Source organism: Apus apus, chromosome 4 (genome assembly GCF_020740795.1).
Source record: "Apus apus isolate bApuApu2 chromosome 4, bApuApu2.pri.cur, whole genome shotgun sequence".
In the NCBI taxonomy this organism is placed as follows: domain Eukaryota; kingdom Metazoa; phylum Chordata; class Aves; order Apodiformes; family Apodidae; genus Apus; species Apus apus.
Genome location: NC_067285.1, coordinates 3,573,924 through 3,695,819, shown reverse-complemented (window position 1 = coordinate 3,695,819; position 121,896 = coordinate 3,573,924). Strand labels below are relative to the sequence as shown.

At 44.5% G+C, this 121,896-nt stretch overlaps 2 protein-coding genes across 4 annotated transcripts; one reads left to right on the top strand and one right to left on the bottom strand.

The window, feature by feature from the left end:
* Nucleotides 1-3,410: 3,410 nt before the first annotated feature.
* ZRANB1 (zinc finger RANBP2-type containing 1) lies at nucleotides 3,411-48,361 on the top strand. Of its 3 annotated transcripts, none has more exons than XM_051618023.1 (11): nucleotides 3,411-3,486; nucleotides 16,008-16,105; nucleotides 16,832-17,682; nucleotides 29,013-29,200; nucleotides 30,678-30,831; nucleotides 33,057-33,128; nucleotides 33,686-33,884; nucleotides 37,480-37,600; nucleotides 38,460-38,589; nucleotides 43,503-43,732; nucleotides 45,117-48,361. In XM_051618023.1, exons 3-11 carry the CDS (start codon nucleotides 16,869-16,871, stop codon nucleotides 45,333-45,335), a joined length of 2,127 nt encoding a protein of 708 aa, XP_051473983.1. In that variant the 5' UTR covers nucleotides 3,411-3,486; nucleotides 16,008-16,105; nucleotides 16,832-16,868; the 3' UTR covers nucleotides 45,336-48,361. The 3 variants fall into 3 exon arrangements, with proteins under 3 accessions (XP_051473983.1, XP_051473985.1, XP_051473984.1); XM_051618025.1 differs by lacking the exon at nucleotides 3,411-3,486 and adding an exon at nucleotides 11,484-11,506; XM_051618024.1 differs by lacking the exon at nucleotides 3,411-3,486 and adding an exon at nucleotides 15,300-15,388.
* Nucleotides 48,362-50,052: 1,691 nt separating this feature from the next.
* CTBP2 (C-terminal binding protein 2) lies at nucleotides 50,053-95,133 on the bottom strand. The gene is made up of 9 exons (XM_051618021.1): nucleotides 93,380-95,133; nucleotides 62,336-62,490; nucleotides 60,871-61,015; nucleotides 57,623-57,829; nucleotides 56,306-56,520; nucleotides 55,432-55,562; nucleotides 54,240-54,367; nucleotides 53,362-53,479; nucleotides 50,053-51,662 (listed from the first exon to the last, which is right to left on the bottom strand). The coding sequence occupies exons 1-9, from the start codon at nucleotides 95,076-95,078 to the stop codon at nucleotides 51,482-51,484; spliced, it is 2,979 nt and encodes a 992-aa protein (XP_051473981.1). The 5' UTR covers nucleotides 95,079-95,133; the 3' UTR covers nucleotides 50,053-51,481.
* Nucleotides 95,134-121,896: the final 26,763 nt, after the last annotated feature.

The window sequence follows — 121,896 nt, the reverse complement described above, 5'->3', positions numbered from 1 at the left end:
GCTGCATATTCAAAGTTCAGCTAGTGAGAAATAACCATCTGGTGAGCACACACATCCCTGCTCCCGGATAAGCCGAGGCTGGATCTCCTAACGGGAGCCAGCACCCTGCTGGAGAGTGAGTAGTTACCAGGGTAAAGAGAATTAGTTACCAGGGTAAAGAGAATTACTTAAGAGCCAGATCTGCACTTAGACATCACTAACTAGATGTAATCCGTGCACTCGGGCTCAGGCAGTTCTGCTGCAGCACAAAAACACTCCACGCTGGCGTAAAATAATTTGGGATTTGTCTTTTTTGCTTACCTGAAGCACACAGTTTTGCCTTGCTGACTTGCCCCCTGCTGTCACATGCAACGTCCAGAAATGCTGTGAAATGTTTGGACGCTTTCTTTCTAATTATAGCTTTGGTATCATTCTCTTGGTTATAAGCAGGGTGAATCAGAACAGAAACGTCAGGGAAGAAACCTGTTGTGTTTTTTTTACTAACAGCATCGGAAGAAATAAGGTGCCTTGTAAGGCAGCATGGCTCCAAGTGCTCTCCTTTAATAGGAGAGAGTGGGAATTTGCAATCCTGGGTTATTCTGGAAAAAAAACCAAAAACAATTCCTAAATCTCTCCATTCTTTGCAGAATAGGAAGGGAGCTTCCCAGCCATCTGCCTCGCTGGCTGCCAGCAAGGCTCGTACCTCGGAGGCACAAAGGGTTCCTGTCAGTGCTGGCTGCTGCTCCAGGCTGAGGAGGGGGATGGAACTGAGTTGGGTTTCTTAGCTGGTGTCCACCAATATTGCTGCAAAATTCATCAAATCCTGGAGTTCTGACAGGGAAATTGACTGTCAGTTCTTTCCTGAGCAGCTCTTTCTTGTGCTAGAGGACCTGGAAGGAAAGGGGGGAGGTTGAAGAGGCTGAGGAAGGTGGGGAGAAAGCAGCAGGTGTCAGAGGAACAGGGATTTATGATGTTGGAGAAGTGGGGGGGAAAGGAAAGCTGGAAGACGTGTGTGCAAATTGTATTTTTAGACATGAATAAAGACATACAGCTTTGCTAGGGGTTTATTCCGAGTTACAGAGGGCAGTTGCACACCCCGTTAGAGAAGGCACATCATCTCCACAGCAGGAGGGAGTTCAGCTCCACCAAGTTCCCAAAATAACATATTAAGCTGTCAAACTCGTGTGACTGTTCCAAATTCTTTACTAGGGAGTTAAAAATCCTTCAACTGGTGGAATAAAATTTAAATTTGGAGTGGAATATAGGAAATAAGTACTTGCATACAACTCCTGCTACCTCTAACCAAAATAGAACTATCTTTCTGACATGTAAAAAAGAAAAAAGATGATCAGCTACCAGATCTGTTGAGAACTGGGTTATCAAGTCGTGTAGATTTTGATTTCTCTCCAAATTAGAAGTCTGAAAGCTACTACTGGGTAAAACACAGGTGTAAATATTAATGTTCTAAGCCACGGAAAGGTCATTCCCATTGTGTGAAGTCCAGGACAAATGGCAAACACCTGCAAGGTAAACCTGGCAGGAAATGCCAGCAGTTGTTTGAGATGAAGCCAGAGACTTGGCTGTAGGAATAATGTTGCCAACATAAAAATCAGCTGGCGATCTGGGGATTCAGCCAGGATTTGCTTTCAAAACTAACAGCTCTGGTAACTATTTGCAGGATCGGGTTTAAACACGTGGCTTTCCCCATCACACACAATATCCAGGTACCTGTTTCACGACTTGGGATGCTTCTGTTCTGCAGAGCAACTCTGCAGGTAGGAAAAGCACTTGTCTCTAGAATGCTTCAAACATTTCTTTTTCAATTGATGGTGATTTTTTTTTTTTCTCTTATCAAGTCTGAAACGGCGCAAGTTTAGCTGCGTGAAAAGCTCTTTTCTGAGTTGTGAAAGTGTGTTACATCCTCCTGATGTGCTGCAGTGCACTGTGTTTTGTTTAAAGCGTATTTCCCTGCTCAACCAAATGGTTTTGTGACAGGTTTAGAAAATACTCCGGAAGAATTTGAAGTTCTGTTTTCCCCCAAATTATAGATTCCTTTTATTTTCCTATCTTTTTTTTTTTTTTTTGTGCAGGCTGGGCTATAACAATTATTTCTGGAAACTTCCTGTCGTTGTGCAGTTGTGGCAACGTTCAGGATTTTCCCCACTGCTTGATTTTTCGCTGCATGACAGCTCTTCCATCACCTTGCCTGGACACCAAGGGCAAGGGATACACTTCCCGAAGGACTCCCAGGCGCAGAAGTGGCACAGTTCCTTAAGACAAGGCGTGTTTCTTCTACCTGACTTATCCAGGTATCATCTGGATCTTACACGTGGCTGCGTGAAGGAAAAAAAATCCCGTTGTCCTAGTCGGTTCTGTAGCCTGGTAGATGTCCTGGTTGGTTTGTCCCCCCAAGCACAGGCTGGGGGAAGAGAATTTAGCGTGGGAGAGACAAATCACATTATCCTCCCCCCCCCCCACCACCCCAGCAGGTTTTGATGTTTGTAGGGAACAAGTTTAATCGCAAAGGGAGACAATTTTTGACTTGGGTCTCCAGAATGAAGGGCGTTTTCCCGGCCCTGGCTCCAACCCGAGCTGTTGGTCTGCGGGGCGGGAGGATTTTCTCCAGCACGAGGCGTGACTGCCCTGCTTGGACAGCTCGAGGGGGGGGCTTTTCTTTTGATCAAGGGCGAAGGGACGGTGGGAAGAGGACGAGCTTCCCAGATGCAGCACCCATCCTCTGCCTCCTCGAGCGGGAGCAGGGAGTGAAACCCCGGGAATGAAAAGTCCTAGAACACCGCAGAAAGCCCGGAACAAAAAGCAGGGAATTGAGGAGGGGGGAAGGTCAGGCATCAAGCGATGAAGACCCGTCCCGTGCCAGGACCCTCAGGACACGGGTGGGTGGGTGGGAAGGGCTGTTGGGAAGAGCTGGCAGCCGGGTGGCGAGCCCAGGCTTCCCGCAGGGAAAGGGCAGGGAGCGGCGTGAGGGAGGAAAGGCTGCGGGGGAGAAGACCCCCGAGGGGAGAGGAGGGTGCCGGGAAAGGCTCCGGGATCGCGTCCCGTCCCCCCCCCCCCAATCCCGGGAAAGCGGGACGCGCTTCCCGCCCTCCCGGCGCGCGGCAGGGGGCGGGGCCACCCCCCCAAGGGATGACATCACCCGCTCGGGCCCAAAGAGGCGCCCGGCGATTGGCGGGCGCGGCGCGGCCAATGGGCGCGCGGCAGGGCGGCGGGTCCGGCGATGGGGGGTTATTTTGCTGCGGGCCGCTCCAGCCGCCGCCGCCATTAGAGGAGCCCGGGGAGCGGGGCCCGCGGGCTGCCCGGCTTCCCCCGCACTCCTCCTCCTCCTTCCCCCCTCCGGCGGCAGCGCCTCGGTGCCCGCGGGGAGACCATGTCCTGAGCGGGGAGGGGACGCCGCAGCCAGCGGGCCGGGGCGGGGGGGGGTGGGGGGGACGGCGGCGGCGGCGCGGGCGGCTTCCAGCGGGCGGCTGAGGGACGGATCCCGGCGGGCAGGTAAGGGCCTCGCCTTCCCCCGGGCGGGGCGGCGGGGCCGGCCCTCGGGGTGAGCCGCCGGGATCGGCCTGGGAGCGGAGCGGGGCGCGGAGGGGCCGGGGGCGGCCCGGCTGGGGGTGGGGGGGGGGGACACACAGCCCCCCCGGGGGGGTCTCCTCGGTGGCCCCGCAACCGGCTGGGGTCTCACGGTCCTGCCTGGAACGGGGAGGGGGGGTTTGTGGCCTCTGCCGTAGGGGCAGCTGCGCTTTCCCCGTCCTGCTGCTCCGTCCTGGAGCAGCTTGGGGAAAGCCGTGCTGCAGCAGCGGGCACAAAGGCAGGGAACTCTTTATTTTATCGTTACTCGTGTCGTGTGTGTCTCCCCCCCGTTGTGGCTGCTCCCCCGGCCGCCGGGGTGTGTGCGGTGGGAGCCCCGGGGGGGGCAGCACCTCCCCGGGGGGCAGCACCTCCCCGGCGCTGCCCCTCGCCCCGGCTGACGGGTGGTCGGGACTTGTGCCGGGAATCAGAAGTGCAGCGTGTTGTTCGGACGCAAAAGCGAGGCGAGCTTGTTTGTTGTGAACTGGCGTTTAACAGCAGCAAAAACAAACAAAATAAAAACCCGGGAGTTTGATTAGCAAGCGATAATCCAGGCTCCCAGGGCCGTTCTGGCTCTCCCTTCTCAGCCCCACGCTGCAGCCGTTTCCTGCCGGGGTGAGGTGAACTCTGCCGAGGTCACGGATGGGTCTGTGAGTCCTTCCTTCGGAGCGACAAAAGGCGTTCCAGGCCTGCGTCCGGATCTCCAGGGCTCTGTCCCTGGAAGGGCTCTGTCCTGCTCTCCGGGGAGCAGCGAGTGGGAGAAACGATGGGAGAAGATGCATCTGAAGGTCTCCTACATGGCAGACGCAGCACGGCCACAGGGAACTTTTTGCTGCCCCTGTGACATTCAGGGATACCAATAATGACAACTCATTCTGGAATTCTTGGGAGTCGGTGTAGTAAACAAATATTGTTTGACAGGCTTTGTGCTGTGCTGAACAGTCTGTACTCACCAGCTACCTACTGTGTCCTGAGTGGTGAATCTGGTGTGTGAGTTTAACACATTGATACGTTTTGGTTTGTTTTCTTGTTTGTTTGTTTTTTTCAAAAATTGAAAGGTGAGAGGTCTTCTGTGCAATACTTAACCTTCCTTTTTCTCTAACAAATAATCTGTTAAAGCTCGTTCTGCTACAAGCAGAACCTTGTAACAGTAGTTCAGGAGAGATTTGTTTCACTTGGTTTTTGCCTTTCCTTCTGCTCATCTGGCATTTTGTCTTTGAAGACTGCTGAAGAGGTTTGTGAAGCCTTTTTTTTTTTTTTCTTCTTTTTCAGTGGTTAATCAAAGGGGGGAAACAGGTGAGCAATGGGGGAGGTGTTCTCAACTCAAGGCCAGATTGAACTAGTGTCCCAGCCTGTGGAGTCAGGTGTTTCTTATGTAAAAGATCACTTCTGATTTAAGTCTGTCATGGTATTAAGAGGGAATAATGCTTTTGGATGCATTGCATTTTGTAGGATTTTTGGAACTCTTAATGAAGTGGTGTAATTCTCTTGATGAAAAAATATTACCTTTTCTTATGCTGCTTCAGTAAGGTCAGACAGATGGGGATGGCCGATGAGGCCATAATTTGTTATTGTAGAGTTGTATCCATTAGCATTTCCTCAGAAGTATAATTAGAAATATTCATTTAATTGGAACGCTGAGTGACGTGAAAGCATCAACTGGATTCATCACAGAAGCATGACTTAAATTGGAGCTGGGTTAAAATGCAAAGTTGGTCAAGGCAACTTCTTGAGTCTTACTCAGCTTTGTGCCTGGCCATCCTGTTGTATGTCATGGGATGTGTAAATTCCTTGGGGAAAGGAAATCCCATCCATCTTTGGTGTTCTTTGCATATTGTATCTGTAAATAAGTCAGAATCAGGGGTTGGAAGGGACCTCTGAAGATCATTGAGTCCAACCCCCCTGCTGCAGCAGGAACACCCAGGACAGGTCACACAGGAATGTGTCCAGATGGGTCTGGAAAGTCTCCAGAGAAGGAGGCTCCACCACCTCTCTGTGCAGCCTGTACCAGGGCTCTGTCACCCTCATCATGGTAAAGAAGTTTCTCCCCGTGTTGAGGTGGAACTTCCTGCATTGTAACCTGGTGCCATTTCCTCATGTCCTATCACAGGCACCACTGAAAAGAGACTGGCATTCTGGACATGCACCCTTCAGATATTTATAGACATTAATCAGGTCCCCTCTCAGTCTGCTTTTCTCAAGACTAAACAGCCACAGGTCTCTCAGCCTTTCCTCATATGGCAGATGTTCTAGTCCCTTAATCATCCTTGTAGCCTCTGTTGGACTCTTCCCAGCATATCCCTGTCTCTTGAACTGGGGAACCCAGAACTGGACACAGTACTCCAGATGTGGTCTTACTAGGGCAGAGAAAGTGTAAGTAGAAAATACTTTACAGATTGTGTGGGAGGTTATGTTTAATACAATCAAATAATCAAATATCCTCTCAGGAACTATGTGAGATTTACTGGCTCCTTCATGTGATATGAACTTAGGTGTTCATATTTTTCTTTGTAGCTTCTCTTTGCCATCTCAGTTTTGCAGCTGGGTTGAGATGGATGCAGAACTTTAGATCAATAATTCTTCATTGGGATGGACCATCTACTAATTGCAGTAAAGCATTTAAAATGCTACTGCCAGTTCTGTTAGTAATCTCATGCCCCTTCCTGCCCCCAAAATTTGAAGACTGAGTTATTTTAAGCTGTTCAAAATTTATGTCAACAAGAAATCCTTGTTTTAACTGCATGAATTATGATCCACAGTCTCCTGGTTCTAAAATGGAACTAAACTTTAGTTTGGCAGCTGAAAATGGCTGGCTTAGCTATAATAGAGTTCTTAATTTCTATTTTTTTTTTTGAAGTAGTACTATATATGAGGAGGGAGATGTGGCAAAGTTGAAAAGAGAATTTTTTTTCAACACAACTGATGAAGAGCTTGCCAGTTGACTTGTCAAATGGCATAGCTTGGTAAAATTGGTTAAATAACAGATAACTATAACTTTGTAATGTCAGTTGACTGGAATTTGTTATATCTTTTAAAGCTGACATTGCTTTAACTTGCACAGGGCCGGATGGGTTCTGTGACTGCTCATTTGTGCATCATTTGCTGAAGCACAGCTGGTCATGTGTGTGGAGTTAATTCTTGTGGAATTTTGTTGAAATGCAAGATTAATAATAGAAGTGTTACCTCTCCAGTGTCTAACAGTTAACATACTTTAAAGGAGGAGCTTCAGCACTTCAGTGTCCACTCTTGAGAACATAATAATAGAAAATATTTTCTTAGTATTTCCTTCTTTTGTGGCATGGGCAGGTTTTCAGAAGCTCTGTAGTCAAACTGGGCTTGCATCTACCTCATTTTTCAGAACAACTTTTTTCATGTGCTGCTGTCCCATTTATGAAAAAACACTTCTGTGGAGAGAGGTGTGGAGGGGGTGTAGTACGGAATGAGTACAGTGATGTTTGAAGAAGGAACTGCCTTCAAGAATGGGCTGATACAGTTCAAGAAAGCAGAAGGAATGGTAGTTTTGTGTGGGTTTTTTTTTTTTTTTTTGCAAGGAACTTGGGAAGGTGAATAGGCTGGAAGGTGGTTGCTGGAATGTGCAGAGCTTCTGGTCTACAAAGCAGCCAGGCTTGCAGCCCTTTTGCATCTTCGGCTGTACAGCAGATACAGTGAAGTGGGCATTGTTCCCATTGGTTATTTCAGTTTACCCCGATATAATCTGTTCCTCTTGTCTTAAAACAAGAATATTATTGCTTCATTACTTTTATTTCTAGTAAGGTGGTTGCTAATTTTGGTTGTATTCATGTGCATTTTCAGTTAACAAAAATTAGTTTTTGTGAGACAAATGCTGGAGAAGGCACAAAATTAACATCTGTCTCTAAGGTTGTGCTCAGAATTGAGCTGAAAATCCTTCAAGTAATGAGAGTTAGGTACAAAATGAGTACCAGGTGTGTGCAGCCTGCTGTCCAGGGGATGGGGATTGGATGGATGGACCTGTGTCTATTTTGGTGAGAGTAAATAGGACTTCTTGCTGAAACTGTCACTTGTGGGCAAGGAGGCTGTAGTCTTTTCCTCCTCCCCCCCTTTCTTTTTCTCCTTCCTCCTACTGTGCCAGAAGGCAGTACATGGTGATGTTTATTTGGATTATGTTTGCCATTATTTTTGTAAACCAAATCTAAGGTTTAAAAATCATCTCTGTGATTCTTTGACTTTGATTTGATCTAGCATCTAGTCTTAACTAGTTGTTTTTAATGAAACAAAGTCCAAGTTGCTGGGGAGTTAAGGGACATCAGGAAACTTTTTTAAGTCACATTGGTGTTCTGCTGTCTTCTAGATATTCAGGAGTTATCTTTCCTGAGCTAAAGAAAATTTTCAGAACCATGGTTTACATGACTCTATAAAGAAAAACTTGAGTGGTCTGTTTTGTATTCAGTAGATTAGAACTACTATGATCAAGTAATCTTCTGGTAGCTTTGAAGTTGCACACACTTTTGTTGGTCCACTCATTTGAAAACTGTGAGGCTTGGCCCATAGTCAGTTGATTGTCTTGGAAGAAGACTAATAAATGTGGAAAACATTAACAAAAAGTAGGAAATTTTCTTTGTGAAGGTGATTGTTGCTTTATGAGAGAATCCTGTTTCGTGTGGTTGTACTGACTGTAAATGACTTGTACTTCTTTCAGGCTAATGGGCTTGAAAGTATTTCTTCTGTCTCCATTCATCTTCCCAGTATGTAAGCAGGGATTGAGTCGAGACAGCTGGCATACTTACTGCTTGCTGCTGTCTGGTTCCCCCCTGAAACAGCTTCAATCTGCAGGTCTGAGTCTGTCTCTGCAGTTTCGAGAAGTGTTGAGTATATATTTGTCATGCTAGGCCTTTTCTCTACGTTGTTGTTTAGCTTGGCAATTAGAAAAACAATTGTCACCTCATGGCTTTTAAATGGTTTATTTTAAAAATGTTGTTGAGTGTTGTCTCTAGCAGAAAGTCCCACCACTCAAAAGCAGATTTACTGTTTTAGCAGTTATTCTGAAACTATCAGCTGAGAGTACCTTGCAGCAATGAACTTGCAGTTGTTGGATATGTATTATGAGCCAAATGCAGATTGCTATTTGTATGATTAAAAAGAAAAGTTGTTTTAAAAAAGCACTTGATGTGACTCCTTTAGAAGGAGTTTGATTTTTTTTTTGTGTCCCTGTGATATTTGATACTAGTTGTGTTAGGTTAAGCAGTGACACACACAATAGTGTTTTGTGTGTGCTGTGATAACATTTTTGACACCCTCCCCTCCCCTTTTTTTTTTAATGCTTTGCTGGCTATCCAGTATCTTAAAAAAAGCTGGATAAAATGAGTGTAGCTGGTATGACTTACTTGAACTAGAACTAGTCTTAAATATAGCCCAACTGTAAATGCATATACTAAGGGCTGTCCTTACATGTACCTGAAAGTGGCCTGCCGTTAATTAGGGTGAAACTACACAAGAGTTGATGTTGAGTGTGTTTACTTGTTTCATTTGGAGGCAGGTGTTTTTTCTCCACCAAATAGTGACTGTGTCTGCATGTAGCCATGATCTAATTTATGGTCAGCCACTACTGAGGAGGTCCAGGGGATAATGACTGAAACTGAATGTCAAATGTACAAGTCTAATGTTCCGTGGTTGTTGGACAGGCTGAAGTGTTTCTGAGTTTTGATGTCTGACTCCACAGTGTGTTTTCATCCAGAGCATAGCATCTGGTTTTCCTCATCTTGTGTGAGGATGGCTGAGATCTAAACAAAATGGAGCCTCATGTTTTAGGCAAATAGTCTAAACACAGATAAACTGTAGTTTTTTTAATTTGACCTCGCTTTTTGTAAATAATCTTCTTGTTCGACTTGTGTGCTTTGTCTAATGCAAATGTCTTAAAAATGAAGTTCTAACAATTTTTTAGTGTTTTATTACATGTTTGTTACTGTGTCATACATCTTGAGTCAGTGTTCATCTTTTGCTGACTGTTCATGATGATCGGATTAATTGCTGCAGGCTGTATTTATGCAAATATTCTATCACAGCTCATTATTTTGAGTCACTTTGCCTGGTTTTTGATTAGTATTATGTGGGAGATGCTGTGCATTATGTAACTGTTGATCTGCTTACTCTCACTTTCCCAAATGGTATTGGTTTCTAAGTAAGCAGTCGTATTTAGTCCACTCTAATATGGAGTGACATCTTAGATAAGATGTTTTAATTGAGGTTAAAACAACACAAACCCTGAAAAATGTTATTCTCCTGAAATAAGAAAGAGGACTTAACTGCAAGCTTTTGCTGTTGATTTTCTAGGTTGTTTTCAGTAGTTAAGGTTTTTCTAGCTTTTAGTCACAAGAAGAGTAGTTAGATGTAGTTTGACCCATGTGAGATGAGTAACAAATAAAATGGAATCTTGCACATTGCCAGTTACCCAGCAGGATTAATTGTAGTGGTTAAAAGCACAAACATGCTTCAAGAGATAAACATAAAAAAAAAGAATATCAGAGTGAATATTTAGTGTTGTCAAATACCTGTTCGTTCTGTGATGAGTTTTCAGCTTTTGCAGAAGAGTCTGTTTAGAGATAGGTCTGCATCCTTGTATTTCAGATCTCTCCTAAGATATGTAACCTCCCAAATGTTTGACTTCTTACTGCAGAGAATGTTTGCAAAATCAGGCATCCTCTTGCATTGAAACTGCATGTAAATTCTCTTGAGTATGCAAAGTCAGGCTTTAAGGTTTATTTAAAATGACAGCAGTTGGATTGGAAGTGTGAATAGAATATTGAAAAGAAAACTCAACTAAAATAGTGTAGTTTTTCTGAATACCATAAATGGTGACATGCAAATCCATAAATCAAAAGCTTTTTTTCAATTAATTGCATTTAGATGAAGCCCATCAGAATTCATCCAAATTCTAGATGTTTTCAACAGTTACTACCTGCTTTCTCAGATTTTTTTTTTTTGGTGGGGGGGTGAGAGCTGCATTTCTTGCAGCATCTTTCTTTACGAAGAGCCAAGTCTTTTGAATTTTAACTTATTGCCCACTTACAAGAGTCAATAAAAAGTGGTATGTAGTGAAAGAGGTCATACCTAAAACTCCGGAGTAGAGTATTTGTTGACAGCCTAGACTAACAGAACTGAAGAAAAATGTTAGAACTCATTTAACATACCAGATTGTAAGTAGTTCCTCAGTTATAACTAAAATATTTTCTATTTCTCTTTTCTCGTGTACCATTAGTGTGACAGTTTGTAGATTGTGGTGTGATGTGCATAGCAGTGGTTTGTTTCTTTAATAGAACTGAGGTTTGTGCCAGTTTTAACTTGGTGATGGCTCTCTTAGGACAGCAACATTCTTCCAGTTAGCCATGTTCTTGGGAGCAAAGGACCAGCTTTACTACTCGGAAGAGAAAAGGTGATCCCTGTGTTTCCAGAGCACTGCTCTTGCTGGAATGAGGAAGGCAAGGATACCATAGTTTGACAAGAGCCTCTGTTTTTCCAAGTAGTCCTTGCTTTGCATCTGTGTTTTATCAGAAAGGGGTGTCTGTGTTCTGTAACGGTAACTGCTCTGAGACCAGTTCTACTGTCTGCCCTGCAAGCAGCCAGCTTGTGTTCTTTGAAGAAATACCAATTTCATAAGCAGAAAGCCCCACCTCAGAGAGCAGTCTGCAGAAAACTTTCAGTACTCTCTTCCTGAGACGAATGTGTTCTCCTTTTTGCTGATCTATGTGGGACAGTATCCTTTAATTTTTAAAGAACTGTCCTACCAGTCGAAGGAAACTATGCTTACTTGTTAAATTCCTTGCTTCAGTGTGTTCAGGCTAATGCAGAAAATGCTGCTACATGTGTAACATTGCAGTCATCTTTCTGTTCTTTATTATAACACACATTTACTGCCCTTGCAGCGAAGCTTCCAGATTCAGCACTGATCTGATTGGGTTGTTCCATGGACAAGGTCAGTGTTTTTAAATTTTTTTTTTCAAACTAATTTGCAGAGATGACAGTTGTTAGTCCCCTTCAAACTACAGAAGCCTAGGTTCAGGTTTTATGTTTCTTAAGATGCTGATCTGTTGACACTTATGCTCAGTGCTTGAGAAAGCAGTCATATAAGAATGGTGAGTAGTTGAAGGTGGAGTAAGAAAATCTAGCAAGTTAAGAGAAGAAAATGTCAGTAAAACCCCACCTTAGAAAATTAGCCAGAACAAATTTTGTTTGAGAATCAAGTCTTAGTATTTGGCAATAAATTTCAAATAGGTTATTTAAAAATGTAAGTTGTTTTTGTTAAAGTGTATTGACAGTGTGGTACTTCACAAGGATTCTTGGAGCCAGGTAACAAAAGCGAGTTTGAGTCAGTTCAGTAGTGATGTCTTTTATGTAAGAATTTTTTGATGTGGTTTTCAGTGTTTACAAGTTTTAAAGAAACAAACTGGCATTTTTTATTTAAGCTTGTGTACAGCTCTGTTGTCTTCGAGAGCTTCCTACTGGCTGTGTTTAAAAACTGGCAAAATTTTTGTTTAATGAGTCCCTTGGTTCAGCTTATATGAGCTTTAAAAAGATATTTAAATGTTCTGCAGTTTCACAGGACAAAACCAGCTACAACTACCTACATTCAGAGTAGTGCATATTTTATCATAAACTTTTAAGCTGATAATCCAGATGTGTGATTTTAACGGGTTTTCCTTTACGGCTTTAATTAGAAGGCTTATTTATGAATAAATGAGCTTCAGTTTTCTAAGAAGTATGCTAATTTTTTTATAGGCAACTGGAGGAGAACTTGAGGTAGCGAGATAGAAGTGAGAACACTTCTGAAGATGTGTCAAATTATGCAGTTAATCATGGGCAATTTTTCTTCAAAAGCTGTTTGTCTATTGTGTGCGTGAACTTTACAGCAACAGTATCCAGCTGTTAGTGCATAATAACAGCTGTCGGATTGAGATCCCTTCTTGGTAGATGAACTTTTGAACATGTTCTGTTTCAAGATATATGAAGAATACAGTCAGTGAAAGTGCTGCTATTTGATCTTTCGCTTTGACTCACAGTCCTGTTCTGCTTTGCTCCTTGATGTGGTTGGATGTGTGAAAACTCGGACTGTTGAGTTAATAGATTCTGCATTTGGGTGTAGAAACCTCTTTTTCAGAACAAGTTGCTTCTACTTACTGTTTCTCCAAAAAGTTGCTTCAGTGTTTTAAAATAAAAATTAAACAAACCAGCCTGCCTTTCTTTTTGGAGCAGAATAAGAGGGGCAGCTGCTTTGGCGGGGGGAAGAAGCACGGATTTCTTTTGCCTTGCACATCTTGCTAAAGGCTTAAGCTGATACCTAGGCTCCGTTTTCCCTGTAAACACAGAAGCAGTTTGCTTTGCTCAAAAATCCATACATAAGAGCATTGTGAGTTGAGGTGGGAACACTGATTTGATTGGTGTAATTACATAAGGTTTCTGCCAGCACCATCCCAGTAAAGAACCCGTAGTGTAGGCTGGTCTAAAGCAGCATCTGGCCTGTTTACAGGGAAAGGCTTGATCGCTTAATGAAATGGAGCTCCATGTTGTTCCTTGTTTGAGCCGAAGGAAAAACAACTTCTGGACACAGTGAATAATTAAATTGAGGGCAGTATAATATAACCTGTCATAAAAATGGTATTTGAGGACTTCATTGTTTCTTTCTAATTTCTCTGTGCTGTTCTGTGTTTTCACATACATGTAAAAAGTAAAATATTATTAAAAGTGGAAGGAAAAAAAAATAAAATTTGTGGCTGTCCTAGGTGACCTTTTCTGACTGACCTTATTTAGTAAAAAGGTAGTCTGATGCTTTGATTTTTCTTTGTTACTTAATTTATCACAATTTAATATATTCTTCTCTTTAATGTACTGAATTACTCTACTAGTCTGTCCAGAATGTATTTAGCACGCTGTATAAACAGATCAATTGGAACTTGGACTTTCGCAGGTTCTAAGTTCTTGTCTGCTCCTGCTTTTTGGACATCAAAGCATGTACCTGTTACTCTGTTTCTCTGTGAGAGGAGGTACTACATGATTCATCTTTTCTGAAGAATGTGAATTAATAAGTTAACTTGACAGTGGCAAAAAAAAGTAAATCTGAAAAAAAAAAAAACAACCTTCAGACTGCTTGGTAGTTGGATGAGGATCCTGTATCACCAGTAAATCAGATGGTTCTGGTGTCCTGGAGGTGGGGGTCAGAGCAAGACCTAAAATTAAAGCAACAAACAAAAAAAGCCCTGTATGTGGAAGTGCTAGATTTCCTCATCTAGCTGTGCTGTAGTGGGTGTTGGCAGAGCTATCAAAGAAGAGAAGCTGTGTTGCTCCACTGAGCCTTTTTATATTCTTAATAATAACCTGAGGCCTCCTGTTCAGAGGTATGGGCTCAGATCTCCGAGGCTTTCAGAGCTGCAGATACGCAGCCTCTCTAAGAATTAAGTCTGAAAGCATCTAGCTTTTTAAGGTGTGCAGAGAATAATTGCAACTAAAAACCTAATCTCATGACATAGGAAAGATTTTCCATAACACAGTATGTACTGTGCTATTTAGTTTCATAAATAGTATCTCAGTATTTGTTTAGATCATTTTTGTAACCAGCGGTTTTTTAACTTGAGCAGCAATCTTCTTTCTCAGCCTTAATGTCAGTAAGGCAGATGATGCTTTATTTGGCCATCCTAAATGTGGGTTGGGATTTGTTTGCAATGGGAACTGCTGGATTTAAGGCTTTACAAAACTGGGTAGATGAGGGACCATGTACAGTTACAGATCCTTTTTGGGCTACATCACACGTTGTGTGTGGATCTGGGTTTTGGTTAAAAGCATTACCTACTCAAAGCATGATACCTTTGGCTCAGGTAGAGGTTATCCCAAATCTTGGTGTTGGGCATTGAAGTATTGGGACAGCCACGTTCTGGTTATCTTTGGGGTAGCACAAGTGAAACTGCTCTCAGTGGTTCTGTTGGTGGCAGTTGGCAGGTGCAAGGCTGGCAAGCTGCTTCCTTCTCTTTGGTGGAAACCAACTTCAACTGTCCTATGTTCATTACTAGTAAACTCAGAAAACTCTTTTTACAGGGAGAATAAGCTTACTAAGAAATGTTGAAGACATTAGAAGTCTTATTTTGGGAATTGGAGAAAAAAGCCTTGACCAAGTAGAAGAGAGAAATCTAGCAGATAGTGTACTTACATGGGAGGTGTTTTGACAAAGCTTTAGTTTATGGAGCAGAGTAACTGCTTTTCCTCCAAATTCCTGAAAAATCTTCATAATGAAGTCACCTTTAGTAAAATGAAGTTGATGTCTTTCTGTGTATACATATGTATTTTTCACTTGTTTTGTTGCAGAGATGAAGACCCTGATATGATCTTGCCCTTGTTTTTCCAATAGGCATGGGCATGGACATTTATGAGGAATGATGAAGGAGAAGCAGCAGGAAGTCTAATTGCCTTGTCAGCACATTCCCTAGTCTGACACAGTTTTATAACATAGGTGGGAGTGAAGTGATCTGCAGTCTGTTCACACAAGTAATGTTAGAACCTGAACTTCAGGAGAAGGCTTTTTGTATTCCTGATTGCTCATCTGCTTCCATACAGCATCAAGATGGATCCCTGCTGAAAAGGATAGTCCTGCCCTCTCCTCTGTCCTGGCCATGTGATAGCCCCTAATTCATGCAGCCACCTGATCTGCTGAATAGATCAGAGTTGAGCTGTTGGAAAAAACCTGTGTTGTGTGCTGGAGTCCACAGAAGGCAGACTGTAGTAATAAGGGTGACAAATTTAAATGTACTCTTAGAAGTTTTTTCAGTGGTGAATGTACTAACTCATAAAACATTTCCTAATTGGAGAACAGGTATAAACTGATTTTTAGTTTGTGTCTAGTTTTCAGTGTAACCCTGTTGTGTAACTGCGTTTTTGTTTACTAAACTCTGGGTGTTTCTGTTAGCCAAGAGAGTTGCAATATGATGAATGAGAATTGTCAGTCAATTGATATGGCAGATTTGTGTTTCAAACAGTTTTGCATGCTTAAAAATAGCATATAATGGAGTCTTATATGTTGGGTAATTATTCTGTGGTAAGGGAGGAAATAGATTGTATGCATTTTTCTATTTGTACTTTATTTACCTGCCTCACCCTTTCCCTCTATTATGCCTTCTACACAAAGCTTTTTTTTTTCTTCTCAAGCCTAAGTTTCAGATTGCAGGAAGAGTGTTCATAGATTTTTTTTGTGTGTATGTGTGAATTTGATGCTGTTTGGTTCTAATTCTTTTGTCAGATTCATCACTTGTGTGATGACTGGTTTTTTTTATGGATATTGGTTTATTTTAACCAGTCTCTATATTAGACAGGTCATGACTGAGTTTGAACAAGTAAATTGGGATCAGAATAGGTGTGGCATTTAATAATTAACTTTCTGGTTACTCAGGTCCAGTAGGAAACCCATAATGAGTCTGTTTTCCTTTTGTGTACAGGAATAGTTATCTGCTTAGTCTCATCCTGAAAATTTGGCAATCTGAGGAAAAGGTCTGAGCCAGCATGAAGACAGAATCCCCTCTGCATTAGAGAAAAAGTAAGTTGAAATTGGGTTGAAATCTGGATTTGTAGAATGAAAATGCTGTATTAGTTTGTCAACACACATAGTTTGTGCTTCCTTTCAAGTGGTATTTTGACTTTGTAGCAGTGCTGTTCTGAGTGTTTAATCAAGGCTTAGTCTTGGTTAAGCACATGTATAAAATTTTCAAATGTATGCATTTTATGTAAACTCCTACACCCTACTTTTCCAAAAGAACTGCTTACTCATTGCAAAACCACCCACCCGATGCACTCCTTCCTTCCAAATCCTGTGAGGTCTTGCAAAAGACCTCACAGGATTTAGTCTTCACGTTCCTTTTCTTGTACTGCTGTATTCATATGAAGTCTTATTTCAATAATTTAATATTTATGACATTTCTGCAGTCGTACTGGTCTCTTCTCCAGTATCCTCAGTGCTTAATGTGTATTTGTTGTGGAAGCATCTGAAAACTTAAGAAATTCCAGAAATGCAGGACAAAGTTTTCATTTCTGCAATCCTGAAATCTGCTTTGAAAATGCTGTTATCTCAAGTCTTACCCTTTTTGTAGTGGTTTTTCTCCCCCTGGATGTTCTAATAGTACCAAGAAAAAGAGATTGCCTGTTTGCCCAGCCTGATCTTTCTATTTTCTGCAGTACAGATCAGCTGGGTTAAATCTCCTGTACTTTTTTTTTATGGAGCTGCTGTGCAGCCCTGGTGCACTAATGATGTATTCTGATTACCTAGCTTTCTGCCTGACGCAGTTCATTTCAAGAAGTGCACGATGACAGAGCGTGGAATTAAATGGGCTTGTGAGTATTGTACCTATGAAAACTGGCCATCTGCAATCAAATGTACCATGTGTCGTGCGCAGAGACCTAGCGGAACCATTATCACCGAAGACCCGTTTAAAAGTGGTTCCAGTGATATCGGTAGAGACTGGGATCCCACGAGCACTGAAGGAGGGAGTAGTCCTTTGATTTGTCCGGATTCTAGTGCAAGACCAAGGGTTAAATCATCCTACAGTATGGAAAGTGCAAATAAGTGGTCGTGTCACATGTGCACGTACTTGAACTGGCCAAGAGCGATAAGATGTACTCAGTGCTTGTCTCAACGTAGGACCAGGAGTCCCACAGAGTCTCCTCAGTCTTCAGGTTCTGGTTCAAGACCAGTCCCTTTTGCTGTTGATCCGTGTGAGGAATATAATGACAGAAATAAACTAAACACAAGGGCTCAGCACTGGACCTGTTCTGTTTGTACATATGAAAACTGGGCAAAGGCCAGGAAATGTGTTGTGTGTGATCATCCCAGACCTAACAACATCGAGGCAATAGAACTGGCAGACACCGAAGAGGCTTCCTCAATCATCAATGAGCAAGACAGAGCTCGATGGAGAGGAAGCTGTAGTAGTGGTAATAGCCAAAGAAGATCTCCGCCTACAACCAAACGTGAATCTGATGTGAAAATGGACTTCCAAAGAATTGAATTGGCTGGAGCTGTTGGCAGCAAGGAAGAACTTGAAGTTGACTTCAAAAAACTGAAGCAAATAAAAAACAGAATGAAAAAGACGGACTGGCTGTTTCTAAACGCTTGTGTTGGTAAGTTGTTTGCTGCTACCTTTTACTGTTTTGCCTGTGGTTGCGTATTTTGGGAGGACAAAGAATTAAAATAGAAACTTGATACTGGATTTTGCAACAGCTTCTTTTCATCTCTTCATTTTAATTTACAAAAAGTAAACCAAATGTAGAAGTTCTTGAAATAGCACCTGCTAAGAGAGGGTGCAGCGTTCATCCATGATCTGAACAGGGTTAGATGTGTCCTAACTGTTCTTGGACTTCTTTGACCTTTTGTGGAAGTGGATCTTCTGGTAACCCAATCCTGTTGTTCTGTGTAGCTGTCAAAAGGGTGGAAAAATTACAAAACCAGTCTACAGAAGTGTAATGCATATAGTGCTGTAAAAAATGCCTTTACTGGGTAAATACTCTTCTTTTTGTTATGGCAAGATATGCTAGTAAAGTCAGCAGCTGCAGCCTGGGAGTATTTGTAAACAGTGTAGAGCTTGCAATGGTACAAGATGCTCTGTCAGATGTTAAAAATAACACCAAAATATGTAGCTCCAAGAAACTGCATGTGTAATACTGACCTTGAAAGTAATAATGTTGTATTCATACAGATACTGTGTTGTAAATGTTTACAGGCTTTCAGAAAGTATTTTTGTAGTCAACTGCTTCAAAAAATTCAATTTTGTTTTGTATTTTAGTGCTTTCCTAAGGAAATTCTGGGTATCTCTCCCAATGCTGTTTAAAGAACAGAGACATGTGAGAGCAGGGTTTTCTTCAGTTATTGACCTTGTGAGTTACTTCTGTGCCGTAACTTCCCAGAAGCAAGTATCTTGTGCCCTAGCACACAGGCAGGTTGAACACTTGAAATACACAACTATTTTTAGAGTAAAACACTTCATTTGAAACTCTGGCACTACTGGTGTGTCTCATACTGTTTCTTAATGCTTCGTGAAGTCACTTCATGGTTCTGAAGATCAAAAACTAATTCTTGGAGCTTCTTTATTTAATGTATTTGATTAGGTGCAAATGCTTCTAGTGTCATGGGCTTGATTTTTCTGAGCTAATAAGTATTCAGTTTATTTTTGTGCTGCGTGAGTAGTTAGACAAGCACATTTCCTTTTGAAAGTAGTGAACTGCCTCAGTATTTCCTGAGACCTTCAGCTCCTTACATGCTCACAGATGTGCAGTGCTTTTTCCTTCTGAAGTCAAGCAATTGAAATTCTGTATGGTATTTTTTTAAGTTATCCAAAGCCAGGATCAGTTGTTGGAGGTTGTTCTGTGCCTTACCAGTGTCTATCTTACACTCTGATAGCAACGGTATGAAATATTAGGGGTCTTATCTGCTGCTTTTTGAAAAGTAAGTTGTTGGGTTGTTTTAAACTATTTTAGCATTACTTAAAGTATTTCACACTTTCAGATTTAATCTGTGTGGGAATGGTGGTGTTTGTATTTAAGACCATGAGTTCTGCAAGTATTTAATGCTAGTTGTGACTACACAATTGTACATGAAGCTCAAAGTTACGTGCGTAGAATTTTTGTAAGGCAATAACGATTTGATTCTTTCAAAATGAGAATAGTTTGACTCTAGGAGGGATCTTGATGAGAAACCCAGAAGGCAGATGGAATTGTGTGCTGATTTTTACTACTGTTCTGCTGAAAGATTTCATTAATTCCTTTCTGTAACTGAATCAGTTACTGTACTTCAACTTTTTAACAGCAGCCAAAGCTGTTGATTGTCAGTCTTTCATTTCAGAAGTTAATTTTGCTTATGACAGGTGTCATATTTTTTCCCAAGTAGCTCCTTGTAGCAGGAATGACCTTAGGAAGATTGATGAAGTCTTTGTAGATTGTTCTGTGGTTGTCTCTGGACGCTTTGCAGAGTGTATCTGCATTGGAAAGGTATACCAGTTTAGCCAGTAATCTTAAAAGGAGTAAGCCACTTTGTGCTGGTTATTTTGTTGCCTTAGTGTGACATACTTAAAACAATTTAACTGTCAATTTTTTTCTGAAGCCTTTGTTCTTACCATTGAAATCAACCATGTTACGGTGACTTAGTGAGCTGCTGGAGCTCTTGTGGACTTTTAGCTCAACTGAGCATTTGTCAGTTCTTAGCCAAACACAGTTATTAAATGGGACAAGTTCATGTTAAATGCCAGGTAAGTTTGTGAAAATGGATGGAGTGAGGGTTGTTCTGTAGTCTGTTACTATAGTCCAGCTGACAAGTGGTGGCTTGTTAGGATTTGCTGAGTTCAGGCTGAGCACCTCTGTTCAAATCAGTTGTGGAGGGTCCATTGGCTTTGAGACTCTTATGTGGGGGAGATGTATCAGTTTAAACTTTTTGGATGTGCACAGTGTAGCTTTCTCTGAAGTTAAAAATAAAGCTTAGAGGAGTAGGAGTAATTCTTGGCAGACTGGTTATTTTCTTTTCTCTTAGAAGATATTATCTTTCAGAAGGTACCAAGGAAAATGTTGGATATTTCAGGACAGCTGTTGAGTTGAACTCCCTATTCTGATATCTAGTATAAAGCTCCTTCTACTAGATTTTAATTTAATGTCAAATTTCATTAAAAACATCTATCAAACTACTTTTTTCCACATTTGCTCTTTCTAGCTGAAACACGTAGACATGTATCTTGTGTGGATATAGGAAAGTACCTGTGTGTGTTTGTGGTTTTTTGTCTTGTTGGAGACATCCACTAAGGTTCTACACACCATCAAGACTTTTATTGCTTGAAAATCTAGGCTGTACAAAATGTGATGAGTGAAACTTTTGACTTTTCGCATGAGCAGTACTCACTATCAAGGATATTATTTTCAAATAAGTAGAATTAGTGATATTCCTCCTTTCAAAGTCTGTAAGTAAATGTACTCACGTGTTATTGTTATTGACTTGTTTTTTGCAGTGGTGGATATATCCATCAAATGATTCTTTCTCAAAAGGACGAGATCCTAGAACTGATTGATTTGGTTAAAAACTATTAACATGAAAGCAGAACATCTAATAAATATGGCTGTTGAATAATGTGACTTGCTACAAATGCTGTTGCAGTTACAATGAGAAATGACAAATAGTTTCTGCAAGGACACCAGTGCTTTCTGCTGTACTGGCCTAATACAAGGCTAACATGGAGTCCAAGGTGACTCATTTCTTGGGGGAGAGGTGGAGGGGTGGAAGCTCGTGTATTTAAGATAAAGCTCCCTTGTCTTTTATGTAGCTCATGATATCTGCACCAAAAAGCCTGTAAGAGGGTTTTGGTGGCCTGTGGGGCTTAGGGAGTCTGATGTGCAAGAACAGTACTGCCATGGGGCCTGGTGAAGCTGGTCACAGCTGGCTATGGTTTTAAGTAGCAGAAATAGAGGAAGATGGTAATGACTTATAAAGCTTTCCTGGTGTTCAGGGTTTGCTTGGGGCTTACACTTCAATTCTTGCTGAAGCTTCCCCTCTCCTGGCACTTCAGGGCTGGGTTTAACAGTGGTGCTGGCAGAGTGTGTTTGCTGTAGGGCACTGCTGGGCATTCTTGGGTTGTGTGTTCAACTCTTGCACTTGAACTGAAGCCCACAGATTAAAAGTAAGCTACATTTCTTCTCCTTTCTCCTTTAACTCTACTTACGAACTGCTGCCAGAGGGTATGCTCTGCTCTTTGATTCAGGTCAACAAGGTGGCTACTACTGCCATGGGCCAGACTTACCCTCCTGGGCATGCAGCTCTGAAGCCATGTAGACATGCATTCTTCTTAGCTGTGTGAAAGAAACAACTGAGAGTGTGTTTCTTAAATCCAAAATATTTAGAGCAAGCTGTAATGAATTTTGTTTTGCAGTACATCCTTAAAAGGGCTTAGTTCATTCCTGGTATTCCTACATACGTGTCTGCTTAGTTTTTCCTTTGTTGACTTTCTCTCTTGTACAGGGTTGTTGTTTTTTTTTTTTTTCATCTGTCCTTTTCCCTCTTCAGTTTTCTGAAATACTGCCAAATGTGTTGCCCAAACATTCAGAAAGCATGGGAAAGGAGAGTTGCTGTGTCCAGATGTAGGTATGAGGCTGCCTGGGCAGTGTCCCGGGCTGCTCTGCAGCTGCTGGAGAGCTGGAGGCCACCTCCTGCTCTGTGTCCTGCAGAGCATGTGGCTCTTCACTGGCAGCAAAGGCAGCCTGAAGGGACTGATGTGCCATGGGGCTTTCAGCTGGCACTGCCACCCAAATTAGTCCTCCCAGCCCCTTGTTTCTGTCCTCCTGGTCTGTTTGTGTGCCAACGTACAGTGATGTGTGTCTGGAAACTAATCTTGGCTAAAAATGAAGCTTGATGCAGGGATACTTTTATGGGGGGTGTGGTGCTTGGTTTGTTTAGCTGTTTTAGTAAACCCAGACTGGTTTCCTCATCACATCCATGGTACAGCTAAACCTTGCTGGGGTTGTTTATAATAAGGGGGTAATAAGGGGGTGGGAATTGTATGGGTGGGTGGAAGCTGCTGGAGGCAGGAGGGGTCATGCACTGTTCCTTGCTGGTGTCAACGTAGGCTGGCTTGAACTATTTGGGGAAGTACCAGATGAATTAGTCACTGCCAGGTGATGACCTGCCCTGCTGGTGTTGGCTACATCTGGCTAACAGTGCCTGTTGGGATGTCGGGGGGGAAGAGTCTCTTCTGTGAGCTGCATAGCCTGGCCTCCTTCCCTGTTCCTTTGTCATACTGAGAACTGTGACTTGGCACACTTGTCTGCTGTGCCAGGTAACAACGATGTGAGCTTACAACTTTCACCTGGCTAAGAAATCTTGTTGTATTGTCATCTGTGTCCTGTATCTATATTCTGGCAGAACTACTTAACACTTGTGTGTAGCTTTCAAAGTGGGTGAAGTACTGCATGCCTCACTGGTAGAAAACCTTGACTCCTGAAGCACGCTGTGATTTTTGGTCTCTTGACTTTTTAAATGCTCAATGATGTTTTATGCTAAAAAGAATTGAATAATCAATCAAGTTAAAAGTAGTTATTTAAACTTGCCAGGGAAGGACTGATGATTAACTTTAATATAATCAATGATTTTCCACTGTCCAACCTCCCTTTAGGGTGCAACCCTGCAAGCAGTATGCACCAAGGGGTGTGGATACCTCTAACAGATAGGATAGGGGATAAGGGCATCTTTCAACAGTTCTTACACATGTGCTGCTTTGTCTTGTAATGACAGGTTAGAAACATACTACATGGACTGTATGTAGGGGTATGAGCTATTTGCATAGAAAAAGGAGTATGCCCTAGTCATACTCTCATGCATTGGGTAGCTTCAAGTTAAAGGTACATGTCTTGGAAGTAATTTACTTATTTGGAGGCTGATGCAAGTTGCTGAGCTTGAAGAGTTTTTTAAAAATTTGGTATACAGAAATTTCCATCTTAAGCTGTCATTGCCTGAAGAGTGATCAGCTGTTGATTGTGTGCTGATGTTAAGGGAGATTCTGGAGATGAGAAAGAGAAGAAGGAACTGAAGGGTATGGTTAGAGGCCCATGAAGGTTTTTCAGACAATCACACCACTCTTTTATATCAGACGGAATGTTTTTGATGCTCAAAATGCTGAAGTGGAGTAGTTACTGATATTAAAACTTTTTTAATGGCACCTTAATGAATAGTTGGGAAGAGCGTGAGAGCTGGAGCTCCAGAGGAAGCTACAGTTCGCTTGGTCAAACCACAGCTCCTTGGCACTCTGGGTGTTAGAGGAGCAGTAAGACTTTTGAGCGTCAAAATTAGGTTTTAATTTGTCACTTGATCAGTCCCTCACTTGCTGGAAGGTCACCTTGGCATTTAAATCAGTCTTAGGATCAGTCTGAGTAAATGAGAGCACATACGTGATGTAGACCACTTGCAATTGTATCTGTAGCAGAAGAGAAACAGCACAGGCCTCCGTGTTTCTGGTCTGGCCTATGTTGCAGAGGGATCTATCTCTACTTCTGACCTTTAAAATGTATAACTTGTTTGTTTGGGACATTTGCCTTTATTATCAAGCAATTCAAGGAATAGTGAAGTTGATTACACATAGGAGGCACAATGACCTCCTTAACATGAAGTGTTTCCTTTTGTAGTCCACTCAGATGTGAGAACACATTGTTTGCTGTCAAACTGCTGCCTCTCTGGATCAAATACATCTCAAATCTTTGGGTTGTTCTTTGATACATTTTATCTAAACAGTCACCTTTGCACTCTTCCATTAATTTAGCAGAAAAAGTTGGTTTTAGTTTAGCATATTACTGAAATTAATTCTTTGGTTTTGCTTGTTTCATTTCTGTCTCCCCTAGAACTGCATTGAGTATATTGGAAAGAATTTGCCTATTTCACTTTCTAGTTGTGCCAGCCAGTGTGCTCCAAACCTATCAAAAGATGGTAAAATAAAGAAAGGCTGCTGCTGTGGTGTTTTCTCTGGAGACTTTTATATCTGGCTGTTCTGAAATCATTTGGACTCTGTAGTTAGGGCAAACAGGATTTACTCTTCTGGATATGCTTGTAAACTTGGAAAACATGCAAGAGCTTCCTTAACTGCACTAAACCCTATAAATATTTACATGTTGTAAAGAATAAATTTAATAGCACCTTAGCTGAAGTAGTTTGGTTTTTAGCAGCTAGGCTAAATTACAGGCTTATTTAACATGAGTAAGGGTAGTAACTGATATCTAATAAAGAAGATGGTTCTAACAGTTGTAAGCATGAAGAATTGCAGGATCAGGATGGTACAAACCCTGCTGTGGCTGCCCCATCCCGGGAAGTGTTCAAGGCCAGGTTGGATGGGGCTTGGAGCAACTTGTTCTGGATGAAATATTTTAAGATAATGTTCCTGGTCTCTGTCGTGTATCTTCGTATGTTCAGTGAGATTGCATGTTCTTGATGTGTGCTGTCTGCCGGAGTCAGGGTTTTACTAGATGAAGAGAAAGCCTTGGTTCCCAGTGCTGTGAAAGAGTATTCCAATAAGAGGAAATGGCTGAGTTACAAATGGGAACAGAGCTGAACCTGTAAATGCAGAAAACAAACTTGCACTTGGATTTTCTCATGGCTTGGGTGCAGTTGGCAGTGTGTCCTGTCACTTGGGAGGTCAGACTGTAGTCCTGTCTTTGTGCATGAAGCAAAGCTCAACTTGGGAGGTGGGAGGGGGCACAGACCAGTGTTTTCAGTTGCAATAACACCAAACTAACATTTCTGGAGTCCGCTTAAAATAAAAGCTGCTCTTCCTGGGGGTCAGAAGTAGCCATTGAGTCATAAGGATCTGTTTGCATTTGTGTGTAGCTCTTGTAACTCATCAAAGCTACACCCTGGAGGTTGAGCTGCTGGAGCTCCCAGGCTCTGAACAATCCTGAGGCAAATGCCACTCTTCCTCTTGACATTTTAACAGTCTGAAGAATGCAGTGGGTGTCTGGGGAATAATCCAACTGGCACAGCACTGTATCAGAACACGATTCAAAGGCTGCTTGTGTAAGTAATCAGGCACTTGTGTGTTATGAAATGTAGTGAATTATAACATCAGTAAATATTTCTGTAATATTTCTTGTAAATAGTGTTTTGTTAAGCTCTATTTAAATAGACTTAATGAATTGGAGGCTCTCATTCATCTGACAGAAATCAAAGCCATTGTAGGAATGTGCCTCCTATTGTCAGTAAAGCATATTAAGACCTCATTTTGGAGTGGTGGTACTGAATTTAGGAATTGCAGGCAGCTCTTACCAATGCTGCATGTAGGCAAGTTTACCCTATAGTTTTAGGGCAAGATTTGTTTTCTGGTTGAGATTCCTGGCAATCTGCCCATTATTACTCTATTTTTGCTCAGTGTTCACTGCAGCCTTGGATTGTAGTGACTGGCACTGTTAAGTAGGCTGGCACCTGACTAGCTGTCAGGAATTTTCCCTGTCCTTTTGAAGCAGCTATTATGGAGTAGATTTTTAGTAGTACAGGTGAAGAGAAATGTAGGCACCTCTTAGCCACAGCAAGAGGATCCTAGGTTTAGTGACCTCAGAATCTAAGCCCTGCAGTAATGCTACTCTGGCTACTTGGGTCACAGCACTCCAGTGCAGGTTAGTACCAGAGATTAGAGTATGCAGCAGGTTTGCAAGAGGCTGCTTCTTGTAGGGGAAGAGGTTTGTAACAGGCTCTGTGCAAAAAATTATGCAGAATGAGCTCTGTATGGTTTGATTTTTCTGTCTTGTTTATCAATTAAAAACAGTGCATCCAGAAGTGAGTTTGTCTTAAGTTAAACTAAAAATCTCCTGGCCCTTTTTATTTTTTTCTTTCCCTTTCTCTCTCCCATAAATAGTCACTTGGCTGTTTGGATTAAGGAATAGAGGATGACCAGATAAGATGCATGCACATGGCCTCATCACCATCTCTTCATGAGCTGTGACTGTGCTAGTTTGTGTCATTTAGCACACCACCACTGTTCTTTACTTCTGTTAGACAAAGTATTGCCATCCCTCTACCTAAAACACTTTTACAGTGTCCTTTTTTAAAATAAGGCCGAGAAAGCTTATGCAGTTTACCCGTTTTTGATGTATTTATTTAGCTTAAACTTCATCAGCAAGGTTTAGAAATGTGCTTTAAAAATGCCAGTTTATATAACAATTTTAGTAATTAATTCTAGGACATGGGGCTTTTAGGAATGTCAAGTATTGCAAGACGTGGGAATAAACTGCAAGAACTGGCAGTGCTGAGTACAGCACATGTCACTGATTTGGATCCTTCTTGCAGCTTGTACTAGTTAGTGCTTGAAGGCGTTGCCAAACCTCACTTGACTGCCTCTGAGCATCAGTCTTAGGCCTCAGTTGTTGCTGTGGTTTGGTTAAGAGTGGGATGGTAGTGAGTTGCCTTAGCAGCTAAGGGTGGGGGATTAAAAGGATAATAATAAATGTGAATTGACTCAGCACTGACTTTGGGCTGTAGTAGCATGTACTACTGTGTAGTGTGTATTTGACATGGCCAACTGCAATTGTCATTGGGTCTGATTGTCACTGAAAGATCATTCTGGGGACTTGGGATATGTTTAAATTTTGAAATTAGTTTGGGATATATAGATTGCTACCTACCAGTCTTGGATAGCCTTTGGTATGTTTGTCATTGGGTGGTGTAGTGGAAGGTGCAGATACAGTAACTGGGATATTTTCCCTGTAAATACAAGTGGTTAAAATATAAAAGGATATAGAGTGGCTGCTGGTGTAAATTAATATCATAAGAAATTAAGAGTGTCCTAAGATAGTAGAGAATCTGCTCTTCATCAGGATTCTTCATGCCCTTGGATGTTTGCTAACAGGTGATCTTGTGTCAAAACTGTTATAATTTGTTCTAAGAGGATGGGCCATGAGAAGTTGTCTGACTTTGATATATATTTATACATATTTACAGAAAACCACCTCAAAGTCAGTTGGCTGCGTTTGGAACCCTATCACAAGCAGCCTTGGTGTTGCCTTATCAGTGGCAGAAATGCAATTGCATAGAAAGTGCTACATGTGACATTGTTGTCATGGATACAGCATATATTGACAAAACTACACCTTTTGCTTCCACCCAGAATTGCAGTGTTGAAACAGGAGCATGGCCACCTTGCTCAAACATCCCATATCGGTGCATGTTTTGGAGAATGTCTGAAACTCTGAACAATTAATTTTCAGGGTTCATTTCCCTTTGCTGAAGGAGCTTTTCTCCATTAGTAGCACCCTTTATTTTTTTTTTTCATCAGCAAATTTCTAACTCTTGCAGAACAAGAAGTAAAATGGACAGATATAACTCTTGTCTGACTAGTTCTTTAACTCCGGTGTGGTACATAGGCAGTCAGCTCAGCAGAATGAGATGTTTCTTGGTGCCGGAGTAGAAGGGGAATGGCTTCTGGTACAGACAGATGAGAAACATACATCAGAACACTAAGAAACTGTTGTCCTATATTGTTTTCATTCTGCCTTGGCCTGTTGGGACTTTCAAGTCCTTGATGAATGGGTAGATGTTGTATGACTGAAATCTGCATTCAGTTTGTGTTCTGGAACTTCTCTGCTTTAAACCACTGTTGAAATGAATAATCTAACTTACCTGTAGAGGCTCACTAAGCAGAGATGATAACTTTGTAGAGAAATGTCTTGCACTGATAATCCCTTCTTCCTCTGTGATTCTCTGAAAGCTTCATAATCTCAGTATTGAAAATGACAGACTTCCTGGCTGAGCTGAGAATGCTTTTCCAAATCCTGGATTAGCCAGCAACCCAGTGGTTAGTGTGCTTCCCTGCTAGTAGGCAGAACACTTGGTTGTGTTCCTTTTTTCTTTTTCTTTTTTTTTTGTGTTGGTCTACTGTCTGTATCTTGATCCTCAAGAGGACCAGCTTCATGGCCTCTGTTCAGCTACTGACTCTTAGGAGTTGGCAAGGAGGTTTAGCTGCAGAAAACAGAGGACAGGGTTTCTTGTGTCTGTGATCTGTGCTCTTACTCTTCTGTTGTTCTTTACTTCCCTGTTAAAGATGGCTTCAAGGTGACTTCCATGTTTCCTTGACTCAGCATTACACAGCTCTCTTATGAAGCATGTAGCTAAAATGGGATCTTTATAATTGACAGGATTTCTAAATTTAGGGAATCTTACACTGGGACTCATACTGTTACAGCACCACACCCTGTTGATGGTGTATTCTGTTAATTGCAACTAAAGAATGCATGCAGCATGAATGCTCTTGATATGAAGCATGGTACAGAACGTAGAGATTCTCAGGGACTCTAGAAGACATTAGGGTCACATCCCCCACCTCATTCTGCTTTAAGAAGTAAAGCAACACAAGGTTGATCCAGTATGTGTGTGGGATTTCCCCTTAATGCAGTTTAAACAGAGTACTCTGCATGGTAACTTGTAAGGTCAATTAGTAACAGAGAAGATGAGCTGAGGAGAAACTTTGTGCTCTGCACCCTCTTTCAACACTGTTTTAAACCACATTTGGGAAAAAAACAAAACAAAACAACAACTTTAATTCAGAAAGCCTTTAAATGGATCTATTTCTTAGATCCAGTAGTTGGTTTTCAAGATAAGTTACAAGGGAAGAAATCAAGCTGATCTCTGTACTGTGAATGAATGGCTTCAGTACTGCTGGTCAAATGAAACACTAGGTACTTCATCAAGGGTCTTCAGTGATGCTCCATGGTGGGTTTTTGATCTGTATCTTCCACCTAGTTTGGATAGTGGAAATTGTCTAGGAGGTGAGGTAAGTGTAAATATTTTGTAGTCTTCAGTTTAAAAATAATTAGCAAGTGTCCCGATGTGCAGTTGCTCTTCATAGGCCAGGCCTGTATCATAATAGATGGGGTACCCTGTGTTAGGCAATGTGGTGTGATCCAGCGTGGCTCCTTCACTGTCTAAAATGAATTGTGTTTTCTTTCTTCAGGAGTTGTAGAAGGTGACTTGTCTGCTGTTGAAGCTTACAAGTCATCAGGAGGGGACATTGCCCGCCAGCTCACGGCAGATGAGGTACGCCTGCTGAACCGCCCCTCTGCTTTTGACGTGGGGTACACGCTTGTCCACCTGGCCATCCGCTTCCAGAGGCAGGATATGCTGGCCATCCTGCTGACAGAGGTGAGTTGCTTTGGCCCTTCCATCGATGCAGTAGGGACCTCATGTAACTACCATTTGCAGCCAGCTTCGTGCCTGTTTTGGTATTTCAAAGGAGCAAGTTTACTTTAAGACCGTGTGTTTGTGGTGGTCTTGAGGACGTTCAGCTTTCTCCTTAATGAGTAGTCTTGGCACACGTTCTGACCTTACTGGTGGTGGAAGTGAGCTATTGTGAGGCTTCCTGTGCTTTGGGTGGGGGAGAGGAAGTGCCCTGAAAGCAAAGCTCCAAGATCAATGACAGTGTAGATTTTTCTGAGTTTTGTTAATGAAGAAGTCTACCTGGTCTTTCTTCACTGTTTTTCTTGGAAGCTTCTTTTCTAGAGAAAGTCAACTTTCTTGCTTTGCAAAATTGCTGCATTTCCACTCTTCTCCCATTTTATAGATTGGTAGGTTCCTTTCTGTGGTCTCCTTGTTCTTGAATGTTCCATTTCCATGTAGATTTTTGTATGGTTCACTTCAGTTCTGGCCATCTTTGCCCCTCCTACTGGGTTTTTTTGGTGAGTTTTCTTCATCTCAGACTTCTGGTTATTCACCTGCTCAGAGCAAAAATTTTTTTTTTGCCTCTGCCCCACCTCTTCACTCTTTTGATGCTTAATGCAATTTTGAAATAGTGTGTTCCTGAGAAGTAGGGTGTCTGAGAAGCCTGTAAGGATGATGGAATGCATGGAGTTGAGTAATTCAACAGGGTAGATGAAGCAAGACAAATGTAGCTAAAGCCTTGAGAAGAATATATATTTATAATGACTAATATCAGTAGCTGCTTTAAAGTAGCTATGAGGGTGGATGGAACTACACATTTAAAAAGAAATTAATTTGCTGAAATACTGTTTTCTGTTGGTGTTTTTTTTTCAGTTTCTGGGAGTACTTAGTCAACATGCTTAGTAGTGTTTGAGTCACAGTGAGGCTTTCTTTTGCTCTAGTGTGTTAACTAGTGAAAATGTGCTTCTTAAAGCTTTTTTAGACATATCCAGTGTCATCCCTCCATCACTTGCCCTGCGCCATTGAATGAGATCCTTCTGTCAGTGATTAGTGTGTGGAGGAATTCAAGTATCTTAGCTCAATAGCTTTTGAGAAGATTCTTTGTAGGAAGCTGTCTGAGTTGTGGCAGTGATATTCTTTGTTAAATGTAGACTGGGCTCATGCATAACTTCTGAGTTATTTCCTGCTATCCTGTTATATTATTTTTGGTTTTTCCTACTGGAAGTGGTCACCTGTTAATTCACTTACTTGATTTAAAGAGGTTTTTAACCAGCTTTATCAGCTGCATGACAAATGAGGCATTAATTGAGAGTCACTAAACATATAACCTTTCAGTGCAATAATGTTTATTCTTCTCTTGCATTAATTGCCAAAAATATGCTGTCTGCTGGTGGTTATCACTCCTAAGCCTTCATATTTGAGTAGAAGTAATGCTAAGTGCAGTGACTCTGTTATCTTACAGGTATCCCAGCATGCAGCCAAGTGCATTCCTGCCATGGTGTGTCCAGAGGTGACAGAACAAATCCGTCGTGAAATTGCTGCATCTCTTCATCAACGAAAGGGAGACTTTGCTTGCTATTTTCTGACTGACCTTGTAACGTTTACGTTGCCTGCAGGTAGTTACAATAGTCTTCATACTGATTGAAGATAGTTTTTTGTTGTTTTGTTGGTTTTTTTTTCCTGTCACCTAGCTGAGAATTGCTTGTTTTGGGCCTACAGTTTGCCTGATGGTGGTGGCATGTGTGTATAGGTTTTTAGTAAGTTTTAATAGCATAGGTCAGATCTAGTAGTTTAATCTGCTTATTAATAGTCAGGTTTTGCACACTTCAGCCCGTATGTTCTTCTGACATGAGCATCTGTTGTCCTCTTCAGATGTGAGGAAATTAAAGTGGTGTATTCTAAGTAAGCACCATGTTAAAGTTAAGAGTGGAGCCCAAATACTCCTGGGCTCTAACATGACTTTTCACATAGCTATGTTAGCTTTCAGTCCTTGCTGTTGTGGCCCAGAGCTACTCTTTGCAGTGGTACCTGGTTATAGCAGTAGCACTTCTAAATACTGTTGAGGTACTCTGTGATCAAAAGGAGGTTTGTCTATTAACAAAAATAGACTCTTAATCTTCAGTAGCTGTTTCCTTTAATAAAATGCTACCAGAGGTAAGAACCTTGTCTCCTCCTCTTTAAAAATTCTGAATAATGGGTACCACTTGTCTACAGCTATCTTTGAGGAGCTGTATCCATTCTTACTCTGTGGGTCATGTATGAGAGGCATGTGAGTGCACAAAGTGTCTAGAGACTAACACTTCATTGCTGTTTGGGAGAGAGAAGAGGGAGAGGAGCAGCAGCATGATTTTGTAACGTGAGAATGTTGCCCTTGCCAGAACTGAATTCATTTGGTATTTGCAAGAGACATGTCTCAAACCACTGTGCAGCTTTTTGATGCATGCAATAGCCATTAAATAATTAAGGAATAAGAATGTTCAAAAGCTTCAGTACATCGGGACTGTCAGTGTATTTCCACTTCCATCGCACTTAGTCAGCTGAAGATCTTTTGTAGTCAACAGTTAGCAGTTGGTCTCAAGGCAGCATTTCCAAGGATAGTGGTATAAATCACACAATCCTATTTGGATGTTACCTATGTGATATAGTTTAGGAACCAGTTTGCACTCGATCTTTCAAATAAATGGGCAGGATCCTTCCAAAGAACCAATGCACAGACATTGCAGTGCAAAACCTAAATGGATTGTTGGCCACTGCAAGGTGGTTTTAATTTAAAAAAAACAACCCAATCATACAAAAAAACCCACCCCACGACACCCTTCCTGCACCAAACAATAATATGCTTCAGTAGCAACTTGTGGCCTTTGCCTTTAGAAGCCCTGGTGTATTGGAGATCCAAGCAGGACTGGTGGTTCCAACTTTGGAGAGATCTTCTTGCCTTTGAAATACCACTTAGAGCCCGGTCATTATCCCTCAGGCAGCCCAAAGGGATACTTGATGTTTCTGTTTAACTAGTTGATTTATTCCCTTATTTAAGTTTCACAACTGTGCTGAAGCTAGCAAAGTTTCTTTAGTTGTTGATCTGCCTAGCAAACCTTTGCTACTTATCCTGTATTGAAGTGCAGACCATGAGCAAATCTTTAAGGTACAGCAAATGTTTGAGTTTTAGGATGTGGTTATTTACTACATGATCCAGGAGTCACAGGGGGTTTGCTCATTATGCAACTTTCTGCCTTTTTTTAATAACAGTAGATCCACAGTTGCAGATCTTGGAAGAGTTGTCAGTACTAGCATTTCCCATTTCTTGTTTTCTAACCTGCAAAGTGTGGCTTGCAGACCATTGGGATTCTCTGAACTATTTTCTTAAAGTCTGCATAAAATTACTAAGAAAGTGGATCTTCTGTTCAAGAACGAGTCTCTTGGCAAACTGTACCTGTTCATTGGCAGAGACTGGGGAGGGGAAGTCATTTAGATGGGTGGAAAACTACTGCTTAGAATTGAAGCTGTCCTAAATAAAGTAGGGCTGAAAATACTATTTTCCTGTACCTCAAAGTGGTTCTCTACTGCACCTTCTCCTTCAGAGAAATCCATTCTTAGCCCACATGTGCTTTGATTCTTTCTGCATAAAAGGTAGGACAGTCAGTCTGACATGCCTACCTCAGCATGCTCTGTGGAGCCTGTGGTCACCAGTGACAGATCTGAAAATAACAGCAGCTTTTCACAGGAGACTTCAGGAATGACCGGGCAAAAGCTGTTGCTTAAGTTCTCCTGAGCATCAGCTGGTAACATGTCTCGTTTACAGTAACTTCAAATGACTTGCTGTGTTTGCTTTCTGTTTTTCCAGATATTGAAGACTTACAGCCCACAGTCCAGGAGAAGTTATTTGATGAAGTACTTGATAGAGATGTTCAGAAAGGTGAGTGCTCTGAGAATGGTTAGACTCTCTCCTTGCTTTTCACTACAGTATTTTTGTTGTTCAAGAAGTAGTGCTTGTGTATATGTATGTGGCTTTGTTGCCTGGATTTGTTTTAAATACAAATTTGTTGCTTTCAAGTTAATTTTCACCCTGGAATTAATTTTAACATCTCCAGCCTATTTGTGAGGCAGAGAATGGAGTTTGTGGAGATTGTTTGTAATGCATCTTTGAGTTATAAAGATCCTAAGCTTTACAGTATTAAGTTACAAGCTCTTTAAAGAAAAACTGAACAAATCTTTCCACTTCAGTAACAATCATCAAGAGCTCTGATGCTTTTTTATGGCTAAGGTTTGATTTGGGTATTTTCCTTCTTTTCTTGACAGTATTTTACCCAAGGAATGCCTTTACCCATTGCAGTTCACCTCTTTGTACTGCGAGGGAAAACTTAGTTTTATTCACGTAAAAGGAGAAAATGTTGAGATTATGCCATGAAAGTGCAGTTTGGATCCTCTGAGACTTCAGATGAATCTGTTTTAAAAGAGGCTCTTGTGTTGCAGAGCTCGAGGAGGAATCTCCCATCATTAACTGGTCGCTGGAGCTGGGGACGCGCTTGGACAGCAGGTTGTACGCTCTGTGGAACAGAACTGCAGGGGACTGCCTGCTGGACTCAGTGCTGCAAGCCACCTGGGGCATTTATGACAAGGATTCAGTGCTGCGGAAAGCTCTTCACGACAGTTTACACGACTGCTCACATTGGTAAGCCAGTGTCCATGGCAGCTGTAGAGGCAGCTTTCCATGCTGCATTGTCCTATTAAAAAAGAAACAGGCACCGCTCCCCAGTTTGCTGCGGATTGTGTGCCTCACGGGGGCTGAGTCACAGGGTGATTCATGTGGCAGTCTAGATCTAGAGTGTTTGAAATGTGAGCACTGGAGATGTGGATGTTCTGAGCCCAGTGTGTGATATTCAGCAAGCAGCATTTAAAGAGAGGAAAGGATTTTATGTTGTGTGCTTGGACGGGGTGCACTGACCACAGTTAAGACTGGAATTTACTTGCTGTGTAAATCATGCACGTGCCATGCCTTGCTGCTGTTGGTGGAAGCTTTGCAGGAGATCCTTGGTAGAAGATAGCCTTTTATTCCTGTATAAACTTTGCAGTATTTTCATTCCATCTGCTTAGTTACAGCTTTATTGGGTATTGCTGCTCTTGTTTTTGTTCTGTTTGCTAAAGTAATGGCAGTAAAGCAGAGTGTTGACATTTAACTGGTGCTGTTGTTTGGCCAGAGAATTAATTTATCATTCTGTACAATAACTTTTGTTTTTTGCTGGCAGCCTTCTTCGGTCCAGTACTGTGGTTTGCCTCTACTAGAGGAAAGATGCCTACAGTTGGACCCCCAGTGGTGTCCACCAGCTCTCAAGAGTGTAATGGGGCTAAGGGAAGAGATTGATAAAGACTAATAACAAGTCACAAGCGATTAGGTGTCTTACGTTCTTGTAGTCAAGGTCAAGAGAAACACTGTCAGCAGGCCTGCTAGGGAGAGGGTCTGTCCCCTTGCCCTCTGTGCTGTGCAAGAAGTCAACTGCTAATGTTAACTTCAGGGGTACCTCTAAGTAGCTTCTGTGATTCTTGTCCCCTGCTTTTTGGAGAAAACTCCCAAAATTAGCATCCAGAGCTGGATTTGGTAAAGTGGTGCTTCAGCAACAGTTCTCCCAAGAACCTGTCTCCAAATGGATCTGGATTAGAGTTGTTTATAATGGAGTGTGCATCTTGACCACACAGGAATGTCCCTGGTGTCACAAGCAGTTCCCCTGAGGACAGAATAAAAATTTATGATATATCAGGTTTTGTTCTTTATGGTAACAAAACCAACCATGGTATCCAAAAACATGGTGCAAACTATTGAGGTTTAAACCAAGCTTTCAAAATGTTAATGTTAACTGTTGCTGACTTACTGCTGTATAGAACAATAACACTCATTGTTTAGAGTGCATTAAATCTGGTTAAGCTTTTTCCTCCATATTCTAGACAGAATTTGCATTTTACTCTGAATTTAGCTGATTTTTATCCTTATTGGAAGCACGTTTTTTAACTGTGTTTTTAATTGATTCATGTGTTCCTCCATAGTTCTCTGAATAGTTTCCTGTTTTCACTCTTGATAATTGTATTTGCTGGTTTGTCATGGGAAAAAGTAATAGAAGTCTTTCAGTTCTCTGATAAATTGATCATCCTGTACTTGCTGTATGTGGATTCTGTGTTGGCCAAGATAGATTTACTTTTAAATTTGGGGGTTAGGATCTGTGGCAGATAGGAAATGACATTGTTGTCACTGGCTTAGTGGTAGTTGCTGAAGGAATAAGCCCTTAAATGCAATTGCTATTCTCAGCAACAGTTGACTGAAACTTTTATCTAATAGAATTGTTCTTCAGAGCCTTCACAAAGACACTTAAAACCAAGGGGTTTTTTTTAGTCAGACACAGAACACTCACGTAACTTGTTTGGCCTCATTTTGTTATGTTTGTTAAGATGCTGAACAAAGAAGAATCTATTTACTAGAGGCAGTCTAGTGTCTGGTACTCAGGAAGAAAGCTCAGTAATGAAGTTCCCAGAGGCTCTGGCCTGTGGAGTCTTTTCCACTCACCTTTTAAATGCCTACACTCTTCTAGTTTACCAATTGTTCCTTTTTGTGTTCCACCATTAGGTTTTGATGGAGGATGGGCATATGCCCTCAGTTGGCTTTCAGAATTTTTTTAATAGATGTGTTCAGTTTTCTCGTGCTAAACTGAAAAGTTTGTTTGAAATGAGATCAAAATCTTGAGCCTTGGCTTCTGTCCACAAGGCAGCCTCCTGTGGATGTCTACAGATAACTGATGCTATGGCTGAGTAACTCAAACAAGCTTCTTTAGGAGCACACCTCATAGGAAAGATTTTTGTGGGGTAATTTTTTTTCTTCCTGTCTGTTTTTTTTTTTTGCTATTGTGTGTGATGTTCTAGCAGAATCTGAGCCTCTCTCAAGAGACCTAGCAATTAGTTTAGCACAAGATGTTTGGTCAGACATTTCTGGGGGGGAAACAGGCAAATTATTTATCAGCTGCAAAGATGGAATCAGTTGATGTATTTAGGTGAATAGAAACTGGACTGTAGATGGATCCAGAAGATTCCCTCTAGGTGTTCTACTGTCAGTAAGCACAGAGCCCTAACAGAATATCTCCTTGACACGTCTTTTAAAGCATGCAAAGTTTTTAGCTGTCCCTGGCAACACCAGCCTCGTTGCTGACAGCTCTTACAGACACCAAGATTTTAGGTTGATTACATCTTTACTGAATCATAGGAAAAGTTTCTTCCACACTCACTGTCTGTCCAGAATAGGTGTGTGGTAGTTCCATGAGCCTGACCAACACAGGGAGGGTGAAGATCAAGTGCAGGGTCTTCCACACTCACTGTCTGCTAATTTCCTCAGATTTTAAGGAAATGAGTTCATTTCAATGGCTTTTTAAATACGTTGTGTTCACAGTAAAGGCCATTGTTCAAAAAGTTGGCTGAGCACACTTCACTAAACCTGTGGCCTTTTCATAGTGTGGTGATGGTTCTGAGTTGAAAATTACAAAAAGCCAGCATATACTCTTGAATGTGTAGGTAATTTTTTAATTGTTTCAGAAAGAGAAAACATTAGGACTCGTGTACAAAAATGCCAATTTTAATTTAAATACAAAGCCAGAGTTCTAATTACTTTGAAATTTTCAGTGTAAATCAAATTAATCCCACTATTTATATTTCATTCTTATCCACACTGCTCTATAACTATTCCATGTAATGTGAAATTGGCATACTCTTGCTCCAGAAATGATACAAAACAGATTCTGTCTCCTAGCTATGATGTATTTGCAGTTGATACACAACTACTTTGGAGTTAATTGGCTCATGATATGGTCAGTAATAAAGAATATTGTTTTTGTGAGAAGACTGAGGAGCTCCTTTGTGAAGTGTAATGCCTTGGTTTTATTCCCTGTACATCAACACTTAAAAATAAATAAGCCTAAATAAGGCTTAAAAAAAACCCTATTACAGCAAGGATCACACTAACCACGAGCCTGTTAGGAACTTGTTTCTATTACAGCATGTTTGCTGTAGGCAATGTGATCCCAAGTGATTTCTCAAATGAGATTAGCAAATGGAATCTCCTGAAGTTTAAAAAAAACTACAACTAAATGCATTTATATTGATGTATGATCTCTTTATTCACCCTTCTTTACAGAGCTGGGATAAAGAATGACAAGGGTTGAATATTGCTATCAGGTGTATGGTGGTTGGGTAAATATTTTTGTCTTTATCTCTCTTTCTCTCTCTCATTTAAGGTTCTATACACGCTGGAAAGAGTGGGAATCGTGGTATTCCCAAAGCTTTGGTTTACATTTCTCATTGAGAGAGGAACAGTGGCAGGAAGACTGGGCATTCATTCTCTCTCTTGCGAGCCAGGTAAGAAAGCTTCTTTGGAAGGTGGCTGCTAGAAAGGATATTTGAATCTTTCTGAAAAGACATTTCAAGAACTTAGGGTGTTCTCATGGATAAGGGAAAATGTTCCTCTTAAGGAATTATAAAGTATTAGTGGTTAGGCTCTTCCTGACAAGATGGAAGAGTTCATTTAAAATTCTAATTTTTCAGCTTACCATTAAGCAGTGCAGTGCAAAAAAGTGTTTCTTTTGGTGTCAGAGTGAAGTCCGTAGAATTAACAAATGCACAACTGCCTATTTAATGTCCTGCCTCCTTGTTTCTGCAACACTTCCCTCCCAGAACATTCCTACAAATCTGTAAGCTTACTCTGCTAAAACTTCAGCAAGCTGATATTTTATAGCTCCCCTCCAAAATGAGTTTTACATTCCTACAAGCTTCCTGCTATAGGAATATTTTTAACTCCTCTCTGAAAATATAAAACACAGTTTCTCTGCTGTTTTCTTGTGATTTGCTTTGGATGTGCTCTTTTCCTCTCATCAAAAGGTTGATTTACCTTAACCTTTCCTCATCCGAGCGAGTTATTTTGAAACTAAACATTATATAGAGTTTCACTTCTAATTGGGGAATGAAATATGTTAGATTGTATCTGGGCAATAGGACAAAGAATTATTACTGACAGATGAGGTTGTTGTGCAAGCTGAAATGTTTGTGTGTTTCCATCTGATAGATAATAGTTTTCTAGTCTTTAATTTTTCTTATCAAAGAAAGCTCTTATCACTCTTAAAATTATTTTCTGCCTCCATTTGGAGCCTGCATTTCAAATCTCAAAGTGAGGAATGCTGAGTTCTGTTTCAAGTGTTGTCTTTCTTTGTGTTTGATTCAGCCTGGAGCGAGTTTGGAGCAGACACACATTTTTGTACTTGCACATATTCTTAGAAGACCAATTATAGTTTATGGAGTAAAATACTATAAGAGTTTCCGAGGAGAAACATTAGGATATACCCGCTTTCAAGGTAAGCCTTTAGTTTTTCAAACTTGGTTTTAAAAAAGGTTCACCTATAAAATCATAAAGGAGAGTTGAGAGTGACATGAAGTTACTAGCTGGAAGAGGATGGAATTATGTTGTAGGTACATTCTCCTTGGCTATTTAAAAAGAACAAAACAATCCCCTCAAAACTTGCAGTTTTTCATTGTGTAGTAGGCATGCTGCTTGTAACCACAACAGAAATATTTTGACCTTCAATTCAGTACCTTTTAGTCTATAATTTACATAAAACATTTTAATTGTGAAAGCTTGTGAACAGGTTTGTAAGATGCTTAATAAGTGGAGCTTGAAATGGTTTGCTCGTGGTACTAATGGCTGTAAATGTTTGTTTCAGAAACTAAACTGCACTGAGTTATTTCCTCAGCCCTAAAGCTGGGGCAAGGCAGGCAGAAGGTGTTTGCACTGGCATCATTTCTCAGGGTGGTACCTGCTGGGTGCTCTCTGGGGACATGTCACTGCACAGCACTGTGGGAGGTGACAGGGGAGGCAGCCCATAAAGATAATGAAAAGGAGTCACCCTTAAGGTAAGAGGCAAGGGTAGAGAAGTTAAAGTAGGGTGGAGAATGATATAGTGGTTTTTTTGGTGGTTTGTTAAAATGAAAGAGATGGAACCTTGAATGTATGCAGTGAAGGATGAAAAGGAAGGAATTCTGTTCATTAATGCTCTACTAACAGTAGTTATGCGAGGTATAAGATCAGAACTTGGTTACAATTACAGAATATTGATTGACTGATAATGTAGATCTCACTTGCTGCACAAAGGAATTCCATGATGTACTTGAAGTATATAAAAAATGTATCTGCGTCAATACTGACCTGTTTCCCAGGCAGTACTAGAAATTGGATAGCTTGATCAGGTTCTTTCTGGCTGTTTCCCCTTCTTGTCTTCTGGACAAACAGCCCAACTATCCCTGAGGTAAACACAAGGATGCTGAGCTGATTCAGCCCCGTTTTGCTTAGACACAAGTTCCTAGGTTTCTGAAGACATGAATTCTGTTTTGCAGGCCAGACATGGGTTTGGGTGACTTTCCTCTGCATTAGATACTAGCACTTTAATATTTGCCTGTCTGCAGGAATAAAAACAGAAGGGGGAACATGCTCATCAGTAAACAAACTGCTGTGAACAGGAGGGTGTGCTGTGTTACAGGGTGTCAGGGTGCTTGTTTTGACTGTGGTTCATCTTCCTGGCCTCAGATACATCTGCATGACAACTGCCCTGCAGTTGTTTTCACCAGTATATCACTGTTTATAGCTTAGTAAAGGACTTCCCAAAACATCACTTTCTGTTATTTCACAAAAAAGTAGTAACTCTGGAAGGAGGCAAACCCATAGTATATAGAACTCCAGGTTGTGGAGTTCATGTTAAATGTATAACCTTTTCTATCTCTTTAGAGTCTTCAGAAAATTTGAGCAGCTGTTCTGAGTTTTGGGCAGTGACACAACTTCTTTATGTGAGGAAGTGAACACTTTTTTGAAAAGAGTAAAAATTCAGTACTCTTTGTAGTTAGGTGTTCTCTTTTTATTTGAGATGATAAAAGGATAGTCTGGGAAAGAACAGTTAACCCTGTGATACAGATCTGACACTTGAGGTTTCTGCTGCTTTTAACTCCAAGGCTGAGTGGTGTGCAAAATGCTTTTATTTTATAGATGGGGCATTGAGGGCAGACAAGTGTTTTGTGGCCTAAATATGCTGAAATTGTTCTCTTGCTCTGTGAGCACCAGGGTGTCTGGGACAGCCTAGACACGTGTTTCCAGGAATTGAGTCAGACGAGTATTTATGACTTGTGATTTGCTTGCCACAAGCCACATCCATCCCTGCATGGAAGGAAACACACAATGCTGTGAACAGGTGAACTTAGGAGTCCTGTGTCAAGTTACCTGGAGTTACTTCTATCCCTGTCCAACCACATTTTTGTGGTTCATGTGTCCTAATTAAATGCTAGCAGCACAGCTGAACCAAACAGCCGTAGGACTCGGGACAGTAGGTGCTGCCAAGACAGGTCTCCTGCAAGAGTTACAAGACTTGCTGTTCTGGTCTTTGCTCAGCACGTGCCTTTCAGTGGAGCTTTGAGGAGTGCTTGGGCTTCTCTGACCTGCATAGCACTCTGCCTGACCACAAAAGGAAGAGAGAAAAGATTGCAGGTTATGATAGAGATGGGAAAATGAATTTTTTATCATTTACTTGACATTATGGTTCAGTTCATAGCCCCTCGGAAGGTACTGTAAGCCCCCTGTCCACCTCTGAAATCTCCCTGGTCAGAATTTTTTTCTTCTTCCAACTTGGCATCCTTGCTGTAACTGCTGGGAGTCCCAGAACTGGCAGCCTCCTTGTTTCCTAGGCTGCCACTGACTGTTAATGCTGCTTTAATATTAAGGCTTTGACTTGGGAGATCCATTTACTCAGCCTTAAGTATGCCTCTGGTCTAGCTGCATGCATTGAGTGGCATGAATTTACAGCTTTTAACATTACACAGGAAAAAAGGTGACTGAAATTATCATCAGATCAGGCTGGAGAAACTGAATCTTCTGTGGATGGCTTCCAGGATATGTTAGGCCATACCCCTTACTTTCTGTGGCTTGTGTGGATGTCATCACTATTGTCACGCTGCCTTCTCAAGTTACATCAGATGGACTTTTGTAAGTCTTTATAGTAGTAGATATTCTCTGGCAGTGTCTGGAATCCTGTTGTGCAGCTGATCACATAACGTTGGAGAGGAAAGAGAAGTGTAACACAGCCTCCTAACTTGGTGAGGCATTTTAACTGAAGAAAAACAGAGAAAAATTTCCAGGAAAGTTGCAGAATTGCAATGTAGAGATTGTGTTGAGGCAAACAGATCAGTTCCACTCCTGAACAGGTCTTGCGGCTGTGCCTGAGGCAGGAGCTCATTAGATGAGGTGTGAAGTGTCCATAGAGGTGAGATCCTTTGCTTCTCAGTCACTGACAAGACTGAGTAGGGCTTGGGGCCAAAATCTGCCAGTTTGGAGCAGCAGGGCATTAACTGTCTGTATTAATTGGTGATAAGGTAAAACAACCCTCCCCCAAAGGAACCTGTTTTGCTCATCATGGTAACTGGTGAGTGATCTCCCTGTCCCGAGCTCAACCCAAAAGGTTTTCTGCCCTGTCTTGCTGAGGAGGGATGTGATAGTGGCTGGGTGGGTACCCAGCAGCCACTCCAGCCCACCACATCAGTGCAAGTGTCCTGAGGAGCTGGCACAGTTTGTGAGGGGAAAGAAGAACCTTTTGGTTTCTCTGATTAGAACCTGTGAAGAAAAGGGGGAGAAGCAGCCACCCTGAGGGTGCTGATGCTTTGGGTTCTGGAAGGTCCTGGTGACCCAACCAGTGTCTGTATAGATTTCACCATTATGTTTAAACAAAGCACACAATGCTAATAAATTAGTTTCCAACCCTTGGTGCTTGATTGTTTTGCTGATGCTTCCAGCTAACTCATGGAAAAAAGTTCATGAAGTTATTTCTCCAGGTATGCAGGAAGGATGAATTTCCAGGAATTGAGGACCTGTCTCCATGATGTGTAACTGTTAGATGGTGGTTTTCAGTGTAACTCTGAATTTTGACCAGATGTTTGGTCCTTCTCCTAAGTGGAAAGGCTTGACATTTTTTGGGTACACTTTTCTCTTGTTCTGAGTCTGTTGTGCTTAGCATTGAATGACAGTGGGAGGTTCATGGTAACGGGGATGGGAGGAAGGTGCTGAGTGGATTTATCCTTTGATCTTGGGTGTTGTACAGATGTGAGTCTTAATCTAAAATTAAAGACTTTTAGGTATTTCTTGATTGCTAATTCAAGAACGGGGGAAAAAAGGGATCAATACTTAGTGGTAGGCCCCACTAATTTTTGTTGCAGTGAGGAAATAATTTCTAAACTTATGTAAAGCCTCCAAAAACCCTCCCCCTGCTTCAGATTTCCATGCTGCCCTTCCATCTCCATGGCTGTTGAAGTGCCTTGTTTTGCTGCAGTGTCTGTTCCAAAGTGACTGGCAGCAGCTGTGTGAGGAAAAGGTTGCTATGCTACATGTGCACTTAAGTTTATGTGTGGCTATTTTTAAACTGTCACAAGGTAAGACATGCTGCTGCTGAAGTTTTGTTGCAGCAGTACACACCAAGAATTATTTCTGTTCCTAGAAGAAAGGAGCTCTGGTTTTATTTTCAGGCTTCATGCATCTCCAGCAAGTTAAGTGTCTGTTGCTAAAAACGGTGGGGGGAAAAAGTGCAGGTTTAGGGTTTTTTTCCTCCAGAATCTGCAACATCAGTAATCTGTTCTGTCTGAGCAGAATAGTATCAGCTTTTCAGTGTTGTGTTTTTGGAGAGTAGATATGCATAATTGATGTGGGCTAATTTAATCTATTAATGTTGATGAGAAGTCCCTTCGTCTCTGGATGGGCTTCATATGTAGGTGCTGAATAACATCTACTGCAGTAAGTTCTTTTAATGGTAAGTTTTGTAAGCAGATGGTGGAATTTTTCTTCTGGTAAAAATAGACACCTGACTGTGGCTTTTATTTCTGTGATGCAGAATCTGATTTTTTTTTTCTTATTTTTAAGAAGAGTTAACAAAATACTGCTTTTCTAACTGTGTTTGTTGTTCTTTGCTGTACTGGAGACCATGGATTTTAGGGGAGTGGTAGTTTGGTGGTAATGGCTTCTATGTCTAAACTTGCACAGTTGCAGAGACACTTGGCTAATCTCATGGTAACCTAATGATAATTAGCTGTACTGAAAAATGTAACCTATCCTGATGTAGACCAAAATGCTTGTGCTGTGCTGTTGTTCCTGGGTGTAGCCAAAAGCCAAAGGTTTTTATCAAAATTCTTCATTGTTGGACATCACAGTTCCCAGTCTCACCCTTTGTTTTAATTTCCCCCCTAGGTGTGTATTTGCCTTTGTTATGGGAACAGAGTTTTTGTTGGAAAAGTCCGATTGCTCTGGGCTACACGAGGGGCCACTTCTCTGCCCTGGTTGCCATGGAGAACGATGGTTATGGCAATCGAGGTGCTGGTGCTAACTTGAACACTGACGATGATGTTACTGTTACTTTTCTACCCCTGGTGGACAGCGAGAGGAAACTATTGCACATTCACTTCCTTTCTGCTCAAGAGGTAAGAGCTGTGTAGCTTGGAGCCCTTATCTCAGCTGCTTATTTCAGCTGTGACCTCAGCAATCTCTGCACCCCTGCGTGTTTTTGCAGTTCAGAGATGACAGGGAATGTGCTGTTCTGTTCAGCCAGTACTGCTCTTTTCCCCATTGTTTGAGGTGATTCTGAAAGATACTTTCCCCAAAAATTTGATACTTATGGCTTTGTAAATGGAGTGTAACCTCACTGCATGTGACTACACATGTGCCCTGAAAAAGGACCCAGAAATAAGGATTCTGGCACTAACACAAGACTGAAATACGCTGGGTTTTAAGGATTCAACATAAATATTGACCACTAGCTACAGACAGCATCATGCTCTGCCTCTTTCTAAGGAAACTCCACTCACTTCAATAACTATGATGACGATGGGAGACCATGTCAGTAAAGTTTGTACCTGAGGGAAGGGAGGGTTGGAAAGCCTGAAATAATTGCAAGAAGCGGTCATCCTGTAGGTAGGATAGCGGATAAGTACGGGCTTGGAATCTAGAGAGGAACACACCACTTGTAAGACATAACAAGAGGAAATGTCAAGAACTGCTAGGCTCCTACACCTGCTTTGTAAAGCCAGAAGAGCCAGAGCTTCTGGAGCGAGTCCAGAGGCGATGATCCAAGGGCTGGAGCAGCTCTGCTGTGGAGACAGGCTGGGAGAGTTGGGGTGTTCAGCCTGGGGAAGAGAAGGCTCCAGGGAGACCTTAGAGCACCTTCCAGTGCCTGAAGGGGCTGCAGGAAAGCTGGGGAGGGGCTTGGGACAAGGGCAGGGTAATGGATCAAAACTGGAAGAAGGGAGATTGAGGCTGGACATTAGGAAGAAACTCTTTCTTGTGAGGTGGTGAGTCACTGGCCCAGATTGCCCAGAGAAGCTGTGGCTGCCCCATCCCTGGCAGTGTTGAAGGGCAGGCTGGATGGGGCTTGGAGCAACCTGGGCTGGTGGGAGGTGTCCCTGCCCATGCAGGGGGTTGGAACTAGAGGATCTTTAAGGTCCCTTCCAACCCAACCCAGTCTGTGATTCTGTGATTTTAGGACTTTCTCCTTATTTATGTTGGCTACTGTAATTAGTTGTAATTAGTTGTTCACAGATCATTGCAATACAGGAAAGCTAAATCAGCAATACGCATGTAACAAATTTAGAAAGGAAGAATAGCTGGAGGATGTTTGCAGAGCCTTCATCTTTGGGATGAAATCAGTTTGGCTTTGGGAGGCTCCCAGCTGCAGTGAGGTGTATGCTGACTGCCAGCTTGGAGAAGGAATGGCGCTGCTCCCCTGGCCTGGCTGTTGGAGTCTCACCTTGCTTAACGTCCTGGTAATGTGTCAAACCTCCTTCTCCATCCGTTTTGTGTCCCCTGAAGATAGGTAATGAGGAGCAGCAAGAAAAGCTGCTGCGGGAGTGGCTGGACTGCTGTGTGACAGAAGGAGGGGTGCTGGTGGCCATGCAGAAGAGCTCCCGCCGGCGCAACCACCCGCTGGTCACCCAGATGGTGGAGAAGTGGCTCGACCGCTACCGGCAGATCCGGCCCTGCACGTCCCTGTCCGACGGCGAGGAAGATGAGGATGATGATGACGAATGATGATCAGGAAACTCCAGAAGGTGACAACCAGTGCAGAGTGTCTGACCCGGAGTCAGCGTTGTGCTCGAGCAGTTTGTTGTGGATCGGCTCGATTCTAGGGGATACGTGCTGCAAAGGACTTTTCTGAGCAGCACGGAGAGTCTAGAAGCTCATCTGTGTGAAGAGAACAAAATGGGCTGGACTACAGTTTGTATAAAAAAAAAAAACAAACAAACAACAAAACAAGAAAAAGAAACAAAAAACAGCTAATTTTATTATCAAGACAGAAAACCCAACATTTTTCTTTCTGATTGTAAATCTGTCTATAAATGTACCGCATGTGGTTGTGTAAGAGGTTGTGTAATAGGAAAAGTAATACCAGCATCTTAATTATTGCAAAGAAATTTTTCAAGTAAGGGCACTTAGGAAAGCACGTTAGGTTGGATGATCTCTCTTCCCTCTGAGATTCTTTTGCAGTAAGAACCTGGAATTCTCCATCACCTTTTCAATACTCTGACTCATTTCCGTGGAAGGCCCTTTTATGTGGAAGCTTCACTAGTGCCCAGGTCAGATTGTGAGGTTGTGGTTTTTTTTTTGTTTGCACAAAATATCCACAGCAAGTCACAAGCAAGAATACATTCATTACTAATAGTTCAGTTACTACTGTGCCCGAGTAATAAAATCTAAGCTCTACGGAACAAACTGGAAGAGAAGCTTAAATTTTTCGTTGAGTGAAATTTGTTTCCTGAAAAAGTTTTGGTTTGTTTTCTTTTGCATATTTTTTCTTTTCTTCTAATAGTTAATATTCCTTTTTGCATATGTAAAGAATATTTATTCAGAGAAGTGTCCTAAAATATAGGGATTTTATTCCAGTGAGCATACACTAAAAAAAATGGTGTGAAATTTGAGAACTCGGACGCGATTGGGAATTTCTTACTGTCAGAACTTGGTCTTGCTGTGATACAAACTATGGATCATTTTATCCTTTATTCTTTCATCAACTTTACCATTGCTGCAAATGAAAAAACCCACATTTTTTAAAGGGTTACTCCTCGGTCATAAAATCTAGTGAGAAAACACTCAGCAGTTCTAATTAAAAAGAAGAATCTATGCTCCAGTTGTTTTTTTAAAAGCACTGTTCTGTATTTCTCAGTCTGTAAAACCTGGGAATTTCTTGCATGTTGATTGATGTGGCCATACTTAAACTGATGTAAGTTCCTAAGATTGTAAGTTCAGAGTATATTCTCCAGTAGAAGTTTTATTATATTTGATAACTTTAGCCATGTAACCTGTAATGGATAAAGTTTATCTAAAAATCTCACTTAAACACTAAAGGTTAATGCCAGTTTTTACATACATGGTGCAATTCAGGTTGGCTTGAAAAGCACTTTGGATGGTGTGGTGGTTGCATAAGGAATTTTGCAGTAGATGAAATTGTTTTAATTAGAATTTGGAAAGAAGCCCCATAGCACATATTTTTATGTAGTTCAGAGCTATGGAAACCCTGAGGAACTTGCTGCTTTTTCTTCCAAATGCTGCTTAGATGGTGTTGAAATGTGCACAACTCCTACAGAAACTTGGTGGCAACACCGAAGGTATAGAAATAATGAAGTACTGTATTAACTTAGCAATTCTCCCATCCCAGAGTCCATTGAGGTTTATTATGAAATGTCTCCACCTTTTTCTGGCCATTAGATCTCCTCTGGTTGGTGCATGCACATATGTTAGGTGAAAGGATGCATGCTTACCTGCAATGTACATTTGATTTACCTGAACTAAAGGGCAAACTGCAGATACTAAAGAGGCTTTTCACAAGCACATGGTCCCGTTTCAAGTTTGCTTTCTAAATTTGTGGGTTGTTTTTTTTTCCTTTGGTCTTTTTTTTTTCTTGCAGTGACATCCTTTTATACCTTGTTTAGCTGCGGACTTAAAGCTTTTCTGTCAGAGGAAATGAATGTGGAGTAAGCTGGGATGGGAACTTCCACAACCTGAGCTGGTCTGCACTGTGTGCTTGGTGGCATCATTCAGCTGTTGTGGTGTAACCCAGGAGGCTTCTGGAGGTCCCCTCAGGTCAGGACTAGATCTGCCAGTATTGGAAGTTCTCCTTCAGTAACCTGATCACTGTAAAGTCAGATCCTACTTACCCAGACCCCAATGCACCATTTGAATGGACAAAAAGGATAAGCTGCTGCCTTTGGGAGGCTGCTTCCAGGGGTGTGCAAAGAGCTCTGCAGAATTTTAACGTGCCCCCCTTTGCTTTCTGCAGTACTGCTTGTTGAAGGAAGCAAAGCTTCCTTGTAAGGTGGGGAGAAGAACCAATGTGGGAGTCTACCTTGAGCCAAATTGGATGAGCTTTCCCTCATCTCCCAGTGCTGCAGGTGGGCAGCCTGCCTGATGTCCCTGTCCCCAAAAGCACATCACCACAGCAGGTGGAATGTTACCTTGCAGCCAGCTCAGCTGTGCCCAGAAGCATCCCCTGTGCTCCCCCAGAGCTGGTACTTCAGAGCTCCTGGCTTTCCTGATCATTGTTGGGTTTGTTCTGATGTGCTGTAAAATGGTATGTTCAAGTCAACACACTTCAGCAGATCTGGAATGAGCTGTGAAGTATCTTTTTCAAAAAATCTCTAGTAATCCAAACCTCATGTACCTGTAGATTAAAAGAGCTGCAACCCCCCCCCCCCCCGCTTTGTGCTAGCACAGTAGTCAGTGTATGTTAATGGTTCTCCCCTTCCATGATAGACTTGAAATTTCATTTCCAAATACTCAGATTGATCTGTAAATGCTACCTTGCAGCTTGTCAGCAAGTTCTGCTCTTTTAGCCAAGTCTTACCTCTAAAATTGGGTTTCTCTGTTATTTTTCCTCATCTTATGGCTGGCAGTAGCACATGCTTTCCTAGCACAGAACTTGGCTTTTCATTGCTACCTCCTTTATGTCTGGTTGGTTGGGTTTTTTTTTTTCTGGTTTTATTTATGAGTTCCTCAGTGGGAAAAAAATATTAATCCCTGTATTTCTTTTGTTTTTAATATATTAAAATTTAGTAATTCTGGATTCTTCCTAAGTTCTGCTGCATGGCTTATGGCAAATGTTACTAGGTGGTGTTTACTCCATTAACAAAATCGGGCTATGTGCATTTAGAGACCCTTATTTGATTGCTGCTTTTCCTTTCCCCACCTTTTGTTCAGTAACTGCCCTTCATCCCCTTTTTTTTAGGTTTTATTTAGTGTCTTGTCACCTTGTTCTAAGCTGCTATGACATGGATCATCTATGGGGAGTCCCCCTGGGTGTGCCAGCAGTAGGAGCCACCACACAAATCTTGGGCAGCAAGTGTTCATCTCCTGGTCCTTTGTCCAATCACTTGGTACTGGGGACTGCAGCTGCTGCTTCCTCCTGCTCTGGAGGCTCTTGATTGCCTTGCTGCTCTTCCATGGCCACAGATCTTCTCCTTGGGCCTTGCTGGTGTTTGCACTTGAACCCACCAGTGGCAGGAGCTCCTGATGCTGCACTTCGGTACCAACCATGTCCTTCAGTTTGTAACCCTGGGGAGCTCTCAGTGTCTTCTCCTGAGGAGCATGTAGCACTTCAGAGGAGCAGTCTGTCTGTTTGCATCTGTCCTTGGGTGTGGGTGGGAGGGAGGTTGGGTGGTGGCTGAAACCCACAGGATTTGCTGCTCTCTCTGGGTCTGAGCTCAGCCTCTCACTGTCCTGGTGCAGAGTCCTGCCTGAGGAACACACAAGATCCTGCCACATGGGGAAGTACTTGCACTCACCTGGGATGCAACTGCTCTTTTTTTTTAAAAAAAAAACACAAAACAAAAACAAACACATGGAAGTACCAGGTAGTAGTTTGTTTTTTTTAACACAAATCTAAACTTTAATGCCAAGTGAATGTTTTCTTCTTGTTTTTTACCATCATTTCACTGTTTCCCAGACACTTTTTGGTACCTAACCTGCTTTATCCTCCTGGTTTCTCGTCATGTTCATGGCTAATCCTGTTGGACAGTGACAGTGGGTGCTCCTCCACGTGACCTCTTTTTTCACATGTTTGCAGCTGGGAAGGACTTTTCAGTTCAATTTAAAGCAAAGAAAATACAGTTTTGTAACCTAGACACTTGGATTCAGCTTTCTTTTAGTCCCTTTCCAGACCACGCTCTTTGCTCCATCTAAGGCATGTGTGCTGCACCCTGACAGGGTGGGGAGGAAAGAAGGGGCCTTTGCTCTAGCAAGGCTTGAAGCTCCTGGCACCTTCAGGCAGGACTTTGGCTTTGTTCCCTAGCAGTTGAATGCTTCAGGGATTGAGCAACCACAAAACGTGTGTAGCTACCTTTGGAGCTTAAACCAAAGTGATCTTTTTCCCACCTGGGCTGCATCTGAGGTCCCTCTTGATTTAATAACACTAGCAAGTCCAAAGTTTACAGTAGTGGGCCAGCAGCACCTGCAAGTCTGGGTAGGAAAAGCTCAGCAAGAGTTTCCCCAGCACTGCAGCTTCAGAACTGACCTGCAGGCAGTGAGCTTGCCCCTAGGTCCTGCAGGAGCCAGGGACAAACCACAGCTCTGGCAGTGTCACCCTGCTGGCTGTGACACCACAGGCTCCACCTGCTGCTCCAACCAAAATGTACCGAGCCAGGCTCAGGAGAACTTACCTGCTCTCTGCTGTTCCCATTTTTGGAGGAGGGCACAGAGTTACATTTCTGCACCTCACTCTGCATTGTGTCCTCACCTGGAAGTGAGAGCTCTTACCTTTCAGAAATTACAGAAATTTTATCACTTTTTATTGAAAACTGCACTGAACGCTAAATGTCCACCTTTACAATAAACAAACACAATAACGGTAACACACTAAAACAAAACATACTGCTGATAGCCATTGGTTTTGTTTCTCTTTTTTTTTTCTGTTTGGGACAGCTTAAGATTTCTTTCCTTTTTTTTTTTTTCTTGTCACAGAAACAGGAATGTACCCATACAAAGGCTCAAAATAGGCCATCTTTTTAAAAACAAAAGGCGATGATTCACAAAAGACTATGAATATAACATGTAACTAGTTGATACAAATCTAATAGGATTTGTTAAAATCAGTCACATCTAATAACACATTTTTTGAAGTGTTCTTGTATAAAATATCATGTGAAGAAGACTTTTTATCAATGTCTAAAAAAGTGGGTTTTGTTCATAGACAGTCTGACAAGTTACCATAAAAAGTGTTTCCTGAGACATAAGGAAATGCAACATTATTCTTGAACCCTTTCCAGCTCAAGACTTTTTTTCCACTTGATAAAATAGCTGCAGATTTAAAACTGAGAAAATATATTTGAGTACAAATAGTGTGTGAAACTTAATACTTTCTTCTTTTTTTTTTGGTCTTTTTTTTTTTCCTTTTTTTTATTTTTTTTTTCTTGCATCATTGCAGGGCGTAGGTGAATGCACAGCTACTTTATTCAGTGTGTTGGGCAGAGAAGAGCCTGGCAGATTGGTGGTGGTTTGTTGTTTGGTTTTGTTTGTTTTTTTTAAGCTGGGGAGGACAGAGGCTGTTGCCAGGAGCCCTTTCTGCTCTCCCCATCCCACAGATCCCAGCTGGAATGGCTGCACTTTAAACCTGGCAGGAGAACTTCTGTGGCCCTGTGAGACTGCAAAAAAGGATTATTATTACATTTTTGTTTTGTTTCCACTTCTAAGCCAGTACTGGTGGCTCCCCTTAGAAGAGGTAACCAGATACAAGAGTAAGGAAAGGGCTGAAGCCACATAATGGTTTCCTCTTACATTTCTGTGTTAGCTCTGTAAGGATTGCTGGATGCAGTGGTTTGAAAACAGGTGCGGAAGCCCTGTCCTTCCCAAGGAACTGAGGGAAAAACTATTCATGTGATTGATGCACAGATGAAGGAAACTTAACACACAAGAACAGAAGTTGATCATTAATGTATCACATCCTAGTTTCTTTTTTTTTTCTTTTTTTTTTTTTCCAGCACTTCAGGAAGCAGGTGCCTTCCTCAGGGCTTCTCCCCAGTCTTGACTGCTCTCGCGTGGTTGGTAACACTGGAACATCAATGATGCGTCTGTCCAAAAATCAACATTACAAATTTAGTATCAAATTCCTTTTTTTTTTAAGTTCATGTATAACTTCTCTTCCAATGTCTCTTGGTCCCAAGTTTATTGAATGGTTTTTAAATTATCTGCTATTGCTCGTTGGGATGTTCCCTGTTGTCCCCGTGTTTTGTGGGCTGGTTAGGAGATGGAGCTTGGGAAGGATGGGCCACTGTGGGAAGGTTGTGAGTGACAGGGATGCCTCCAGGAATGATGCCCTCCATAGCTGCTGGTATTCCTCCTGGCGCCACACTGACCATCCCAGGTGGATACCTGGGAGAGGGGACAGAGAGAGGCAGGTTTGTCACATCACAGCTCACCTCAGACAGCGTGAATCACCTGCTCACTGCAGAGGCTGTGGAGAAAACAAGCAGCAAAGATTCCACTTCTCTACTAGAGCTGAGGTTGGGTTTTCTTTTGACTCAGAAGGGAGAGCTGGAAGGGAAACAATAAATCACTCCTGCTCTGTCTTAGGTGAGTGTCCTCCACTGTGGTGCTGGGGCTGTGTCTTGTTCTGTACCTTCTAACAGCTTGTTGAGCCACCAGGAAGCCTTTCTCTTTAGAAAAATGGGGTAAGGAATCATGGATGCTCTCTGAAATGCCAGCATGCTGCCTTAAGCACCCCTGCCTGCCAATACCTTGGAACACCCACACTTGCTTTTTAGTTTTCCCTCTAGAGAGGATGAGCTGCATCTTCCTTGTGTAACCAGACAGCACAGCTGAAACATGGGGCTGGATCTAGCCCCTCTTCCTTTCTAGGAGTAGGGTGAATTATGGATATGCCAAGAAATGACACTGAGTTTGATAAAATGACAATAAGTTTGAGAAAGGAGAAGAAACAAGAATTTCTTGACCTGTCCAGAGGGAAGATGTGATGTGGAGCAATGAGGGGAAAAACCCTCCAGAGAGTGGAGACTGAGGGATCTTGCCACAAGCAGTTCCTGCTGCCACCACAGCCTCAGGGAAAGGCAGAGGGGGAGCAGGGAAGGGAGGGGAGGTTTTCTTTGTCCAGGAAGGTGCTGAGCTGACCCCAGCTTACAGGGGTCCTGGCTCCCAAGGAGCTTAGGATGAAGCACCCTGCAGAGGTGAAGCCTGGAAGCTGTGGCTTCTTCCCAGCTTAAGAGCCTTGCCCACGCATGTTGGAGCAGGCACAAGCAGGTCCCAGGGTGATGCTTTCACCAGGTTTGGATGGTTCAGTCCTTATGTTCTGCTGGGCAAAGTCAGCAGCTGCTGCTGGACCTGCAGGTGGGTGTGAACATGCAGGGCCAGGGCATGTGCTTGCCCAGCTTCCTGCCTGCCTCTGCTCCTCACCACCACCTGATGTGCCCCGTGGGTTTCTCCTGTAGCTCAGAGTCCTGGCCATGCTGCTATGCTGAAGGCTGCCCAGGCTGCAGCCGAGTCCTCACGCCTGATGTCTCTTTCCCCTGTGCTTTGAGCCAGCCCATGTGGAGCACTAAGTAATGCTGATCGTGGGCACTTGGGTGGAAAGTACAGACCTGTGCTTGGTGTTTTCACCCTGGCTTGTTAACCCACAAGCTGGGCCAGGCTCACAGCCCCAGCTGTCGGTGCATGGACAGAAGTGCAGAGCAAATCTGCAATGGCTTCTTCAGTTTAGAAGTTGTCCTGCTTGTTTATGGGGCTGGGGGTGCTGGTACTTACTGAGATGCTGGCCAAGTGCTGGCTGGCCCACCAGCATGAAGGCTTGATGAGCAGGAGGCTTTAAAAACCCTGCTTAAACCAAGCAGTGTTCCTAATCCCAGCGCTGTGACTGCCTGTCCCCAAGGAGGGGGACTTTGCAGGCACTGGCTGAGCTGGTGTAGAAGCTGTTGAGCCCGAGGGGGACTTTGCAGGCACTGGCTGAGCTGGTGTAGAAGCTGTTGCGCGGGCTCTAGTGCTCCCTCAATAGCTGAAATTCCCAAACCCTTCCCGTGCGGGGATCCCGGGGCTGCGCCGGGCCCGTTCCCCAGCTTACCTGTACGTGGCACCATTGAGCTCTGGATGAATCGCTTGCTGGTCTATTACTGACCACGGAGCTGTTGTGACAAAGAATTCCTTATTCACGCAGTTTCTTAGGCTTTCTGGGATGCGCCCTGGAGTTGGTAATAAAGGTGAGTCAGGTGAGGCCTGGCTTTATCACCCTCTAATAACAGGCCACTATTTTTCCACTTCTCTGTATTTGTTAGTATAGAGACCAGGGGAAACACAGAAATCCCACATCCCTTGTTTCAGGAGGACCTTTCGGCTGTCCCAAGGTACAGGCTGGAGACCAGATTCCTACTCTGAGTCCCAACTCTCTGCTTTCAGGAACGCTGTTCCCTTCAGCCCCCTGAATTCGAAGCAGGGGCTAGCCAGGCTCACAAAGTGGGGGCAATAGGACAAGGGAGCCACACGTTTCCTGGAATACCATGCCCACCATTTTGCAGCAGGCTCAGGTACAGCAAGAGCTGGACACAAGTGCCCTCACTGCTTTGGGATGGGTTCTGGCATGCAGTTGGCGAGGGTCTGCACCATCTTTTGGGCTAGCACCTTTAAAGGGGGCAGCAATTACTGCTTCACTGTCCTTTTCTTCCTAGTCATGGACACCAACCTTTGCCATGCTGCTCAAGTGCCTCATGGAATAATAATAGTAAAAAAAAAAATAACCAGAGAAACTGCTCACACAACTACAGACATACCCACGTGACAGAAAAGTCAAGTTTGGTTTCTCAGCTCTTTACTGGGAAGAAAATCAGGGTCAGAGCTCCTTCCCAGTCTCCTGCTGAGCCACGGGCAGGGTGAAGCCCTGTCTCTGCCCCTCCTGGCTCCCACCCCAGGTGAGGAGGGAGCCACCCCAGCCCCCCAGGCTGGTACCTGTGATGGCACGCCGGATTTCAGTAGCAGCAGCTTCTCTCATCTCCAGTGAGGCCTGCTCGCTGTACCAAGCCGTGTGCGGAGTACAGATCAAATTTGGGGCATCTTTCAACGGGCCTTGAGCAAAACTGGGAGCAGGGGGGGAAAGAAAGATTAATCAATGTTTAAAGAGAGAGTAAAAGTTTATGAGCAGCCAGAGACTTGTAGGCTGCCCTCTACCTATGCCAGCCTCTGTTCCCAGCCTCTCAGCTGTGGCACCTGGGCTGGAGAGTGTCAGTTCTGGGCTCCCCAGTTCAAGAGAGACAGGGAGCTGCTGGAGAGAGTCCAGGGGAGGCAACAAAGATGGCTGGGGAATTGGAGCATCTCCCTGATGAGGAAAGGCTGAGAGAGCTGGGACTGTCCAGCCTGGAGAAGAGAAGGCTGAGGGGACACCTTATCAATGCCTACAAGTATCTCAGGGTGGGTGCAGGAGGATGGAGCCAGACTCTGCTCAGCAGTGCCCAGGGACAGGACGAGGGGCAACGGGCACAAGCTGGAACATGGGAAGTGCCAGTGGAATATGAGGAGAAACTTCTTTATGGTGAGGGTGACAGAGCCCTGGGACAGGCTGCCCAGGGAGGCTGTGGAGTCCCCTTCTCTGGAGATATTCCAGACCCCCCTGGATGCAGCCCTGTGGAATGTGCTCCAGGGGATCCTGCTTTAGCAGGGGAGTTGGACTGGATGATCTCTAAAGGTCCCTTCCAGCTCTGACAGTTCTGTGATTCACTTTTTTTTTTTTTTTTTTTTTTTTTTTTTTTTTTTTTTAATTATTTCTGAAAACACAAGCAACCCACTCTTGCTCCCCCTCTCCCCAGAGAGGAGCTGCAATCCCACTTACAACCAACCCCTTCCTGCTAGCAGCAGCCTGTGGGCAAAACTGCCCAAAACTCACACAGTGAAAGCGTCCTTATGCACTAGTGAGCACTTGGGGTTTGTTGGTTTTTTTAAACATGGGCTGATTTCTTGTTCTAGGCTCCCAGAGGCCCTTTGAACACCCGTAACCCCCTGCCCGCCCACCTCCCATGGCTGCTGCAAGGGGCTGCTGCCTTTTCTCAAAGCAGCAGGATGGTTCCCCAGGGCTGGTGCTGTGTGACAGCCCCATGGACACGCTGCTATGGATGGTGACCCAACAAATAAACAGCCAGACCTTTACCTAAAGGGTTCGGACTCGTGCACGTCGAGCGCAGCCCCTCGTATCCGTCCCTCCTTCAGGGCTTGGGTTAAGGCCTTCTCGTCCACCAGGCCCCCGCGCGCCGTGTTCACCAGGAACGCTCCCTGCCTCATCTGCCAGAGAGAGGGGAGAGTGAGCTGGGTGTGGTGACCCCACTACCTACCCAGTGCAATGCCCCGGGGTGCCTCTGGCCCTGCCTGCACCCTCTTACGGTGCCGGGCAGCTGTGCTCCTGTCCCACAGCAATCCCCATCCCACTGCGTCTGTTTTTTCTACAGAAAGTCCAGTTCTGGCTGGGAGGGGTCTGAAGAACGGGTCTGATGAGAAGAGCATGAGGGAGCTGGGGCTGTTCAGCCTGGAGAAGAGGAGGCTGAGGGGAGACCTCATGGCTCTCTGCAGCTACCTGAGAGGAGGTTGTAGTGAGGTGGGTGTTGGCAATAGGACAAGAGGGAATGGGGTCAAGCTGTGCCAGAGGAGGTTGAGATTGGATATCAGGAACAATTCTTCCCAGAAAGAGTGAGGAGGCCTTGGAACAGGCTGCCCAGGGAGGCAGTGGAGGCACCGTCCCTGAAGGTGTAGGGCTGATGATTGGACTTGATGGTCTTGAAGGTCTTTTCCAACCTGAATGATTCTATCAGCCAACAAACCCCTCTCCTGCTGTTGCTGCTGCACCATGGGAGCTGAGGGCTCGCTCACCCCGCAGTGCTACCCTGTGGTAACACTGTGGGGAGATGGATGGGCTCCTGGGTGCCACCAGCTGCTTCAGAGGTAGCCTGCAGGCACTAAGGGCCTGGCGTGCCCGGCCATGACTGCAGAGGGACCCGCGGGCGGCACCGACACGCCTCGGTCGCACGTACCTGCTTGATCGTGAAGTCGTTGATTAGGTGGTGGTTATGCTCGTTCAGGTTACAGTGCAAGGAGACACAGTCGCTCTGATAGAGCAGGTCCTGGAGCGTGTAGACCCGCTGGACTCCCAGGGACCTCTCAATCCCATCCTGCAGGTACGGGTCGTAAAATATCACGTTGAAGCCAAACGCCTTGGCTCGGACAGCGACCGCCTGCGCCGTGCGACCTGCGCGCGAAGGGGAGAGAGGAGATCGCTGAGCCGATTCCCACCACACGGCTGAGCTGCCCCATGGCTCCCAGCCTGTCCCCTGCCACCTCCCGGGCTCCCCAGGCAGCCCCTGAAGGGGATGCTGGCTGGAGGGCACACCCAGGCCACCTTGCACAGGGAGGGCTGTACTTGGCTCTAGCGAATGGGAGATGCTTGTGTTACATTTTTTTTAAAACAGCCCAAATGATCGTGAGGCCACCAGGCACCTGCCAGCTCAGGGCCGTTTGCAGACGTGGCAGCATCCGTGGCCATGCAGGTCTGGTGGGGAAGGCACAAGGTGTGGCTCAGCCCCACCCACGTGCAGCTCTGGACATGGCAGAGAAGCAATCCTCTGCAGCGCTGCATCTACCAAGGAACGCCGAAAAAGGAAAGAAAAAGAAACAACAACAGCAACAAAACCAAAGCTGCCTCTTGTAGGCAACTTGTTTGTGAGGTTTTTCAGCCTCTGGCTGAACGGCTGGTTAATTGGGCATGACAGAGACAACTGTCAGGGCTTGGAAGCAAGGGGCCACCACAGCTACTGTGCTGGGGAAGGAGATCTGTGGCCTGGCTGAGACCCCCCTGCCCGTCCCCACCTGCCCATCCCCACCACGGGCTCTGCAGGTTCCGTCTGCCCTGTGTGCAAAGCCTCAGCCAGTGATGTATCTGCTAACTTCTCCAGCTGGAGGCAGCCAGGCACAGAGGTGCTGATGCTGTGCTCAAACTCTACGGCTACAGCTGAGCTGAAGAGAAACTGTTTTACCCACTGTTTACCCACTGCCCACTGCAGAGGGCAGAAGGGCTCCGGAAGAGCCCTGCTGGTGCAGCTGTGGCTCGGGAATGGGTTTATTTTGGGAGAGGACACCAGCCCTAGCAGGTGTGATCCCTCCTGGGGCACTGCCAGGTTCCCCCAGCGCTCCTCTGAGGCTCACAAATAACAACGCCTTCCCTGAAAAATCAGCGTGAGACCCCTGCTGATCCACCCCGGTGGTTCTGGGTTTGGGAATGCTCGTTTTAGTTCCCTCCTAGGGCAGGGAGGAGGCGCGGGCCTCCCGGGCAGGCCCGTCCCGCGCCCACCTACCAAAGCCGATGAGCCCCAGCGTCTCGCCACGGATGCGGGCAGCTCCCGAGGCCACCTCCCGGATCTGCTCCACGCTCTGCACCCTCGTGCCTTCCCGCAGCGCCTGGTAGAGCCACGTGTTCCGCCGGTAGAGGTTGAGGACGTGGCAGACGGTGGAGTCGGCCGTCTCCTCCACGGCCGCCGAGGGGATGTTGCAGACGGCGATCCCTGGGGAGGCAAGGCGCGGCCGCGGCTCAGGGGGGGAAGCAAAGCAGAGGGGCTGCTGCCCCGTCTGCCTCAGCTCCCCCCGCCCCACCTATTCCTCATCCTCAAGCTTTGGGGCAGCATTTTCCAAGGACTTGTGTGGTTTAGGCACAGCAGCCTGGGATCTCTGCAAACGCCACCACGTGAGGCTGTGGTGATGGTTGCTCAGGGGCTCCCTACGTGGTGATTCTCCCCCTCTACTCCTGTGAGACCCTACCTGCAGTATGGTGGCCAGTTCTGGAACCCTCAGAAGAGGAAGGACATGGACCTCTTGAAGTGAGTCCAGAGGAGGCCACAAAGATGCTCAGAGGGCTGGAGCAGCTCTGCTCTGGGGACAGGCTGAGAGAGTTGGGGTGTTCAGCCTGGAGAAGAGAAGGCTCCAGGGAGACCTTAGAGCACCTTCCAGTGCCTGAAGGGGCTCCAGGAAAGTGGGGAGGGACTTTGGACAAGGACAGGAAGTGATAGGACAAAGGATGATGGTTTTAAGCTGAAAGAACAGAGATTTAGCTGAGATCTTAGGAAGAAATTCTTTGCTGTGAGGGTGGTGAGACCCTGGCCCAGGTTGCCCAGGGAAGCTGTGGCTGCCCCATCCCTGGCAGTGTTGAAGGGCAGGTTGGATGGGGCTTGGAGCAGCCTGGGCTGGTGGGAGGTGTCCCTGCCCATGCAGGGGGTTGGAACTAGATGGTCTTTAAGGGCCCTTCCAACCCAAACCAGTTGGGGATTCTGTGATTCTCTGGAGCAAGGACAAGTGGAGATTTTGAGTGCGATAGCTACGTGGGAGTAACTCCAGGAGCAAAGGTTTATTTTGCAATAGAAAATCTTATTCTTACTCAGTTTAATCTACCTTCAAACAGAATTAAACCGTGCTGGCACAAGTCACTCCTTTCCCACAATAACACTGTTCAACCATTGAATTATTTCAGGACAAGTAATTTGGTGCACTTGAGCAGGATGGTGCAGCACCAGGTCAGTATGGCAGGGCCAGCTGCCCCCTTCCACCAACCAAACCAGTCAAGACCCACACTGGAGCATCTTTCCCACCCCATCACTGCCCTGCCTGCCCCGGTGTGGGTCTTCCTTTTGTTCCTTTCCCACAAAAGGTTAATTTTAACCTGCCATGTACTCGCTTGGAACTGCAAGTAAGAAGAAGCTGACAGAAAATGCCTCCCCAACCCCAGCCCCTTGCCAATCTCCTTGCTCCCAGGAATCTGTTTTTTTGTTTTTAAAACTGTTTTCCACCCTATGGCTGTTTGAAAGACCTACAGAAACTGGGAGAAAACTGACCCCACAGGTTGAAAAAAAACATGGCCACCCAAGCCCTGAAGCCACCGCCCGGCTCCTCTGCCTTTCAGGTGATGGGAACACAATGCTCTGGTCCCACCAGCTCCTAAAGCTGATGCTGTCTCGCTTTACTTTCCCCATCTCTCCCACAGAGGGAACTTCTGATGTACCTCAGGCCCAGAAACCACAGTGACCACCTGCTGAAGCCCCTAACCAAGTGGGAGGGAGGGATTCCTGAGAAGACCACACGTGTAAATATCAGACAAGTAAATTAAGCCCCCATGGTGGGTGGTTCAACACCAGCATCCTGTTCTGGGGGTGTCTTCTACTGGGTCAAAACTGGTCCCACCAGCCCCAGAAAGGCAGTTTGATAGTGTGTGGCCAAGCAGTGTTTAGACACTGGTCATTTATTGACTGCACAGTTTAAAATCTACCTTATGGGAAACAATACCAATTAAACTTTACGCTACATTTGTGGGTAGTCATTACATTTTCCACTCAAAACCACATCATTTGGCCACCCAATTTGCCAAGCATAAAAAGAAGGATTATACTGCAGTATCCCATTACTTTACCCGTGATATTTTTCCTTTCCTGATGTTGAAAGCCTCAAGAACATTGTTATAATGGATAATAACAATAAGAGTTAAAAACATGAAGAAACCATTACATTGAGAAGACACTGTTCTCCTCTCAGAAAAAAAAAATAAAAAATAATTCACTATATTGAGAATTGCTTTTTTAGGGATGACTGTTTGAAACTCTCATTGCAATTACCCCGTAAAATGGCTCATGTGAAATGGCTGTTATTCCTCACTTCCCCAGAGATAACCTTTAATACAAGACATCCTAAGCACTACTGCAGGACTGCCTGATAGACTGAATCTTGGGATCAGACCATCAAACTGGTTATAACTCAGCTGCTAAAACCACGGATACAATTAAACTCTCTCCCTTGGGGACACGCAGAGAGCCAAAGGTCCCTATGACCATCCCAACCCATGAGGAAACCTGGGGGCCCCAGCACGGTCTGACAGCACGCACCCCTTGAACCTGGGCATGCAAAAATTCCCACAGCTGGACACAAGGGCTCCTTCCTGACAACATGACCCTCTGCATTTTCACAGCCTACACCACATGTCCCCACCATAAGTCTCTTTTTCAAGTTCCTGAGGCACCTCTGATGAGATGGCAAAGGAGGCAGCAACAACCCAACGCACAATTCCTGCTCCACCATCTGACACACCACCTTCCCAGTGGTGCAGGCACAACTCAGAACCAGACCAGATCAAGACACTAACCTTGCTTAACAAAATACAGTAAACCACCCTTCTCCTCCCATTTTCTAAAGCTAGATCAGCTCTCCCGTGCCAGAAGCAGAACAGTCATACAAATATCCACCAGTCCAACAGCTCCCTGGAATAGGGACAGTGTGGCATGAAAGACTCAGATGGGACAGTTCTAATACCACATGAAACTGAAAGCTGCCTTCTAAAACTGCACCATTTTGTTTAGGTCATGGTCAGGTTTTCTGGTCATCATAATCTCTACATGCAAACAAATGAGACCTGTAATTTCAGGGGCTGAATCAACCCCCTTTGGGAGGTCCTGCCTGCAACTCCACTTTGCCAGCACGCTCCCCTGGGAAGCAGCAGGTACTGGTGCTGATTTTAAAGACTCGGAGGGACGTGGGAGGGATGCTGGGGCGCAGAGCTGAGACTTACCAAGCTCCCCTGCAGCTTTGATGTCGATGTTGTCGTAGCCGCTGCCTATCCGAACAATGACCCGTAAGGCCTTGAACTTCTCTAGATCTTCTCGAGTCAGTGTGATGGTGTGGTACATCATCGCCCCCACAGCTTCATTTAATACCTGGAACAGAACAGACATGTCAGGAGCCACCAGGACATCTGGAAGGGATGCCTGCAGCTCCTGGATCAGGAATACTACGCAGTAAATTGTGTATTTTTACTGCCGACCTACTGTCTGGCCCAGGCACAGTGCAAGCCAACACTTCTGGGTGTCACCAAAACCATCAGGGGTGTGACCCACCAGCACTGAGGCCATTCCCTTTGGGAAAAGACTGGATGGGTATCTGAAAATTATGGTATGTCTGGGGAGACAAGGCAGAGGAAAACGGAGCCTGTCACTCAGCCAGACCCTTTTCCAGGTGGTTATCTGCTAATCCCTCTGCTTCCAACCAGCAGTAATTCTGCTTTTAAAAAGGAATTAGGTTTTACAGCAGCATCTATTGTTTTTGAACACAACAGTGTGTCACTCATAACTCCTTGACATTTTTCATACATTGGAAGTACAAATACCTGTCAAACTGTTCACATTAACCTTTCCTGGATGTTTTCAAGAGCACCTAAAAAGATCTGTGTGAGGCTGTACAGTCTTGTATGTCTCCATCCCCTTCAGCAGAGATTCAAACCTCCATTGGTGCCCACCATAAGCTACCTCAGGGCTCTGGAAACCCAAGACCTACCCAAATTCTCCAAGACTGGCTCATCTATCATCTATCAATGTGTCCTAAAAAACTCCATCCTCCTTCCCCTGCCTTGAATATTTGAAGTGCTGCAAAGATCAGCACTGATGGTATTTGTAAGTTCTCTTTCCCAGATCCTGGAGGTGATTTCTGATCCCTTCAAACCTCCTCTGAGTTATCTGAATGCACACAAATAATTATTTTAAAAGAAGTATTTAGAACTGGTTGAGTTTCCAAGCAGAAACACCCATCCCCACTGCCCAGCAATGCCTGCACACTGCCCAAACCTCTCCCACTCCCTGCTGGGGAGAAATGAGCTGCTGAGGTGCAGCCAAACCCAGGGAAGTCCATCAGCTGCAGCATGGGATGGTGGCGCCAAAGCCAGAGCAACCTGGCACCCCAGGGAGGTGCAGAATGCTGGAACTGCTGCAATCAGCAAGCAGACTTCAAAAAAATGAGACATGTTCATAATATTGATGTAAGAAACTGATGCTAAGAGATAAGGTGACCCTTTTTTTTTTTTCAAAATAACATCCGGCTTTTACAATATCCTTGCAGAGTTTTAATCTGCAGTGACTTCTGGTGATGTTATCTGTGATCAACTCCAAGTGCAGCTTTGCACACTTCTTGCTCAAAAAGAATTGGCAGAGGGAGGCCAGATCCCACCACCCCCCAGCCCGGCCCACCCCGGCAGCTCCCGTTACCTTCTCGTGAATCTCCTGAGTTGATTGTGCGTCACAGAATGCAACCGTGGCCAGGTCCTTCAAAATGGGCATCTCCACCGTGCAGTCCCTCCCGTCCAGCAGTGCCACCAGGGGCCGGGGGTGCATGGGGCCATTCATGATTTGAGGGCGAATACCTGGAAGCAGAAGGAGGGAAGCTTTTACACTGGTGGCAGCAGGAAGGTCCCCCTGGCAGTGGCGGCTCCTGCGTCGGGTTCCTGTGCTGGGTGAGGGAGAGCAGCACATGGTTTGCACAGCAAGTGAGCAGGCACGATGGTGTTGGGTTGATGGTTGGACTTGATGACCTCAGAGGTCTTTTCCAACCTTAATGATTCGAGGAAAACTGGGGGGACAATGGCAATGCAATGCCATTGCAGGTCCAGGTTTCCTTCTGGGAGCACGGCTGTGTTTCTTCCCCGGCTGGAGAGAAAACACAGCATGGCTTCCTCCCAGGACAGGCATGGACAACCCTATTCCAGCCACAGGTGACTTCATGGGATGTATCTCCACTACGCTGATCCTCACCACCACAGGCCACATTCCAAGCAAATAATGTAAGCCAGATCTTCTGGCCTCTGCAGCCGTTTTACTGAGCATGTTAGGAGTGAAACCCAAGCCACAGTAATTTTTTTCCCCTGCCTGCAGGAGGGCTGGGATTTCATGCCATAGATGTATGCTGGCACTGTCTGTTTTTTAAGGAATGACTTTACCATCCTGGCTGGCTCAGAAAGACATGTCCAAACACACATCCAGTAAAAAAAGCCAAGGATTACAGGAAATCAGAGGAAGAGCAGGACCCTGAAGACCTCCAGCATCCAGGTTGTTACGTTACCAACTACCAAAGGCTTCAGAGGTGGGAACGGCAGAGCTCTGCTTCCTTTGTAAAACCAAACCTGGTCTATTCCTGCATCCCTCAGGATGCTCTGGGATGTGCAGCTGGAGCCAGCGGGAGGGACCTGCCCACAGGTCCCACCCAGCTCTTCTCACACTTACACCTTCCCACAGGTTGCTCCCTTGAAACTGTTTGTACTCAGGGGTCTGTTCAGCTGTGCTGCTTTTTTCCTCCTTTCACATGTTCTCCAGGCAGAGGTGAAGAAAGGAACGATCCCCACCAAGGGCTGCAGAAGGCCAATTTTTATATCCTATTTGTTGCTCTGCTGGGTATTAACTGGTTCGTTTTTGGACAAGTCACTGAGAAATTTCTACACCTTTACCACTCAGTAAGGGAATTTATTACATGAGGACTGTACAAAATATCTCTTTTACCTACCCAGGTGTTTCTGGGAAAAGCACAGGTGGGGAGAAAGGGTGCTCAGGGGACACAGTGGTGTTTTATTTCTGCTGCTGCACCATAAGATGGCCAGGCCCAGAGGGTTTGGGTTTGAACCTTCAAACCCCCTCACACCAGCCCCAGCAAAGCCCCTATCCTTATCAAAACCCTTCTGCACAAGGACCTCCCAGGAGTACCAGACACAGTCACACCTTCCCTAGGCTGCATCAGAGCGTCCTCCCCTGCTGCTCTACACCACAGTCATCGCTACTCACAGTGCAACTGGTGAGCTGGACAAGCCTGGCTGAGGGAACTGGGTATTTAGCGGGGTCAAACGTCTCACATGGAATCCTACAGAACAAATGCTGCTGTCTGTGGCACTGCTGGAGTATGTGGGACTACAGCCAAGAGCAGGATGCTCCTTTGCTGGCCCTTGCATGCAAGGCTGGGGATTGCTCCAGCCCTCTGGACTGCAGTCAACACCAGGGGTAGTGTCACTGCAGCCCCACGTGCCAAAAAAATGACAACGAGGGAAAGAAACTAATGAGAAGAGCAACATACTGATTTCTTTTTCTTCCTTCTTCTTTCCCCCCCCCCCTTTAAAAGCAAAATTTAATCTGCCCTTTTGTCCACATTGCTGCTGGGTAAAGCATTAGCAAGATCTACAGCAGCTGATGTGTATGTGACAGGCGTGGGTGCTATGGGCCCAAGCGATGCCTCCCTGATGGCCTCACCATGGGGAGGGATCTACACTGTGTAGGGAACACAGGACAGCACATAGTTCCAATTATTTTTTAATGGGAAAAATTCATCCCATGGAAACAGGCAGATTTAAGAGAGGGGGTTTAACAGCTCTGAATTCGCCTTAAGAAATTAAGAACCAACCAACCCAGCAGAAGAATTTCAGCATTAGGCATGAAGAATTTTTGGGATAGTTCCTTTCCACTGTCTTTCCTAACAAGATCTCCATCAGCACATACTGGAAGCAAGACATGATGCTTGCGTGCATTTCCTCCAGATGGAAGTGCAACTGTGTCAGTAGGCAGGGCAGAGGGCTGAGACGATCTGGATAACCCAAAGAAGCTTGCCATAAGCAGATCAGCAAGAATGAAAACGTGGACAAATCTCGGAGCGCTCGCACCGTCCTTACACGAAGCACTACAGCCCAGCTAGATTATTTTCTCAGGTTAACAAGAGAGTGAATTATAACACTGACTTAAACGCTTACTAACGTATATGATCCAAGGCTTAGAGCATCACCTCTCAGCCTCACAACTGTAAATGAAGAGGCACTGGATGCAGGGGCGAGGTGTGATGGTCCCAGCCCCAGTGGCCAGTCCCCATGCTGTGCAGCCATTCACCTCTATTTGGGCAAGCCAAGAGCAGAGCCTGGTGCCCACCAGGGACCTGGACCATCCTCAGGCAGCTCATGGAGGCTGGTGGTGGCTCCCTGCAAGTACAGCCCGTGGAAGACAAAACCAGGGGTTATCTGAAACCTCAACATTTATTCCAAGCCCCAAAATAACGGGTTTATTATGCTGCCATTACGTAAGCTTCTTTGAAAGTCAAACAAAGCACAGCTTGCTTTTTTTTTTTAAACAGCATCTGTATCTTTGCTGAGATTAGGGATGTAATTGTGCATGATGACACAGGCTTCTCAGGCATGTCACCCTCACCCGCACACAAAAGTGTGGTCGCTGAGGATGAATGCTGGCTGGGAACTGGGAGGTATTCAGAGGAATGTCTCTCGTTTCTCCTGCTTCAAGGAGGGAATCTCCTTCAGGCCAACAAGGAAAGTTTTGAAGCAAATCGATATGAGACGAAGCGCATCATGTATGGAAATTACATTTTCATAAAAACCACTGGCAGGTTTGCAACTTAAACCACGGTGTATTTTCCTTGCCTGCCTCTCTTGCTGCCTTTCCACCAGCCTGGGTCTATTCTTCAGGACCCTGGTTCCTGCCTCCCGCACAAACACATTCAAACCAAAACATCTCAGCTGACAAATCCAAGAGAAAAACTCGCTACCCTTTTCTTTCTACCCGAGCACGTTTGCTCTGCATGCGACTGCTTCATTAAGGAGGTATGCCATGGATCAGAAAGTAATTAAAGAGCCAGACGTTCCCCCCCACCCCTAGATTCTGATACAACACCGCAGCCATTAACCCTTTCACTCTGCCCCACGTTGCAAAACCCACCAGGCTCAGTGCCCTGATGGGTAGGGTGCTGTGCACACCCAGCCCAACGCTGCCTCACCCAGTGCTGGCAGCACAGCAAGCCGGGCTGGTACAGGCAGAACCAGCTCTCCCTGGGTCTGGGGTGGGCTCAGCTCTTCCTCCCAACAGCCTCACCGATTTCAGTGACTCCCCCCTCCCCCAAATCTCAAGCTGAATTTGCCAATACACCCTCAGCCCTTCCTGCAAAGTTGTGGCAAATACTGCTCCATATGTGGGGGTTTTTTAGGTGCTTTCAGTTGCCCGCGGACCCTCGCCAGCACTGCAGGGAGAGGCTGGTAAGGCAGAGGGAGAGGAGGGAGGGTTTACGGAAAGAAGGGAAAAAAAAAAAAAAAAGGCACAGGAAAAAAAAAAAAAAAGGTTTTGCAGTCACAGTGAGAACTCAAACTCCACCCCGGCTCACAGACAGCACCGCTTGTTGCACGCAGCCCCGCGTATAAAGTGCTTTTGTTTCATTTTTAATACACAAAGCCTGCTTGTCCTCTCCTGCTGCTCCTCCCCTTTGCCACCCACTTGTATCCGATCCCAATGGCACCCCTGCCAAGAGAATTAGGGAGTGCTCCCTGCTAAATGGCAGCCTTTGTGTGACCGCAAGACGGCTGGTACTATCTCACAGAAACAAAAGCAGAAGCCATTTGCCTAATTCTTATTAATCTCAGTTGCCTACACCACGCAGCATTTAAAAAAAAAAAAAAGAGAGAAAAGGGAAAAAAAAGGCAAAAGGCTTTAAACATGTTCACTTGCAGTATATAAAAGTGCATCAAGAAGAGATCCTGACACTCGCCTGAATTACTCGTTCACAACAAAGTAGCTACAGTTTTACAGTCAACTACACACTTTATTAAACAAACAGAAAAGAAACAGGAAATTTCCCCTTGCCTGGAAAATGTTGCCTCCACATTCTTCTTCTTATTAAAAACCACACATGGCAGTGGAGGAGGAGGGAGGGAGGAGGAAGGGGGGGAACCCACACACGAGAAAATACTACCACTTTGCAGTGCGTTGCCTCTCCTTTCGTCTACGAGGGGGTATCTTCAAACAAGCAATCCTGCGGCCCACAGCTGCAACATCTCAAGACAAATGTCTCTTTGAACACGGAGGGAAAAGAAAAGGCTTTTGTCCTGAGCCACAGAAGAATAGTCTGAAATTGCGAGAGGAGTTACAGTCACCTCTGCGCGGCTCCCAACTCTTCAGAGCACTCCCTCCAGACTTTGCCGAAGCTTTTAACTAATCGTAGTTCTTTCCCAGCCCTTGAATAAAATCATGTGAGTGCCAGCCAAAAAATCTTATGCTATGCACACTAAAGGGTTTGTATATGTCACAGTTGCCTTTTCCCCCTTCCACTCCCCTCCTCCTATTGACTTGCACATACGGCGTGGTTTTTTCTGAGTTGTCTCAAATGGATTTAATCTGTGCCACGCTGCGTTTCATGTTTGTTTGGGTTTTTTTTGTCTGTGTGTTTGGTTGGCTTTTTTTAATCTTAAAAAAAAAAATAAAAATGAAACATGCTTTTCCATGCAGAGTATATTGAATGAGGCTCCAGAATCAGGCTGATAGCCTTTAGCAGCAGCAGCAAAACCAACACAAAGCAGGGGGAGAAAGCACGGCTGTGCTGATCTCATCCAGCACCCAGAAAAGAAGGGCCAAATTCTTTCTTGCTGTGTAAATCCACTGGTTTTCAGCATCAGAAACAACACCCGCTTGCTAGCAGGATGTTCCTACGTGGAGACGCCCATCTCCTGCTCCTGCCCAGTTTGTCCCAAATAGGTAAAGCATCCCTGTATCATTGTTATCCCGAACCCACTCTCCTGCAGCACAGGGACGTGCCACTGCGGGACACAGAGACGGTCATACCTGTGCAATGCCCTGTCTGCAGAGCGTGTGGCAGCTCATGGCTTGGAGCAGCTGGTTTTTTTCTCTTTCCAGTCACCATCACCAGCCACAGCAAGAGACAGCCCTCATTCAATAAATAAGGAAAAAAATCTGCAGCTCACTCCCAGTTAGTAGGGTTAGTGCTGCATCTTACTGTTTGCCACTCCCTGGCTGGCAAGCAGTGCCAGGCAGTTAACAGAGGGATCTCCGTGCCCTTTGTGGAAACTACCTTGGATCCATCAAGCTGATTTTCAGCCATGGAAGCCAAAACCAGACCAGGGCACAGCTGGTGCACTAGCAGTACTGGTTACACTGCTTCACCTGGGAGAAACACAGTACCTGGGGATGTCAGTCAGCAACGCAGTCGCAGACCTGTGTTTCTCCATCACTGTTCTATCACCATCCCACTGGTTCAAACAGCTCTATCCCTCCCCTCTGCAGACTGCAGGGTCTGAACCACCCAGAGCTGGTCCAAGGGAAACACCCAGGAGAAACACACAGTAATTCCTTGGCAGATTAAGCCCTCTAACAGACAATGGTCCTGCTGACCCTTTTGGGTGCTTCTGGATGCCCAGGGGAGTCCTGGAATCAGAGGACAGGGTCAGGAATAAGGAGAACAAAGGTTTACCCCCTGAAGCTGGTACTGACTTGATGATAGACATCAAAAGATCTATTGGCTTCCCTAAAATCCAGTCTCCTCAGACAAGACAAGGGAATTTAGAAACACAGAACCATTTGGGTTGGAAAAGACCTTAAAATCATCAAGCCCAACCATCAACCACTTCCCTGGGCAGCCTGTGCCAGTGTTTGATAACCTGTTTAGGCATATCTTTCTTTTGAACTTATGTTGGCTTTTCTTGAGCACTTCAGGTTTTCCACAGATTTACTGTCCCAGCCATGACCCTACCATTACAAGTTGGAAAGCTGGGGGCCCACAGTGCCCTCCCAAGGTGGTTCAGGGGTGCCCACTCCATAGTAGCCTTTGACCACTCTTCCTGTGGGCTGTAAACTGGCACTTCAGGGCCGGATGGAGGGGAAACCTCTGGGAAAGCCACCTCTGTGGGTCACAGATAACACATGGGGTGGTGGTTTCCAGCTGTAGCAGTACCTCTTGCAAGCAGAAAGGCTTAAGTGGGTTGGGAAGATGCCTTCAAACAAGTGCTGAAGGAAGGTTTCCGTGTGGACAGGGTTGTTTTTGGAAAGCACTGCAGGTGCTGCAGGACTGAGAGGACCACCCTCCTCTACCACAGCATACTCACAAGTGATGCTCTTTCTTTTACTTCTCCTGTTAAAAAATCCTTCTCCTAAAAAATGCACAGGCGAAAATGAAGTAAGACACAGCCTTTATCTTGCAGTCAGGGGAAAAGAGACATTTGCTGTAATTTCTAATTGCAAATACTCTGGATGCCCTTGGTTCTGTACGGACAGAAGCCACACAAATATACAGACACTTTAGAAAATGACATGTTTTTTTTCAGAAATAACAACACGGTCTGGGTTTTTTTAAGCAAAGCATCTTTGAGACTGCCAGGATCCTACCAGGAAAAGACTGTGAAATCCTGGGTGTTTGAAGCCAGTCTGTAATGCAGCTGGAGCTGAAGGGCTCCATGCTTGCAGCCAGGGCTGCCACAGGGAAGGGGGACAACGGCAAAGGGGAGGTGACTTCCAGCCCACCAGGAGAACCCATGGGTCCATGTCACATCCCTCTGGAGAGGGAAATCGCATTTCAGAGAAACTCCTGAGCTGCAGAAAGATGGGCCAAGAGGCAGCAAGGCCCATCCTCCCCCGTGAAGGGTAGGATCCCTGATGGGAAGCAAAAAAAGTTGTACCTGCTGCTGGGAAGAGCCGGTGCAAACTCCTGACCTCTCCAGCACATTTCCCTCTGTCAGCACACACCAGCTGGCTTTTTGCCAGTTCCCTTTGCAGATAACTTCTCAGGGCTTCCTTGAAGAATGTATTTTTAAAAATTCATAGGAAATTCCCCATTTAAACCTATAACCTTATTAGCTGATAGGAACACCACGATTGCAGTCCCCAGCTGAACTACAGAAGCAGACAGCAACCACAGAGAAATACTTGGTAAAAATACGGGGAGTATAAATCCATGGTATTTTCTTATTCTTATTTGAATTCCTGTAGGTGCACACACCAGAAACACCCCTTCACCTCCTTTTGCCTAACTCCATTAAAGCACAGAGATAGGTGTAACCCACTGCCAGTGCCAGGGGATGCTGTCAAATGGCAGGGAAGTGAAGCACAAGCTTTGGAAAACTCTGGAGCACTCTTCTCCTGTGAAGTAATCTCTGGACTGAACTACATCTCATCCAGGAGCACTTTAGATACAGCTGCAAGTATATCAACTGGTGTAATAAAATAAAAGAGTAAACCAATAGTAATTTAGAGCCTTCCATTTTAAATTGTTGGTATGTGGTTATTCCCAAAATAACCAAAGATGGCACAGCAGATGAGAGAGGCCATATGGGGTGCTGAGGGATGCTACCAAGAGAGCCACAAGAAGCAGTTGGAAGAAGAAACGCTTGCTCAGAGGAGCTCAGTTTCTTGTATTGATGTTTTTGTGTTGTTTTTTTAAAAGAGAGGGATGGAGAAAAGAGGGGAAAAACCCAGTTAGGGTTTGTGTTGTGGTTATGATTCAGACACCACACGGACTCTAGAACCATCCCACCGCCCAGGGGCAGAGCTTTGCAGCTCCTATTAAAAACAGTATGGAGAAGGCAGCAAAAAACTCCAATAATTCTCTCAAACATGCTCCATTACCAAGCCAAGGGCTGAAAACAGATTGTATTTGTCGTGCTTAATGGATGGCTTCTTGATACTATCCAGAAACCTGAGAAAATACTTTCTGTCCAGTGCTCCCATGTCAGCTGCAATATATATTCTTTATGTTTCATACATGTGATGTTCACCATTGAAACACACATTCCAGCCCCATGGCATCACTCAGGAGGGACAACATCCCACGCCAGCTCTCCTTCAGGTCCCTCCCTAGCCTCTTTATCATTCTTTTCCCTCCTACCCAAGTGGAAACAAACTGCAGTAAAAAAAAAAAAATGAGCCACTCAAGGAAATGTATAGCTTTCATTTGGGTTTTTTGTTTCTTTTTAAAGATAAAATACTTAAAACCAAGGAGAACGATGCTGATGCTTTATATGAAGGTGCAGGGGAGAGCTGCTGATATTAGCCATCTGGGCAGGAGGCTGCTCAGACTTCAAACCACCCCAAGGGATTCAGAGGCTGTGAAGACATTTGGGAAGGTGAGATCTAAAAGAAGGTTAAAGATGAGCCTGCTGACGGGCAGCAGCATCCCTGGCTGAAACACCACTGCCTGGGACCACCATGAGACTAGCAGAGGGGCTGCCAACAAAGCACCAGGGTGCAAAATCAGTTCTGCTGTACAGACAGACAACTGACAGCCCAACGGTTCAGACTGGAAACTTCTCTTGAATGGAAAAAAAAAGTAATCCATCACAGCAAACACTTGGATTCAGTTTTTGGGAAGCAAGAGGGGTTCAGTCAGACTAGCTGTGCGCTACCAGCACCTTCTAAATTTGTGTTTGCACATTGATAATGAGAGATTCTGCATAGAAAACAAAGAAAACACCATGCTGTGAGAAACTTGCAGGAATTAAACTACACTGGTGTTAACCACTGACATCAGTCCTTCCCATCACACTAGACGGAAAGTGCCCTCAATCTTAGAAGCAAGATATACATAACGTTTTCTCTGCAACACTGCTGACATTTCTGATCTGCTGGAGGTTTTCTGTAGATCCCAGAGGAGGGGCAAGACAGTGTTGGAGGCGATTTTATGCTGGGGAGGACAGTGGTCCTCCATTCACTGCTGGCAGCCTGGGCAGCCTTTCAGAAGATAAATCCTCCTTTGCACATCCACCTGTGGCTGCTGTCACCTCAAGTCATTCATTTGCGGCAAGGAAGGAGAAGAACCCATCAAGAGGGCAGCCCATAACACACTTTCCAACGTGGGAGCCTTGAGTGAGATCCCAGCTTGGCTTTAAGAGCCTCCCAAGGCAATCTCTGGCCAAGTGCAAAGTGCCAAAAAGGGCTGGGAGCTGACTTGTTTCCTCCTGCAAACACCGCAGATGTGCTGTGGGCCGTGGTGGGAGCTGTGACCAAGCAGGGGACACCCAAAGCCCTGGCCTGGGGCGAGGGATGGCTCAAATCCCTGAAGTGTGCCTGGAGACCTCCAGTGTCTTTGTTCAAAGTAATACAAGGAGCAAAACCTTAAAGCCATGGGCAGCAAGTGATGCCTTTCATAGTGATGCACACCCACAGAAAGAGAAGCACCAGGGGTGTCTCTGAGCCCCGAGACACACCATGTGCACTCTAGGGGCTCTTCCACAGCCCCAGTGACACTTGCTGGCTACTAAAGGCAAAAAGACTGTGAGCTCACTCCAAAACCCAGAGCTCTTGCCAAGACCTCGTCCCTTGTAAGACCTATTAAAATAGCTTCTGGGTACTTGCCAAGAGCACAAGCCCAGCTGGAACCGTCTGTTCAGCGACCCTGTTGCAAGGTCATCCCTTCTGGAGACCAAAACCAGCCACTCTCCAACCTACAAATGTGAAATGTTTCTGCCAAGGGTGCCAGACTGTTGAAAACTTTCTCCCTACCTACTGCTGCTCCTGGGCACATTCCTGCTCTCAGATCCCCACCCTTCTTCCACGGCAAAGATCAAAAGAAGGAAACCTTGGCGTGGAGAGGAAGTCCAACCACCGCCACGTTTCCAGCTTTTCTGCAGCACGTTCACAGACTGCACAGGGCTCCTGCTTTTGTCATTCTCCTTTCTTGCTTCACATTTTTTTCCATTTCTTTCCCTGTCCCAGTCTGCACCCGGAGCCCCTTGTGCTCTGCCGTCGCTCTTTGAGGAATTTGAGGCCAATTCTGCTGAGTGCAGCAAGGATGGCAAAATATGAGCGAGGGAATAACCCTGGATGGTGCTGAATGCCTGCAAATCCCACTCATTTCCCCAAGATAAACACCCTCACTTCCTCACAGCACTGGATCATAACTAAGTGAAAAAAAACCCCTAAATACTAACATTCAGAAGCACTTAACTACAACCCACTTGCTATTAAAGTTGATTTACTTTTACAACTAATGCTTTAGAAGCGTATCTTAGGATTTTATCGCAGTTACACTGAAAAAATAAAGGCAAGTGTTGATTTTGTGTTGACATTTAGAACAGCCCAGAACCATAAAAACACAGCAAACAAAACTTCGGGCTTGGCAGTGACCACCAAAACCCACCTGATCTCCATGGACTAGCACATGGAATCCGCACTCCACTACTTCTGCCACCTCTCAGCATGGCCCAGCCCAGGCAGAAGGGCCCCCAAAGGTCCCCCAAGAGCAGGATGCCCTTCCTTGAGCTCCCTGGCTTCTGGCCCTTCTGCTCTCACCCAAGGAAGCCACTGAGGCCACCAGAAAAGCCACTGCGATGGAGGACAACCCTTGCATGGATACTTCAGCTCAGCAGGACCACCACAGAATCTAGGGCAGGTCACATAGAAAGGCATCCAGATGGGTCTTGAAAGTCTCCAGAGAAGGAGACTCCACAACCTCTCTGGGCAGCCTGCCCAAGTGCTTCGTAACCCTCACAGTAAAGGAGTTCTTCCTCACATTGAGGTGGAACTTCCTGTGCTCTAGCTTGCATCCATTGCCCCTCATCCTATCACAGGGCACCACTGAAAAGAGACTGGCCCTTCCTTCTTGACAGCCACCCTTCAGATATTTATAGACATTCATAAGATCCCCTCTGTCTTCCCTTCTCTAGCCTAAACAGCCCCTGGTCTCTCAGCCTTTCCTCGTAAGGCAGTCCCTTAATCATCCTTGTAGCCTCTGTTGGACTCCCTCAAGTAAATCCCTGTCCCTCTTGAACTGAGGAGCCCAGAATTGGACACAGTACTCCAGGTGAGGTCTCACTAGGGCAGAGTAGAGGTGGAGGAGAACCTCCCTTGACCTGCTGGAAATACTGCACTAAGAAGCCAAAAATGACTGCACGAAGAAGCCAGAGCTCTATTCATAATGTCCTAGGAAAAGTATGGCAAAGAAACTCAGTCAGTCCTGCTTTTATCCATGTTCCTTATCTAATACATTTCCTTATTTTCATATCACTCTGAAGCTGTTCCCAGATACATCAGTAAAATGAAGAATCACAGAATGAAGAATCATAGAATGGTTTGGGTTGGAAGAGACCTTAAAGATCCTCTAGTTCCAAGCAGGATCTCACACTGTGCCTGCAGCCACCTTCCCAGAGGAGCATGCTCTGCTGGAGAGTCACCTGCAAGGCTCTTCACTCAGCTGGAAAAAAACCACAACACGTAAAACCCCCCCAAGGAACCTCAATCTCTTTATCCGACTTCTCTGAAAAAAAGGATTTCAGAGATGCCACACAATACAGTCCTTTTTAGCTATTTGTGCCCTCCAGCCATGCATTAATACAGCTGAGACTAAGCTGGATTGAGGGAATTAATAAATTGATGTACCAGACGATGTAGGAGGCTATTAAATAAATAAATAAAAAAGCACTCCAAAAAGAAAATAGGAAAACCTCAACACAAAGCTGGACTGCAAGCTGAAGATTTCATGAGGTCAGGGTGAGTGTACAAAACCTGTCACTGGAAATGCTATTAATAAAAGTATCTTCTGTAACATGGGAAGTACACTGATTAAGAACAATACACTGATTAGTAACAAACTCCCAAATCACACAATATCATAATTTAATCACAGCTTGTTTAGACTTAGGGGAAAAAAGTGGTGGTCAGGGCAAGAAAATCTCTGTATTTTAAACTCACTCCTTTTGAACCTTCTGACTTTGCACCTTTGTAGAGCCTTACTAGCTGCTCACTAATAATTGTTGTGTGCTGAGAGCATCCTGAGGTTGCAAAAGAGCACTGCAAGTATTTCAGAAATAAGTCAGAGTGAGTCCACACTTATGAGGACTTCTCAGGGCACACAAAAGAACATGCTTTTGAGACTGTAGAAATAGTGAGCCCATATATACAGATGTCAGGTTTCTAACAGCAAACTTCACACCAGAAAAAAAGTCTTTTCTTATTCAGGGGTATTAAATCTCTCTTAAAATGTCCAAATCAAATTAAACCAAATGAGAGATATTTTTTGTGAGTTGCTTTTAAATTCATTTCTTTCAAATACCTCTTAAACCTTTTGACAATTAAATGATTTTTTTTTTTTTTTTTTTGTAATGCAATATGCAATTATGGAGATCTGAAGAAAAGCAGGTGGTCCCCAAACTCCCTATTTTATTTTTTTTTTTTTTACTAGACAAGCTGGTCTAATAAAAGATACTATCTCTCCCTGCAAAGCTTGCCTAGCTTCAGTTTCCCTGGCTGAATAAAGATAACAGAAAAAGTTTAATCATTAACTTTCATGTTCTCTACTTCACTCCCTCTACCAATCAGGCTTTTCCTGGCTGCTGGCATTCCTGCCTTGCTCTAAACCACGGTCTGCAGGTCTGGTGCTGCATGCACCCACCTGTGGGCAGCACCCAGGACCTCAGCCCCAGCCTCCACCCACCTCCTCCTGCTACATCAACCCCTTGAAAGCCTCTGGACCTAAACAGGGCCAGAACAACCCAGAACTCTTAAAAAAGATCTAAAATTACAGAATCATGGAATGGTTTGGGTTGGAAGGGACCTTAAAGATCATCCAGTTCCAACCTCCCAGCATGGGAAGGGACACCTCCCACCAGACCAGGTTGCTCCAAGCCCCATCCAACCTGCCCTTCAACACTTCCAGGGATGGGGCTTTCATAAAATAATGCCAAAGTGCAATTTCTTTTGCTACAGTGGAAGGAGGGTCTAAGTAAAGACTGGGACCACTGGATTGTGGTACCTCTGGCCATTCCATCCCACATCTCTCAAAGCTTTTGGAGGCTGAAACAAGCTCCTCCAGAGCTTCCTGGCTGGGTTTCTGGGGTCTTGGATAAACAACATGCGCTAGAAGGCGTGAGAACATAACCTAAAATTTTTTCACATCCCTGACTCTAAACCACTCTCCTCTGATGACTGATAATCCAAGGCCACACTCTTCACACCTTAAATTAAGGCAGAGGACCAAGCAATGCCTGCTAAACACCACCACTAACTTTGACACCAAAAGTCACCCCGAGACACTGCATCTGTCAGCACAAGTGATGATCACCGCTTCGAGGGTTTCCATGAGGGGTTTTCCTGCACACCCAGGGTGGGCTCGAGTCAAGACTAGGTTAAACTCTCATAATTTTGCAAATCCTACCCTTGTAGCTGTTTAATCTCCACCCCTCCCACAGCAGCTGGAGGGCACTTAGCCTGGTCAGCAGCACGCAAGCACCTTCTGGTTTCTGGAAACCACGTTCAACGTCCAAATATTGCACCGTCCCTTGAATAACAGAGCTTGCAACCTCCCTGATTTATAATCAGTGTTTAAAATAGCATCATGAACCCTCACAAGTAACGACAGATGAAAAATTTGTCTTAAAACAGAGCCATTTGTGCTATGATCATCGAGAAAAATCTTTGCTAATATGCAACATCTTTAAGCAAAAGACATACACGCTCCCTGGGTTTCGTAATGAAACAAAAATGAAGGTTGGCAGAGCAAGCAAAATCATCTACAAATACAAATCAACCTTTTCTCCTTGTGAGCCAGAGTAGCCCAAGGGATAATGGCACAACCATGATTCTGATGTATTTATCCTGTACATTTCATCTGCATTAATCTAGACAGCACACTGGCAGGTTCTTATTTTTCAATTCCAAGAACAATGAGCTAGTCCTGTGCTATGATAGCTCAACACCCATCTCTCCCATGACTGCGCAGGCCCAATATCACAGGTTCCTCCTTCCTACCCTCCCTCCACCTTGGGATGGGGCCGTAGAGCTGCAACCTCGGCTTGTCCCAGGTCTTGTCCCGGCAGCCCCCGAGGTTCACCACACTCCTTTGGTCACAGTGGGGGGCATGAAGGACATCATCCAAGGATGGGGCAGCCCTGCCCTTGCTTCCCCCAGCTTTGACAACCTCAGCAACACAACAGAAACTAAAGGAGGGAGATCAGGATGCTGGAATAAAGTATTTCGTGCAAGGATCTGTATTTTCTCTGGGTTTTTTTTTGGGAGCTGACATTTTAGCCAATAATCTTCATAGTTAAGGTGTCTTATTTTCTTTTGTGCTGCAACTCCCATGGCTGCTCGGAGGCATTTCCTACAGACATCCTCAGAGTATTATGTGACAAAATCCAAAATGTGGAGAAACTGACTGCTCTTGAAACCACATTAAACTATAATGGGCTGAAAATGTCTTCATTTTTATGCCTCTTTGCCATCACAGAGAAGAAAGCCAATGCTGATGTAGGTTAGCACAGGCTATAGGTTTATCTAATAATGTATCCTGAAGATGGTGAAAAATATTTCAAATTTGCCTACAGTTATAAACTGTAAATCACACTGAACACTATCACTGCAGAAAGCTCTTTCCCTCTAACGGTTTTCTATATTTTATCAGTTCAATAAAACCTATCACCTATCAACCTAAAAGCTGTAGTTATATACCCTGTGGTTATTTGCATTTAATTGATTTTTTTAATTTTAAAATTGTGCCACAAACCCACCAGAAGAGCAAGATAAGGAAAAATGAACTAATCAGATTTCATTTCTGTCTTGGGGAGGAGGTGAAAAGGGGAAGGGAAGAGTCTTCCAGTGAAGTTTCAGAAAGTTGACAGTTTCCTGCCTTGCAGTAGAAAGCAGTTGGCAGAGATGGATGCTGATGCATCACAGCCCTGCCTACACATTTATACACTTGATTACATCATATGGATTAAAAAAACGTATCAAATTAACTGAGTGGGCTGAGAAAACAACCCGGGATCTTGAAAGAGACCTTACGTAGTACTTGTGTCCTAGGGGATCCCAAAGCTCCTCACACATTCACTGCCTATGGCAGGAAACCCCCACATGGCAAAGAGGTGAAGTCAGACATGGTACCCACCAAGAAACTCAACTAAATGTGCATTTTACAGTTTCACACACATACATTTCTGTGTTTTCATGGTTCATTCCACTAACACCTAAGAGGTAAACTGTACAGGACTTGGTGTAATGTATTCCTCTAATTAGTATCTTTGACAGTACAAGGAAAAAGCTCAATATTGAAAAAAGAATCTGTAACACATGGCCAGCTGATTTTCTTAAGAATACCTTACACTACAGAAGTGGTTTCATAATTGCCCTCAAACATTTCCATTGAGTGGCATTACTTTCACCAAGAGTTTTCTCAACCCTCTCCCTGGTTCTCAGTCCAATGAATGGGTTGCTTTCTTTCACCTGTTGTCCTCTCTCTGCAAACAGACATACTCTGTGCCCATCTGTTGCCCTGACACCCTCCTCCTTACGAAGGAAAAAGAAGGGTGATTCTTCTGTTGTTCACAACAGAGAGATCACCCAAAAGAAGACACACAGATCTCAGTCACGGGGTCTGGAAATGATTTTGTTTTCTAAAACAAGCTATTTTGTTGTTCCTCAGAAGAAACAGACCTGGAGAGAAGTGCATTGAAGCAGATCCCTCTCAATGCCTTGTTCAAGGTCTGACCAACTGACATTGATGCATTTCAAGGTATATATTTTTGGTTTGTTTTGTATGTAATGCAAGGGTCGCAATTCTTGAAGGACTCCTTTTCAAGCTCTCATCAAATGAATATGATGGATCTTCTGTGCCAAACACAGCCAGGCAGGGGCCCTGCAGGAGGAGGGATTGGAGAGGACATTGCACAAGACACCCACAACAAAAACACATCTCACCATCTTCTGCCTCCTTACTCCAAACTGAGCTGGTGAGCCACATTTGGGGCCAGCCTTAGGAACAGAGCACCCACCAGAACTCCTCCCTGGCCTGTGCCTGGATTGAAGCATTCAGCCAACTGGAAACAGCCTCACTGTTTCTGCCCCCATCAGGCAAATAAACCAAAAATTCCCTTGCTACTTCCTTGCGATTCACACCAGGAGTGCCTGGAGTCAGTGGGTTCAGTGTGGGATCATTCAAACCAGCTGCAGCCATTGAAAAGAATCCTTTCTTCATTCCTGCGCCCGGGCTTGCTAGAAAGTAGGGAGCAAATGTTCCACCCAAAATAGTTTTGGTCTGAGCACAAGAGAAGCTATTGGCAACAACAACATGGAAAGAAAGAATGTCTTAGCATCAGCCTCAGATGCCTTGCAAATGTACTTTGTATCCTCTACTCCAAATCATATTTCTCTCAGCCTGTAACAGACTAGATGCTTTAACTGGCTCTGGCAGATTGCGGAGTGTCTTTATTTTGGCTAGTAGAGAGCTCCCTTCCATATGGGACCTATCTAGGATGAAAAGCAGATCTACCAGGATGGAGAGCCCAACCCCAGCCAAGCATTGGGCCACCATGGCTCTCCACAGTGAAGCAAAGTTGTGCAGGAATCCTGGGCAAAGGGTGCAAATAGACCAGCCCCTCAGCTGCTCACCTTTCACAGAATCACCAAGGCTGGAAAAGACCTTTAAGATCATGAAGTCCAGCCTATGACCTAACACCACCACATTGATGGTGTTCCCCTGGGGTGCTGGGGTATTGCAACAAATGCTGCTTTTCTCAAAGAGCTGCAAACTGCCCCACCAACCAGGTGTGAACGGCCAGGTCTTTGCAGTTCATTTTTAACCTCCAATGAATCTGAACAGCAGAAGGTGCTGCTGTTGCTAGGGTCACAAAAGTAGAGTAGCAGACACAAAGACACCTCTGGGTGAGCAACCAGGCCTGATCTGAGGGTTTCCTCTGGGTTGACTGGCAAGAGCAATTAATCCTGATGCGGTGCATATGTTCTGAATTTTGTGTACTTCAGCAACCAAACAAGAAAAAAAGTTGCTGTGCTTCACTGTGAAATATCAAAAGCACTGAACTGTGATGCATTAACATGGCATTGTCTTCAGGACTCTCACCCAACTCCAGGCTGACAAGAGGAGCTGGCACACAGACATTTTAGAAGTGCATGAATTTCTGTTGCACGGCACAATAACCATGGGAACGTGTCGCCATCCTGTTCAGTCATCAGAGCAGCAAAAAGTAAGGACAATGCCCGTTAACAAAAGATAAAAGAGAGGGTAACAACTCAGATAAAATTATTTGCATGTATAAATGTCATGATAAAAAGGAACTGATAAACCCCTGCAAGCTGAGTTTCTAATCTGGTCTTAATCTTACTGGGTGTAGCCTCACCAGCCTTGGCTGCCTCTCCATCCCCTTTCCATTGGTCAGGACAAGCCTCTTCCCAAATCACAACAGCTGGCTGGAGCAAACCTCCACCTCCTCCTCCTTGCTACAACTTTCACTTGGAGCATGATGACTTTTAAAGCCTCTCAGGCTCCCAGCCCAGTAAGCAGTAAAGCCCAGCACAAAGCGGTATTTATTTCTCATAACTGCTTTTTTCATATAAGAATCCAATAGAAAAATAACCTCAGCAGTATCTGTCATAGCCCAAGGTGGACCTGAAGCCCTGACAAAGGGAATTTGCGGCACACAGTGGTGCTTGGTGCTGCATGCCTGCTTCCTAACAGAGTTAAAGGAAAAGTCTGCCCAGAGCCAAAGCTCCTACCTTCCTTCAGCTCAATGACTTGAAATCTTTTGGGGAGCTGCAAACTGGTTGGGACAAAGAACTAAAGTGAACAGCCACAATGGCTGCAGAGTGGTTTCCTTAATTAGAAAGCTGGCTGCATTCATAAGGAGGAGGAAAACAATGCTACAGACAGCCAAGGCAAGGAGTAAGGAAAAGCTGTAGCACATGCAGCTCTGGTGGAAACAGAAATGGGTTCTATCAGCCCCCCCAGATCCTCCAAAACCACTTGTAATTATTAGGCTGAGAATCAAGCGTGGTCCTGCTGCTGAATCAGAGCAGTGCAAGCCTGTGAATATGACTTGGCCCTAATTAATACATTTTGACAAGGCTCAAAACACTCCCCAGGCGATTTAAGACACCGTAAAAAATCAAGGAACTGACAGGTTTTGGCCTCCAGATGTCAAATAAAGAATTGCTGTCTAGTTTTGATAAACTGTCACTCTATCCCCTGGACATCCCTTCTACCGCTAAGCAGTTCACATCATAGGCTGAAACCACACAATGTGGTCCATGACACTACAGGCATCTTCTCAGAGCATCAGTCAACCCAGCTTCAACCAGCATCTGAGAATCTCTGTTGATACAGCAGAGGTGGTGGTGTCTTCAGCCCCTGCCCTGCAAACGCAAAACACTAACCAGGAAGGTTGAGTGCTTTTTTAAACAGGAGACAAGATCCCATCCTGAAAGCACAAAAAACTCTCTGAGACGTTTCAAACTGTACACATCTCTCAAGCCAGCATGGGGTACATCCCGACAGAGAGACAGATAACCACAGAAAATTGCAGAAAGCCACAGGTAGAGAAACTGCAGCTGTCCCCTGTGCTGGTCGCATTTGTGTCTGTCACTCCAACCAGCACCTGACACTTAGGATCAGAAAGAAGCTGGTATCTATCACACAGAGAGGATCGAGCATCCCACTATGGAAACTCTAATGGCTGGTGCCAAAGCAGAGCTGTGCTGTGCCCTCTGGGGAGACCAGGAGGACAAAATGAGAAAAGACTTCTTGGCTGCAGCAGAAAACCAACATACTGATGCCTCTCCTAAGCACAAGGCTGCAGCCAAGGAGAAACACAGGTCATGGATTGTTTCCAGGGGTGCACTTGAGACGCTCTTGCTGTAATTGAACATGAAGCTGTGGCCTCCCAGGGCTGTGCAGGCTCCTGGCTGTATCAGGCTGCCACCCTGTGTGACTGAGCACGGGCAGTTTGTCTGCTCCCAGCCAGTCACCAGAATGAAAGGAAATGAAATGAAATGCAGGCTCTGGCATGTGGGAGGCTGAGAAGCACAGCTGTGGTCTGCAGACAGGTGACAGCAGAGTGGTGGCAGCAGGAAGGCTTGGCTTTCAGAGTGTGACTCCAAAAAGAAGATCTTGGAGGACACCGTCGTGATCCTCTTCCACAGAGAAGATGAAAAACAATCATCCTAAACTGGACAGGGAGAGGTGCAGCCCCCGGGAGGGTCTCTGCCTTGAACACCTCAGCAGCAGGAATATGGCCACCACCCCAAGTGACCTGCAAAAGTACCTTACATCTGACACTCAAGAGCTTTGCATGGTTTGGTATAAAGCAGCAAAGCACAGGTCACACAACACTCTGTTTACAGGAAAATTAATCTTAACTGACATGGAGGAAAATCCCAGATTTAGCAATCAATTTTAAAGAAAAAGCAATTTGAACTTGCTGTTTTGCCAAATTCTGATTGAAAATCATTGCTCAGATCCCCAAGGGCTCCTGGCCCACTTACCAAACACGGCACTGCTGCATTTGGATGGACTCGAGCCCAAGTATTTCTAGCACCACAAAGGGCAGGAGCTAGAGGCAAACAAGCAAAGCACGTAACTACACCAACTTGAGAGGAGGAGCACACAAAAATTTGAAACACAAACATTTTGTGAATGTTACTGGCAGCATTGTTCCCAAGCATGGAATACTTTCCTAGAAACTGGCTACCTTTAGGGCACTGTCTGTCCTGCTGAGCCACGTTGCCTTATTGTTGCTAAATCCGGTATTTTCCCCTTTCTTCTGCTCTCCTACTTCCTTCCTCTCCCACTTCTCCAGATGTGTTTGCCTTATGAACAGATTAAACAAATAGGTAAGAGGCTTATTAACTTGGCATACCTAATAAATTCCCAGAGTGGGGGTAAAGGAAATTGGAGATTTCCCAGGAAACTGTCCCGGTGTGTAGAGGACTGCCAGATTCTCCTCATTACAAGGGGCATCGTGAAGGGGAATCATGTACTCTTGGCACCTGGTGCAGGCAATCCACCACCATAAAACCACCAAAAGCAAGACAGGAATTGCAAACTGCTTATCTTCTTGAGTCCAGCTGCTGCTCTGGAGCCTGAGGGCTCTGGGAGGGTATGAGAGGCTTTTCAGAAGGAGTTAAAGCAGCACTCTTCCTTACTGGCATCAGACACCTCTTCCTTCCTGGAGCAGCAGCCGCTCACTGTCCCCCTGGGAGACTGGTGGAGCATCTCCTCTGGCTCTTGGTAAGTGCTCCGCAGCTTCCCGTACCGTAAGCCTGTTGTGTAACACGAATCTGCGCTGCGCGACAACCTCACCAAGCCTTGCAGGAGCCAATGTTGTTGCTCCAAATCCTTCTGTGAGATCTGCTCCCCATATGTCTCTGCTGACGTGCTTGCCTTCTTCACGACTGCAAAGGACCAGTCTCCCTCTCTCCACCAATCCCACCCCTTTCCCTGCCCTTGGGTGAGCACCAAATGGTCACCCTTGCTTTTCTCAGCATCACTCTTCTCTCTGATGCCATCACTATGAAGGACACAACACCCTGGCCACACCGTGTCTCCAACCTCCACTCACTCAACCAGTCCCACTGCTGTACTGGGAACAGAAGCCACAGTAGGATGAGACTTCCCTTTGTGTTTTCCCAGGACAAAGCTCAGTTGCTACCATTAAACAACTAAGAGAGAAAAAATCAGTTTCAGAACTAACCCCAAGTTATGGAGATCATATTTACTACCAACTTCCCAAACCCCTTCTTTTCCACCTTAGAAGAACAAGACAGTCAAATGGATCTGCTCTGGATTTCCATTACACACCTCTCACAGCTGCAAATTCTTTACAAGGTCCTTTTTACTTAGCAAGGCACCTATTTATCTCTCCAAGCACTACCTTCCCTCTGACAAGTATCTCTGTTTACAGTTTGGAACTTCATAAGATTGGGACACAACCAAATTCATTATCTCCACACACTCCTGTCCTGTCAATATTGCACAATTGCCATCTCTCTTTCTCCTCAGCTCTGACCTCTTTTGGTTTTTTTGTAGCCTGTGTTGTCACTAATCTTAAAATTACCCCAAAATACAAATAGACTGATACGCCTGTCTGATGTCTTCTGCCACTTCTGAGGATCTCCTCCAAGCCCCTCTGCGAAACAGCCAGCTCTGCCTTTCCCACAGACCTTGTCTGTACCTCTCCAGGGAAAAGCCACTGCTCCTGCCCACTTTCCATGCTATTGTGGTGGAGCAGCCAAGTAAGATTCTTCCATGCTTCCTGCTCCACAGGTCTTGCAAGTCCAGCTCCACTCTGCTGCTGTCACAGCCTGTCCCATCTCCTGCTGCCAGAGCATGTCCCATCCCCTCACCCAGGGTCGTCTTCTCCAAGGCACTTGGGGGGTTTCAGCACAATCTGGGACCTCCCAGGCTCTCCCATGACTTCCCACCCGCTTCCAACTAGAAGTCCTCTCCTGCTTCATTCTTGGAGATGCCAAAGCCTCAATTTTTGTCCCTTTGTACTTTAATCACCTCTAACTCTGTAGCACTTCTCCTGTTTCAGGAGACCTGGCTGCTCTTCCTAGCGACCTTCCAGCTCTGTCCACACTTCCAGATCTCCACTCCAGTGCTCCAGACACCACACAGTTCAATCAAGCTTAGTGTCTCAGTTTTTGCTCTTTGCACAACTACCACTCAGCTGTGCCTAGTGAAGCATATATGGCAACCCAGACACTTACAATGGTCAAAACCCTGTAGCAGTTTATCAGTTACTTTGGTACAGCATCTTCTCTACAGCAGAGCAGAGGAGGTCTGTATCCATGAACAATTTTCATTTTCTGAGGGTTTTTGTGTTGTTTTTTTTCTTGAGAGCTAGTTGGACTGGCTGTTCTGTTCCTTAACAGGAGCAGAGGCCAGCCTGACACATTGCAGTTCTGGGCCGAGTCAAACAAGAACGTGGTGAGAGGCCTAATCAGAAAGGCAACAGGAATATTATCATTTCACTTAAAACTGAAATACCAGGAATGAAGGAAACAGAAACATTCAATCATATGCACAACACTTTGAAATGGCAACCATCCAAACCAGAACAATAGTTCTTAACACACAGCCAGTCCTGCACCTCAAAGCCAGGCTGACCATGCAAAAATAACTGAAAACTAAATAGTCAACATCAGTGCTGACTAGTGCTATATTTAAAGGCTAATCATCCAACAGAATTTAATTTGCTGGTCGTGAGAAAGGTGGATTTTTTTTTTTTCCAAAGCATGAGTGGATGGATACCCTATCTCTGTAAGGTACACCCCAGTTGGTACGCAGTGCCAGGCGTGGGGCCAAACACACACACACAGAGCCTCAGCGTCAGGCCCACAAACAGCAGAAACTGAGATCACACAACAAATCCTCTAATAGATTCAACATGCAACATCTGAAACCCAGCCCTCTCACCCGTATTTATTTCACCCACCAGCCCTCTATTAGAATTTTGTTTCGGAAATTTTCAATTGCAAATTTGCAAGTGTTGGGTGGAATTCCTTTTTTATGCCTTGCTCCAGACTGTTAATAACAGCTCCAGTGCTAATGATCTAACTCCTGAACATACAGAGGAAAAACAGCACTTCATGAAATATTGATACACACTTGGAAATTTGACAATTACCTCCAGAGGTCCTTGGTAAAATCTGAAAGCAAATAAATAGCAAACATTTCCTGTACTCATTAAAATACTGAAAAACAGAGAAAGAAACCTACTCATTATCCAATTGACAAATACAACCTGTTATTTTTAATAAAGCACAGGCATTCAGTGCATGAAATTTGCATCTTCTCTTGTTTAAAGAAAACATTTGGTTTGTAGATCTAATTTTAAGAAATGCAATCAAAATAAGTGATGTGGAGCTGCTGGCTTTTGCAGAAGAGGGTAAAACAATTTTATCAGAAACAATGGCTAAGCTACCATTTTTCAGGTGGAAACACAACTTCATTCACTGCCCTATTTTGGAAGCACAGAAATTCTTGAAAAATGAGAAATATTAATTTCATTGGCCTTTTTGATGCAAGCTTTAGAAGCAGAAAACGAGTAAAAATGAGCTGATGAGCCACAGCACAGGGGTGTTGTTAGTCCACTTGGTATATCTCTGGATTTTGCTTATGACAGACCAGTGAGATGACCCATTGGCTCACCCTCTGGCCAGAGCATGGCCAGATGCCACAGTGTTGCTGAGGGACAGGTGCTTTTAGGATGAACAGCAAGTAGTGAGATCACCTTCCCCTGCTGAATAAATATGAACCCTGGGGGGAAAACTTGCAATGCAGAGCATGACAGGTTGCTTGGCATTGCACTACAGTGCAAACATCAGTGTTATTGCAGTAATTCTGCTTTCTGGACCCTTTAGCTTTGACTGTGAACAGAACAGAAACACAACTGCTGCAGACAAGAATGAAATGGGAATTTAAGATTCTTCAGCCAAATGTTTCAGCTGGTACGAGAACAACTTCCACTCTTATGCATTCATTATGACCAAAAATTCAAAGACAGGGAAGGCTTGAGAACAACAGGAATTGCAACTGCTACCCAGGTCAGACAACTAAAGCTGTATTTTGGCTTTCCTGATTACTTCAGTGTCCAAACAGGACAGTCTAGATATTTATAAGCTCTCTGCTGTCCACACTGAATACTCTATTTTTTATAATGAATACTAGTCAAGATTACTTTCATTGACAAAATAAAATACATGAACTACTTTACTTTTTGAATATTCATTTAAAACTTTATAATAAAGAATCCAGAGGAAGGCAGGGAACACAACAAGTGACAGCGTGTGACATTTACACTCCTGGGTCCTTCCACTCTGCCAGTAAGAGACTGGACCATCATAAGAACAGGCTGAAAACCTCTAGGGTCAGTAGAGGGGTGTGTAGGAGGCAGTCTGAAACCGCTCAGGGATTTGCAGTTAGGACAAGCGTCAGGAAACGTGTGAGAGTCGAGTAGAGCAGCAAGGAAGCCAAGGACATTGCCAGGTTCTTGCATCCCACCACCCTATGACTCCCAATGCAGCTCCTTGGCATGGACGTAACCCACCTGAAGGTACTGCCTTCACATCTGGAAAAAGCACATCAAACTTTTCAACAGGACCTCAGTTTTCATCGTATTTTTCTGACTTTTTTCACATAAAGTATATCCAAAATCATTACTTAGTGTTGTGTTTGCTGTCTGAAGCAAAGTCCCTTCTGTTTATTTACCTGCCAAGTCAGCATGACAGCCTAGGAAAATAATAAATTCCTTGATAACAAAAAAAAGTCACTTCTGGCAAACAATGAAGACACTGCAGAAGTGCTGAACCAAATACATAATGGCTGGTACACTGATTATATTTTTGAGAGTTTTTCTCCCCATTTTCATATATGTATATATCTGCATATAGAAATAAAACATGAGAATGCTGTCTTGGCTGTTCAAATCAGTATTTACTAAGGATCTCCACTGGTTCCAATCTTTCAGGTAAGCCCTGCTGGTTTCCTTCTCTAAGTAATAACCTGCTTATCTCTCGGATTACAGAGCCTAAATCATTCTCCTCCCAGAGACTACGATGCTTTCAAGAACTGCAGGAAGAGTACTGGACTTCTGCTCGTCTCCCAGCCTCTCTTTGGCTGTCTCTGCTCCCAAGTACCAGACGTGGTGAGAGGCCCTTTCCCTTGGCCACGCTACATTTGGTGGTTGAGATGCACCCTCAGGCTCCTGGAGGGAATGTCACAGGAGGGAAGGGACCACAACCCTTCACCCCTGACCCCACTGCTGGTGGAGGTGGTGGCACTGGCTGTTCAAACACAGGACACACTGCTCATGCATGCAGCAGTGGGGTCTGCAGAGCCTCCTTGCAAACAGAAAACAAAATTTATGCCTGTCAAATGAGAGTAGGTCAAAGTCTTCCAAACCACCTGAGACCTGAAGCCACCACACTGGAGAAATGACCTGCAGCAGCCTCACAGGGATGCTGTGTCAGACAGAACGGGGCCCAGGGTGGCCCAGCACCGGCAGGGCTGGGCCCGTGTTACGTTGTGCCCTGGAACCCACATTTAAGCTGATTGTTATCCCTTACACCCCCCGTACTCAGGGAGAGGGCGGAGGAAGGAAAGCTGGACACTAATCCGCTCCATCTGCTCCAGGGCAGCTAATGGGATTGGGAGCCCAGGAGGCAAGGCCCCCAGACTGGCTGCTGGCAGTCACACTGGCCAGGCACAGGCACTCAGAAACCTCCTCTTTGCTCAGCAGAGGGAGAACGTCCCCCCCACGCTGCCAAACCACACCTCTGCCAAACCCCTCCTAAGGAGGCACCTGGGGGCACCCAGGCAAGGCTGCCCTGCACCCCTGGAATGGAAATAATATTGCCAAGGAAAAATAACAGACGTGACCCCTCCACCAAGACATATTTCATCTTTAACAAAACACCAGAAACAGCAGACAGAAGAGATTAAACATTACCTTTCTTTACCGAAAGACAGCAGAATGCTGTTAATGTCAGGTCTTATTTAGGTGCAAACGTCAAAAGCTCATCTGCCTGTTGTTAAGCATAAACCTTACTAACACATGTCCTGTGTCTGCACCGTTTATTCTAAATAAGTGGCCTAATGATTTTGGTCTTCTGCTTTTTAAGGATTCAGCTCAGCACTTATTTTGCTTTTAAAAATAACAGACAATTCAGTTGGGCAGCATTTTCTTTAACTTGGTCTGTAGCATAGCACTTATGAGAAAGACAAGGAGGAGAAATATAAAAAATGTTTAATGTAATAACCATCAGAAACCATTATATATTTATTTTGTCTGTGAACACTAAGTTTGTAGCTATGGCAACTACTTATGAGAAAGCTAAAAAAAAAAATAATAAAAGTGTCAGCAAATATAGTCAGAGAATGATTGGGATATATGAAAGTCCTAACAATGATAGAGCACTATGGACACCAGGTAAAAGGGAAGTGTAAATTGAAGATGACAACACTTGTGCATCTGACAGCATGTCCTCCTCCAACAGGCCAAATTCATTTTTATTGCTATGGCACTGAAGCCGATGAATTGCAGCTGGAATGAGTTTGACACTTGATATTGCTTTTGATAAAACCATTATAAGAAGTCTATTTCAACCTTTAAAAAAGTATTTTAAAAGCATATTCTCCACAATCAGTGCAATGTGTGCACATACTGGCCAAGTCAGTCAGTATTTTATCAAGCTCATTTTCAGCACATCTCATACACGCTTTGCTCTTCAGCCATTTACCCTACTAATGCCAGCAGTTCTGATTACTTCAATTCTAAGATCCACACACAATACACATCTGCACACTCATCTCTGAAACTCAGGCTGGTGAGAGGATGCACATGCAAGCAACGCTGTGCCGGGTCCTTGGGAGCCTTTCAAAGGCTTTCCCAAACTCACTGTATTTCCAGCTGGTACCTTTATAATTTTGCATATTAATGCCTTGCAAACGATGCCGTGACCATCAGGATAGCAGACACTATCACTATTTGCTTATTTCAATCAAGTGGGGAAGTTCCAATCCCAGTTACAATCACTAGTGACTCCCTGGTTTGCCAGGGAGTGTAGTGCAGATGCACACTACCTGGAGTAACACACTAGTGGCACTGGCTCCCAGGGCTTGCTATGGTCTGCCAGGTCAGTGTGCAAATTAAATCAGATTTATTCAGTACACGCAGCTTCCTTTGGTGCTGTTTCAGTCTGGATTGCTAACTGAGCTGCCTTACATGTATACTGCAGTCTGTACAGAAAACATTGTGAAGAAAACCTGAAGTTGATTTCTGATCTATCTGCTCTATGGTACATTGGGCAAAGCATAAACCAACATTAACAAATGCTCATGAAATTTATATTGTGTATGAGAACCACCACTAACTCTCCCTACCCATTAAAATCAAGACAGTTTCAATGTCTCTTAAAAGAATGGGCAAATGTCACTCTTCTAACAATCCTTGATGGGCTCTTTTAATCATCCCTGAACAACTGTCAAGACTCTTGGTCCTGACTGTGCCCTCTCCTCTTTGGGGGTTGCCTACATGAAGAGCTTCTGCCTGCAACTGATGTCAATTTTTATCTGTCACAGGGTGGAAAATAACAGTAAAAAGAATCACAACCTAGTATCGAACAGTTTAAGCAGAGCTGAGCTAATCACAGTAAAAGGCATTTCTAGCTGGGCTCTAAACTGATAAAAGAGATTAATCTCCTTCACACTGGAGAGAACTACCTGTTCCAAGGAAGTCCACTACCCTCAGCCTGGCTTTCCCTGCTCAGGAAAAGGTCAGGTTTTTAGCCAGTTCTTACAGCAAAGTAATTTTGCTCCTCCTCCCTTATGATACCTACCCAACTTGTAGAGCACAGCCCCGTTCCTCATCCCTGTGGGAAGCATCTTCCCATACAAGACACATTGGGTACAAATATATAAATCAAGCCATGAAATAAAAATATTAGCAAACATAATAATTTGAAGATGTTACATTTTGAAGTTGGAGCTCCAGTAATCTGATCAGTGACCCTTGGATGTGGTTGCCCTTACCAGCTTTGCTGACCTACACTATTTATTTCCCTGCATTACCACCCACTCCAGCACGAGGCTTCCCACAAACCAGCTCTGCTTTTGCCATTCAGACTTTGCAGGGTTTATTTTTCCTGCTTGCCACTGAGATGACTTGGTGTGTTCACTACCTGTGAGGCTACGGATGGTGGGGCTCCAGGAGAAGCTGGCTCTAAGGTGTTTGTCTCAGGGGAAACCATTCCTGAGAGCTTCACACACAAGGTCTGGATGACGCAGAGAGCTGCAGCTTTGCCAGAGCCGCTGTCAGGGAGTTCCCGGGACGGGAAGCCGGCTCAGCTCTGGAGATGCAGCTCTTGGCTCCTGTGCCCCCACACTCACTCTGCTGCCACAGCAACGGGTTTAGGTGCCCACTCACCACCTTCTCTTCATACAACCTTGCAGCTCTCAGGAAGGGCAGTTTATCCAACTTCCTAATAGTTTTATAAAATGCAACAAAGTTGCAGCATGAAACCTCGCTGATTTTCCCTCAGCCAACAGTATTGAGGGGCCCATTAGCACGTGGGATGTGCCTACATCCCGTACCAGGACACTCTCTCATGGAAATACCAGGCAGGAGAAGACACCTTCTTCCTGCAGGCCCTCTGCCCAAACTCCAAAGTAAACTGTAGCTGTGTAGAATCCTCACGGAGTGTTGAAGCTCAGCACAAAATCATAAATCAGGTACCTAGAAACAACTCACTGTAGAAAGACTACAATACATAGCCCAACCAGACTTCAAAAATAATCAAAACTATTTCTTTTAAACCCCTATCCAGAAAAGGCTTCAAAACATCACTGGACTGTAACATACATTTTATAACCCTCCATTGACTGAGAAGAGATTAACCTATACAGACAGAAAACATTTAATACTGATCTTGCTTTTGCCCTGTGACTCAAGCATCCACAGCCAGGAGAAGCCTCATCACTCCTAAATATGCACCCTGTCTCTTCCTGCCGGCAAACACAATTTCCCTGGATTTAGTCAAGTTTCTGTCATCCGCTCAATGTTTTAAAAACATCTTAACATATTTGTACTATTTGCTTATCACCTGGCATGTAAGTGTGAACACTCTGCAAATGGTGTTTCTTAAAGAGTAATTTCTCCACACAGCTCAACCATCTACAAACCACCACACCTTCCATTTCTAATCCACATCCTTCCATTTTCCACGTGTCTTACCTTGACTTCTACTTCTAAAATATAGTTTAATAGGATGAAAAGCTCTCAGGCTATTTGGAAAATAAAAAGGGGAAATAAATAAAAATGAAGACAATTTTACAGGTCCTACTTCAGCTAAACCTTTCAGAGACTTCAATGAGAAGATAATCTTTCTGTGATTATGGCCAAACCCTCTCGTTGCTTAGCAACACATAATTAAGGAATATGTTTTCAGATCCGCTTTGCAAGCTGGCCATTATCAGATGAAATTACTGGAGCAACAAATGTCATCCTCATGCAAATGAGTTGGTCGTAGGCAAGAAAAAAAAAAAGAGGGGGTTGAGTAGTGAGAAAGAGCTCAGCAGCACAGAAACACTGCTGGCTTCCTCTGGTTGCACACCAGTAATTCTTTTAAGGGGAAGGAACAATATCTAGATTTTTTAGAGAATAGGGTTTGCAGTTTATAGGTGAGACCCCAGGAAGGAGGGGTCCATTTCTGGAGCAGAGGACACTGCTCCCAGTGCATGTGCTCCAGCAGTCCCTCACACCAGGGCATTCACCGCATCGGCACCGACTGGCTTCATCCCACATACCTCAAATAAACAATCATATTTGTGTTCTCTGCATTATGCCAGCCTGTCTTTTTAATTTTTTTTCCCCAGGCTTTGGGAAATTGTTTATTGAAAAATACTGCCTGGATGCACTACTTTAGTGTCTGATCTGTGTCAAGACAGAAGGTGTTGCCTAATATCGAGGCGTTTTTAGAAATCAACACATTACACCAGCTACATAAAGGAAGCACAAGCGTGAAAGAAATGGCACCTACTTCCTAGCTGTGTAATTATGGCAAGCCAGGGAAAGGGCTGCACTAAGCGTCTGCATTTTGACAACTTTATCGTTTCCACTCCCAAAATCGTTCTTTATTTAGATTCCTGTGGAATGGCATCACCAGTTTGGCACCGTCTCCATGCCTATAAATGGTATCCTTTTATTAAAGCTTTGTGCGTGTGCGCTGGTACTGCACATTGTTGGAGACTTGTTTGCATGGGAGTTCAGCTGAACTGCACAGGGAGAAAATTCCCTGCTTGTCGAGTCACTACCAGGAAAAACATTGCAAGGGATTTCTTTCCCATTTTTCAAACAAGTAAAGGCACAAATAAATGGATTTGCCAAATCTCCTTGTATTTAGCAGTATGGTTTTAGGGGTTGGTTTCTGTCTGAGTATTATCATCAAGGTCCATCTCCAAAGTGGAGGAGGGGAGCCTGCTTGGCTTACCCAGCTCCACATCTAAGTACCCAAGGGCCTGAGCACTTCTGGAAGGGGAAGGGAAGAAGAGGAGCCACCATTCATTTTTATTGTTCTAGTGCTTAATGACAGGCTTTTAGTTTTAAGCACAGGCCTATTACTTTAACAGCTACACCACCTCACTTAAAGGCATCTCTAGAAGGAAATCAAGGGGTTTATTTTCTATGCCTGATAAAACAGCAAATTAATAATAAGAAGAAAAGACCTAGGTAATGACCAAAGGTAAGTTGATTCTCAAATAACACCATTAGCTATCTGATGAATTCAGTCAAAACAATGCTAACCATTTCCTCGGAGGAACATATTTGTGCCTGATAACAGCGGCAAAAAGTCAATCTACAGCAAAGCCCGTAGTCCTAATTGCTCAGCCAGCACAGTATCTAATCTCCCATTCTCCACAAACAACAGGAACGGCAAGATTAACCCTGGCAGCTTTATCGGAGATACCGCTCGCTTTTAACTGAAGTTGGCTACATAAATAAGATATTTGAAATTTAACAGCAGAGCAAGAACCAGCATCTTTAGCTCCACATAGCCAGCACGGCCCTGCGAAGAAATCCCATTTGCCTCCTTTCCTAAAGAGGAAAGCATCTAATATTTAGGCATGAAAAGCCAACATGTTGGACTGTATTTCTGAGGGGATAAAGCGAGCAACAACAAAGCAGTTCTAAGCTACCGAATGGGCCAAGACCCTCTGGGAATTACTTGGTTCGGGCGATGCCATGGTGGAGACGATGACGGGGGGCCCCGTGCGCCTGCTGAGCTTCGCGTAGGGGGAGAGCTGGGCAGGGAAAGCGGGTCCGGCGGGTGCCAGGCTGCTGTCCCCCGGAGGCCCCGGCCGGCGGAGGAGCTGTGGGCTGCCGTGTGGGCTGGGCGCCGGTGATGCTGCTGCTGTCCTCTCCCTCTTCATCAGCTCCATGGGCACAGTGTAGGTGGTGGGGTAGGCTGTTTTGGGGCTGGCGTGTGGGTTGGCCGGGGTCATGGGAGTGCCGGCTGGAGCAGAGTACACGGAGGCTGGACGCGAGTGCGTGGTGCAAGGCAGGGGGGTGTTGTATCCAGAACCAGGGAGGAAGGGTGGCACCGGAGGAGCCCCCGCAGAGACAGGGTAGGTGGTGGTCTCCAGCAGGTGCTGGGTCGGGGCGCTGGATGGCCGGCGATGGATCTCCACCCCTCTCGGGGAGACGGGCTGCAGTGGAGGTGGAGGGTGCGGGGCAGCAGAGCCATCCACGGTGGGCCCCAAGCCCAGGGGTGCCCCGTAGTCACTCGGCAACTCACTGCGGTGGCTGAAGCTGTTGGAGCGGGTCCTGGGGCGCAGCGCCCCGCTCCTCCGCTCCTGCCTCTGCAGCTGCATTTCTGCCCTGTAGTTGTGGGCGATGCGGGAGAGCACGCGGGCCTGCCCCAGGTTGGGAGCCACCGATTTGATGTCGTTCTCCTCCATCATGGCCAGCAGGTTGGGGGAGTCAAAGCCTTGCTGCAGCAAGGCGGCAAAGGTGCTCTCCGAGACGCCCTCCGCTCTCAGCAGTGCCACAAACTCAGGGTCAAAGCTCCTCTTCACCTCTGGTCCAGGGAAGGTGGGAGGCACTGGTGGGTGGGAAGGGGTCACCACCGCTGCATCATAGCTGTCGTAGGGGCCCTTGGTGCCAGCACTGTCTCTGCCTGGCCCGTATCCGCCGCCGGCGCTGCTGCTGGGGTCCACCACCAGGCAGGTGGGGGCTGCCTGCCTGCCCACCGCCGCCGCTTCGAGGGGCCGCTCTGCCCCGTCGCCGTAGCCCTGCCTGCCAGGGAAAGCGGGCGGCTCGGCTGCGTACCGCGTGCCGGGGGGCTCCGTGCCGTACCGTGCCGGGGAGACTTCTCTGCCGCGCATCCGCTGCCCGTCCAGGGCCATCTTGGGGTCCCGGTAGAGGCGGGCAGCCTCCGGCGGGGCAGGCGGGCGGCCTGGGGCCTGGTCCCAGGACAACCGGCTGCCAGGTGCCCCGTAGCTCACTGGTGGCCTGCTCACCACGTGGTCACGGTAGCAGCGAGGGTCCTTGGGTGACCTAGCCGCCAGGGACGGGTCACTGTAGTAATCCTGGGGCAGGAGGGAACCCCGGCCTGCCATGGCCGCCTGCCGGTCGCAGTAGGCGAAGTCAGGGATGGAGCCCTTCCTGATGGGCCCTGGGGCAAAGGCAGCATCCTGGTACGGGTACGCCTCTTGCTTCAGCTCCGCACCGCCCTGCAAGATGATATCGTTGGCTCGCGGAGGCTCATACCAGCCGCCCTCACCGCCGTAGGTCAGGGAGCTCCTCCGGCCCGGTGGCCTTTGGTACTCGAAGGCGTTCTCACTCTCCCAGTTGCCCTCATACCAGCCGGCAGCATCCCAGCTCTGCGAGCGGCCGATGTTGGGGTGCTTGCTGGGGATGGGCATCGCCACAGGGCCGCTTGGTCCCGTCGAAACAGAGAAGAGGAGGCACCTTCCTTCTCAGTGCTTCTCCGGTGCGCATCAAAACCAGACCGTTCGCTCCACCCGAGCGCTCCCGGGACTTCAGAAACCACTGTCTGGCGGTTTTACTTTTCAAAGCGTTGCCTGAATTATTAATTCTTTGAAACCTTAGCAGGCAAGGCATGCAGCAGGCACTGCCACCCGCTCCCGCCGTAGGCCGGCGGAGGGAGAGACCCTCCCTGTGCAGTGCAGCCGCAGAAGAGGGCGGCCGCGCTCAGCCCAGATGCTTTATCCTCTGCCGCTGGGGACGGCGCGCACATGGACAACTGGCCGAGCAGTGTGTGGGGATTAGGAGCTAAATAAAACCACTAAAGCCCTCGCTCCATGTGACATCATTTTAGCCCGATGCAACCTCCCACGCCGACCCAGCCAGCAGCCTCAATGCAACTTCTCCCCAGGGAATGACTTTTTTTTCTTTAGCACATCGGTTATTTAACATGCGTTTCATCAGTTTCAGTCGTCTCCTTCCTCATTAGCTCAGGGCTCCCATCCACACCAGCACCCACCAGGAACTGGCAGCATGAGAACGAAACGTGCACGTACCCGCACGTCCCCTCACACGCGCATGTAAAAATAAGAAAGAAAGCTTCGGTGTCAGCTCAATCTTAATCCACCCTGATGAAATGCTAATCCACCGCACACAGCTAAGGACAAATTAAATGGGAGGAAGCAGGCAGGCCTAAAAAAAGGCCAGTGCAAGATTCTCAAGAATACAAGAGTGATTAGAGATTAGTTAGGTATCTGTTTAACACTTTATGAATATTATAATTTGCTTTGAAAAGTACTTTTTAAAAATTATTATTATTGTAGTTTCAAATTAGCCCATCTAACTGGGCTCCAAAAGGATTCTTTGCATTATTATCATAATACACAAATCCTTTCATCATCCCAGGACAGAAAATTGTGGAGGTGTAATCTGAAATGTATAATTTTAAGACCCTAGCAGAGGTCACAGAAAAGGAAGGGAGGATCAAAGGATCCAAAGCTTGGTCTTTCAAAGCAAAAAGGAATAGTAGACTCTTGCCTATTATCTCTGTCTTTTGGAAAAGGTACGTGTTTATGAGATGGAAAAACACTCGGAAACATCAGACAAAACTCAATTTGTATCTCGCTGTATTTCAATATTCATATGGATTAACGTGGGGTTTTTTTATTCACTTGGAGTAGGCAAAAGGATTCAGATGGAATCACAGAACAGAAAATTGTTATTTGGGAATGTAATAAAAATTTCCATATATAGTCGCTGTTTTCAGAGGAGATATTAAAATGCCTCCCCAAAACTTGTATCTAAATTATCACAGGCTCTCATGCTCAGATATTCCTTTCAAAGAAGAAGAGGTCAGCCATTACTTATTTTGCTAACCACTGCTGGCGAAGCAACATTTGCCTTTTTTAATAATAAATAAATAAATAAATAAATAAATGAAGATCAGATGGAAATTATTTTCCCTTTTCCTGTGATTGCAAATTTCTCCACTTCCAACAAGGCCCTTTCCAGGATGAAGTCAGTAAAAGGAGTTGCTGTAACCTCCCCTGCTCTGTTTGCAAGGCAGCTTGTGCATTTTTCCTGCCTAATCCAAAATAAATGTTCGGTGCAGTAGCCATCACACGACAGACTATTGTGCTGTTAAGATAGCTAAATCACTAATACAGCCTAATGCTCATACTTGCCTATCATACTAATACCTCTGGGCTGTATTTCTGACCCAAATACTGACAGGATCTTTGAGTAATCCCTAAATTTCTTTATTGCAGTAAATATTATAAATCCTCTTCAAACATTCTCTTTTCCAATCCCATCCCCAAGAACTGCAGCCTTTAAAATTCTGTTGGATATTACACAGACATGCAAAACACGGGCCCCAAAAGATTATTTATGCAATTCTCAGAGAGTATCTGATTGGCATCATATTGAATTAACTAAGAAACTTAAGGCACATCGGAAAATTTCTTCCTTTGTGAGAGTCAAAATGGGAAGACACATTTGTGGCATATAAATAAAGCAGAGAACATTTTAACAAACAAAAACATTTTATTACAACAACATTTTGCTAAAGAATAAAATGTATTCCCAACTGGAAACAGTGAGATCTCTGCCATTTGTTTGTTCTGAAGCAGCAGAAGAAAACTACCAGAGATGTATATGAAAAAAACAATAAAATGCTGGTCTATAGATCAAGGGCATCTTCCACCATTGTCTCCAAAGAAATCACTAATGAACACAGTCACCATATTAAGCCCTGGTTGACAATGGAAAAAACTATGCCATGGAGAAATTAAATTTCAAAAATGCTGATCTTGAACAACTATAAAGGGAAGCCAGAAGGGAGCTTTGAGAATTTACTACCTCTGAAAAAAACAAAAGCTTTAGTAAGCCCTTGGGTCGCATGGCAGACACACAAAAGAAACCTCACCCAAGACAACAGATCTGTAACTGGTGGCCATGCCCTGCCTGGCTCCAGTGGACTCATGGGTGACAGCAGGACCAGAACACCAACCTCCAAACTCCCTTCAGCCCAAGTGCAGGAGCAGCCACATGCCTGGGCACCAAAAACCACCCATGCACCATTGCACCAGCCTGTCCCTGCCTGGGTGCAACCTTGCAGCCCTTGGGCAGAAGGACATGCTCTTCTCACACCTGCTTTGCAGGAGCCAGGAAACTTGAACTTGAGACCTGCTGCTGGGAACACTCATGCATATGGATGATTTACCCCATAAGCACTGACCTCAATGGAACAAATTAACGATTCCTGTGCTCCAAGCCAAGTAGAGGCAAACACCTGCAGGACCATGGCCTGTAGGACTTGTATATTCCCCACACCCATGGGGTAGATGTCTTCTTTGGAAGACTCTGCTGGCCCTTCCTCTTGCTGACCAAGAGCAGCCACCAAACCCACAGCAATGCTCAGGAGCCACGGAGCTGGGCAACCTCCCGTGCCACCACAGCAGCCAAGGAAATGTTACACACCAGCGAATCCAGAACTGAATAAGAAATTACCAGAATGAAATATTCACAGATGGGCAGTAAGGGTCTTATTTTTCTTTTTCTGGCACTCTTAAAAGTAGTGCCTATGGGAGTTCCCAGAACTCCACAACCATTTCTGAATTCAGGCCCAGGCAGCCATAGCCACGAGAGAACGTGGAGGCACCAGGACACAACCCAACATGACCAATCTCACCTGCACTTCTCAGAAGTAGAGGAGGTGCTGGCACTCCTGACAAGAGGGGGAGATGAAGGACTGCAGGACAGGCAGAAAATTGATTCTCCTTTTATCTTTTCATTCTAGAGGTATTTGTGGGAAAAAAACCCAAACACATGCAAAAGCAAAATAAATAAATAATAATAAAAAGCTGATCAAGAGATTAAATTCTCTGGGATTTCAGATCACGTGAAAAATGCAGTTTTGACTTAATACCCTGAGTTTCAGTTTAGTGTTGATTTAATACACAGTAAATTTTGCCGTGACACAACAACTCCAGAAGTCTGCTCTGAAAAAAGGTAACGACAGAGCAGGAGAAAGGTGGGTTCATCGTTTAAAACGTTCACGTTCAAAACCAGAAGGTACGAAATCTGGTCCTGGAAACCACTCACAGTGTGTATGAAACAAGGATGTTGCACAGAGCTAGAAAGGGACACTCTCTTCCCATGAGGAGACCCTGTTATACACATAAAGCCTATGATAAGAAACCAGGATGCTGAAGCTGTGACCCAACTGTGTAAACAACATTTTTTGGTGTCTGTAGCACTGGCTCAGGAGAGGCTGGATGGGAAACATGTCACTACAAATTTTGAAAGCAAGTTGCTGCAAAAATGACTCTGTGCAGCAAAATAGTACAGACTGCTTTTAGGTTTGCTGTTTATTACTGTAAAATATTTTTCAATTACAAGTTTAAATCTTGTTTCGATTGGAAAAAACATAATAATGTAGTGAACTGTTGATGCTGTCTCCCAAATTACTTCCTTCTGAGAGAGAGCAGAAATAAAACAATGTAGTGAATATGCCAAATGTCATTTCTGGCAAAAACTCTAAGGTGCATCAGTACTGGAAATGCTAATTCCCTTTCAAAGGCAAAGGAATCTCACCCCTGGTAGTGAAAAATCCTCTAGAGAATGAATACATCTCATGTTAATGGAGTGAGCAGGTATCAGGACACTCAGAATTTATACTTCACTCTCCCACTGTCAGCGAGTAAATTGCTGAATTTCTTACTTCCATCAAGAGGGATATAATAATGTACACCTATCACATTCAGATGGCGTTCAGATTAATCAGGATTTGTCATATGTTTTCAGGTGACAAGGTACAAAGCTACTAGTAGGATAAATGCTTTCAGTCCTCACAGCCTGGGCTTTCAAGGACTGCATGTGATTGTGCCTAATGACCCCCAAAGCTTGGGAAGCCTTTTTGGAACATCATCCTCCTACGTTCAGCTTGCAGGATGCCAGGAAAGCAGAAATGAGCTGGTGCTAAACTATACTGTGATATACAATGGATGCCATGGAGAGGAAAAGGAAGAGCATGCCCACTGATTAAGGCACACACAAACATATATGCACATGCACAAATTAAAAATAAATAAACTGGGAGAAGAAAAGCAGGAAGAAAATGTTCCAAATCCTTGGAAATTACAGCATTTGCTAAGATTTGGCTCTGCAAAGATCTCTCTCACAGTGGCAATAAGCACTCTGCCTAGATGGACTTTCTAAGAGCCTCCTGAAATTAGAGGAGTACAAAGAGAAAATTAGCAGGATTGTGCCAGAATAATTTTCCATAATCAAAGGAACAGAACAGCATCTGAAAGCACTCAGTGCTTGAAGCCATGCCACATGCTTTTACCAATTTCCAAACCAAAAGCATAGATGCTTTGTAACTTCAACAAAACATTCTCAAATACCAACTTGGTGCGCTACAACAAAACACTCTTAAGATCAGCCGATTATTAATCAATCATTGCTGCGTGGAACTCTGTATTTTGATGACTTTAAAGGAAAAAAACCAAAGCTTACGTCCATTTGTAACTCAACCCCACTGCTGCTGGGATAGAAACGTGCCATTGGCTCATGGGAGTTACAAGCTACAGGAGGGAACTATAACACTGTCTCTAAATGTTACGTGCAAACCAGAATCTCCAACTGGGTTCAACTGCTGATCCCACTGGCTACATACAAATGGGCCCATGCCTATGGAAAACAAAAGGTCAGTATCGTACCTAAATAAATGGGGAGGGACAGCAAAAGAACCCACCTCCCATGGCAGATACAGGAGGAAGTTTGCTCAAAACTGGTAAGTCTGTACTGTAGTGCCATTCTGAGTAAATTCCCAAGAATCAACCAAATCCCAACACATCAAGGTGATGAGAGGCTGTGAAGCTTCTTCCACCCACACCAGCTGGCGCCATGCTGAGAAGGGACGTGGAGGCATTTCATGTAATGAAACTAGTGACCTTCTACTTGATCATTGCAGACCTCTCCACTGCTTTTCTGTGCCCATCTCTGCTCAGAAGGAGTTGGGGCCAGGCTCCTTCCCACCCTCCCAGACAGCACCACGTCTCAAATCGCTGCCACGTGCCAGCAAGTCTCCAGGCTGGAGGCATTTCACCCCTTGTTCACTGAAGGGTACCTGACCTCCAGTTACCTTGTATATAACACAGAATAAAGCATGCTCAGCAGCACCCCGAAGAGCAGGCAGCAACTTGTCACCTCATGTTTTCCTGCTCCCTGGGCAAAGCCCTGGTGATTTGCTGTCTGGGATGAAAACCGAATTGCAGGTAACAAATGTAGGAAGCCAGCAATCATCTAAAGTACAGTCACAGTTAAAGAAGCTGCAAAACACACCTTGAGACATTGGAATGAGCTCCACAAGCTCTTGAAACTTCAATCAGAAACAAGTTTGCCTTCAAGTATGGGGAGACCCCAACACGAGTTAGCAGGAACAGCATTGTCCCATTCCTGCCTCAACAGCAGGGTAACAAAAATATCAGTTTCCCTACACCACAAAACAACACACTTTCAAGGACTACAAAATAAAAATCAATCTGGGTGCTGAGCAGCAGTCTAAAAGCCAGCAGACAAGGTTCATTGGGCACATCTCTCAACTGCCCACAAAGATCTAATCTGCGAATGCTCTTAAAAATAATCCTCTAGAAATCACATCAAGCACCTTGTCTCCAAAACTGGGTATTAGACCTTGAGGTCAAATCTCATCATTTTTAATAAGAATTCAGGATCAAGATTTAAGTAGCACATGTAATTAAAAGCATGGGAATTATATCTGTCCCAGAAAGCAGTAGAGAAATCCATTGTTAAATGAATATATATTGTAATTCTGAACTCTGCCATGTGTGTCTGGGCTTTGCATAAAAAATAATTAATTACTGGATTGTAACACAGTCCTGAGGAGATAAACAGGCTGGGGTTCAGGGTGTCTCTCTGCCTTACATCCCCTGATGATGCCAAGAGCTTGAAACATGTTCTGCCCTTGCAGACCCCACACAGATAAAAAAAAAAAACATAAACCAAACCAAAACAGGAGGAAATATTATTTTAGCTACAAAAATATTTATGCACTGCTTTTCTAAAATTTTGTATTATTGTATTACAATAATCAAATCAAAGTATCAAATGTGGAGGGATCCCATCTGCAGGTAAGTCCTACTGTGGCCCCTCAACATCCACAGGGACAATTAGGGGGGACAGTTGCTCCCCAATAGGGATGGTCCTGAGGCCAAAGCTGCCAGTCCTTCCTTAGGTTCATTTGCTGATTCAAATACCTGCTCTCACTAGCAGGCAGTGACTCTGTTTTCTCTCAAAATTCAGTGTCAGTCTGTAACTAAAGGCTATTTTGTAAACTGAACCTGCTTATTCTTAAGTTTTGAGGTGCTAGATGGCAGCAGAGAGTGTTGTGTCGTTTGTTTTTTTTTTTAAATACTAAAAAGACAACCTAAAAAAAAAAGACAAAAATTAACAGTGTTAAGCTAATGGGCTGTACAAAAGTGTCAGTAAGAAATTATCAATGCCATTTAATTTTAAGGCAACAAAAATGCACAACCAACTCTAGAAAACTTGTTCTTTGAAGAAAAATCTCAGATATAAAAGACATAATGAAAACCTTCACTGCTTTGGCACTTCGATCCGTTACATCTGTTTGTGGATACCAAAAATTAAAAAATAAAAGTTGTGTTACGTGTTTCTCTGCAGCTTTATTTTAGTATAGCCAGATGTCCTACTCCTGTCAAAGTATTTCCTAGTAAATATTCAGCAGAATCAGAACCAAACTTAAATGTCTGGTCCAGATCCAAACATTGTCAGCCCGTGAAAGATTCTAACTTCAGAGTTAGATAGGAGGTTTTTTCCTGGTATTTGGGGAAAATCCATCCTGTTCTCATCTGTCCCTGAGGACTGATCATTTCCCATCACATATTTGGAAGAGGTAAAGCAGCCAACTTCCACCACCCCTGGATGCTGGAGGCAGCTTCCACAGTGCTCCCAAACTCTGGAGCTTGGGAACAGGCGACAGGGCTGCTCCTGAGGCTGCTGCTCCAACAACCCCTTAACATGGTTTCTCACTGCATTTTCTGGGGATATAATCATTTTTTTGAGTAATCTTTAAATGCAGGGGAAGATTTAGAGTAAGGAGGAAAAAAAACGCCAGATCTGATGACATCATGTTAATCCATAAACCAGTTAATTTAAATGGGAAATGTGGTAAGGAGGAAAATTAAGTTGATGGTATTGAAGTCATCAGCTGTAATTGTTTCTTAATCAATGACATGAAGTTATGAAGCGTGTTACATGGAACCTCCTCTGAAGGCTGGGGAAGACAGAAAAATAAAAGGCAGAATTCAGAGTTAGACACATGTTAAATTACCATAAATGTGGGTTTAAACACAAGGAGAGCACAACAGAAGTATTTTTCTCCTATTTCTGTGCATATGGCACTCGAGTCTGAGGGAAAGGGGAGCTCTCCTTCTTGCAATAGCTTGAGTCACATATCTATTACAAAGAAGTAGCATACAAAATTCATGAAATTTTTGTCTGTAACCTTATCTACATGTGTCTTACTCTGTACTGGGTGCCTGGGGGATTTTGTAGGCTGCCTTCCTATCTGGCTCATGTCCTACATCTTGTCATGCAGATCCCTAGATCCCCCCCGTGGCACGTCACAGCAGACAGACTGCACAGAAGTCAAGGTATAGAAAAAGATCTACACAGAGCTGGAAGACTACATCAGTAGTCAATGCCTCTGTGCTGTAAGGACAAGATATTGTCCTGTCCTTACACACAGCACCTCTGTCACAAAGCAGAAAACGTCCACTTACAAACACAGGGAGTTCTTGATTCAGCACAGCAAAAGACCTGAACATAATGGAATATGGTCAAAAAGCTTGAATAATGTCTGTGAAGCCACTGAGGTTGCTTGAACTCTTTTTATCCATAGGATTCTGTCCAAGTTTTAAAGAATCTTTTTAGCCAAACCTATTAATGACAAGTAATTCCCGGACCTGCTATGCCTCTACCAGTGAGCAGGTAATTAGGCAGGCTGCTGGGACACATACTTTTCATTGCCCACATTGGTAAGAAAAGGTGTAATCCAGTTTTCCTGGGAATTTGAAGTGATTTTCTGAAGCCTCCATGAAAGCCAAAGAACTTTATGTGGGCTCTCAGAAGACCAAATACTAGGAGCAGCCAAACAGATCTTCAGTTAGCATTAATCAGCACAGGGTGTGACAGCAGAGGATCTGAAAGGCTAACCCTGCATTTTCTCTAGGCAAAATGCGGTAAGCCACCCTTCCTTAAAAGCCTAATGGCTTATGTGCTTTGAGGTGGAAACTTAAAACATAAAAAGCTTTACTGTGGGGGGGAAATCCTTGTACTGTGTTTTATATTAATGGAACAAAGAAACTAAAATCCACTAGGACAGAAAAGGTCTATATTTATTCTAAGTAAGTCACTTTTACTCAGGACAAGCAGTTTCTTCCACACTTGATACCATCTTTAACTCATTGTTTCTCATCAAATGACTACTGGTGATAAGAATTTCCTGAGATAATAGGATTCTATTTCTAAGCAGTAATAATAAGTATTATCAGATGCTACTTGGCATTCAAATTTGCAAGAATGGAAGAAAATTCCTCCACCCAAATATCAAACGTACTCTTTTGGGCAAGTGGTATGTTTACACAAAGGAGCAAGAATTAGAGGCAGCCCCTTTCCAGAGTTGTCCAGTCAGTCCCAAGACCCAATGGTCTGGAAGAGAGATGCTGGGCATTGGAACAATTAATTTTCTGGTGTTAACATGTACCACAATGCCTTAGAACTGATGAACATGATACCATGTTAACAAAACACGAAGGCCTGGAAAACAAGGGAATGCCAGAATTCAGGCTGCTTTTACAACTTTCATTTTGACTGCCTTGCAGTTTTTAAGTACATTTTCCCACCTGCTTCCACAAACAAGGTTCCTCTATTTTTTACCACAGACTGTAGTTGTTGAAGGAGAACCTACTCTGTATTCTGCTGCTAGTGGTGTGTGAGGCAAGACCTCAAGGACACACTGTTCAAATACTGCTGAACTCAGATCCACTGCAGTTCTTCAGGGACACTTCTACTGAGGGTCATTGTTTTTTGTTTTAATTACAAGATTTTAAAGATAGGAAAGTGCACCACAAGCACTTGACAGTGTGATAATTGACAGTGTGAATATTAAGTCCACTTTTATGGATAAGAAACTAAAATAGACTGCAAGGAAAAAGCACCCTTGTCACAGACCCAGGTTTGCATTTACCAGAGTACCCAGCACTCCACAGTGTATCTACTCAAATATTCCTGGATATGGTTTGCATTGACTTGCAGGTGGAAATGAGGAATACAGAATTTTTGTCCACCCTTCAAATGACTTGACTGTCCTTGTGGAGCCATGACGAAGAAAACTTTGTTGATGATGAAACCATCCTTCGCTCCCCCATTTCACAGACTCCCTCCCACCTTTGCAAAAAAACCCAGCAAAACCAACAAAAATCAAAAGAGCCAGCTTCAGGCACCCACCAGTGCTGCCACCCTCCTACCACCCACCTCCTCCACTCCCTGCTCTGCTCACATCGTGCTCCTCAGCACCTTCCCAGCATCCTACTGGACCTTCAGCAAGAATCCTCGACCACTAACCTGGAAGAATATTCTCCAGGTTTTTGGCTGTTGGGTTTTTTGTGGATGGTTCAGCAACTGCAGCTGGGAAAGGTCCCCATCTCATTACCTCAGAGTGACAAGCAGACACTTGATGGATCTGCAGCACTAGGGCCACGTTGTCTCCCAACTGCTGGAAGACGTGTAGATTTTGCTCTGAGCAGCAGCTACTGATGTCAGATCATTTTTCAGATCACATGTACTTTGTTTTAACCATCAGGTGCTCTATGCTGTGAACTCTTCAGAGCAGACACCCTCCTTAATGAGGGGTTGGTCAAAATCCAGCAATCAGCAGACACCACCACAAACAGAAATAATGAGCAATCAACTGCTCTGGCTGCTGGAGGAACAAAGTTCATCCTGAGTTTCCTGCTTCTGCAGGTACTCCTGTTGCTTTTCCTTGGAATGGCCATAAAATCAATGGGGAAACATGAGAATGGAGAGGAAACCACCATCCCAACTGGTGTATCACGTGAAGGTGCTTATTCAGGGTTTTCAAGACAAACTATTGCATCAAAGGATTCATACCTATCCAAGAGGCATCAGAATCCATGATGGGGTCCCACTTCCACTGAAAAACAAGGGTATGTGGAGGGTCAAGGCCACATGGAGATACTACAGTGAAGCTAAACATTCAAAGAATTCCTAAAGGAAATAGGAATTACATGTAGCACCAGAGAAGCCTCAGCCAAAGAAGACACTAGGGTGCTACTCTGAACATAAGTCAGTAAGTCAAAAAGCTGAGAGACTCATGCACTGAGCACTGGTAAGTCCTATGTGACTGTGCTGGCATTTATTGGCCATTAGATATATGAAAGGACCCAAAAGAAAACAAAAAATATTAATACTTTGTTTGGCACTGCAAACAGTTTTGATATTTTGCAAAGTACAGGCAGCTTTGGTGGCACAAACTGACAGGTAAGGACATGATTTCCTACTGGATAATAACAAATCCTGAAGCAAAAACTCCATCAGAAAACGTCTGGGCTCACTTGGCCTTGCAATTATCTTTTTTCTCTTTGCTTCTTGTTCATCCCAGGGCTGCCACTTTCAGAGCGTGTGTTGAAAGCTTAACTTGACTCATAAATGTCAGAGAAAACTTTAACCTACAAAGTCGGCATTAAAATTTCATGGCAGTGGTGTTGGAGACAGCAGGGTGGTTGCAATGGTATGGAGCAGAGGCAGCACTTGGGATCATCAGGGAGGAATTCAGGGGTCTTGGGAAACCCGTGTTCTACACGCAGGCAAGATGCTGCCATCCTGTATCCTGGATGTGCCACCACTGCTGCCTTGTCCCTGTTACGTTTCCATATTTCATAAGCAAATGACAAGGCAACCTTGCACACTGCCACAGCACCCCCTCCTCTGGCTTCCCAGCCTGACTGCTCCCAAAGACACTGCCAGCAACCATGGAGGGGCTGCTCCCCACTCCCTGCCTAGTACCCGGTATTATTTAAAAATTTTTAACCCATACTCACAGAAACACAAGAAAAAGAACAGCAGAACAGGCTGGGCAGCAAAAGCGATGCTTCTAGTTATTTGCTTCACGGAACTGCCTTGTGCCACGTGCCAGGAATGTCACAGTCTTCTGAGCTTGGCCTTTTTAGGGGCATTGATGTACACCTCGTTCTGCCACAGAAAAAATTACACCTCATCTCTTTCTGTTGCTGTTTCCTAAATGAAAGGCAGGTGAGCTTCTGCCTCGAGGGTTATTGCTGCTGCTGGTTTGAAATCACTGCTGTCAGAGTCCTGCCCTGCACGGAGCCACCATGACCAGGGCACTGGGCAGCCAGAGACACCACTGGCTGCAGAGGGATCCTGCCCCTGAGCCTCCCTCCCCTTCAGCCAAACAGCAAGGAAAACAGCCTGTCAGAAATACTGCACATCTCACCTCCATTCTGTCATCTTAGCAGGGCCTGCCATGGTTTCTCCTCAACTTGGAGGTTCACCCACTTTCTCCTCCCCAGAGGGAGGCAGAGGAGGCAGGAAGCACTAAGGAGGAATCATCCAGGCTTGCAAGACAAGGAAAAATAACACACACACACCTGTAGGATCGTGCATTTGGAGCCTGTCATAACAAATCAAAATCAGGGCAGGCATGAAGGATAGGCAGATAACCTTATTTCTCACAGCACCTAAGTTTGTGGGCCTGTTGCTTAGGCTGCTGCTCTCACCTTCCTCACACAGGCTCTGTCCTGTCTCCAAGCTCCCATTTCCTCTGTGTTCACCTTCCCCTCACCTTGCTGCTCCCCCCTGGCTGGCTGGAACTCGAGAAGGGGTCCCTGCCTGGCATCCACCACCCCTGTGCCCAGAGGAACACTACAGAGCACATGAAACAACCTTCAGCTGTGTTCATTTCTTTCCAAGACTGATAAATGGCCCCAAATTTGGGAACAGTAACAGACACACCCCTGGCACCCCAGATACTCTGCTGCAAAATTCAGACCCTTTTTTATCCCAATCAGAGCAGGCAGGATCTCATCCCTGCTGTTTCAAGCACAGCAAAACCAACATTCCTCTCCATCTCCCATTCAGACACAGCTCTACTATTTTCACTGGAACTTTCTTTTTTTTTTAATTCACCCCGAGGTAAAAAGTCATCATGGAATGGAAAATTTCAGCTCAAAAGAAATGTAGAATGTGGCAAAATGACAAGCTAATGGAAACAGGATCTGAACTAGGGGGGTGGTGGACAAGTCTAACTAAGGACAGCACCAGCAGCTCCATCTCTAGAGCTTATTTTGACCCACTACACAATTAGACACAATTCCACAAAGAGGAATTATGTAAACCACGCCGCATATATTATTTGCAAAAGCCCCAGCCAGTCACTGGATACATCTTTCCACCCACATGGATCCAGTTACAGAATCTGCACCCAAACTCTCTGGGAAAACCAGAAAAGAAAGAAAGGGATAAGCCAAGATTCACTGCGAGCACACTCCGACTTAGCCCTGTTGGGATCAGCATTGCAAACCTGCTGGATTCTTCACAGGCTGCTCTAAATGTCTTTAAAAAATTCTCTATCCCCTCAAGTCTGGACCTTTATCTTGCCCGTATTTTTCTATAGAGCAAAGTCTGTTACCTCTCACCTCTTCAAAACAGCCTGCTTAGTGGGAAAGGTAAAGCTGTCATACAAAGATGTTGTAAATACACAGTAAAAAAAACCCTCAAAACCAACAGAGGAATTGGTCAAGCTGAGAAATGCAATGAGAGTGAGCTGCTTCTCTGCCTGGAAGACTCATTAACCTGCCTATGAAGGCTATGAACCAGCACTTCCAAAGACAGCACCCCCATTGTATGGTTTGGATTATTTTTCCATGCCAGGTGCATTTTTAACAGACTAATATAAGCACTGCAGCTTCTTAATATACTCTTTTACCACTCTGACACTTTGCAATCTATTTCTCTCTACATGTGACCAGTGATGTTTTTAGGAAGCCCCTATGAAGAAGTATCCTTTGGTGGCAGTTCATACAGCACAATGAAGACCACAAATGTTAGATATTATTGTTTAGCACTATGGATAGTGATTACAACAGGCAGCCTGAGTATATTTCACCTCCAGACCTGCTGCCATCCTGCTGTGTGGAATAAAGACTCTTCCCAGCAAACCCTCCAAGGCTTTGTGTTGTGAATAGTGAAACAGATGGTATACACAACTTCACAGGAAGCACAGAAATTCACCCATGTCCTACAAAACATTTAGCTTTTCATCAGGTAAACACAGCTTTGTATCCTGTCCACTTGTTTAAAGAGAAAAGCTGCACCAGTGCTCCCAAAGAATAGGAACTTGACTTCTTCAGACCACACTGCATTCAGTGTGATGGAGCAGCTGAAATCCTTCTTACGAACACCATCCTGCTAGCAAAGCCTCTTCTCAGCAGTCTGCTAAGATAGCTCCCTACTTTCTCATCATCTTTCATCAATTATTCCATATACCTTTCAAGTCAAAGCCAAGAGGAATGCTCTTTTATTTTTTTTTTCAAAGTGTGTTTTCACAGCAGCAGGAAGGTCCCCTCTTCGGCGCTTTACTAAGCTATCATCCAAGATTAGAAGCCTATAATAAAAATTAGCCATCAGAGGTGCCAGTACAACATACTGCTGTCCTGCAAGTCTAGTATTTTGGAAAATCCTAAACTTTTTGCATCTGCTTACACTCAATCCTCACTGCTTACAAATCCAACGCGACAGTATCTTGCGAGGGTGAATCCCCTCAGTTCAATCAAATCACAAAACAAGTGGCAAATGACAAAGTATACTTTAAAAAGTTATGTCTTTTGCACATTTACGGATTAGAAAAGAGTATCTTTTGACCAAGAAAGAAGAAAAAAGCTCACATATCAGAGGAAAATAATCTAAACTTCAATCACATCTAAAGCTCTGTTAGCAGGTTTGTCGTACAAACCTTTTGAATTTCTTGTACACTCAGCAACTAGATCTGATAGTAACATCAAACCAGGAAGGCAGCTTTTGAAAATCCAGGCTCAGCTGATAGAGCTCTTTTAAGTCAAGTTCAAAGTAAATTTTGAAGATGAGATAGCAAACTACACCTGAGTGTTTATGACATTCAATCGGAGAAATATGCAGCTCCCCACTGCTGTGTACCCTGGATACTCCTTCCTACCTCTCATCTTCTCTGCTTTGCTTCCCCCCTCCAAAATTAGCAGGGCAAAATTAAGCGAACCAAGTAACTCATGATAAGTTGAAAGCAAAGGTAAGAGAGTTTTGCTTTGACATGCTAGGGTAAGCAATATATAACACAAAAATCAAAGCCAGAATCACCCTGACTTGCTGATCAGCTTTTTATCCTCACTGGAAACTCCACAAAGCCCCACACATCTCGCTCAGATGGACACAGTACAACTCCCCCGTGAGGTCTGTGCTTTCATCCATGAGCAAAACCTATTTCACCTCACTGGCATTCATGTAATACTGCAAATCGTTACCCTGCAGGCCACTACCCATCTCCTTAAGAGCAGATAAACACTGAAACTTTTTAAGAGATATGCCTTAAGATATTCTTCCTAAAATAACACTCTGTTCTGCTTGTGCTGCTGATGGTAAAACTTCCATGAGTGTCAGTTTGCATGAAAGAATTACTAGACTCTACACCAAAAAAGACAGACCTTGTTTGTCATCACTTGATCTCTATCATCAGCAACTTACGCTATGTGAGCTGCATTAGAAAATGGAACCTATAGATTTTTTTTCTGCTGGAAAATTAAATAAACAGAAGGTGAAAGTCACCCGTGCTGTGACACTGTAACAAACTTAATAAAAAGTGATTTTCAGAAAATGTGCCTTATCACCACACACCAATGGAAGAAAAGCTGCTTAACAGTTTTCCCAAAACTGTAAGAAATACTCCAACAATGACTTTTAAATTTTCCATAGGATGATAGTATTATGGGATATCATTCACTTTTATGCCTCCTGAGTGAAGAAGCAATTCTGATCTCTGCCTTCCTCTGAGAACCAAGCCCAAGTTTTATCCAAGCTGGCCCAGTGCTCCCCCAGCCAGCCCAGGAAGAGCACTGGTGGGGTTTTGTGTCCACAGCCTTGGGCACTGAAACTGGCACAGCTAGGAGAGGGAAGGGAGGAAGGTTACGGCACCAGTCTCTGTATCCTAGCTCTTTCTCTGGCCAGAGACCTCCAGAAAGCAGCACATTTAACAGAGCACAAGCCTTTTCTAAAGACAGTATGAACTTAGGCTATATTTCACATTGGGACCGACTAGATAATTTTAGTAGAAATTAGGATAAAAGGAGACAAACTTGTAATGAAACAAAAATCCTGTTCACAGGACTGCAGGTGACTTTCAACCGGGAACCAGTATATTCCTTGCCAATGTTTCAACATCACTGTGACTTTGTTTAGAGCAATCATAGAGGACAAGGCATCTAGCCCTGGATTTCTTCATGTCTGAATGCTGTAAAAAATGAAGAAAAATTCTATATTCTACCTTAACCATCTGTCAGCTTTTATAGAAAAACTGGAGGATACTCCTTACCTTCACAAATTCTGTCCAGCCGCTGCCGCTTGACTTTGTGTTTATCCACAAGTGCCATTCTTGATGGTATTTTCTAACTTTCTGGCTCAAAAAGCAAAGCAGTCCCCCAGGAGCTTAGGAAAATTCACAGGGATCGGCGTGCATGCTGCCACTGTCGATCCTGCAGGGAAACAAAAGGATTCATTAGGATTTCCAGCACTACCAGGTAAGACCTGCACATCCCCAACAGGACAACAGGTTCCTAGGACAACTGTGATTTTTAGTGCTTCCAACCCCAGCATCCCACCAGTCACACATCTTATGCTACAAATCAAGTGTATAACCCCATTATTTTCCCTGCAATTGGAAAAAACAGCACTGAACACAAGGGCTTCCGAAGTGCTGTATGGCCTCCCCGGTTTTATTTCTGTCTTAAACATCTATTCCTAGCAGATAAAAATCCATTAAGCTATTTTGTGGGCTCAGTGACACTGAAGGATTGTTACAGAGTATATAAAAAAGGGAAAGTAGCTTTTGCTCATCCAGTATTTACACACAAACCACTTTCATGTCTTATTTAAGCCTTGCCCTGTAAAAGTCATCAATGGACCTTGAGTCTGCAACCAGCCCTTGATACATATTCCAGCTGTCACCATAGCCTGTCCTCACCTTCATACTTAAAGGGGTGACATTAAACTTTGGGTGCTAGAGCTGCCCTTTTTAGCAAACACTTTTAAATGCTGATGACATAAAGCAATCTGTAGAACTGCACGTGTGGCTGATTTGTAAGAAATGCTCTGCAAAAGGACAACAGCCACAGGCTTTTCTGCATCCTTTTCTGCATCAAAAGGAAGATCCTGAATCTCAGGGTCTGATGCTTTTGTTCCTCTGGAGAGCCAAAGGTTTGTTGAATCCTGCAATGCTCTGACCTGAGCTCAGCCTGCAGACCCTGGATCATGGCCCTTCTACCCAACAGCTTCATTGTAAAACCCAGGTAGGAGCATTTCAAAGCAATTTCCACATCAGTACTTATGAGTGAAGTTCTACAAGAAAAGACCTCATGCTGACAACTGAATTTGAACAATTCCACACTACATGCACTCATTTTTTACCCAGTTAAGCTACACTACCAGTAATTCAATATCCTCTTTTATATTTTAAGGTGAAGACAGATGACTTTGATGCAAGCTACAAACACATCCTGCTCAAGAGGCTCCTTCCTTCCCCAGCCATCGACCACCCCTTTAAGCCTACTGAAAGATGCCAGAAGAGCAGAGTTGGTGGAAAGTTGCGATTTCCAGAAAGAAAGCCCAACACCACCATGTTTTTGGAGGCCTGGCAAGGAGGGAAGGGGAAGAGGGAGACAGGCATGAGTGCAAACACAGCAAGAATCCTCTCCTGAGTAGCCAATCTGTACCACGCTGCAAAGTCTCAACAACTCTACCTACAAAGTACTAGAATCACAGAATGATAGGGGGTGGAAGGGACCTCTGGAGATCATCAAGTCCAACCCCCCTGCCACAGCAGGACCACCACAGCATCTAGGGCAGCTTAGAAAGGGATAAAATAAATAAATAAATTCTGACAAGTCAGCAATAACCACAAACTTGGTACGACCCATTCAAACTGACCCGCAAACAGCTCCTCTTTTGCAGGCGAATTTTCACACTGCATTATTTGCCAACAAAATACTAATGACAAACTAAAAACCCGCCAGGTTATTCACATAATATAGGACAGATGAGAAGAAGACACCACGAACCAGGAAAATCCAGGAAAATCCATGCTGATGTCCAGAAGTTGACCTTGGGCAAAGTCTGTAACCTCAACTTCTGCTTCCCCTTCTGCAGAGCAGCGATAGTAACACTTAACCCATCCTCTCAAAACCCTTCAGGTTCTTCACATTTACCTAGTCCAGTCAGGTGTTTTCACCTTGCACCTTCCCTCTCCGCAACTGCTCACAGCTCTCCTAAAATCATGCCAGTGAAGCAATTAATTCCCAGAAAACCCAGTTAACAAAGGCAATAGGAGAAGCTGAGCATGCGAGGGAAAGGCTCTAACAAAGCTGCTGCATACCAGGATGACAATTTCATGGAGATTATTGTTATTATTATAAATGGTTATCAATTATGCATCACATTGATAGTTAATTTATAAAAGGAAAAGGGTTGTTTTGGTACAACTGAATTCTGACTAAGGGAAGACAGGCGATTTCCTGGTAGTTAATGGCCAATTTCCCAGCAGCACAACTGCAGCATAATCTCTGAGATTTATAGCAATAATTAATTGATTTTTTAAAAACATAGGGATGCTAAAGAGCACGATTCCCACTCACATTAATAATTAATGCAGCATTTTAAAAGAAGCAGAAAACTTCCATTCCAGAGGCAGAAGATTACTACAGTCAAAAATATTTCTTACAACAAAAATTAGACTGTTAGAGTAGCTAAAGCCAGAGTAGTTAACAGCATTTCAATGGACAACATTTAAAACTATACACATGGATTTTACCTCCATTACATTCCACTCCACTTCCAGGGACAAACACCAGGTTATAAAAAAGTCGTGTCAGGAGAGGATAAGTTAGCATTTTGTTCTGAAAATGCTCAAGTAGTTCTTTATGTTGGGGCTGCAACTCTTTCCCCCTCTCCCTCCCAAACACAATCAATATGCAAAGTGTATTTAGTTTTGACAGAGAGCATTTCTTGACGGATGAATGTTTCCATTAAAGTTCTTTTCTCCTGCCGTCCTGATTCCCTGCATTACTCCCTGGAGAAAAAATTTCTACACAAGAAACTAATAACAATCAGAGAAATTACTGTTCAGATTATCAGAATCCCACACAATTTAATGTAAAGCCCACGAGTGAACTCCTTCCCCATGATGTTAACTATTCCATCTTTGTCTGACAGGTGTCCATGATATCACCCAGCAATAAAAAGCCCAACTCAGAAGACTCACGAAAAATGTGGCAGGAGCTGCTGAGCAGAATTTGGCAGGAATGGATAAAATGGACAAAAGCAGATGTGCAGGGCACAGAAACATGCAGGTACACCCCAGCCTTCATACGAAGCTGTAATTAAGAAAGTGGCTCTTCCATGTGTGGGACGGAGGATGCAATTAGTTGTGCACCCAACTTCAATCTATTGTCAATGATTTCTACATTCAATCCCATCTCAAAACAATTGCAGGGCTAAATGTCCCCTACAATAAAATAAACACAATCAGGCTAGGCAGAACAAAAATCACGGTCAGCAATTAAAATAACAGAAAACCTCATTGTATAAGGAAATCTGAGGGAGAAAAGTGCCTTCACAAAAATTGGACTTCATCTTCAGCAAGATTAGGAAACAAGTGAAGTGATTTACATACAGTAATTGCATGGCCATGTTAGCCTCCAACAGTGTCATTCAAAATGTAAATTTTCTTGAAAACTCTCAGACAGGATGATAGCCCAGCAGTTATTTATTTATTTATTTAAAGAAGGAAGGGACTTAAATACAACGTTTTAGGAAAAAAACAATCCGGAAGTAACATGTTTAAATAGCTTCTTAATATTGCCCATTAAATACCACAATCCATGGGCCACAAAATGAGAGCAGAGAAACCTGCATTAGGGCTTATTTTTCCTGCTTGTGATGGAAAACAGAAGGAAAGAAAAGGTGATTTTCCAAAATGACATGCACTATTAGACAAAAATAAGAGGGGAGTGACTTGACGAAGACTGCGTTGTCTTCTAAGCTCTCAACTAGGGCATCATCTTTTCACAGCACACAGAAGTGGCACAGGAGCACAAACTTGGGCAACATCTAATTTAGAGCATCCATTGTAGGCACCACCATCCAACCACGGAGGTACCCAGCAGGTGACTAACACACCACTTCTGCCAGTGAATACACAGTCCTAGGTGAAGTGGGGCTCCTCTTTAACTCCAAATACAAGCACCTTTCTAAACAATCATGCACACTCCCAGACCATTCCTGGAGTCAGAAATCTGTTGCTTACAATTTCCAAGTATATTTTCTACAAAATCTGGCATCAACAAAATGGAGATTCCCTACTACAGAAAACTCCTAGCTCCATGAGCTGCAGAAGCTCCCACTTCCCAACTACAAAGGAAAATTTCTGTCCTTCCTCACATCTAAACCAGCTTTCCCCATGTACAGCTCCTTACTTGAACAAGGGAAAATCTAGTCCAAACGTTTTGATGGTATCATCAGACATTTCCTAAACTCTCAGGAAAGGAGAGGTTCCTGGAGAAGGTGTTGTACTGGTGATACTGCAGGACACCAGTCCTCTCAGCTGGAAGCAGCCTGGGATGTCTGAGTGGTCCGTAACCATGAAGTTAACACCTGCCGATGCCAACGGCAGCTCTCCCTGCAGCCTCCTCTGTGTGAAGGTCCAGTTTTCCAAAACTGGAAAACTGATTTGAGATTTCAAGGCAGAACAGCCCTCAGAGCTGTGAATTGTTCAAGCCCTGCTGTGTTCACTGCTCTGAACTAGCTGGCCATTTCCACGGCTGATCATTTCAGACATCGGCAGCTGCCGCGGGAAGGGCAGGAGGGGGCTGAGAAGCAGAGTTCGGCTTCAACAAGAAAGGAAATGCAGAGAAAAGAAAGAAGGAGACACACAGAGATAATGACAGGGGAGGAAAGCGGACAAAGGAGATGGTACAATGCAGGAGGAACACACTGAGAACACTGTGTCATCCTTCCTCCCGGTGCTGGCGGCATCTCCTTAAGTGGGATGCCCTGCTCAGCCCCCATCACCTTCTCCTCTCTCTAAAGCCCTGGCACAACTGCAGGGGAGGAGGGAAGCACATGGAATGGAATGGACAGACAACACCATCCTTCTTGAGATCCTTTTTTTTGGATGTTTTCTTTTAAACAACAATAAAACAACACGGGGAGCTCACAGTGTCAAGCCACCGTTAAGCCCGATAGCCTAGCAGGAACCAAAACTGGATTAAATATTTATACAGGCAGTGAGAACAAACAAAGATTTTCATTAGCCAAAATAAAAAACGTTTTCTTTTTTTTGGTTTGGTTTGTTTGTTTTTTTCCTTTTAATGCCTACAGGATGGAAACCCTCACACTCAAGAAGAGTAGTCACACAGTTTCCATGTGGTCAGGGTTCAGATTTCTGCTTTATTAAACGTTCTCAGCCATTGCACAGGAAATAGGATTTTGGGGTGGGGGGGAAAAGCTTTTTCCCAATTTCTGGAAGAACTACCTTGGCTGTAAATCAAACCTCAGTGCCAGGCTCCCAGCAGCCTCCACCATCCCCCATGGACCCTCAGCACCCTTCAAACAGTGAGGGCAGGACTCTTGCTACACAAAACTCCTTGTTAATGAGGTTTGATGCTTTTACTAGTTATTAGCACAATATTGCAGCTGCGGAGCCTCCAGCCACTTTCGCATTATGGCCTCTCTTTGGGAATGACTGGATGCTGCTGCAGGTGGCAAGAAGTGTTTTCTGTCTAGGTGACTCACTTCTTTTCTGCATAGAAACTTAACAACCCACGTCTTGCCCCTGTGCTGCCTACCTGGTGCCTTTCCCCAAAAAACTGGGGTGGAAGGTGCATCCCCTGGGTGCCACAGCCTGGCAGAGAAAGCAGGAACACAGCAGGTTAAACGTGCCTCTTGGAGAGCCTGCACTCCCACGTTAGCACCTGCTGATGGCAAATAAAGAGCTCTTCTGCTCTTCACCACACAGACAAGGAGAACAACATGCTGTAGGAGTCTTGCGCTCAAGAACGGGTAACAGTTTTGAGGAACTTGCTATTATATGAGTGAACAAAATGTACCGTAATGGCATATGAGCCTGCACATCTGCTGCTAAATTAAACACGCCACATAATGATGCAGACCACATCTTAAAACATTCTGCAACAAGATACACACTGTGCTGCAATAATAAGGCTTCAAAGAAAACAGAGGGCCTGATCCTGCATTCTTTCAGCCCTTGAAAGTCACGGCGAGTATCCCTCATCAGTTCTACCCCATCAAAGCTGCTTGTTGACTCAGTAAAAGAAGAATCACAATTAGAGAGATATATATGCCCTTCAAAGGAAGGAAAAAAAAAAAGACATATGGGTTTGTAGTGTTTTCCTCTCCATCTGAATGATGCATAAAGAACGGGTAAGGGGTTTTTTTGGATCTGTGGGGTGGGTTGTTGTTTTTTTTTAAAAAAAGGTTCTTTAAGAATGGTATTTCATGTTTCAAACTCTGGTCCAGATTGGCTTCCTGGTAGCCAGAAAGATGTTACCAAGAGGTAATGAAATGACAACACACAAGTTGCCACACAGCCATTGTACAAAAGAGGGGATGATACCTCTTTTATTTTTAAACTTTATTCCCCCTGCTTTTATTTTCCAACATTAGTGACTAGTTCTTGGCTTTGAGAAAAGAAGATCCAGGCATGCTCCCTTGTCAGGTAGTTACAGCCCTTCACAGATCCTCTGAGTTTTCAAGTAAAACTAGGGAATACCAGAACTGGCACTTCTTTCATTCCTAAAGCTAAAATACAAACAAGCAAGCCAAACAGACAGCAAGAAAATTGCTTTAAAGAAAATAACTGTCATCGCTCTTTCTGGCATCAGAAGTGAAGCCGGTCGATGCTCTGCTTACCCTGCTCCCACAGCCTTCAGGGGCCTAGTGGTGGGCAAAACAATAACCAGGAGCTGAACCCAAATTATCCACTTAGCTTTGAGAGTCTAATCCATCTACTAATTAATCATGGGCCTCCCTCAGCCTCTCTTATCTTGTTTTTGTAAGTATCTGATGCTGATAATGCGCACACTGACACCACGACAGCACGTAACTGGCGGGGAAATTACCCTTAACATTTCAAATAAAGCAAGAGGAAATGATACACAAATTACAGTCCCTGCCAGACTGAAAAATAAAATCTCATTCTACATTTTACCAGAGTTCTTTAAATTACCTGTTATTTATCTTCACTAATCGCAATGACTAAGGCTGCTGCAAGGTGAATCTTCGCTGTTTGCACATCTGGATAACCAAAAGCTCTCTTCTCCTCAAGCCCTTTTCTGCTCTTGTACCAAAATCAGCATAGTCAAATTAGAAACCCTGAGCAAAAAGACAATTTGCTGCTTTGCCGGGTGAGCTATGCAGTTACGTGGCCATTAGAGGGCATTTTATACTGTGGAGTGAAGCACCAGCACACAGCTCGTGAACACAGCACCACCTCCTACCATCTGCAGCTGCTGGAGAACAGTTTCTGTCTACTCTCATTTAGTAATTGCCACTTTTCAACCTTTCCATATGCTGTATATAGATGAGCAAGCAAGACCAAGGACAAGAGGAAAATAAGATGAAACAAAGTCCTGGTTAATAATCACTTGGGTGTGCAGCTATTGCTGCTCTCAAGGTTTGATTTTTGTTTACTTCTACCTTGCTAACTCCAACACAGCAAACTTCATCCATTTTTACTCTCACAAGCAGCACCTTAGGTTTTAAGTTTTAAAAATTATAAACCAAGAAAAACTGCAAATTGTGCCATGGCACCATTACCCATCTCCAGAGCTAGGGGGGAGAACTCCTCTGTCTCCGGAGCTGAACCAAGACAAATCCAGCTTCCCCACTGCCGAGAGGAAGGACACGGCCACTTACCTTCAGACGTCTCCTTCTAGTTACTACTATACTTCTCAATGTGAACTTTAAACTGTTTTCAGCTTCTGCTGGCTAGGAAACCACACACAGCCACCCACTTCCCTGCCTCGGTGGTTTTCCTCTCTCCATCTACATCTAAATCAAATTAGGAAAGAGACAGATATCTTGCTATACATCCCCAAATATACGTATGTTTGTAATCAGGGTGGCCAAACTTCCTGAGTACAAGATGCAAACCAAAATCTTCACGTGGCCCAGAGCCACATCCTCCCAACCTCCATACCCTTCTCCCACCACACAGGCACCCCCGTGCCCCCCGGGAAAGCCTTGTGTTTCTCCCATCCCCACGACTCTGTGCCGCCGACCCGTGTCCCTTGCTGGTGTCTGTCCCAAAGCACAGGGCTGACAGAGGCTGCAGCCATGTTTTGTGGTGCACTACAGCAGCACGCAGAGCTCCAGCCTGGCAGGATTTGATTAAACATCTGTACATAGCACACCCTGCCACAATACTGTGGCACAATACCTGCCACTTACTCCTGAATTCCTCCTGAACAGAAAGTGCCAAACAGCAAGAGTAGCATTAGCAAGGCTACCAGTGGGACTGTGGGTACCAAGACTTTCTTCCTTCATGCTAAAAGACCAACACCAAAACCAAGACCATCTGGTTCTGCAACTCTTAAAACTCCTTGGGTCTGTATCACTCCTAAATAAAAGAAATAATAAAAGAAGCAACTAGATGACCTCTCCTTGTACTCTGAGTTCTACGCTTCACCATCAGGTTGACCTAAGACAGGAACAGGAGGGCTCCCTCATCCCTGCCAGCACAGCCCACCTACAGGCCTACAGGACATACAACCAAAGCCTCTCCAAGTCTGGAATGCCACCCTTCACTGGTAATTTCTTAATTCTTCCATAATCAGGATCAGACAATTAAATCTTACATGCGGTGGCTCCAGTGATGAGCAGCAGCAGGACATTTTCCTTGGAATCTGTCCCACAGTGACAAACTGATACTGCAGGACAATGGCTTTGCATCATGGAAGGTATCTTGGTGGCCTCTACCCAGCTCCTTAGGGAACACATGCCCATATTCCAGGAAAGATTACGGTGGTGCTTACCAGCCCCACACCTTCACGCCCCAGGAGAGGGCCAGAGGAAGAACCCTAAGCACTGTAGACAGGACAATCTCCACTATTCCTAGCTGGTGGATGGACCCAGCTGTCCAAAAGAGTGGAGGTGAAGCCCCTCATGCCCCAGCTACACCGCAGTTGAGCAGACCAGGAGACTCAGCTCCCCACTAGCACACCAAATTCCCCCATATGGAACAATCTCCCTGTGTTTTTCATTATATCACAGATACTTTAAGCTTTTTTTTTTTCCTGTCTGATCTCCCAGAGTCTGTCCTGGGAGTTCTGCCTGCACCGGGAACAGCGAAAAGGAACAGTGACACTTTTCTGTCTCCAGGAAATCTTTGGAGCTGTAATTTGCCCTTATCCGAATGTTTATATTTACAAGCCACTCTTACATAAAAAGTCCTCATCTGCATTGACTTATTTAGCAACATGAAATAAAATAGCCTGAAGCTATTCATGTTGCTTAACGTACTTTTTTTTTTTTATGTAGATGATGCTCAGAGCAAAGGATTATTCAAAGGGGAAAACTGTGTTTTGTTTGTAGCATTTATTACTGTTACTGAAGAAAATCTGTTCTAACAAGTCTCCAAAGGGACAAACACATGTAATACCTTTAACAGCTCAGCTAATTCCTCTTTCGCTGCCCGACTGCTGGTGAAATCTCACATGGAAAGTCTCAGAATGGAAATGTGGAAAACCCCTTTCCTTGTGGTCCGAAATCTCTTCCCCCTACACAACCTCTTTCCATTGCGGTGAGCCCTGCTTGCTTTCAGCACAGGGCAGCTTTACTCTACCAAAAAAAAAAAAAAAAAAAAAAAAAAGAAAGAAGAAAAAAAGAGAAGAGTTCAAGAGTTCAAGGCTATGTCTCCATTCAGGCGTACACCCACAATGCAAACCGGGCCCTCCGTCCGGTGCTGAGGGCATTCCTTTCCCCACCACCTTCCTACAAAAGGGCCTTGTCTGAGGGAAATGAGAAATGAGGAAAGGAGCTGGATGCTAAGAATGGTGGAGACCCCAGCCCAGCTGGGGCATCAAGGGCCAAGGAAGGCCTGGATCAAGAAACAGGTCAGGGATGAGGGCAGAGAGTGGCTTTTGGAGTAAGCAAGGGTCTGGGGAGCCCTGGGGACCCTCATGCAAAAACCACGCTCCAGACAACACCGAGCCCCGCAGGGTCAGGCATAAGTGCAGTCAGGATGAAAATGTGTCAGTGTTCCCATGAAATCCCATGGGACAGAGCTCAGAGGGAGGCAGGGTGGCTCTGGGACAGCTCACCTGCAAAACGCTGCCTCCTTCCCTTTCCCTCCTTCCCTTTCCTTCCTCCCTGTCCCTCCCCCCATGTCTCACCTTTGATGCTCTCACAGCATCACTCATGCAGTTTAATTTCCAGAGGAGTGAAAGGAGAGGGAAGAAAGGAGCCAAGTGAGAGGAGAGAGGTTTAGATAACACTAATAAATAAGATGAAATAATTCTCCCGCCACTAACCTTCAGTAAGTCAGAGCATCCTCAGCAACCACCACAGGTTTTCATAATCTACACATCTTTCTTACAAGCCTTGCCAGCTCGCTGTAGCAAGGCTATTTTGGGATTTAACAACACTCAGGTTATTGACCTAAATTTATACAGGCTCATCTGGAGCCACAGCAGCCCATTGTGTGCCCAGGCCTGCTCTGGGCGTCTTAATACACAGATTATTGATGCAATGAACTGTGACGGCTCCTATAGAGCTGCTATGGTTTATTGTAGCAACACCTACTCGGGGTCCCTTTAATGCACAGATCGGAGGCACAATAGACAGAAGCAGCCA

Excerpts from the sequence above, each read along its gene's own strand:
- ZRANB1 (XM_051618023.1), top strand. The coding sequence starts at position 16,869 with ATGACAGAGCGTGGAATTAAATGGGCTTGTGAGTATTGTACCTATGAA. Across the intron at positions 30,832-33,056 it reads AACGTTTACGTTGCCTGCAG|ATATTGAAGACTTACAGCCC; the intron begins GTAGTTACAATA and ends CTGTTTTTCCAG. Across the intron at positions 33,885-37,479 it reads TTACACGACTGCTCACATTG|GTTCTATACACGCTGGAAAG; the intron begins GTAAGCCAGTGT and ends CTCTCATTTAAG.
- CTBP2 (XM_051618021.1), bottom strand. The coding sequence starts at position 95,078 with ATGCCCATCCCCAGCAAGCACCCCAACATCGGCCGCTCGCAGAGCTGG. Across the intron at positions 57,830-60,870 it reads CAAAGCTGCAGGGGAGCTTG|GGATCGCCGTCTGCAACATC; the intron begins GTAAGTCTCAGC and ends TTGCCTCCCCAG. Across the intron at positions 53,480-54,239 it reads AATCCGGCGTGCCATCACAG|GGCGCATCCCAGAAAGCCTA; the intron begins GTACCAGCCTGG and ends TACCAACTCCAG.